Source organism: Sebastes fasciatus, chromosome 14 (genome assembly GCF_043250625.1).
Source record: "Sebastes fasciatus isolate fSebFas1 chromosome 14, fSebFas1.pri, whole genome shotgun sequence".
Classification (NCBI taxonomy): Eukaryota; Metazoa; Chordata; class Actinopteri; order Perciformes; family Sebastidae; genus Sebastes; species Sebastes fasciatus.
Window position 1 is genome coordinate 21,408,399 of NC_133808.1, and position 101,839 is coordinate 21,510,237.

General features: G+C 40.3%; 2 protein-coding genes across 8 annotated transcripts; one reads left to right on the top strand and one right to left on the bottom strand.

Moving 5' to 3' along the window:
* Positions 1-254: 254 nt before the first annotated feature.
* On the bottom strand, positions 255-12,006 carry znf148 (zinc finger protein 148). 6 transcript variants are annotated; one of them, XM_074659652.1, is made up of 7 exons: positions 11,888-12,006; positions 7,398-7,801; positions 6,210-6,335; positions 5,951-6,074; positions 5,765-5,848; positions 5,544-5,662; positions 255-4,988 (listed from the first exon to the last, which is right to left on the bottom strand). In XM_074659652.1, the coding sequence occupies exons 2-7, from the start codon at positions 7,776-7,778 to the stop codon at positions 3,348-3,350; spliced, it is 2,475 nt and encodes an 824-aa protein (XP_074515753.1). In that variant the 5' UTR covers positions 7,779-7,801; positions 11,888-12,006; the 3' UTR covers positions 255-3,347. The 6 variants fall into 6 exon arrangements, with proteins under 6 accessions (XP_074515753.1, XP_074515754.1, XP_074515751.1 ...); XM_074659653.1 differs by lacking the exon at positions 11,888-12,006 and adding an exon at positions 10,850-10,987 and having other exon boundaries at positions 7,458-7,801; XM_074659650.1 differs by lacking the exon at positions 11,888-12,006 and adding an exon at positions 10,850-10,987.
* A 15,695-nt stretch (positions 12,007-27,701) lies between these two features.
* Positions 27,702-60,166, top strand: LOC141782851 (polyprenol dehydrogenase). Of its 2 annotated transcripts, XM_074659657.1 has the most exons (7): positions 27,702-27,912; positions 29,941-30,048; positions 40,728-40,796; positions 51,774-51,875; positions 52,092-52,299; positions 54,287-54,494; positions 59,045-60,166. In XM_074659657.1, exons 1-7 carry the CDS (start codon positions 27,807-27,809, stop codon positions 59,222-59,224), a joined length of 981 nt encoding a protein of 326 aa, XP_074515758.1. In that variant the 5' UTR covers positions 27,702-27,806; the 3' UTR covers positions 59,225-60,166. The 2 variants fall into 2 exon arrangements, with proteins under 2 accessions (XP_074515758.1, XP_074515759.1); XM_074659658.1 differs by lacking the exon at positions 29,941-30,048 and having other exon boundaries at positions 27,703-27,912; positions 59,045-59,925.
* The last annotated feature ends 41,673 nt before the right edge of the window (positions 60,167-101,839 follow it).

Here is a 101,839-nt window from a genome sequence, read left to right on the forward strand (position 1 = left end):
TTCTTTTGCTTTACAGTCATATCCAATTTATGTAATTCCAAGACTGTTTAGGGACCCCAGTATGCAGAAATATTCAAACACACTATTTTTAGAATAGGCAAAAATTACACATTTATACTGCACGCAAAAATAAATAAATAAAATTGATAAATTGATAATAAAAATAATTGTTGCCCCAGACCAATTATGAATGCAATGTACAGTAAATAGCATCCTGAATGGCCTTTGCATATCAAAAACAATTCAAGGTCAAATACTGTGAATTATTTTATTTATAAGGGCATGACACACAACAATCAAAACAACAATTTAATCAGATTGTTTACAAATCATAATATATTGCAAAAAATCTAATCATATGGGTTACTTGACTGAAATTAATCAGCTACAATTAAAGCTGCACATTATTCATAAAACAAGTTCACTCGACCCGACAAGTTAGAGACCATGCAAATAAACCTTACTGTCTAACTTAAGATCAACCTTACAGTGAAGCGGCGGCGCTTCCTCGTCAAGTTCTTCAAAAAGTGTGAAAACGCCAAAGTCAAAGAGGGAGATTCCCGTCGGCAAATTGAAAGATCTTGACACAAACGACTTGTACAGAGATAAATGAGGGTAGCAATAGTGACTGCATATGATATACTGTACATATCAGTGCCTTAAATGACATGTTTCAAAAATAGTTTTTATCAAAAAATTCAATAATTCAGATCTTTTTACACAAAACATTTTTTTCTCTAGCTTATACAAGGACACTTATGGCCAGGTTACTGACAATAGTTAATTAAAAGGAAAGAATACCGTAGTACTGCTGATATAATTCATGAATCTCCATCAGTTCTGCATTTTAAATCGCCTCATTGGATTCAAACTTCTCCACAAACAATTCATGGGATACAATTCACTGAAGCAGAATTACGCATCTGCGCTGTGCTTTTAATACAATGAAATGGGTAGCTAGTGAAATATTTCAACCACAACACTTATTTTTGAGGTGTACTCCACCAAAAAGCTATTTGTGGAGTATTATTTTAAAACCAAAAGAACATTTTCTGGGGGGCTTTTTCATTACCAACAGTTGTATACAGTAAATCCCATCATAATGAACAATCGACTGCATTAACTTACAGGAAAATAATCAAAATTCACTTTGACCAGTCATCAATAAAACAGTAAAAGTGTCAATTTTCTTCTGATAACAGCGGTGAGATATATATATATACAAACCTCAGAAAGCCACATCTTGTCAGCAAGTGAAATGGATTCATTGTAATAAATGCTGGAAAACTAGTTCATGTGCCTTCCACTGACAAAAAGTGTCTCTTGCACAAGCCTGGTCTCTCTATCGACACAAAGATCTAACAGTACTTCTCAGAAGAACGTAAAAATATACAACGTATTTACAGCAGGATATTTTCTATACATTCTAGTGGGAATGTTCAATGAGGAAAAATAAAGCATTTGATGATTTCACGTGGGTGCCGTCTGTCCCTGATTGTCCGTAGAATTGTAACAAGAGGGAGTCAATTTTCAAACCTAATTCGATGGCGCATATAAAAACATTGTTTTACATGATAGCACATCACACATACATGTAGACATGGAAAACAAGTGTGATGAAGTACAGATGAGACCTCACTCAATCGCATTTTGTCAACAAGGCCTGGACAGATGTGCCTTTACTACTGGATTCTATGAAATAGTGATCAAAACTACAGATATCTGAAACATGATTCATATACACACACACACACACACACTGAAGCACAGTCAATGAGAATGCGATTTCCTTCCAACCACAGAGAATAGTTTGAGTATTAAACTCTGCGATCTTGCTAAAACTCTAAAATAATAAAATATGATGGGCAAAATTAAATAAAGCTCCCAGATCTCAACTTATTACAGACTGAATAGCTTGATAGCTTATGTGTTTGTTGTTATTGTGCAAGTGGAATTAGTAGCCTTAGAGCACTGACTAAGAAACAACAGAAATACATATACAGGAATGAGTAAAAGCCTGGAATAAAAAACAAAGAAAGGCACAGATGCAAAAAAAAAAAAAGAAAAGAAAAGAAAAACCAAGCACCTCATTTCCACGTGTACTGTCTTTCATAATATAATAAAACTTTGAGTTTCAATCAAAACAAGGGGGGTCTAGTCACATTGTTGTTTCCCCAAAACGTGTGCATCTTCCGAGAAGAACAACAATCAAAAGTACTATGAAACTGCAGCTGCAAGAGCTGCATTATAAGTGACGAAAGCAACATGTGTAATTTCAAATAACCCAAATCTGAAAGTACATACTACATTCCCTGTAGTGAAACATTGTGCAAATTGTGCAAAAATTAAGCACAATCTTAAGTAATTTCATTACAACTCACTTTGTACTGCTGGAGGAAAATAATAAATGACCCGGCAACCATTAAATGAATGCAGATATTTGATACTTAAGTCTTTTTTTAGGAGGGGGGGGGGCTGCCTTTTTATTACACTGCCTATCCGGCACCAGAGTCACAAAAGTCTGCGGCAAAAATTCAGCCACAAAGGGAATTCATTGATGAATTTATGAATGAGAACTACTATATAATTTCAGCTTTTTTTGCCATCACATCCACCAAATTAGGCCCAATCTGTACATTGAAAATAAATTCAATTCCATATCAGATGAATACAATCAGTTAAATATTTGCTGTAGCATTCAAATCACATATTATGTGGACACATGCCCATCTCAGGTGACAGTAAAGTGATTTCAACATAAAGTGAAGAATCAGTTATGATCTAATCATGGGTGTCATTTCAGTAGACGATTTAACATGAGTTACACTGCTGGAATAAAAAGGTTCTAGGAGTGGATTTAAATAAAACAATGAGGGGAGGTAGCTATAGTAAGAGCAAAGAGGCATACATATAAATAGGGCCTATGTTTTAACAAGTGGAAATATTGCATTAAGCAGCAAGAGTGACTTTTTTTGTGCAAAGCAAACTGATTGATAAAATATGAAACAAACTTCTGTGGCAATGGTGTGAGAGACTATTTCACTCTTCATCTCTTGCATTAAACTTTGGTCGCTTAATCTCTCAATGTACATTCTGGAGCAAGAAATATACCAAGCACAATTACAATTTGTTTTAAAGGGGAAATGCTAATTATGATTTATCAATTTATGTTCAGTATTTCTATTCTATGAGGTTGCACTTAAAACAAAAACAAAAAAAAGTTTTATGAAACAAAATGCTTTGAGAAAGAGCACATAGTTGCAATGGGACTCGTTTTGGCAAAACAGGAAACATGAGATAAAGTGCCGCTGAAATTATTAACAGAAATTAATGCTTCATCCCTCCCTTCAGCCAAAGGTTTCACCGGATGAAACGTCGGGGGAGGAGTTCAGTTGAGACCTGGTCTCGGTGACTCGGACTAAGGGGAACTCTGAGAAGTCTGTGCTGTGTCCTCGGAGGCTTAATTGTCCGTTGGCGACAGTAAACTGTGATGAGGATCCCGATCTTGACGTCTGGAAATGAGATTTGAAGTTCTGATCGAAGGAGCTTATTTGAAAAGTCTGCAGGATGCCTGGTGAGGAGTCTGTCTTTTTGGAGGGCGAGACCTGCTCCAGAAAGTCCTCCTCGGCTGGGGACACAGCGGAGGGAGGGGTGGTCTCGTCACCTGAAAATGAAAACGAGTGCTGGGAGTCCCCGACCAGTAATCCAAAGGTAGGTTTGTCTAAAGTGGACCTCAGCGGCGAGCTCATTCCTGATTTGAACCTGCTGGGGGAAGGAAACTGTTTCTCGGTGGAGAACAGAGGTTGTCCAGCTAAGGTGGGGTTTTCGGAGACCAGGCTGAGGCTCTGGCTGGTCAGGTAGCTGTCGTTCTGGCTGGTCCTCTCCAGGGCTTGCTGGAGAAACTTGGAGTACTCTTGCAAGAGGCTGACCTTCTCGGTAGCCGGCTGAGCCTGGACGCTGGAGGTTCCGAGACTCTCCACGGGGCTGCTGTCTGAAACTTCGGAGGAGTTGATGGATATGCTAGAGGTCACCTCTGTGTCGGCCACGCTGAAGGAAATGTCTGACTGCCCGTTGGCTTTGTTGGAGTAATGGTCCAACAGCGTCTGAAGAACCTCGTCTGGCAACACGCTCTTGTCGTGTGTCGCTTTAATCTCAGCGTTGATGGGCTGGGGCTCCAGAATGGTGGCGGGGACGGTCTCGTCGATGACGGCCGACACCACGGTTTGCGTAACAGGCGGCTGAGAGGAAATGCTGCTCGTGTTCAGGCTGTAATCCCGACTGTTGTTGGCCATCGCAGCCTGAAGATAACGTTTCTTCTTGAGAAACTGCATGGCGTCGTCGTAGTTTGTGCTGCTAGCTGCTGGCTTTGCTGGTCCTCCTTGAAGAGTTTCAACTGACTCGAGCTCAGTGTTGCTTTCTACTTCTATAAGGCCTTGCTTGTCCACGATTTCAAAGGTGTACTGTGTGACCTTAGCGGTTTCCTCAAAGGAAGACAAAGTGGACAGGCAGGGAGGAGTCTGTTCACTGCACTGTTTGAGACTCCTCTTGGGGACTTTCTTCAGGACTAGTTTGGGAGGAGTCGTGTCTTCTGGTGACACTTCCCCCTCTTGGTGTTGGCTCGCCGCTTCTTCAGGGAGTTCCACGGAGTAATCTGCAATCACATACTCATGTTTGACTTTGGAGGACACGGCATAGAGAGGTAGACCTTCAATTTTATTCTGTCTCTGCTCCTCCTCCTTCTCCTCCGTTTCCACAACAGCGACAGTGTGCCCTTCAGTCTGGACAGCAGTGGAAGCTCCTGAACTCTTGTCTGCACACTTTTGCCGCTTTTTCTTGGGCAGCGAACACTCTTTGGCAAGAAAGGGGAGGCCCAAAGGATCTGCTTCACGCAAAGGCCCAACTTTACCAGCTGCCTTGTTGGTCTTTCTCTCTCTGTTCTCGTGACACATTCGTCTGTGCTTTAAAACCCGGTCCGTTCTGGAGAAGTACTGTGGATAGAGGCCAAAAATTTATATTTTATTGTACCACAACAAGACACAAAGTAGCAACAAACCTTAGTTATCTTTGCAACTCATTTAAAGGACGGGTCCATCTGTATCTTGTTCCATTTTTTTTCAAATAGAAACGGCCACTCAACCATTGCAAAAAGACGTAGGTTATCAAAGTAAGCAAATCGAAGCTAATCAATAAGGCTATGAATAATGTGAGCTGAGTCAAAGTTAACTGTGTTACGTTTGGAAGTAACTGAAAGGGTTAGGAAAAGGGCCGTCTCACAGTGAGGTAAAGCGGCTGTGGACGGGAGCAGCAGAAAAACGTATTTTAGCCAACTAAAAAAAAATCCATATCAGCTGAAGTAAGTATATTTAGAATATATAGTAAGTATATTTAGAAAAGTATACCCTGCAGTCTGGCACATATACAGAACACTAATATGAGCACCAATTCAGATTTTATGCTGTTTTAACACCTAATTTTCCAAAATATTCAATTGTCTTGTTCCTTCCACGTACACATATTTACTAGGAAATAAAAACATTGCTTACCTGGTGACAGTAGTCACACTGGTAAGGCTTCTCTCCGCTGTGAGTCCTCTTGTGTCTCTCCATGTGGTACTTCTGGATGAACCTCATCCCACACTCATCACAGCGAAAAGGCTTTTCACCTACACAAAGACACAAAAAAAGGGAAAAAAAGACTCACTTAAGACTAAAACTAAACAAAATAAAATCCCAGTGCATATTGGTTGCATTCATTCTTCACTCACCAGTGTGGATCTTCTCATGTCTCTGGAGGAGATATTTCTGAATGAAGCGCATATCACACTGGCTGCACTGAAACGGCTTCTCACCTGGAAATTGAATAATAAACATCAGTATATATAAGTAACAATATAGATTCTGTATTTCATTGGATATAATGGCATTTTAAAACATGACTAGGTAATTCATACCAGTGTGAATGAAGACATGCCTCTGTAGATGGTAGTTGGTTCTGAATGCAGCATTACAGTGAACACAGACGTGACACTTGGGGCTTTGGGTGCCCAATGATCCATCATCATTGATGTTGAGAATCTACAACAGCAAAGGGAACAAAGAAATATTAGTATTTGATTCATTCTTACAGTTGTCACCGTGGAAAACTGTCAAACATATGCAGCTCAGGCCATTTAAAAAAACGGTGATTTCTGAGATAACATTGACTTGCACCTTTGCTGGTGAACGCTGCTTCCTTTTTTTCTTCTTGGGACACACCATCATGTCCTTAGCTCCTTTTTTGTCCTTCTTTATCTGGGCCGGTGTCTCAGACAGCTTCAGTTCCTGCTTGATGCTTAACTGTAAAAGTAGGACCATAGATAGTAAAGACATTTAACAAGGCACATGGCCTACTTTAAAGCCCACTCACTCATTCAGCAGCTTGTCAGGGTGAGGCGGGAGCACTAGGGCAAGCAGGAGCAGCTTCTCCTACACAATTTAAGAGGCCAGTTGATGTAGTTTAAGTATCCTCTGAGGATGACCCCCTGCTAGAGGCATAATAGACTGAAGGGAAACCTCAGGTCCTAGAACAATGAACACTATGACATGCTGAAAAATCACATCTTCCACCTGGCCTGGAAGCATCTGCAGATCTCCCATATGACATATTTTAAATGAGGTTGCCACGTTCCAAAATTTTAGCAAATGACTTGGTGAGTGCAATGTTTCTCTTACCGACAGAAACAACGGCCAAAACTATGGATATAATATCCAAGTTGTAATAAACAGGAATTAAGCAGCCCTAAGCCTAACCCTGTGAATCAGTTCAAGTTATCCTCGATGTTTACACTCACAGTGCAAAATAGTCTTTTTAAATTCACATGTGCTGTATTTTTATTCTTTTGTATTACAAAAGATTAAAAAGCACAAACCTTTCAGCTAATGCTTTTATCTCTGCGAAGGCACCTGACTTTTTTACTCTGAGCGCGAACCAGGTACACAAGGGGGAGTGAGGTGATCCCTCACAACAATATATTATCCTCAATGTTTAAGAAGGTTATTTTCAGTGATCTTCTGTGGGGTGACAGGGCTTTCTTCTTCTAATATTTATGTCATACACTTTATATCACTGTCCTTAAAATGTCAAATACAGCCTTCCATTTACAAAATATAGTCACTGTTACTTAAACCTTCTTTGGCATTGTTTTGCAAAGCGGCTCTAAACCAGTTCATGAATGTCAACAGCAGTTAAGTGGACCAAGGGTGGCTTTCATATATGTGTCAATACCTGTGAATTTTCGGTGTTGAAAGAACTGAAGTCCCACAACAAACATTGCATGAGATGACATAAAAGGAGACTCACTATAATGACGTGATGATCTTATCAATACATATGCTACTTCTGAACTGGCATGAACTCACTGGCATATGAAGCAAGCAGGGAAACTTATTGGTGAGTTTTAGGGGGAAATGCACTCCCACCTCGCCTCCTCCCTCCTCTTCTCCTCCTCTACCATTCTTCGTCATCTCCTCCTGCATCATCAGCAGCTGCTCTGGAGGGACCAGATCATGTGTAACCAGCGAGCTCCCAGTCAAGTCCTCATCTTCGTCTTCATCGTCGTCGTCGTCGTCGTCGTCGTCGTCCTCGGCCAACAGAGGGTGGTTCACCAGCGATCGCTCCCCCAGCGTCATCACCACCAGTCCTCCTCCTCCGCCGCCCAGCCCGACTCTCCCTCCTCCTCCATCTATTCCTCCACTGCTGCACTTCAGCAACATGCCCTCCAGCTTGTCCTCAGTGTTCATCTTACATAGAGTAGTTTTTGAGTCTGTAAAAAAGAAAGAAATGGAGAGATGACCGGACAATGTTGGCAAGCTAAATATCAAACATACTCAATGCAAAAAAAAAAAGTTGTAATGTATTTGACATGAGAAGGAGGATGTAAAAATCACACACAACCACAAAAACAACAAAGATAACAAAAACTCCAAAACATATTTCCATCGTGATTCTTGATGTGAAGATAGCAAAGAAGCAGGAGTCCAAGTGACTAAGATATAACTAGGGAGGGTGGTAAGCTTACACATTACCCATAAGCCCATAATTTATCTTCTTTTTTTAAAACTATGATGTTTACTTATTATTTTAATGTACAAAGGTAACTTTTTTTTCACTACCTGGCACCATAACACCCTAAAGGAACAGGTACCCGAGGGTCATTAAGAACAACACACACCCCCACAACAGCCTGTTCTCCCTCCTGCCCTCTGGTAGAAGAGACAGGACCCCCAGGACTCACACCAGCAGACTGAGGAACAGTTTTTTCCACCAAGCCATAAGAATTTTAAATAGATAATTCATACGACACCTTCTCACACAAAAAGTACCTCAGTCATATATCTTATACTGTATATGTTCTTAATGTGTATGTTCTTAATGTATATGTTCTTAATATGCCTGTATATGTTCTTAATATGCCTTGTACAAAGTATTTCTTATATATGTACATTCATACTTCCTGATATGTATATGTTCTTAATATGCCTTGTACAAAGTATTTCCTTTTATTATTGTTATATAACTTATTATTTTTAATGGAGCTTCCCAGCAAATAGCATTTTCACACGATTGTATACCTTGCGTGACAATAAACATCTTGAATCTTGAATCTACCCAATGTTGGTACTGAAGCCCAGCAAGAACAAATCAACAACACTAGCTCTAGCCTGGTTGGCATGAGTTTCCCCTTGCCCTATAAAAGGTGGTCTTTAAGATACTCAGGGGCTCTGTAGCTATAAATATGATGCATATTCTAGTCACAGTAGGTTTCATTCACTAGTTGCACATGACCTATGAGACTTATCCACTTAGATCCACATCTATAGCATAAAACTCCTCTCAGTAATATGTCAACTTCTGTAAGTGGGTCAGCTGTTATTAATGTGATACTATACAGTGTAAAGTGATACAGCAAGCACCAGCTCAGCTGCTTTTTAATAAGCCTAAATCGTAAAACATTTGAAGTCACTTTGTATATTTAGGTTATATTATTGCCTGCACTTGGCATTACTTCAAAAACACCTAACTAATTAGTTAACCAGCAATCACTTGATCTGTAAAACGGTCATGCTAACGTGAGCTAGCACACCGTTTTGGTAAACAGGTTTGACAATATAGCCTGATATAGATTAACCCCAGGAGACAGTAGGCAAGTTAAGTATTTAAACACACACCAAACAACCACTTAGTCCCATATGTAAACACACTCACTGTGTCACTCGGGTTAAAGGGGGTTAAGTCTCCTGCCTGCTAGCCAGCTAGCTAGCTAGCCGCGCTTGTTGTTGTCAAGGCTGCTGCATCACGTTACGAAGAGAAGCGGATGTGCCTTCAAAACAAAAGCTCGTTCAACCACTTCACATGGAACACTGGAGAGGACAGGGGTCAGCGAGCTTTACGATCAAAAGAGACATTTTAGGGAAAGAAAAAAATAATCTGTATGGAGCCGCAAAACATTTGAGCATTGTGATGAAGGTAACAGTTTATAGTCTAAGTCAGGGGTCTGCAACCTGCAGCTCTGGAGCCCCTCTCCAGTGGCTCCCTGAGGATTTTTAGAAAAATTTGTGGAAATGAATAACTGTTTTTTTGTTTACATTTTCATTTTTATTCATCATTGTTGTAGGTTTATGGTACGACGGTACGACAGAGTATTAGGGCCACATTGAGGAAAAAAAATAAATCAGAGATTTCGAGAATAAAGTCAGAAGTTTACGAGAAAAAAAGTTGTAATTTTATGAGATTAAAGTCATAATATTATAAAGTAGTAATTTTACGTGTTATTTTCTTTTTTTTTCTTGTTAAGTTATGACTTTATTCTCGTAGTATTACGACTTTATTCTCGCAGCATTACGACTTTTTTTCTCGTAAAGTTATGACTTTTTTCTCGTAAAGTTATGACCTCATTTTAGTAATATTACAACTTTTTTTCTCGTAAATTTATGACTTCTCGGGATATTTCGACTTTTTTCTCGTAAAATTATGAACTTATTTTCCAGAATAAAGTCATAATATTACGAGAATAAAGAAGTAATATTACGACTTTATTCTCGTGGTATTATGACTTTATTCTGGAAATCTCTGAAAAAGTTTTTTTCCCTCAATGTGGCCCTAATACTCCGTAGTACATTTGCACTTTGGCCCTCACTGCATTAGACTTATATACTATATACTTAGACTATAAGCTGTGTTACCTTCATCACAATGCTCAAATGTTTTGCGTCTCCAGACAGATTTTATTATTATTTTTTTGCCTAAAATGGCTCTTTTGATAGTCAAGGTTGCTGACCCCTGGGCTAGGACAAACCAAATACAAACTAAATACACTTTAAACTGTGCCTCTAACAACACCAATCAAATGTATTGTCACATCTGCACTAAAAAATATAAGAACCCTTTACTTTGAAATCTGTCACCGGAAGTTCTATTTAACTCGCAACGCACTTGACCACCGTCACTGGGGCCTGTTTGAAAGCTAGTTAGCTTAGCTGCTAGCAAGTCTCTGCAAACATTAGTCTGTGTTGTTGTTAATAAACAGTTTGACACCTCGTCCTCATAACATTATACGTGCAGTATTTGCACAATACACTCTATATCACATCAAACGACATACATGGCACAAAACACAACTTCCCTTTGCACATTTCACCAAACTTGTCTTGCAGAGCTAGTTAGCCTCTAGCGCCCTGCAGCCACTCTGCTCAACAGGCCTCAATGTTATTGCCTAGCTGCGCTGCTGCTACTAAAACCAACAATAACACGCGTCTCAGGAGCGCGCAGGTGATGTGTCAGCTGTTAAGAGCCGCATTGTTTTCTTTCTTACCTGTTGTGCAGTCTTAAACCCGTTTAGCTGTCATGATTGTTATGCAAGACTACAGTGTAATGATGGTGTGCGGAATAATCAAATACACCATCACATTTCATGAGAGCTTGAAACATGTTCTATTTGTCGCTATCTAGTGGTGAACATTGGTAGATGAGGAAACAGTGCGCTCCTGATCATAATGTTCTCTTATTCAGTTTGACGAACTACTTCTTATAAATTATTTTTTAGAATGGCTTAATGTAATTTTTTCTTTTTATACTTTTTTTTTTTATTGCCCTTTTTAATTTTTTTTATTTATTTAACCTTTATTTAACCAGGAGTAAAAAAACTCATTGAGATTAAAAATCGATTTTCCAAGAGTGTCCTGGCCAAGATAGGTAGCACCACAGCTACACGGTTGCAGACATAAAACATGTATGGCTCTCCAAAAACACAAAAATCCGAATTTTCAACTCAAATGTAAAATCTGTCCTTCTCTATGGCTGTGAAACCTGGAAAACCACAAACACAATCACCAACAAACTGCAAGTGTTCATCAACAACTGCCTCCGATACATACTGAGGATATGGTGGCCCAGAAAAATTACAAATACAGACCTGTGGAAACAAACAAACCAGGAGCAAATCAACAAAGAAATCAAAAGGAGAAAGTGGAGATGGATCGGGCATACACTCAGAAAACAAGAAACAAACATAACAAGACAATCTCTGGACTACAACCCACAAGGAAAGAGGAAGCCAGGGAGACCAAAAAACAACTGGAGACGGTCTATGCTTGACGAGCTAAACAAGATCAGGACCTCCTGGCAAGAAGCAAAGACCACTGCACAGAAGAGAGTGAGGTGGAGATCCATGGTGGACGCCCTATGCTCCCAAGGGGGCCAAGAGGACTGAGAAGAAGAAGAAGACATAAAACAAACAATTGAAAACGAAGACAAAGAGCAAATTATAGAATCATAAGGTATCAAAAAACATTCATCAACATTCAAAACATCTACAGCCAGTTGTGCCTGTTTCCAAATCTTTTAGAAGCACTTTAAAGACGTTCAGTGAACCAGCTCTTCAAGTTTCAGGTAATTTTGTAGCTGTACACTTTTGAAATTCTATGCCACTAAATGTCACTCAAAAATATGTATAGCCTGTATGGTTAAAGCAGAGATAATTACTTCTATTAATAGCCTGTAGAGTGGCTAAATAGGATTTGTGGTCATCTGATAGAGTCCATGCAGAAATTAACATTATATGCACGACAGTTAGAGGCTACATGGAAAATCAGTTTCATGCTGTCCTGTGATGGGGTGTTTGTATTTCATCCTATTCTCTTGGGAACCGAGGAAAAAAAATGTCTTTCAATTTCATTTTTTTTTGTGATTTCCTTAATATTTAGGGTTAAAAGAAAATCTTACAATTTAGAGTTTTTCAATTTTATTTTTATTTTTAATTTTACAGCATGTCCATTGTAGTGGACCACAGGACCATTTTAATGTTAAAAGATAGCCGAATTTAGAAGATACAAAAAATTAACAGATTATGGCTGTAGAGTGATATTAAACCAAAAATACATTCAACTTGATTGAAAAGCTAAAAAAATATGTCATTCTGGATTCATGGTAACAAAAACTATAAATTATATTTACAGTAAATAGGTAATTCCAAGTAATGTAACACCCATAATGCATACGTATTGCTATGTATCATTGGCATTGGTATAAGGACCTTGTCATATTTAATAGTTTATCTCCTGCATCTATACAGCTGCATTATTAGGCTATATTATGACTTGACAACAGTTCCATGACATTTCTAGACCATCTGCCCTTTTTTTTATATGGGATTATTGTGGGATTAGTTTCTTTTTGAAATGGGTGAGTTAATGCAACAATACATTAAGTAGCAACCTTATAAGAATCAGCTTGTAAATTGGCAATAAAAGGGCGGATCAAGTGCAATGGGGGGGTTTAATGCAATAATAACCATCTGGATTCATCTATTAATAATCCTTCTTCAACTGACAGCTTTGCCACAAAAAAAGAGATGTTGAGGGTTGTGATAAGATGATAGCCTGTCATGCTGAGCCAGACACACACACACACACACACACACACACACACACATACACACACACTCACACACACTCTCACACACACACACACACACACACACACACACACACACACACACACACACACACACAAACACACACACACACACACACACACACACACACACACACACACACACACACACACACACACACACACACACACACAGCCGTGTACTTCTATCTTTGTGAGGACACTTATTGACATAATGCATTCCCGAGCCCCTTACCCTAACCTTAACCATCACAGCTAAATGCCTGACCCCAACCCTTACACTAACCCTAACCTAAACCTAATTCTAACCTGGACCTTAAAACCAAATTTGAACCCTCAAAAAAGCCTTTGAAGGTCTGTCCGAAAGAGAGGTGTAATGGAAAATTACATTGTATGTAATGATGTCTCTTTATGCAACAGTGGAAAGTTACTGCCTGTGTGCTCTTCGTCTCATGTAGTGGGAAAGTACTGAGTGTTGACTTTTACTGGGACACTGTCTGAGTAAAACAACTCCTTATCTGTGCAAAACAACTCCCTTTTCTCACAGTTCCCTGTTGTAGATTTCTATATAATCACATTGTAATAATCTCCTGCGGTGTGTGCACTCTTCTGCAGACTTTGTGTGACTCTGTATAACCAGTTGCCTCTTCTTGCAAGAATAAAATACAACAAAGACATTTCATCTGTTTGAGATCCTTATTTCAACTTTCATTAGGACTCATCGAACAAAGCGCCTGGGTCAGTCCTTCATGCTGGTAGCCATCAGGCTCCACAACCAAGGCTGACACCCATATGAGAACTATTAGGACTTTAAGAAGTTTAAACATGCACTATCTACCTTTAAACATGCACTATCTGCAACCATCTCTAACCACTGGTGCACTTTACACTTACTTACACTATACATCCTATATACCACTTTATAGACTGCACACATGTACATATTACATTTATTTATTGCACATACTACATTTATTGATTGACGGACTGCATACACTATGTTCACCTATTCACTCTGTATCTTTTATATCTCTATTATTGTTTTTATAATTTGTGTATACCTTTACCTCTCCTTTGTTTCACTCTGTTTGCTGATGTTGCTGCTTTGACACCTGAATTTCCCTCCGGGGATTAATAAATGTTCATCTTATCTTATCTTATCTTATCTTATCTTGGAATATTGACAGAATTTCCATTACAGAGGACCGGCCACAATGTCCTCACTCTGAAGGTATAAAACTCAAATTGGTCCTCACAAAGATAGGTGTACAAGAACACACACACACACACATACTCCGCTGTGTGGAATACTAATCAACCTGTTTGCAGTCAAGTGCAGAAGAAGCTCGGGCGCACAACTTAGGACTTCTCTCCATTCTTGTGTCTAGTAACAGTCTCTGCAGGATCTAATCTAATAAACCTCCACCTGCTGAATGTCATCGGGTTTATTTGTGCAACCTTCTCACTCCACTGTTCTCACTCCTGTCTCTGTCTCCTCTGTTGTGCGACAGGCAGCAGCAGCCAGAGAGACAGAGAGACAGAGAGAGTGGATCTGTGGACAGACAGCATCTCTCCAGTCCAGCGCTGTCTCTTCTATAGAAAGGGAAGCCCCCTCACGCGTTGCGTTGCGCGCCTGGATCACCGTTAGAAATCCGCGTCGCTGAGGAGCGCGTGTGCATGTGCGTCCTCAACAGTTGCTACCGGAGGAGCAGCAGCAGCGGTGGTGGAGAGGAAGAGGAGGAGGAGGAGAGGTGGTGGAGAGAGACAGAGACAGCAGCAGCAGACTGAGAGGACGGCTCTGCTCCGGCTCTGCTCCTGACATGCAGTCGTTCATCTCTCCGGTGACCAAGGCCATCCTAGTAGCGCTCTTCATCTTCGCCATACTCCTCATCCTCTATGTGATCCTCTGGTACATCTGCAGGGACGTGGACTGCGATCACGGCATTTAGAGGAGGATTCCAATCCAAAACGTGGGAATAAAAAAAAAAAACGGGGAATTTCCACAATAAATGGGGCGCACAGAGGAGCCCATCATCCTGTAAGTATTTTATCTTTTGTCTTTCTTTATGTGTGTGTGTTATCTGTGGATGCATATGTGTGTGCACGCGCTTTCCCTGTCGTGCGTAATGTTAAAATGCGCTCTGGTTAAGAAGGTATATAGGTGATGACCCAAAGTGCGTCTCCAAAACACCTAAATGAGCAGAGCCAACATATTTCCTTTAACTTGGACAGTGATCATCTCTCAATAGATGTGTCACAGAGACCGGTGTTGATTCTCAAAGGTGATGACAATGTCATCAGGAGGATATCGAACTGGTGTCAAACGGAAAGACGCGTGTGTGGGCTAGTAGAGTATGAGAGAGTAGAGAGCCGGTGACATTGCGGTAAACGGCGTGGGTGTCCCTTAAGGTCAAGAACAACAGTGTTTACATCAGGTTGCCAATATTGTTTTCCTCCCTCTCCATCCTCCTCTTCCTCTCTTCCATCTGCAGCATTATAGTTCATGTTCAGTTCATCTTGGTCTCTTGAGAAGGCTTCCACATTGGCATTTTTTCTTTTTTTTACATCCAACGAGATAACGAGAGGATTATCTCTATTGGCTCCTGTGCGTCTTATTCCTATAATCTGTTTTTTGTGCCATGTTTTTGGACTCCTTATCGTGAATACACTGCGCTAATGCTTTTACGCATGGCGCATTCATATTCCACCGTGACATCAGAGAGCTTGTCCAACATGCTATGTCCAATCTTATAGTTCAGGAAAGATGCTCTTACATTGAGGCTACTTTTACACACACACACACACACACACACACACACACACACACACACACGCACACACACACACACACACACACACACACACACACACACACTCTCAGCATCTATTGGCCAAGCTTAATGAAGGGACTTCTCAATATTGCAGGCACGTTGGATTCCCTTCATGCTGTCACATGCTCCATAAAGCTATTAAAACATGTGAGATATGACATGATGAAATTTTTTTCATCTGGTGGCTCAAAGCAATTTTGTTTTTTCATCTCCAGAAAACCCAGAACCAGGAAAATTAACAAATTGTGCTCGTTCTAAAGTGGTTAATGTGAAGGACACACCAAGGACATGATGCTTTTTTAATGCTTTTTAGGACATTTAAGCAGGCGCATGCACACCAACACCCAATTTATCAAGAGTCAAATCATCCTATTTAGGTTCCTGTGAATCTTTATGAAATAAATGTATGTTACACATGTAACATGTACTTGATGTAACGTGAGGATGGCCTTTTTACAGAGGAAAAAGCGTGACTTATGAGTCCCTTATAAGATATTGCTGATTGCTGAATGATATTGGCTGACTGCAGTTCACACTTAGCCACCTTTTTAAAGGAACGCCACATCCACCTTAAACACCTCAGAGGATTTAAAGAGTCGAGCATTTCCCATCTTTCTCACTCACAGAGAAAGTGCAAATTTAGGCTTAAAATCTTTAAACCTTCTTATTTTGAGCTACGGGCGCCACGATATTTAAAAATCCATGCTGGATGCAGCCGTGAGGAAGGAACCCCGCAGCCTCCTAAACTGTTGTGTGTTTCTCCTGCGGAGAAAAAGGAGAGAAGTCTGGTGGGATGGGAGATGCCCTCTTTGACCGCACTACAAAATGATTCCTGTCAGCCATGAGTAGATATGCAACACACACACACTCAACACACACACACACACACACACACACAAACAGAGGCTGTAAATGACAGTCCAGACTCTATCAGCCCCAGTAATGACATAAAGAGTGAGAGCAAAAAGGGATACGACAACTGCTTCAACTGTTGGTGTCTGTCTGTTTAAACCGGTGCCCTGGATTGTCTCTGTGTGTGTGTGTGTGTGTGTGTGTGTGTGTGTGTGTGTGTGTGTGTGTGTGTGTTAAGGTGGAAAGAAGGGAAAAAAGCTGTGTTTGAGCGACTGTTTGTGCAGTTTGTTAGAGAAGAAAGGCAGTGTGTGTGTGTGTGTGTGTGTGTCAGCGTGGGAGGGGGTTAAACACTGACATGCTCCAGAATGACAGATGAAAAAAAAGTGGAGCAGGGAAGGCTCAGAGGGACTCAGCATGGGAGACAGGTGTGTGAGTGTGTGTGTGTGTGTGTATGTGTGTGTGCCTTTGCATGCATACATGAGCATGACTGAAATTCACTCAAGTTTATTGAAAATGTTTTCCTTCATTAAATACATGTGTAAATATTGCAGTGTGCTAACTGTGTAATGGTCTGTACCTGTGACCTAAAAAGTTAATTAAACCATAATTGTAATCATTCACACATTGAGGACATTTGTTAAAATTACACTGAACACATTTTACTATAATTTTTCCAACTTTTACTGCTCTAGAAGTATTTCTTTTCCAACACGTTCTCATCTCAACTTGTCACATACCGGTTAGCCCCCTTGGTGTCACTTTATTTTTGGCATCAAAACCACTATAGTTAGGTTTAGGAAAAAAACAACAACATGGTTGGACCTTAAAATTACTACGTTTGTACAGTGAAAATGACACTGAACGTTGTGAACAGGGGACACGAACGCACAGCTGATTGTAACGTGACGCACGGGACACAAACAGCGGTCTTCTGGATGAAAGCCTTGTGTTTGTTGGACCCATCCACCTCCCCTGCCGCCTGCCCTGTGTGTCTTTTCGCTCTATACGTCACCACACTCCCGGTGCACTTTCTTGGAGCCTTTACTGTTGCTGCACATTGTAGTTAATGGATTGCCTTATATGTCTCACACCGGCGCTAACGGGTGACTTGTGCGGTCGGACCAAACGCAGATGGTCGTGACAAAGCCTCGGTATTTGACACCCTGGGAATGAGAACGGGCTGGTTTTTTTTCATGTTTTCCGGTTATCTTTTTTTGTCATAACTCAAATACAAGTAATTTATCCCACAAACACAGCATAGAAATACCAGGTGTTATGCTTCTATATGTGGGAGGCAGGCAGCCACCGTTCTTTCAGAGTGTTTGCATGTTAATACACCTTGATAGATCCAAACTCTATTGAGATTGAAGTCATAAAATATGTAGGGATAAAAGTAAATTATTGAAGCCCGAGGCAGTGGAGAGGGGATTTGTTATCCCATTCTGGCCTCACAATGTTTATAAACTGTACATGACAAAGTGTGTGTGTATTGCCTTCATAAATATAGATATCACAGTTCCCCATCATCAAACTATAAATGTGACTGTAAAGGTCAGGATTTTCTATTCGGGTTGCTGAGATGTGGCGTTTAAAAGGGACATATCGTGCTCATTTCCAGGTTCATATTTGTATTTTATGGTTCTCGAGCTGAGGGCGATATATTATAATGCGGCCGATATATTATAATGAGCCTGCATGGGACATAGGAAGGGGAGCCAAATCTGAATGGCTTGAATCACATGTTTTCTGATTTAGGCAGCCCACAAAAAACTGACTGGGTTGTCTTATTTCACAATTTGTGATTTGATAGGCTCTCCAGATACTGAAATGTATGAGCACAAGCACTGGAAAAGTGAGTTTTTCATGAAGTGTCCCCTTTAAGGTCAGAGCAGAGCTGCATCAACATCTGACGGTGAAAGAAACACATTCAATAATGCTTTTCTTTGGCATTCATTGTGAATAATTCATACTTTTGTATATTTCCATTTTCAATATTATGACCTTCAAGTGTTGAACAGATGCAAATAGGCCTATTTAGCATACTGATGGTTAATTTAGCTGCTCTGTCCTTAACAAGAACATATACAAATTCTAGCTCCAAAATAATGAAAATATCATATACTTGCCTAATGAAATTATGAAAAACTTACAAAAAGAAATCAGAAAACCTAAAAAGTTGCAGTATTTCGAATGGATGCTAATTAAACTTTAACAATACAGCGTCTTGATCTATGTGAGCTCATTTCTTACTTGGAGGTCAGAGGTCAGGGTCAATAGTACTGGAGCTGGAGGGTCAGTGTCTCGCTCAAGGGCACTTCAGTGTGGATACTTAATGGCAAAGACACTTGAACATGGCTCGTTAAGTAAAATCAGGGTCTCCATGGTTACTGTATGTAACATGCTATTTAAACAGTAGTTAAACAATAGTTAAACAAGGTTGAAATATTAATTGCGCTCCCAGTAGACTGCTTTTCCCTTAAGGATACTCTGCTTTTCACCAGGTAACACCCATAATAGCCTTTGCATGATTTAAATAATGTAATGGGTAATTTAAAAAAATGACCTATTTTAGACAGTTTCAATACTATCACAATAATGAGCAGCTTATATGATATTTGAAATGTTTGAAAGATGTTTTAAAAGGGTTTAAATATTGTGCAAAGTGAAGTAGGAAAATAAATTAAGGATGGTGTGGTTGTGAAATGTAAATTGTAAAGCAAATGTAAAGTATATATTAATTAAAAAAAGAGTAAATGGATTTGAATTGAAGTTAAATTCTTATTATTGTCATTTTTGGGTTCAGTTTTTGTGCTTGTTTCTCTGTTTCGAAGACCCTCTAGTGACAACATTCATCCTCCTAGACCCTAATCCAATTCCTAACCTCGTAGCTGTGTGATCATTCAAGTGAATCGCATTTAATTAATTGAGTTAACATTTATGAATTTCATTATTACCTTGAGGTTAAGTTTGTTTGTTTGTCTGTTAGTGAGCAGGATATCTCAAAAACCTGTTCTGACTGTAATGAAATCTTGCAGAGAGTTAGACCAACGAATTAGAGACCAGCATTGGGAACAGATCCATGTCCATGTCCAGAAATTTTAACAAGGCTCTCTTAACATTGTGAGCGTTTTTACCTTTTCACATGAGCTACTGCACTGGGACAAGTACCCCATAGTTGTGGTATCACTGTTTGTATTCTAATACATATCCAGAAGCAGATTAAAATTTCTAAACGTTTTCTCTCATTAATAAATTTAGATTGTCCAGCCTCAGTGGAGGTACTCACTTCTTAGTGGAGCCCGAGGACAGAGGACAGACTGGTATTCAGATATTCATGCTTTGATAGTGCAGATTTTTGAGGATGAACTCGCACTTTTTCTCTCGCTGCAATGCACACTTGTTGTGATTTTTGGATTTTCTCACCCATCATCATGCCTGGGGCGTCCTGTTGCACTTCATCCCCCTTGTCTCTCTTTTCTCTTTTTCAAACAGCCAGTCCTAATAGCCAGTGCTATCAACCAGTGCTCTCATCAAGGCAAACAACTCCCCCAAAAAACACTTTAAAAAGCCTCCCTAGCCTCCCTTAAGCTAATCCTTATTCCAACCAAGTTTGAATCCTCAATGAAGCTTGGTAAGGTTGACCTGACGTCACAATTACGCCCTCACTCTGAAGGTCTAAAACACAAATTGGCTCTCAGAAAGAAAGAAGCACTACACACACACGCACACACACACACACACACACACACACACACACACACACACACACACACACACACACACACACACACACACACACACACACACACACCTCAAAGCCATAAAAATAGATTGTGAGTGACTCAGCCGTTATGTAAAGTCCATCTCTGATAGGGCCGCCTGGGGCTGTTTATGTCAGTTTAGCTTGACGGCGCTGGAGCTGAGGTGACACGTGTCTGCTGTGTCCGAGTTTCAATACACACTCAGACACACACACACACACACACACACACTTTTCCCTGAATATGCGTGCGAGCCTCTCCTCCCCTCTCACTCTTCCTTCCTTTTTCCTCCTCTAAGCCGACATTCCCCAGCGTGTGTCCCCCGATGGATAAAGATGTGATACAGTCAGCGTAATGGACTCCCTCCAGCCCAAACAGCGTACATTATTAGCACTTCAGCGCTGCAGACTGGGAGGGGAAACACCCAGTTAGACATGAATCACATCCGCCATCCCTCCGGCCAGGTGGACAGTTCAATCAATACTGGTAAACATGAGCAAACCAGGACTTGACTCTAGAGCATTAGCTTGTTGTTGTCTTCATTAAACATCAGATCTGGTCCTGTCTGTATCGTAAAACAGATGTGATGTTTGATTTTATATTTATCATCTGCATGGTTTCTTATAGGAAAACTTGAACTTGTATTAATTATAATGTTTTAATCATCTTCCATGCAAATATGTTTCCTCTTATTAACCTGCACCAACTTTTCCCTCCTCACTATGAAATTTATGTGGAGTGTTTTTGAATAATTGGGAAGGTCTTAGTTTAATATTCATTCATTCATTTAAATATCTAAATTCAGTGTTGTTTGCCACCCAATAACCCACACCGGTCCAGCTCTCATCTGCTGTGGCTGAAGGTGGGTGAAGGATATGAATATTAGTGGAGACTTTGTATTAAATGCTGTAATGATTTTACTGTCATACCACTAATAGAGGTCAAGGGACCACTTTGAAAATCGCCATGCCAATTTTCCCTCGACAAAATTTAGCCTAACTATAGAGCGTTATTTAGCCTCCTGGATAATGGATTCCTTAGGTTTTCTAGTTCCATATTATACCAGTACCTTCACTCTAGCTTTAAGACTTTAAGAGTAATTGTCGGCAGTCCCGCGGGTCTCAGAAGGTTCGATAATTATTTTTTCAGGGGTGCTGAGAGGATTTATGTGTGCCCCTAAAAAGAGTTTAAAATTGGCACTGTTCAGGAGGGTGATATCTGATTTAATTTTCTTTGACACAATCACACACCCGCAACAAAACGTGTGAGTGTGTGTGTGTTTATGTGACTGCATGACTGAGCTGAGGCATCGGTGCTGTCGGGTTAAACAGAGGTGTAGGTGAAGGGCTTGGAGCCAACGAAGCAAAACACACACACACATCATCTTAAAGTCTCGCTGTGTGCACACAGCCCTGCAGTAAGAGACAGAAAGAGAGAAAAAAAAGCAGAGGGAGACAGAAAGTGAGAGAGCGAGAGACGAAAGAGTCTCCTTACAGTCCTGTCTTAGTGACAACAGGTTTTAGACAGAAACAGAAGCACACACACTGACTCACACACTGTTAAATTAAATGTGTTGAATACGGTGTGTCTATGTTTGTGTGAGTGTGTGTGTGTGTGTGTTGCACGGAGTTAATGACAGACTTAATTGGTGCAGGCAAATATCCCTCCCACTGCTCCTCATTCTACATGTACTAATGGAAAGGATCCACTCCCTGAAGACAGTGAGGAGGAGCAGGGATGTATTTGATGAACACACACGCGCGCAGACACAGATTTTTCTCCCAACATGATGAATTAATAGCACACACAACTTGCATGCATAATACTGAAATGTCTGCACAATAATGCATCTACAGACACATGAAAATAGAGATTTTTTTTATACATTTTGAGGTAAATATTGGGATAATTTGGCAGTAATTCCAAATAGGTTACTTGCTAATTATCACCTAATTACCATGAAATTTGTGGACCTGTAAAATGAAGTGTTACCTTTCCTCCTCTTTTTCAAACAAACAAAACACGGCGACATGATTCACATACTTTACATCAACAGTGATATCCTGTTTCTTCACCTTCTTCACACTTACAGCACGTACAGACAGGCAAACACCTGCTGCTGTTCACACGCACCAGATATACTCACACAGACACACAGACACACAGACTGTTGTGCTTCAGACTGCAAAACAAGGCATCCCCCATGGGTTTGTCTTTCTTACATGACACAAGAACATGCGCTGTCTCATTAGGGGCTGGGCACGGTGTATCCTGCAGCTTTGGCTCAGTTTCTGAGTCCATCCTTGATCGTGTGCCTCTCTGACGGAGGAGACGTATCAGGGAAAGCTCTGAGAGAGGCAGCAGCTCAAACTAGGTGAGAAAAAGACAGCATCAATTCACACACGCTGTTGCACTTTGGAGCCCAAATTGCCCAAAACATACCCGGAAAATCCCCTCCCTTCACAAAATGACACTTCACCTGCCGTCTCCCCGGGGCGGCAGCTGATCAGTAACAAAAGCAAAAGTGTTAAGGAACAGCGTGTCAAAAACATCCTATTTGAAAACTGGCATTTTCTGCTAAAAATACCCAACAACCTCTACCTTCTCTTCTCCCCAGGAATAAATCTATGGGAAACATGAAACAAAGATTACATTTTAACTGGCAGCACACACACACACACACACACACACACACACACACACACACACACAGAGAGAGAGATCCTGTAGAGCTCTTGTCAGCCGGGATTTACAAAATAAGACAAGTCTGGCTTTGCAGCCAGCCAGTGGCTGTCATATAAGACTAGGTGACTGTTGGTTGGAGCTATTCTGATGCTGTTCAAATGTTATTTACATCACACACCCTCCTGTCATGTCCAGTTCCCAGCATGTCTCCTGTGCGCACGTCTTCATTTGTGTGTGTTTGTGTGTGTGTGTGTGTGTGTGTAAAAGGACTGTCTCCCTGATGTCCCATCATCCCAAATAATCATCCCATAGTCATGCGTGAGATGCGATTTTCGTTAAACAATAGCAGGCCAGCTCGCCTCGCTGACCCCCCAACCTCTCATGCTGCGGCAGAACAAACACACACGTCCTCTCAGCTTGCTTTAACAGCGACACATGCACGTTTAAATACACACACAGCCTCCGTGGCTCAGCCTCCGTCAGGGTGACGGCGGTGGTGATGAGTCAGTCTCTTTATGTTGCTGCTCATTTAACCGCCTCCTAAGCAGACTTTAATAACTGAGGCCAACTGCTTGTCAGCACAGCCTGACCTTAACTATTGGATAGTGGGCAAGACGCAGACTAATACTAATGATTTCCCTGCCAAAAGAATAAAAGGAAGTGATTGTGAGTGCCCCAGACCTATCTTTAACAGAAATGATTGTAATTTAGTTGAGAAGAAGGACATGGAGAGTTTGGTGGCCTACTTTGAGTGCCAGTGATAATGCAGCTGCCCTGCTACCCAAACACACTCCATCACAGCAGTAGACGTCTGTTCACATCTGTGTTGTATAAACTAGAACGTAGCTCCTATATTGTGTTATTGTGTGTGTGTGGTAAAGATAATGATGTTCTGATTTTGTCTCGTTCTTTTGGGCCAAACATTTCAGTCCTGTGGTGTGAGATAATCACCTGTCAATCAAATGCTGCCTGTCCTTTAGTGTTTTTTTGTTGGATTTTCTGTTGAATTCTTTGTCTGTCCAAACATTGTGGCTGTTACTGCTCAAGTTCCACTTCAATCCACCTTGTTTATTGTTGAATAGGATGCATACTATACTTTACAGTATAGTGGGAAGTACTCATATCCCTTACTAAAGTAAAGGTACCATGCGAACATGTAAAAATACTCCATTACAGGTAAAAGTGCCAGATTCAAAATCCTAATTAAGTGAAAGGACAGAAGTATTCAGCAAAATGTACTTAAAGCATCAAAAATAAAAGTACTTGTCATGCAGAAAATATAATATAAATAATATTGCAGCTGGTTATGGTGTGCCAAATTTTAAATACTTAACTGCTGCAGCTTAATCTACAATAATATATCAGAATTTATTGATTGCTTCAGATTATTAATACAGTAGATAAATCTGTAAAGTAACTAAAGCTATCAGATGAATGTAAAGGTACAATATTTCCCTGAGATCTAGTGGAGTAGAAGTATAAAGTAGCAGAAAATATAAATACTCAAGTAAAGTACAAGTACCTCAAAATTGTACTTAAGTAGTTGAGGTAATGTACTTAGTTATATTACATCACAAGCTTTTGTGGCAGGCGATTCCAAGCTTTTGAACGGTTGTGTAGATTCATTATTAATCAATTTCCACCATTAACATTGTGCTGTGAAGGTGACGCAGTGCTGCAGGTGTCCTTGGTATTTCGAAGAGGCTGAAATAAACATGCATTCATCTTGAAAAGGTTGAATGACAACGTTGCTCTTTTAATCAATCTCTGGTTGCCTCATCAATTACACGCATTGGGGCATTCATGTAGCTACTTTCAGCTGAGCTGTTGCTCAAAAAGAGGTGGATGAATGAATTTCATTAATTTTATAAAACCCCAACCATTCAGCAAATATTTACAAGGATGCTCTCATAAGTGGCTTTAATTGGTTACTCTTTGTATTTGATATCGCTGCTCGTGTAATTAAACATTTCCATTTAGGTTGTAACAAGTCTTTTAGCATCTTGGCAAATCACTCCAGCACTGAAACAGCTGAGAATCACTGTTCTCCAACAAACTCGACTGCAGAAAATGCGACAAGCCTCCAAAGATAAAATTATTAAATTATAAAAAAATGTCATCTTGGCATTTAAGCCCAGTAAAATGGGCCAAGATGTTCAGTAGGCAGGGTGTATTATTGGTACTGATTGGAAGTCATAGTGTGTGACATGAAGTGTCAGTATTATCTCTGGAAGTGGGAAATGAGTTCTCTCTGTTACTGAAGCTGTAATCAACACTCTTCTGATTCGTGCTAGACATTTTTATATGAAATTATATTAACTTAATCTAATACATGTAGATATACATGCAATAAACTAGTGATGCTGAAAGTGGGGTGTGGGGACCCTCAGGGGGAGCATGAAGTAATTTGTTATAAATTATAAAATTGTGTATCATTAAAATGTGCATATCTCCAGATGGGGACTATTTACGCCAATAAGACAAGCATATTATGTTTATTACTCCCGTCCACATTAGCTTTGTGCCAATAGAAACTCTTATACGATTGTGACACATCACGTCAATGAATCAGTCACTCAAGGCGCAACGAACATGAAGTATTTCGGTTGAAAAGTGTTAGAATACAAATAGTTCCAATGTCATCTAAGAGTACAAATGGTAGTAAGCATTATGCTTAATCAAAGTTACGATTATGAGGGGGTCCTTGGAAAAATGTCTTCCCTTTAAGGGTTCCCTAAGAACCCCTGCAATAAACTAGTTACATGCATCATGTAGCATATGTTATTTCTTTAGGGAAAACTTTGTGCTGATTAACTCGTAAAATCAGTGATTCACAGCTTAAGTCCTATCTGACTAATTATCACAGCAGCACGACTAGCCTCTAATAAGAGTAGGCGGGTGAGATGGACTCAAGTGATCCCAGGAGAGGAAACCCTAACATCCACCAGTGCAGCTGGAGAGCTGCAGACAGGAGCTGCACTGCTCCAGAAACATGTTCTCAAAGCCTATCCTGGGAAATTACGGATCATAGTAGAGTGTGTCATGCCTCTGTCGTGTGTGACCTCTCCGGCAGCAGTTAATGAGAGTCAGTTTAGCTGAAGGGAGCAATATGCTGGATGGATCTACAGTACAGAGAAGGGTCATACGGCACATCAAGCAGCAGCAACGAGTCCCCTCCATCATACACTAATCCCACCTCTACTGATAGCCTTAAGTGATGGATAGCTGCAATAGATACGCCTTTTTCAAGGTCAACTAGTCAGTGAGCTGTCAGGACAATTAGTCAATCTCAAGGAGCAGCATGCGTCTCAAGTAGCATGCATCATATGGTTACCAGTAGAGAAAAGGCTAGCATTAAGCACAGTCACATTCTTTGGTGATAGGTCAACCTGTACTTGACCCAGGTGTGCGCAGTTTGTTTGACAGCAAACACAGCTCCGTGATGACAGCCTTCCCTGCTTTCATCATAGCCATTGGATAAAAGCCAGATTTTGAGAAAAGCGTCTGTCCTGCAGTGGTTTGACTCTTGAAAACTAGAGCCAATGAAAATGTGAGGACATCGTCTCATTATGTGGGACAACAACAGCTGGGATAAAAATGTTGTGCAGTCCCTCATAAAGTGGGACATTTATTATCAAAAGAGCCATTTTAGGCAAAAAAAAAAAGAAGAAACAAATCTGTCTGGAGCCACAAGACATTTGAGCATTGTGATGAAGGTAACACAGTTTATAGTCTAAGTATAAAGTATATAAGTGTAATGCAGTGAGGGCCAAAGAGCAAATGTACTATGAAGTATTAGGGCCACATTGAGGGAAAAGTCATCTGAGATTTCCAGAATAAAGTCATAATATTACGAGAATAAAGTCATAACTTTACGAGAAAAAAAGTCGTAATATAATGAGAATAAAGTCATAACTTTACGAGAAAAGAGTCGTAGTATTACGAGAATAAAGTCATAACTTTACGAGAAAAAAAGTCGTAATATTACGAGAATAAAGTCATAACTTTAAGAGAAAAAAAAGTCGTAATATTACGAGAATAAATTCATAACTTTACGAGAAAAAAAAGTCGTAATATAATGAGAATAAAGTCATAACTTTACGAGAAAAGAGTCGTAGTATTACGAGAATAAAGTCATAACTTTACGAGAAAAAAAAGTCGTAATATTACGAGAATAAAGTCATAACTTTACGAGAAAAAAGAAAACACGTAAAATTACTACTTTATAATATTATGACTTTATTCTCGAAATCTCAGATTAATTTATTTTCCTCAATGTGGCTTTAATACTCCGTCGTACCATAGACCTACAACAATGATAAATAAAAATGAAAATGTAAACAAAAAAACAGTTATTCATTTCCACAAATTTCTTTAAAAACCCACAGGGAGCCACTGGAGAGGAGCTATAGAGTCGCATGTGGCTCCAGAGCTGCAGGTTGCTGACCCCTGAGCTAGCTAATGGGGATCATTTTCAAATAAATAAATAAATAAGAAAAAAGCAATTTTTTTAATTCAGTGTGAATGGGTTTCAAAATAGACTGACTTGCTAACCACTATCTGTCTGTTGTAAATATTCATTGAAAGGTACGACAAGGAGGGAAGCAAGGATGGCCTGAATCTTCATATTGGGACGCGTCCCATAGACCGAGCTGCACTCTTTACCGTCCTCTGCTCCTCCTCTGCTCCATGACTACACCACTCACTGTGTTGACACAACCAGGCAGAGATGCTATCCGCTATCCGGTCTCACCTTCTTCCAATTATCAGACTTTACCTGCTGGGTTTTAAGGTGCTGTTGGTCCAGCTGTTCAGCGGACCTTTCAGGTTGCCAGGTTGGTTCATCTCTCAACAAGTTATGGTGCAATCATCTCACCGTTAACGTTAATGCTAGCTGAGTTAGCTGGATTAAAGAGATGTATAAAAGTCAAAACATGAGAGAAAGAAAGGGTTGTGTTGTGTATTATCAATGCCGAATTCACCCGAAGAGCTTAATAGTTTGTAATCTTCTCAAATTATGTTCTTGAATGAGTCTACATTTGACAGCCATTGATGTTTGTTTAAATTAACACTTTTTATAACGCAGTTTGGTGTATACAGGCAGAGAATGAAATGATCACCTGCCACCTGCCAGATAACAGGTAAATGTTGGCTGTGGTCACCTGCCACCATGACAGACAGGTTTTCCTTATTTTAAGAAATATTATTTTTAAAAAGCAATACTAAAGCCTAAATTAAATATATGGTAACACTTTATTTTACATATCCACAAATTTCATGGTAATTAGATGATAATAAGCAAGTATTTGACATTTCTTTGGAATTACTGCAAAAATTACCCCAATATTTACCTCAACATTTATCAAAAATGATTTTGTTATAAACATTATTTAATAATTATATTCCTCTATTTCTCAATAGCTGATATTTAATACATTTCCAGGAAAAGAATACAAAGTTAATTGATCTGCTTTATTTTCATGTCTGCTGGTAAATTGATGATAATTAGCAAATAACTTATTTTAAATTTCTTTAAAAACTTACTGAATCATGACATTAGCTACCAGGTTATATTTGTGTAGACAATAAGTCACACAATGGTGAGATCAGAAGTGTCTTCTATTAGTTTTGGTTTTCCACATCCGATGAAGAGCAGCCGCTTCTCAAGCCTAAGTGCCCAATTAAACCATTATATGCTATTTTATCATGTAATTATTAAATTATGTTTATAATAAAGTAATTTTTGATAGATTTTGAGGTAAATATTTGGGTAATTTGGCAGTAATTCCAAAGAAATTTCAAATAGGTAACTTGCTGATTATCAATTACCATGAAATTTGCAGACCTGTAAAATGAAGTATTACCAAATATAGTCATGCATTAAGGTTACATGATATATTCCATAATTCTACAGTCTGGTACCACTGACTCAGTGTTTACAATTTTAAAGTGTTCTACCTAGATTTCAGAAGTGACAGACAAACAAAATATGAGTGGCTGGTAGAAATGTTCAGTGACCTGTCACAGTGGCAGGTGAGGAAAAAGGTTAATTTCAGACCCTGTATACAGGTACAGAACATATGATCAGCTACAGGCTTGATTGACAGTCCACCAGGACTATCAACCAATGAATACAGTATATTGCTAAAAGAAAAGTGCAGTGTAGCTATTCAGAATTGTACACCAGTTGTGCACTCAATAGATACTGTTCCAGGAGTTATAAACAGGACTTTTATAGGAATATTTTGATATTTTGTGTAGTTGGAGATGATTAAATTAACACTAGGTCAACAGTCAGACATGCTTTACAAATCACTTTGTGTTTGATTGGCATTAATTGTTATTAACTGTGATGCAAACTTGACTAGTATTTGTAAAAAAAAGCATAATACACTCAGTTATTCATGCTCATCGTCATATACATACATGAAAACAAACAAGACAAAATGATCATCATTTTGCTGATTAAAGAAAAAAGAGGGGAAAAAAGAAAGTGTGTGGGTATTGTCTATGGCCTGCAAAAAATTATGTGTCCTATATAAAGCTTATTTTGGATTACATTACGGAGGACATATATTATAACAAAGTTATTATTTTTTTCTAGTAAGCCAGCCAGGAGTCCCCCCAAAAATATCTATTTTAAGGACACTATATAAGCAACACTGTAAGAAGTGAAGGGAAATGATTATACAGTACCATAGGAATGTAAAACCCCAGATAAAGTCCATCTGAGTGTGACGGACCATCTACAGGTTTCACTACAGGGACTTCCCATGTCTTGAAATAGCGGCCCGTCTTGAAGCGGCGTCCTTATCAAGTGACATTCTCCCTGATATCTGCGTGTCCTCTTCTGCCTCCGCCAGTGATGCCCAGACAAGATGGCAAGGTTGCCATAGTGACAGGAGGAGGCAGGGGAATCGGCTATGAGGTAGTCCGCCACATGGCCAGGCTGGGGGCGCATGTTATCATAGGTACAGTATCAAGCACCACACCACTGACACGCAAACACGACTAAGGGCAGGAGGTACAACTTTTTAACAGGACGGACGCATAGTAAAACACGAAACAATGATAACAATCTTTATATTTGTATTGTCTTTCAAAATCACAAAGTGCAATTTTACACAGTAGACTTGATGCTTTGATAAGCGACATGATTATTCTGAATTTGTATCACATAAAAATAAATTTATCACCACAGAGTGCAGATTGTGTCCCGGTCAGAGTCCCCTTCGCATAGCAGCAAACATGACAAAGCAATCTGTCAAAGCGGTTGTGCATGCAGATGCAAAACTGATGGCAGAATTGAGCCTCGTCTCGTCACAGATAATGACGCTTCAATCACCGCTAAACAGGCTGAGATTAGTTTCGCCCAGTTGTGCAGCAGTAATACGGAGAGAAGTGAGGCAGGGTGAGCAGAGGACACCTAACTGATGGGATGACTTTTAGAAAGTAACACAAAAGTAAGATGATGAATAAAGGGATTTCCTTTCTTGTTGAGCGACAAGTTACGACAACTTTAGGAGAGCAATGAGCAATTATTAATGCATGACTTTTTTCAAATTAACTTCTAGAAACTGGTCCCGATTACACAGAATCGCTGTGGGTTTCACCATTTTTTAGGGCTCACGATTAATCGCAAGTTAATTGCACATTTTTCATCAGTTGAAAATGTACCTTAAAGGGAGATTTGTCAAGTATTTAATACTCTTATCAGCATAGAAGTGGGTAAATATGCTTGCTTTATGCAAATGTATGTATATATTTATTATTGGAAATCAATAAACAACACAAAACATTCACAAATATTGTCCAGAAACCCTCACAGGTACTGCATTTAGCATAAAAAATATGCTCAAATTATGACATGGCAAACTGCAGCCCAACAGGTAACAACAGCTGTCAGTGTGTCAGTGTGCTGACTTGACTATGACTTGCCACAAACTGCATGTGATTATCATAAAGTGGGCATGTCTGTAAAGGGGAGACTCGTGGGGACCCATAGAACCCATTTTCATTCACATATCTTGAGGTCAGAGGTCAAGGGACCACTTTGAAAATGGCCATGACAGTTTTTCCTCGCCAAAATTTAGCATAAGTTTGGAGTGTTATTTAGCCTCCTTTGCATGGTTGGTACTAATTGATTCCTTAGGTTTTCTAGTTTCATATGATGCCAGTATCTTCACTCTAGCTTTAAACTGAGCCGGCTACAGTGTAAAAAGTTGCATTAATGTGTTAAATAAATTAGTGGCATTAAAATGAACTTGCGTTAATGCGTTATTATCGCCTTAACTTTGACAGCCCTATTATTTTTTTATTATTACACTATTTTCTACCTGAAAACTGTTGCCAGCGAGGCCTGTGGAAATTCTAAGTGGTGAATATCTCACACTGTACAACGGAAATAAAAACTATCTGCATGGCTGGATCCCAAAAGGGTTGAGTGGGAAGACACAGTACATCTTTTAGCTGAATGGAGTTGGATCCATGATTCATGCTGGTTGGCTACTAAACTATAGATGTATCTCCTTATAATAAAGCATATTGTACAGTGAACAAAACCACATATCATATTAAAGACATCCTCTGTGTGCGCCTACTTAAAAGCCTGTCTCTGTCAAGAGATCCTTAATTAGTATCAGACGGTCAACAGCGCCTTCAGATGCTTCTTGACACCCCGTTGATCCGTCTTAAGATTTGGAAAAACATCAAAACTGCTTGTTTTTCATCGTTAGAATATATGTGTGATGCTCCACTGTGAGACGATGTAAAGACTTTTTGAGCTCCGCTGGGATTAAAAGGTTCTTATCAAACCAAGTGTTAAATGCAAATTTAGGATTATGGGAGGCTTTTTTTTGTTGTTGCATAAAACAGGATCTGGTATTGTTCCATTTATTATTTAGTTTGCAGATAAATGCAATACAACCAAGTCTTGTGAAAGAAGTGTCTGCTTTCATACTGTGGTTTCTTTTAGCATCTATGTGAAACTCATCATTCTATCATTCTACTGTGCACAGACACAGAAATACAAATTAAGTATATACAAAGTTTAAGTATGAATTTTTAATCATGGTGAAAATGTGTTATAAAATAGGCAAGAGCATTTATTTCAAATTCATAAAGAAATTCAAATTAATTTAGCTGCTGCCATCAAAAGATACGAAAAACAGATAAAAACCAAGAGCATGTACAGTATGTATATGCAGCCTGTTATGCAGTGAAAGGCACATTAATGCCATGTGAATGGCATTTTAGAACGCACAATAAGAACGCCCTTCTTGGTTTTGGCATGTCATATGTACGCAATGTAGACAGTATCGACTGCAATGTAAACGCAGCAGCATAAATATGCTACGCTCAGAGCTAGTGATGTAGAATAAGAAGCGGGAAAGACCGATTATGGCGGATTGGGAAGTTGTTGGGTCCAACAAACACACGACTTTTAATCAGGAGACTGCTGTTTTGTTTTGTAGGTTACGTTTGTGACGTGTTACTTATGTTACGTTGTTTCCGTGCATATTTTACTTAGTTTCCTTACCTATTTTAAGCCCATCCATGATGTTTTTCCTAAACCTAACTAAGTAGTTTTGTTGCCTGAACCTAACGGCAGATGTTACCGTAGTTTTGTTGCGTGGTGCACAAAGGACACGCAAAAAGGTTAAAATGTTTTCTCATGATACGTGGAATGTCCTTGTAATGTCGTGCTCTTTATACGTCTTCCTGTGAGACTGTGTTGGTATGTGTGTGTGTGTGTGTGTGTGTGTACTGTATATAGAATCAGCTGTATGAATTAATTTCCATTGTCCATAATGTCTATCTATACATCTCTCTTCCTTCCTTGAAGTGCCATCAAGTAGCTACTTACCAAGGTGATGTTCTACATCGATCACTCACTCATCTTGTATCCCTGCAGCCACTCGCTAAAATATGTTGATCACTACACCTCTGATGTCTTTTTAATGTGATGCAGTTCAAGGCTCCGTCTGTGATTAACGGTTCAGCCGCTTCACACACTCCAGCGTTTTGTTGAGCCCTCTGACTCCGGGCTCTGAAGTGAACCGTTTGTTGCACATTGATGAATCTGTAAATAGGCCTCTTTTTGACCCGAGATCATGTTTTTCTCTCAAACCGAGTCTCTGTCATATCTACGCTTGTTGTTGTCGTTGATAACAGATCACTGTTGCTGTTGGATCATTTTGTATTCTGGGTGTGATGTTGTTGCCAGTGAGCTGAGGCAAAGTTTCCCCGGAGCAGTAATTTTCAATGCTGATGAATGGTGTGTGCACAAGAGTTAGTTGGAAAGTCTGTTTAGCTTCGCAGGTTATCTGTGGCCATTTGTTATGTGGTGTTGCGAATACGGAAGATAAATCCCCCTCTTAAGGAGAGGCATTATCTCTCAGCTACTTTTGGCTGAAACAGGCTTTTTTGCACAGAAGCGAACATGCACTGGGGTTGTTCGGAGACGTTTGCACGGCCGTTTCTTTCGTACTTCCACATACAACTCGTATAACATTTACTTTTTTTGACACCCTGGTCGTCACGACATGTTAAGATTCAGGGTGTGTGTGCATCGGGTCCTCTGAAACCTACTGTTACACGCAATGTTTCTCTGTATCCACAGAGACATTTGCGTGTATCTTTGCAGAAGCGTAATTTCCAGTTTTATCTGCAGAAATGATCTGGTCAATGGTGGGACTTTGCAGCCCACCTTAACCCTTAGGACACTAGTGTGTGCTTTTGCATAAATGTAAACATTAAAATATTATCACAGTAACAATCCTATGAAAAAAACAACAGTGATTTGTCAAGCAACACTTTGGTAAACAACTGCACAACAACCATTCATCTGATCTGTTGCCGTAACAGACCGAATCCTAATCTGCCCGACAGCGTGCGAAGCTGTTTATATCCTGATCAGTTAGTTTGTCTCCGTGGCAGAGACACAGGGGTGGTAGGATGGCATCCTGTTTAATTGTTTGTATTGTTGTGCTTTGTTCTTTTTGTCTGGAGGGTTATGTTGTGAGGAAGTGCAGTTTCCTTTTCATCTAAGATTTCTCCCAGCAACGCTCCACAACTGGCAGCTGAGCTAACTGCCATTAGCATCTCCTCAAATGTTCACTCCTGTGGGGCTTAATGTCGTTTTCTGCTGCTTCCATTACTCTAACAACAAGTTTTATTCTCTGTTTGTAGTCTACAGTTACTGGGTTTGGACCTGTAGGTGGGCAGAGAGTGTTTCACTTGTTACAGGTATTTTACATTTTATATTCTGGAGAAATACCCACTTGAAACTGAATTTAGATGACAGAGATGTTGTAGGGTAAGGTGCCCAGGTGAAACACCTGTATTTGTAATAATTGCAACTCCTATTTGGTCAAACAAACATTATATTTTCCATTTTTGGGGGGGCATGAAATCATGTTTTTTTACTAATGCTTTTACTTTATTTTTCTCCCCAGTGGGCTTGGGCATAAATTGTATAAAAGAATAAATAACATATAAATCTGAAGCTGCAAATTAATGCAATTACAACAGAGAGGTGCAGCAGAGAAAAAGGTAGAACAACTTAACTTACTGAGTGTGATTGTGGTCCGTATCTGTTTCTTCCTACAGATTATTCACACGTCTTTAAAGAAATTGATTTCATGGTGCGTAATAACAGCCTGTGCACCACTGCACAACAGTCTGAAATTGAAAGATAAATCTGAGCTGTAATAGTGGCTGTATATTTATTTATGCGTAAAGATAAAAAGACAAAAAAATAATTGACAACTATTTTGATAATTGATTAATCGTTTGCTCTCTTTGTCTTATTCAAGAGGAAACTGAATATTTTAACTTTTTTTCTTTTAATGGAGCTTATTTACCTCCTCACCGTTGGTAATGTGAAAGTGGATTGAAGCCAAGTTGTATAAATAAAATGTGGGAGGAAGGATTGCACATATAATGATGCCTCTTGCATATTTAATTTCACCCAAGGGCGTTTCGTTTTGACATGGGTGGGGGACACATATTAAACGGATGTGTCAAACATTTTAAGTATTAATCTTGGATAACGAGCAATTTTATGACATCATCTTGCACTTTAGAAAGTAAATGCCATCAATTGATTAACTGAGAAAATAATCAGCTGACTGAACGGCGTACGCACGTTACCAACATAGTCTGATAATGCTTTTAGAGACATCCCCAATACCATTTTTGGGCTTCGATGCTTCGGTGGGAAATACTCAAACTTAATTTGAAGCTTCACGGCGCAGCAGGTTGACATGTTCTTCTGTCTGTCTGTCTCCATCTCCCCCGTTTCAGCGCCCAGGACAGTGCCGCTGCCGCATTACTGAACACACATGCACCTCTAGACACAACAAACAGTGATATCCGTCGAAGAATAACTAAAAATAATTCATGTTGAATATGAATAATGAATAATGTTGTGGGATTATGCCTTATTTCATGGGCTATTTTGGGATATATACTTCATTATTACATACTTTTATAATAAAATAACAGAAAAACGAAGCATTTGAATACTGATTTGGAGGTTGATTACCATGGCAACAGTCGATACTTCGAAGCTTCGAAGCAGCCCTAAATACTTTATACCTGTTAATATCACAGCTGCTTGACTGTGTAGAGTCAAGACAGCGAGCAGAGGGGAGTATGCGGAGGAAACGAGGTGTTAAGCGTTCCAGTTAGACCAGAACCACGATAAGTAACAGGCATTTGAGTTGACAATGATGATTACCGACAGGGACCTATTCAAAAACTGACCATATACGGTGAAAATATTCCCTTTTTTTTGCCCTAAATTTTTCCACTGCAGTATCTGATCACCCCCAAGTTGCCGCGCACGGAGCAGCAGTATGTTTCCATGCTCTTGTCTTAGCTTCCAGGGTCAGACTGCGTTTTCCATTCAGTTCACGAACCTCAAAACTTTGAAGAAAACTCTGCTTTATTCATTCGGAGTGTATACCGCAATGTCAGAGTATCCTTGGAGACGGTTCGAGCAGAACATAAATGAGACTTGAGCCCTGTGTGTGATTGCACACACAAAATCAATAGATGAAGAACTTTTTAAGTGAAGTGTCTGTTGTCTAATCCTATCTGCATTGAAGCTGATCCCACAGGACTCTGAGTGTATCTCCATTTCAAACACCCCCACCGCCTCTCGAGATAATTCATGAAGTGAGAATATTTATGGTGAAGTGGATCCCTCTCTGGTAATGGAGTGGATACATATTTCAGGTGGAGCGGTAGCATAGTGCTCGCGTGTGGAGAGTTTATGGTTTGAGCTGTCAAATACAGTTGGATATTAACCAGCGTGCAATTGCGCTTCAAGTGTTTTTGAGATTTTTAATTAAAGTGGTGTCTTTTGGAGTGTTTTTAAGATAAGATAATGACATTTGGAAAATGGATTATTTGCAGCTGCAATGAATGAATTGGAATGAGTAGAATGACTGGAAAGATATGAATTATAGCATTCATGCATGTCGTGCATATCAACACCAGTAGATCCTTCCAAGAAAAAGAATGAAAATAAATGAATGAAGAAAATCTCCAACTAGGGATGCACCGATCCAACTTTCCCCAATACCGATACCTGGGCTTTGGGTATCAATTAATATTAATAATTAATAAGCTGTATGCTTCACTGTGTGGGAGTGACTGGCAACATAAGGCCTGACTTAAACATTGATGTCCTAACTTTATAAAATAAAATGTAACAAATAAATACATAGATATAAATTTACTGAATTGTTCTTTATTATTAGAATAATAAATCGTACACCAGCAACTTCGTAAAAAAATCTTAAAAATTAACAGGAATTACAATTCAGGTGTCAACCTTTTTAATGCGGCAACAAATTGGTCAAAATTTAAACAGGAATTCAAATTCCAGTTCATTTTCAATATCCAATTCGGTATCGGTGCATCCCGATCTCAAACTGTAAACTGCAATAGCTAATGTGCAGTATGAATGTCTTTCTTCTTGAGTAATTGAATATAATAAGCTTTATTTTTTGTCAAACATGGACACAATAGTCATTGTGGACTTAAGATGAGATCAATGATGTAACAAGGTCATTTCGATGCATCAGCGTTTGAAAAAGTTACTCACCTAAATATCAAAACAAGACTTTGTGTTTTCATTCTGCTAATTTGACATAATATTTTAATTCCCAGACGAGGTACTTTGCAATTCAGATATCTTAAATTTAAAATCAATATCTACAGATTTCTCGTCTCCGTCTGTCTCCTAATCTGAGCCAACGTCCCACATTTCATAAAGTCATGAATGAATGCCGATGCCAGAAACAGCCATTAAAGTGCTGTTAAATTAGCTTTATATAACACATTGTGTTATGTGGGCTTGATGAATTAGACTCATAAAGGAAATCATCTTTGTCCTTTTGAAACTCTACATTATTGCATTTGCTATAGCGGAGGAAAAAGTCTCTGGAGGCCAAATGTGTTACATGACACTTGATGAAATTTATCAGAGAAGTCAGTCACGCTGCTGTGATGGGTGTTTTCCAGTCCTATTAAATAAGAAGTGTACAGATTTACCAGATTGTGCACATCCTTTTACACCAATAAGCCAGGTCTGTAAGTGATGAGAAATTGACGCCTTCTTAAACTGTCCCACACCGAGAATGGGTAGCAGAAAAATAAAAAAAGGTCAGAACTAGCCAGGCTTAACACAGCTCTCTGCCCTGCAATTTTTTTTTTTTTATCTTTACAAATATGATAGCCTATTTTCTAAATAAAATGTTTATATATATATATATTTTTTATTATTATTATTTATTTATTTATTGTTTATTCTGGATTATTATTATTATTATTATTAGTAGTAGTATTATCATCTTTTAAATTGTGTTGTATGGGTATGTTGTGCTTTTTAAAATTTGTATTATCATTATGTACCATGTATCTGTTTTTTCTTGTCTTTATTGTGTGTACATACAGTATGTCACTGAATATTTCATACAGTATTGTACCACTTATATGGATATGTATGGAACAACTGTTGTTTTTCAAGAAAGAGCTCCAACACGTAACTCAACTGTTGCATTTGCAGGTTAAACCAGATGAACTGTATGAATTTACTGGTGTCTCCAGCTCTCTAATTAACACTGACATGAGATTAATATTGAATTTATCACAGGTGCGAGTATCATTTTCCAAGTACGAGGCGCATGTCAGGACTTTCTTACTCTGTGTCGCGCTCAGTTTATCCATTTGTTCAGCTGCAGCAAGATTATTTAAGTGAATTAATTAGGTTACATTTTTAACCCCCAGCCCAAAATATTTAGTAGGCAAATTGATACCTTGGGGCGCATTTTTAATCAGCGGCTATTTTAATGGGGAGCTTTGACCGAAAGCAATTGTGCAGAAATGTGTATTTAATGATATGCAGCGTTCTCAGTGACTTTTGGTCCATTAAGCAGAGAAGCCTGTTGAAGAGCAACTATTCGTCTAAAAGTATTTATTGTTGCGAGATCGCTGTGATAACTTCCTGTTCGTGTGAACCCGGCGACACCCAGAAGAGCCGCATCTTTCACCGCAGTGCATCAGGGTAAATGATGCTGTGCCCTTGAAAAAGGCCTGCGTGATAATCCAAGATTAGTGTGTCTGTCTGTCTGTGTGCGTGTGCAGAGAGAAAATTAGAGTGTGTATGTAGGCTATTTGTGTGTATGAGTTTGGGTAAAAAGAGAGTTTGTGTGTGTGTGTTCATACAGTGTATGCATCAAATCCTTACATTTGAGAAGTGGCAACCAGCTAATGTTCGACTAATGTTTTGTCGATGGACTAATCACTTAATTGACTCGCCTAATTATCGGCACTAATTTGTAGGAAGTGAGTTTATGAAGTCAATGTGTCTGTGAGTTTGTCGGTGTCCGTAATGTGTCCATGCGACTAACTTTGGAGTGTTTCTTTTGAAAATGAAGATCAGTAAATTAGACACCAGTGCTGTGTCTAAATTCGGATACTTCTGTTAGCACACTTCCATGAAGTACGCTGTGCACACCGTGTACTTACTTGAGTAGTGCGTGAATTTCAAGAGAGCAGCGTTGTCTTAAATCACACACGGCCATGGACAACACACCGTATCGGCAGTAATTCAATTCAGATGGATAAATGAACCCTATAATGGCTTTAATCTGACTACAGTATAGTGGTACTTGTGAACATGTGTAGTTCGGTGTTCGCCGTTTCAAACGCAACCGCTGCAGCTTCCTCGCCTGCCATTTTCACAAGTTTGAAATAGGTTGGTGGCCCTTCCCCTTCAGCTACGTAGTTAATATGGTGACAGTTGAAGGTGAGAAGTGTCCAGCGTTTCACACTCAACATTTTGACCGTTTTGAGTACAACATCCGGGTACACTCAAGAGTGCACTGCATTTTGCCATACTCAGTGTGAACGCACATATAAACTCAAAACAGCAAGTGTAAGTACGGAAGTACACAGATTGAGACACGGCACAGCTCCCAGTTCCTTTCATCTCCATGTATCTTTGTCATATTTTCACCCTCTGTTTCTAAATATTTTCTTCTCTCTTTTATAGAGGACGGGCTCATTTGTATGCAAACAGAGACTCTGTCCTGAGTCAGAGAGTCTGTGACTGTATAATATTTCACCAGGGCATCTGAGCGTGTTAAAAGATATTAACATCTCTAAAGTGGTGTATCTAATGTTAAAGTAACACACGGTGTGTTGTGTGCAGGAACATGTTTATTTAACATGCCTGTTCATTTATAAAGACACAGACACAGGGCTGGGCGATATGGCCAAAATCTTCTATCACAATAAAGGTCATTTCATATCTCGATAACGATATCTATCACGATATAGCATGTTTTCTGGTAACTCAATAAATAAATAAATAGTCTAATAGTCTAATATTATATGAAATAACCACATGGTAAAGCCTATTTTCATATACTCCTGTGAATTAAATACTTGACAAATGAAAAGTAGTTTTTATTTTAACATTTGAAGAACTTGAGTGCAAAATGAACATAAAAGTGAAATTATAGAGAAAACAAATAAATAAAGGCCTAGCCTATATCATGATAGAATCAATATAGAACAATATATACAATAGACATTTTATATCGTTTTGATTTGTCATATTTCCAGCCCTAGACACAGGTATACATTTTATTAATAGAGTACATCCATTGGGTTAATGCACTTTATGTTATTTTACTAATAGAGTGGAAATCATGCGGGTCTACTGCGCACTAGTCAGTTATACTTTGATTTATATTTCTTATTATTTCTATTTCTTGTCATACAATACATGCTATTTAGAGTTCTGTATGAACGCTATGGTCTCCTCCTTTTAAGACAAAAATATTAACAAGGCTTGCTTTTTATTTGATATCTTACACGTATTTGATGGTGTAATTAATTCTATTTTTAAAGTACTGTACAGTCTTTGAAACCAGAGTTCTTCCTCAAGGGCTAAATGGTTGTATCAAGAACTCTTTTCATTTGAAGAACCCTTCGTGGAAATATGTTTTTTTTTTTTTTTTACAAGATGAAAGAACACAGAACTGAGAAAAAAAAATCCGTATTATTTTATTAAAAGCCTTTAAGGGCTTGTCAGACCTTGTATTAATCTGTGCGTCTCCTTCTCCTTCAGGTGGGAGGGATGAGCAGGAGGGTCTGGAGGCCGTCAGAAGGATCTGTGAAGAGTACAAAGAGGCCAAAGGTAACATTGCAAACATGCACAAACGCACACACGCACACACGCACGTACACACGCACGTACTTGTTTTTGTGTGCCAGTGTTAGAAGATAAAGGGCAACGCTGCAGCAGTGCGTCCCTCAGGCTTGTTTGTACAGTTTTTACTAGGCGCACACACACATAGTTGCACACTTGTAGGTATACACTCATACACAGACACACAGAGCTTCCATGCTGGCTGTACAATGCCAAGAGTGTCGTTGGTGCACCGTGAGGAAGAGGAGATACGAGGGAAAAGGCTACGAGAAGACGATGAGGGGAGATAAGTCAAGCGAGATGTGAGAGAGGAGGGGGAGAGACGGACGTGGAAGAAGGCAGAGGGGGGGAGAACATGACAAATGGGCAAATATAGGAAAATAAAAAGGGGGAAAGAAAGACGAGGTGAAGGGAAAATGGTCGTGCAGACGAGACAAACGATAGCAACGAAGAGATTTATTACTCCATTGACTAACGCTTACAGTGTTCTCTGTGACTCCCATGTTGAGAAATTGACTCGGCTGACCTTCACAGCACCATAAATTCCACCATAGTCTCATGACTAAGGAGACACAAGAGTTTATCTTTTTTGTACCGAACGGCCTCGAGTCTTCATCACCGTGCAAGGCTCGTCAGTAGGTATTCACCTCGAGGGATGTTCAAAGATTTGTAATAATTATTAATTATTTACCAGCCGGGAGGCAAAAAATGTGGTCCTGGAGACACTTAGAGCTCTTCTCATTTCTCAATTTTGTGCCTCCTCGCCTCCTCGCTCCTCCGGCGTGTGACCCTGAAATCAATCTCAGCGCTCCATCTTGAAAGACGTCCCAATTCCTAAAATGCATCCCGAGGAGCGTGAAGGCTTTCCGGAGGAGCTATAAGCGAGTATATAGTGGTGTGTCCTTTGCGGAAGTCTTTTCGGCACCCATGGCGTATAAAAGAGGCGTGACACACAGCTGGAATATACAAACCGTGGCAGGACTGTAATGTAATTGTTCCTTTTGTATTCATAAGTTGTAGTTATTTAAGAAACTTCATAAGTTTGATTATCTTAAATAATGCTCTCATAAGTTGCTATTTGTAATATATATACAGAGATCATTAAACACAGCGGTATAACAAAACAATGGACAGCTGATGCAGCTGTGCCACACGTCGTATTTAATTGACGTCGCTTTGTAATGACAACTCCGAGGCAAGGATGACTCATTTTGTTAAATGCCTGTTGCCTCAACTCCTCGTGTCTCTTCTTCGCCTCCTCCGCTCGCATCTCCCGTGGGCGGGACTCAGACGTGAGGAGAGGATGCAAAGAAAGGAATAAACTGGGAAATTGGAAAGGCATCTACTCTAGTTGGAACTACCACAGAAGCGGTTTTGCGTCACAGCCGTGCAAGATCAGTCACGAAACTTTACATGTTTGCAGTTGAGATCGAAATGAACACGGGGTTAAAAAATGGGTATAGTCTGAGCAAGACGCCGGCTTTATGGGGGTGGGAAGTGGGGAAGGGGCCACGGCCCATGGCCCGATTTGGCGTCGCCACTAGATGGTCTCTAGTTGATTTTAAAGGCAAACTGAAATTTGAGTTATCTTAACTTTTTATGGTAGGAAATATACTATGATTATACCATAGCATATTTCATCACTAGGTATTTTCCCTTTTTATGGAGGAGTATACACCTGTGGTCAGACATATTTGTAGAAACAGCGTCTAAACCTCGAGCCTCAGTTGTTCCACGACGGGCCGCTTGCACAAAACAAGTTGAGAAAAGCTCCATGCAAATGTGCTCCAAATAACAATCACACTCAGTCCAGCAGCTATGTTATCTTTCATGGGCCAGTTTTACTGTCAGAACACTGTCAGCAATGGATGATGGATTATACCTATAAGCTGGTTCAAACCAATACAGTAGTTTGTTCAAATCTGTCAATATTTCATGATAGCCAGATGGTGCAGTGTCTGAAATCTGTTCGTAAAGTCAAAAGACATTTAAGAGACAGACAGTGGGGGATTAAAACATCACCTTTAGCACACACACACACACACACACACACACACACATACACACACACACACACACACACACACACACACTCCTTCCCGTGAGATCGGGTTGATTAGAAAGTGAAGAAAATGAAATCCTGACCTTCTACCTGGTCATTGCAGCAAATCTCATTGTTGTTAAAAAAACAAAACATGTTTTTTTATGGTAATTCATTATTATTCATTCATTTAAAAAGATAAAGAGGAGAATATCACATTTTAAGCTTTAATTTACCAGCGAAGAGTTCCCACTCAGTTCATTTAATACATTGTTTAACTGAATACATGTCTGTGATCCACAGATGATAACAAACCTGTTGTAACTGTATCTGTTAGCACTTGATAAGTTCTCACTGATTGAGCTGGCTACAGGTTGTGTATGATACTGAATGAAGCGCTGCCTTTTGGGAAACAAGCCGCGGGATGTCTTGCTTGGCGCCGCGGTGGAGAGCAGCAGAACGCCGGCTGGCCGGGGTCCCTGCCTGGTGTGTAAGTGGCTGTCAGGTACAGAGACGGCGGCCATGTAGTCGGTGTCATTGAAGTCGATTTCCCTGGACGGGGCCGTGGTGGAATTGATTACTTCTTTTGTAATTGGCAGGCACTGAGGCATAGGGGACATGGGGGGTGTCTGTCGCCAGATGCTTGTGCACTGAATGAGAATGTGTTGATGTGTGTGTGTGTTTGAATGAGACGGTAATGGATTCTCATTAGTATGTGAGGCAGGAGCTTTAAACATCTCTGTCCAAACGCCCTTTGGCATCCTTCCTAGTGTTTGCACATTTGTCTCTTATGAGAAATGGGAGACGGCTCGTAATAATTTTTGCGAACATACAATATAAGCTGTAGCAACTTTAATAAGTATTTAAGGTACAGGAGACTTGATTTAGAATAACATTTATTTTGAAATGTATACGTAATTATGCAATATCACGCTAAAAATCACCACAGTTTAGCGTAGTCTACTTTTTTATTCAACCATGTCGAAGAAACCAGTCACTACTCAGTAGGAATATTACAGGCATTTGTGTTGTTGTACAATTCTTGGCACATGTATGTGTGGATATACTGCTTGTATGTATGTATGTATGTACATCTTTTTATATGTAAATGTGTAGGGTTTTTCATCCCATTTAGTATCATGTTGTAGTGTATTGCCTGGCGTAGCAAAGGTACTGTGGGTACAATCCTGTGGAAATATGCTAATGACTTTAGACTGTGAGTGGGCTTTAGTCAATGAGGCTTTAAGCGTATTACTTTACAAACATACACACACACACACACACACACACACATACATACAAACACACACACACACACACACACACACACACACACACACACACACACAGGGTATTTCTGTATTTCTGCCAGAGGCAGTGCTGGCTGTCCACTAACTTTAGTCACGGTGCACTTGAAAGTAACACTTTGTGCCTCAAACCATGGGCCTAGATTAACAGTGTGAAGCAAGGCTACCTGTGTGTGTGTGTGTGTGTGTGTGTGTGTGTGTGTTTGGGTGCTGCACACATTACATTTTGTCTCGCTTAGGTAACCCAGCTGCTCCCTTCCTACAAAAACTATTATCGTTTTACCTAAGCTCTTTCACACTCCAATTAACATCATTTTTAGTCGCCTTTTAGTTAATTCATAAAAGTAATTGGACCTGAGTTGAAAGTTTATAAAAAGACTGACCTTGTTAGAGTTTGTGCATCAACAAATTTGTTTTTGTGCACATATGACCCATGACATTGTGTGCATTCGTGAGAAGCCGTGGTGTTGCAAATGTTCTGTGTATTATTTCTGAGTGATTGTGTATGTATATAAGATGTGTATGTTTATTTGTATTAGTGCTGTATTATTGTGTAAGACAGCCTTACAGTATTTGCAGATTTAGATTTCCAGCTGTCTTTGACTTTATCATCCCTTTAACACTACAAAGCTGGAGTTGAGTGGGCCACCAGCCAGCCTCCTATCTCCCACATCAGCTGAGTGAAAATGTCTTTGGAGGAGCTAACACTGGCTCGATGCCCAGATTTAATATTCTTAGAAATCACTGTTTTGTTTATCAGTTCAAAGTGAAACTATTAATACTTCCTTGTCACCTCTTAAGAGGTTGTTTTAGAGGTTGTTTTAGGATGGATAGTCTAGTATTGTAGAGAGGTGAGAAGCTGTAGCAAGATGTGATGCAAAGAAATTACAACTGGCTTCAGATTGAGGTGAATTTATGACTTAATCATCTTTTACAGTGTTGTATTTCAACGTCTTCTCATACAACGGTTTGTATGAAATGTTACGAAGAAGTTTATTCCTTCTTTTTCGTTCGTTTTCCTACGAATGTCCAGCAACACGTGGAAACAACTTCCTTAGGTTTAGGCAACAAAACTACTTGGTTAGGTTTAGGAATCATCCAAGAACATCCAAGCACATCTGAAGATGGTCAGTCGCATTTGACCGCATTAAGACTTTGTGTTTCCAGTCCAAACTGTCGTTAGATCTCTGACAGTGAGGCATTTACCAAACAATTAATTGCACGTCAAGGTTTTAACTGTCAATTTTAAAGCATGTAAGATCTCTTTTAGCAAACAGAAGAGAACATTTTGTGTTTGACCAGCGCTGCATTTTAATATCAGATTTAAGTGTAATTCAGTTCAATCAAATCTAGGACACCAGATGTATGTTAAAGTGCTAATTTTTTTATTGTATTCCTTTTTTGAAATGATTCCTTTTTGCAAAGAAACACCAAAATGTAATAAAGCAGACGAAGATGCTACAGCACGAAGGCCAGGAATTGAACTCTTGTATTATGAGTTCTAAGTATGATGAGGCGCGGGCAACATTAGCCGACTTACATATTAATCACCTGCTGTTCAGGATGTAGACTGTGCTCATATTTGAAAGTGAAGCAGTGCATTAGAGCATGTAGAGGTGAGATTTTCGTGGACGTTTCCTGTTGCACGCTGAAGCCGAGCTGGAAAAAACAAAAACAAACCCAGAGTGCATTTGTACCTCTTCACAAAATCGAATCACAACTGCACCGAGCTAGATAAAACAGGATTAACTTCTGCAAGATGTTTCAGTTCACTGTCTGTCTGTTGAAATATTTAGTTCAACTAGATTCAACTTGGAAAACTGTTCAGTGACTTTATATTGCATTTTTATGCTAAAACATTAGTGCACACACTAAACATTTAGATGCATTGTCTTAATATAACTAGTCTTATTTGTAATATTTGTTGGACCATTTTTACTTTCCCTCTTCTGCATCTTTTCACTTAAAAGCTGAACAGACTCTAGAAGCCCAGTATAAACAGTTGAGGGATTTTCAGTTGAAACCAGCTTTTATTTTTTCAGTGGTTCTTGTGGTACTACACTACAGTGGCTCTGATTGTGCACTGATGTGGCAGGAACCGTTTCTAATCACGTTTAGTGTTCAAAATCACAGACGCAATTGCATAACACTCTTGTGTCTGCTTTTCCATTCATAAAGAGCAACTGGTTGAGACCCAGTCAGAGAGAGAGAGAGAGAGAGAGCTGTTTGTGTGGCAGAGGAAACAGAAAGGGGGAAAGAGGAAGGTGTTGGTCCACAAGCTCTGGAGCACAGTTAGAAAAACTGAAACATGAAAACATCCTTTGACTTTTGACCCCTTCAAGACTTCACAAGTCATAAATGTGACATGGTGCATTCATGTGTCTTTGTTTGGAAGTAATAGAAAAAAAGCGCACCATGGCGAAAATCTTGTTGTTTTGAAGGAAACGGTGAAGTAGTTCGGTCCTTTTTTTACAGCAAACCTTTTGACTTGTCACAGAAGGGAAAGCACAGGTGTTACTAATAACATTAACAATGGCTCTGTTCTATTTAAGTGTCCCAGTAAGCCATGACAGTGTGACAGTGAGCAAGCTGTTCTCATACACTGTTCTTAGCTATACCTACGAAAAGTACACTGTACTGCACTGTAATTTGTATATATCCCATAAAGTTAATTTGTATGTAATCGTGAACTAGGAGGTATAAAGAGCAGCAAACGCAGCGTAGGGAGGAGGTCGGGGTGGATGGTTGGGTCAAAAAACACTGGACTTTTGCCAGGAGACCGACGTTCGTACCCCGTGTGAAACCAGAAGTCAACGTTGATTTATTTGTCACGTAACTTCTGTACTTAAGTTACGCCACTTCCGTAGTTATTTTTACCCAAACCACGATCTTTTCCTAAACCTAACTAAGCAGTTTTATTGCCTAAACCTAACCAAGTTGTTTCCTGTGAAGACGGAAGTTAATTTTGAAAAGACTGAATGCTTGTAAAAAAGCGTAAATTGACACGTGTTGCTGAACATATGTAGGAAAATGCACATACGAACCATTGTATGAGTATACGTTGCAGTGAGCCAGTATGAACGATACCAGCACCCTGAAACTGAAGCAGCGAAATGGAATTCAGCCATCATTAATTTTTATTATTTACACCTGTGCTTTTCCTACTGTGACGTGTCAAAATGTCTGTCTGTAATAAGAGGATTAATGATCAGATGGATTTATCGAACACTTAAGATAAGAGGTGGGATTTAATGCGTTTTATCAAATCTGTATTCAGGATAAAAACTATTTATCAAACCTCAGTCCTTTTGAGACCTTTCTGTGACAGTTTTTGTCTCTGTCTGTTGAGGACGAAAAGGACGAAGACATTTAAAGTCATGACACTATAAATCTTCTTAAACCAAGTGTTTTTTTCGCTGTCCTTTAGCAGTCATCCTCTCCCCCACCTGTTTCGCTAACAGGGACGTGCCACACATTTAAGTTAATTTTAACAATTCGACTGGTGTCAAGATTTCAGTTCTGCATACTTGTAACCAGCGACCCACCGTATGACCATCTCAGTGCATACCTACACTGTTTGTCAATTTAAATAACTTTGTCATGTTGTCATTTAATCATGAAAATGATTGTACAGAGTACACAAGTAATAGTAAAATAGGTTTTAGACAATTTGAAATAATGGAAAGTGGCAGTGCATTATAAAATAATCCAGTAAAAGAAACTGTCATTTATAAACCTTCTCTAAGTTAATTACAAATTACATTAAAATGACAGATATTCGGCTATGTTACGCAAACTCTCATATTACGAACAACAGTAAAATCTGTGATTTTTATGGTTGATGACATTGCTTTATACTCTCCACCACCTAAAAGTAACAAACTGGCAAGTAACAGAAAATGTCTACCTGTTTTATTAAAGGAACAGTATGTAGGATTTAGCAACATCTTGAAGCCTCTTCCGTGTGCCAAGCGTGCAGGAAAAGTACGGTGGCCGACGTCAAAATGCGAATGGCCCTCTCTAGAGCCAGTTGTTGTTAGAGTCGAGGTCATTTAGAGGATATCAAAGTCTGAGTGTGTGTATGTGGGAAGTGAGTAGTGAAGCAAGAGAGAGAGAGCTGTGGCGAATGCGTGTGAGCGTACAAGTGAGCCAGTGGAAGACAGTCAATGTACAGTGGAAGTTGCAGTTTATGCAGAAATAAATGCTGCAGCTCCTCAAGACCAACAAAGGTTTCGGGTGTCTTGTTTTCCGGACGGGTGAGTGGAGTGACGCTCTTGAGCGAGTAACATTATCGACTCCGGCCCAAGCAGGAAAAGTTAAGAAGTCACTTAATAGTGTTTGATTTGTCCGTTCTGAGCTACTGTAGAAACATGGCGGCCGATGGAGTCCCCTAAATGTTACACACTGTTCCTTTAAACCTCTATTACACTTACAATAAGAAACTCACACACCCGCTTTGCTATTACATGAACTCAGAATTAATTGAAACAAAAATTAAGTAGTCGTTTAATTTGCAGTTCACAGTTTAATTAAAGTTAACATCAAATGCTAATAATGATGAATTAGAAATGGAGACCGTGGGTGGATCCAGTGGTTCTTAAACAGCATGCGTGTGTCTCCGAAGGCAGTTCCTGTTGTTGGTTTCGAGTCATTCCTCTGTAATGAAAACACAGTCGGTGTGTTTGAGTGGAGGAAGCTGAGCTTTATAGAAGATCCTGTCGTCTTAATTGAGGGCTGGCGGCAGAAGAGCCGCGCCAGATCGATGGCATTTCACCCCCAGTGGGCTTTCTAGATATGACTGGCCTGTCTGAAAGGGCCCGGTCCCGAGAGAGCCCACTCAAGACAAGAGGACAGGAGACGACTGACAGGCAGGACACACACACACACACACACACACGTGCCTGTTGTCTGGTGAACACACGCACATCTGCTTGCTGGTATACATAAAAGCCAAAAACACACACACTGATATATAGTTGCTTACTGACATTAAAATGCACACACTTGATTTATCTGCTTCTATCTGTCTTTGCCTTTCTCCTGCTCTCTATCTCTTGCACACACACACACACACACACATGCACACACACACACTCTGCTGGAGGTGAGTGGCATGGCGTGGAGATATGGCTGCTATCAGACCGTCATCAGGAATGACTGCACTCTCATCTGTCACGGCGGCTTTTTCCTCTATCAGCTCCATCAACTCTCCGTCCTCAGTCCTCTTCCCGTCTTTGTCCATTTATATTTGACCCTCTAACGGCTTACTGGGGTTATAGGGCGTAACAATATATCATTCTCCTGATGTTTGAAAGACATGGCCTCTTTGTCTGTGTTATAGAAGTGCACTCCTGTTTCAGTACTTTGGCAACAACAGCTGTTTATCCAAAAAGGATTTATCACATCCTGAAAAAGTCATTCAGAGCCCAACAGGAAACAAGGATATTTACATATTTGGGTGCGGTTCATTCCTAATTGCCGATGCATTTTGACGGTTTCGGTTGGATTGAGGCCATTAAAAAAGTCCAAGTGAATGATCCTAATGCTGTGTTCGCTCTATGAGCGTCAAAGCTCAAAGCCCAGCTCAACAGTATTTGTAGCGTGTCACACCCGTCATGCAGCGACAAGTGTCGGGCGTCAGTTTGTAGCTTCATGTCACCGGCTTCCATTTAAATTCACTCGTAGAATCTTGCGGTGTCACTCGTAGTGTGAACACAGCATAAGGCTTCGTGCATCTTGAGGCATACTTGTCAGTATGGTTGACCTCCTGGTTCCTCGTTTTACATTCTCATTGTTGATCCCGGACTCACTGCTCTCTCTGATACCGTGATATATGATATGACCTCTGTCACCTCCCCATCCAGAGGAGAGGAGAGCAGTGCCGCCCGCCTTTGAGTATTATACATTTATGGTTTACACTGCCAGCCGAAGGAAAAACATCAAATGAAACACCTCAACCTGTCGGAGTCGCAAACATTGCACACATTAACAAATCTGAAATATGGCACAAAGGAATTTGAAATATGATTCATGCTATGTGTTATGCTCTTGATGTGTTTATATTCTCACACTGCATTTATATTACTTCTATGTGTTTGATGAGGGATTAGTAAGATTATTGTTTTTTGTGGTGTGGTGCAAACCAATTCCAATTTCATAAACAAAAACACAAAGTTACAAAAAGGACATGCAGTATTTTACATTCTGTGATTTGTTTTACTAGCGGAGGAGTGCTTGGAAATGAAATGAAAGCCTGTAATGTGCACACATGAGGAGGATGTAGTGTAACAACTCCGAAAACTGAACTAAAAGTACAAATTCAAAAGCAGCCGAGTGTCCAAAATCCTTTTAATCAGTCCGAAAACAAGCAGGAGTCCCCTAGGCAGGCAGATCAGGCCAACAAAACCGAGGACGGATGGGCAAAAATCTAGACAATCTGGCGGAGGGTTAGTGAATCTGGGCTGGTATGAGAATGAGTGGGCGGTGAGGATAATGAGATCCAGGTGTGGACCTTGGCGGGGAAGCTCAGGTGAGGGGAATGAGGTGATTTGAGGGCAGACGAGGGTAACAGGATCTGTAATGATAGTAGTGATCCGGCAGGTGAACACAGGTCAAAAAGCACGACATATAGTCACTATCAAGGTGGAAATTTAAAGCCTTTCTTGATGAAATGAGATTTCAATTTGCTTTTTAAGATTAGCAGTGACTCTGCAGTCCTGTGGATTGGGAAGGTCATTCCACCAACAGAGAGCCTGTTTGGGGAAAACAGAGATCAACATCTTTGCTTTTATTTATTGCAACAGTAAATAAAGGAGAAAAATAGAAGGAGACAGGGAAGGACTAAAGCTTCAGAGCTGGCCAGAAATATATCTAAAGAAACAAAAAGCAGAAATTGAATTATCAAAAGTCTGCTGTCAACCGAGCAATTTTCTCTACTCTCTTAGATGCACACAGACTCAGTGCTGGAGTACAAATACTGACAACTGTACTAAGTATTATGTGACAACTCAATATGAAAAACACTCCCTCAGGTTGGAGCAGTGACATGACTGACATGAGAGACAGACGCCATCACATTTACAGTAATCCCATATCATTTATTGACTAGTTAAGGGGAAGTCTCATTTCATTGCTGTCTTATTCCTCTGCAGGTATTACAATAGAAGTGCTGCTTGAGCATTAACACTCTTCATACTGGTAGTAGAAGTGTGTCTCTGTCAAGCTTTTTAAGTATACTCAGGCATTTCTCTCCATACAGTTGAGTATACACACACTCTTATTTAAGCACACAGAGTCACTTTGACACTTTGATGATATCAGCTCCTGGGCGTCGCTGTCTTACCTGTGTCTTATCATACATTAGACCTGATATAACGGTGTGTTAAGCTTTGATGGAGCTCAGGAGGAAGTATTACTGTAGGTTTGAAATAATGTGCTGGTGCAACAGAGGCGTAGCGCTGCCAGTATTGTAGTCTAAGGACCCACGAGCCCGCTGTAAGAGATGATTAATACACTCTTTGATGTCTTACAGCCAAAACGGCGAGCAGAAATAATCCGTTTACAATGACCCTGATGTGTGTGTGTGTGTGTCTCTGTGTGTCTTTGTGTCCATTCCAGTGGAGTTCACCAAACTGGACCTCGCCTCTTTGCAGTCTGTCCGTCAGTTTGTCCGGAGCTTCAAGGAGCGGGACCTGCCGCTAAACATTCTGGTCAATAATGGTGAGTGATGAAGATGTCATGTTGTTGACATGTGTGGTCTGTATACTGGATATGTAGAGTAGTCCATCTAGTATTCAGTAAGAAAAGTAGAAATCCTCTACACAGGGGTGTAATTTAGATGGATATTAGTGTTATTAAAGGTGTAACGCACCATGTTTCAAATGCATATTTGTGTGCTTTAAATGATTGTGTACTTGTGTTTGTGTGTGTGTTAAGCGGGTGTCATGCTGGTTCCCGAGGGCCGTACTGAGGATGGATTTGAGCAGCACTTTGGCGTGAACTACTTGGGCCACTTCCTGTTGACCTGGTTGCTCCTGGACACACTGAAGGAATCTGGGAAATGTGGTCACTTCTCGCGTTTGGTCAACGTCTCCTCCTCTGCCCACCGCATCGGCGAGATCAGACTAAATGATTTAAATAGCTGGTAGGCTCTCACACACACACACACACACACACACACACACACACACACACATACTCGCACCCACACACACACACACACATACTCGCACACACAGTAGCAATCATAACCATATCAGATTATATGTTACAAAGCTGGCCATTTAAAAAAAGAGTGGTGTTTAAGGGACATTTAATCAATGCGTAAAGGGATGGGATCTTATTTTCGTACTTTTGGCTGTCATTCTTATTAGTAATAATATCATTAGACCAAGTTAATTGATCTGGGAACACGGTGAAATGACCAGACAGGATGTAATCAAACCCCAATAAACAAAACTACAAAACAATACCACAGACGTATTAAACAGGAATCAACCCTTAGCTTTGTTTTGTTTGCTTGTTTGTTTGTTGTAAGAACATTTCAAATCCCAACTTGTCACACTCACCTGCACTTCATCTGTGCTGGCATCACCAACACAATGGTCTCATTTTCCTGTTGGCATCAGTGGACAACTGTTGGCTCCAGTTGGCTCAGTATCATCCCAGTTAGCAGCGCTGCTGTCCAGACGCATTAGCAGCCTGATTAACTTCATTGTGCCACATTATCCCAGAGATGGGCGACATGCCAGTGTGCTCCGCCTCTCATAACAATATATTATAAAATATAAAGTAATGTATAATATCCTAATTTAATTCAAAATTCCTTTAGTTCACTATGCTGTTCTCCACTTATGATAGCTGGCAGGGCTTTAGTGATGCCCTCAGGGCTTCTTACAGCAGCAGAAACAGTTTAGTCTTGTAGATGTGGACATGTCAGTGTCGTCAACAAGAGGGAAGAAAAGTAATAGCTGCTAAAGAAAATGCTTCAGTATAAGTGTTATTGTGGAAGCGAGAGGTTTTAGTCTTGATACTGCGTCATCTTTTACCCAAAGACTGAATAGAGTGTTTGCAGGGTGTGAGAAGTCCTTTGAAATGTTCAACCCTTTCTGCTGGATGTGGTACAGCTCAGACATGGTGGGGAGTACACAGCCATCAGTTTTTTCTTGTGGGCTGTAGAATTGCCGTACCATACAGTTACTGAGAAAGTGAGCACACTCTCTATTACCGCTCTGTAGAACTGCAACATTGCAACCTTTGACACACCAAATTTCCTAAGCTGTCTTAAAAAGAAAAGTCCTTGGTGAGCTTTCTTCTGGATGATGGTGCAAAATCCTCCTCCCTGATACGGGAAAACAACTCCACCATCTGTTAGCTAAAATAAAATACTGATAAACTGTGACATCATTATTCTCAAGGGTTTATTAAATACTCAAACAGTCTGGTCTTATTTCACAGGTGTGTTTCAGGGGCAAGCTTCATGCATATATCAGAATAATATTATAGGGTGTCAGTGCATTAATGATTTAAACAACAATCAACAGATATGTAAATCATTGCGATGACACCAAAGTGATATTAAAATTACTTTGCAGGTTGAAAATGTGAGATGTAAATCCTCTAACAGGCACACACATACACAAACACCAGGAAAAAAACTGGCCTGGTGTGGCAGGTGTGAAAATTGCAGATACTTTCCTGTAGATGGTGCACATCAGCATGTGCACACCTGCAACTGCTGTTACTGTTATTTTATTGCAGATATTTGGTGCAAGCTGTAGATCTTGTGAATTGCTGGCTCTGCGGCTCTGCAGTCGTATCATGATGTCTGGTTTGGGGTGCTTCACATCAATGAAACTGTGTGTCCTCGTTGTATGTATGAGCCTGAGGATTCAGAGAGGTCTTGTTAAGTTTCCACTGTGAGAAGATCTTGGCCTTGTTCAGCAGGACATAGAAAAATATGACCTATTGTGGCAACAGTTTATTAGAATAAACTGAACAAAACTGAGAAAAACAGCTGTTTACCTGCCATTTATCCTTGATAGATTTAAACAGAGGCACATTTCATGGCTTTAATATAACAGTATTGATTGCGTTCTCTCTTTCTCTCTCTCTCTCTCTCTTCTCTTCAGCCAGTCTTATTCAGCCCATGCTGCTTATTGTCACAGTAAGCTGGCCCAGCTGTTATTTAGTTCCCACCTCCACCAAGAGCTGCAGCGTGGAGGTTTCCCACTGAGTTCATGTGCTGTGGATCCTGGCATGGTGGATACGTCTCTCTATCGCCACCTCTGGACGCCCCTCTGCCTGGCGCAGAGCGCCATCGCTCGCCTGCTTTTCAGGGTAAAACACCGTCTTGACTTTCATCTGCTTTATTCACACATTTGATTTATGTCATCCTTCAAGAGAGCAAAGCGGATATGATATAAGTAATAAAGTACATTTCATAATTAACCCCTTCAGTGACTTAATTTTAACATTTTCCACCAGTTTTGATCAATAACTTGATATAATTTAATTAACTAAAGATTTTTTTTTACAAGGGAATATCATTTTTTCCCAGTAAGTTTACCACTGAGTAATTTTCCCTCTCAACTCACAGTATTTTGTCTCTTACCCTTGATTTTGATTAAATTACTTTATGGTTGCAGGAATATTTTAAGTACACCAAGGTCTTACTTTTTGTTTCTTTAAAACCTTATTCCTCAAACTGCAGTTTATTCTGCTGTTGTTCTTGTTAGGTTTCGGTTAGATAAATGACTAGAGTGTAAATGTCTAGAAGGTAAAGTGTAGTATCTAAGTGTGCTTTTAGTCATGCAGTTAAGCTCAAGGGACGCCTTTAGGGACGGACTTGATCCCAACGCGTTTCCATTATATCCACTATATACTGTATATACAGTATATATATACTGTATATGCATTACTTACTTGTAAAGTTGGGTTGATTGAAGATTTGGGTCGCAGCATGACAAATGAGGGAAAGTGGAGTGCATGCCAATATGCAGTGCGTTACGCTTGTAACAAAATACAGAAACTAATTTGATGCATGCGTCAAACTGTGGATTCAAAGTATTCAAAGAAAAACTAAGACCTTTGTTCAATATGAATAAATACCAAGCAAAAACAAACTAAATCATTTACACTTGCGTTGAAAAACAATTTCACCTTGGCATCCTCATGTCACCTGTTATCTGCTTCAAAACGATGACGGACGGTCGGTGAATGCGTCATTTAAAAACTCAAACTGCGGCTCTTTGTAGTTCTCTAACAAAACAAACAAAAATAGCTCCTACAGGTCTGCTCTCCTGGAAAGGAGCTGCTGCTACACTGTTTAACTTTGTTCAAGGTGTCCCTCAGTGACCTGAAACAACAAACTCCAGTGCAGACATTGTTCAGGATTTTATTTTACAAGATGAAACACAGCCAGTCGTGCATGCGCACACGCACACACACAGTGTATCCACATCAAGTGCTACTAAAAATCAAGGCAGGCTGTTCCCTGTGTGTTATATTTTAAAATAGTTGTTGCTTAGCTTAAAGCGCTGGCCGCAGGCTGCTGTTAATGTCCCTGGGATTTAATGGAAGGAGACGTGTGTGCGTGTTTGAGCCTAACACTGCGATTGTCACAGGCATTTGCCTCCGAGCGCAACCCTCGGGATGGCTTTGCCCCACATACGCAAACACATTAATCACACAAACTCATGCATGTAATCATTAATACACACACACACAAACACACAAACGTGCGATTCTCTCCCGTTACGACACCTTTTTATCTAGAGCCATAACATTTCGGTGCATGCAGAGCCAAAGGATAGAAGATAGAAAGAGAAATAAAAAAGACAGAGATAGGGTTTATTAGTCCGATAACAAAGAACAAACAACATAAAGACAAACAGGGAAAATAAAGTAGATTCAAGGCACAGGAATTGTGATGCTCTTAAATAGTCGATGAAACCAGCAGCCTCTTTTGGCAGCATGCCGCAATCAATATTCGGAGGAAGTAGTCATTGTAATTAATGAATATTGTGAAAGAAATGCAGTGTCCTTGACAAGTAAAGTCAGTAAAGTCAGATACAAAACAGCAACAGGTGAGCTGAAATGAGTGGCCTTGTACCAAAGACAGAGAGTGCAGAGTAATACCCTTCTAATGTTAAATATTAAGGAATGACCTGATTAGACTCCAAGTGTCTGTCTGAGTTTATGGTCCTCTCTACTGAGAGACATAATCAATTACTTGTTGCATCACCCGTGACGTCATTCCGATTACCTTGCTGAATAACTTTATACTTAACACAATTTGATAAATCATTTTTACGCTGATATGTTTTCCAACTGGTCCGTGGTGAGAGATACTCCCTAGGTCTCTTTACCACTGTCATCTTATATTTATGCAACAGTTATTAAAAAGTTTATAACTAGAGTTCGGAAGTTTGGAAACGGTTCCTTTGCCACTCACTGCCTCTCTCAGTTTTGTTTTTTTTATCAGCAGTGTCTTTATGTCTAAGGGTGATGCCCTTAGCAACTTTTATTAACTGTATATACTGAAAGAAGTTGGCATCATTTGAATTATAGTTCATTTTCAGTTCATTTAATTCAATGATACCGACCATCAAAAAGCAATTGACACAATTTAGTAATATTTTTCTGCTGCAAAGCCCTATTAAAATGTGGTTTCGCTCCAGCTGTGAATAGTGGGTTCTGGCAGGAATAAGCCAGAAATAGAGCAGTCATCTATAAATCTTTAGTTATGACACATGAATTGAGAGCCTTAACACACTGTATACACATTGGACCAAAGCCACATTTTGGTATAATATAAAATAAATAAGGCTAGTCAATCATGTCAAATGTTTCCAGCGTGTCCAGCATACCGCTACACTGCTGGATGCTGTGTAGTGTTTTTTTCTTCATTGATGAAGAAAAAACGAGAGGTGAGGCGGCCGGCAATGAAAGCCACTTGATTTACATGAATTAAAGATGAAGCCACTCTCTCAAGACGTATTGCAGGCATCTTAACAAACACTTCATTATTCTACAGAGTTAGTGGACGGAAATTATTCATCTGCAAATGGTCTTGGCCTGGTTTTGGCAACAGAGAAATTGCAGAAGAAGTCATACTGTGTGGCATTGACTGATTGACAATAACGCCATTATGTAGTAAAGCGAGGAAGGGGAACATTTATAAAACTCAATAACACTCATTAACACTCCTACCCAATGCTTTACCAGGAGCCAACATCTAAATTTGGAGCATGTATGTTAACAAAAAAAAAAGGTTTTTCAAGAAATCCAGAAACTTTAATGTCCCTCCTTCCTTTATTCTATTCATTGAAAAGAAACTTCTTTCAAAAGCAAGATAATTACACCCCTTGAAGCTTGATTCATTCTCGAAGCATTACAACATCACATGCCAAAGACTTAAAATGTGAGATTGTTTTTTATTGCTTTACTTTATTTTAGACATCATTTACATTTAATGATATCATTTTAATAGTAATTAGTAACTAATTAAGCTGATGTCTTTCTGAGGTTAATATGGGTTAATACATCCCAGGGGAGAAGGGAATGGAGGGGAAACATTTACGAAAAAACTAAATACATAAGACCAACCTGTTTGGGCAGCGCCCACCGGCATCGCAAACCGACGCACAGAGGCACCCTTTAGCAACAGTATGTGATGAACCGGGCTGACGTTAACGTCAACCACGACCGTTTCCTAACCCTAACTAAGTGGTTGTGTTGCCTAAAACTTCCTGTAAAAACGTTTATTTTGAAAAGACACTATATATGTAACAAACGTATATTGACACGCCGTCCCCCGTCTGTCCAAAAGTAACGCAAGAGGGGTACCCGTGGATCGGTCTCCGATGACGAGGGACACTGACCAAGCAGCGGTATTTGACGATTTGGGAGTGAGAATGTGTTGATAAGACGCACACAACATGACAAGAACTATAACCTAAACTGGTCTATGAAGAAATTAATTAAGCCTAATAGCCTTTTTAGTGGTTTTAATCAAGAAAACAGCCAATAAGACAATTACAAGGGTGGAGGTCCGACAGTTACTTTTAAAACTGGAGACTCGTAAGCAATCAGACGCACTGAGCAATGAGCTGAGTGGCCTGTTGCCATGGAAATGAGTCATTTGTTTTATTTTCTTCTCACAAAAAGCGTTTATTTTCTGCGCTAAAACCCCTCCATGTGTGAACTCACAGCAACATGAATAATGTTAGTACAAGTTGTGTTTGCCCGTATCGTCACCTTGTACTGAAAAATTTAGCCCTGCAAGCAAAATAATAATTCATTCAGAGGAACAATTAAAATTCATGTTTGGAAATATTGTGGAGTACTACAGCGCAACACACACACACAGACACAAACAAACACACACACACACACTGGCTCACACACAGAGTATGCAAGTGTACTGTTGATGCTCGCAGGATGTGATCCCCCTCTGCTCTGAAACCTGCTCCTGGTCTCACAGCTGACACTGAGATCATCGTTAAAATGCATCAACACTAACACTCGCACACTTACGCACGCACGCACACACACGCACACACACACACACACACACACACACACACACACACCCTGAGCCTTATTTTCACTGACGCTAACATACAGTGACATCAGTCCTCCTCTGGGATACACACACACACACACACACACACACACACACACACACACACTCAGACATGTTGTTTGTTTTTCTCAGTTATAACTTGTTGTTTAACTCGTCATCCTGCAGTATCTTTCCTATGTATCTTTGGTATGCAGGGATTTTTAAACATTCATATATACTGTATATATACTGTATATATATATATATATATTTATATATACATAGTTATACACATTTATATGTGTGTGTGCGTTTTCCTCAGACTCCTGCGCAGGGCGCTGCCACAGTGCTGTTTGCTGCTCTGTCGCCGGCCCTGGAGGGTGAGTGTGGAGGAGGCTACTGGGCCGATGGGCGCAGGGAGATGACAATGCCGCCGACCTTTGACCCCAAACTGCAGCTAACCCTATGGGAAACCAGCGTCCAGCTACTGGGCCTGCAGTAGCATGGGACCAAAGGACGATTAACTGGACCAAACCTGGAAGAAAACATCAGATAAAGACCCTTATCTCGGGCCAAACAGCCACCTTCTCCTCCAAATTTGTCTTAGTATTTCTTCACCTCACATCGAGGTGTTCGTAGCGATTTGTTTTGACAATCCACCGCTGGACTGTGATTGATTATTAGGGGAGTGAAGATCTCTGTTTTGTTCCAGACCTGCCAAAGAAGGGCTACAGGGGGTGGAAGATGTGTTTTTTTTCGCAATGAGAAAGCAAACGTATACAAACACACTCTAGGGTTCTATCAATATATGATTTTGCTGTCATAGCTACTGGGCAGCTGCAGAAATTGGCCTTTAGTTACAACCCATCCATCTCTGATGTGGTGAAGTTTATTCCCTGATCAAAACTAACCTGATGTCTGGCTGGAGAAGTCGTTCCAGTGTCGTGTTCAAAAACCTGCACTGACACCCGCCTCACTCTGCCTTAAAGTCATTCGTCTGGCTTTCAGTGAAGATGTTCATTGTCGCTCAGTGAATTAAATGCTGTTTCAGAGATTTAGATGCTTTTTGAACATAGTAATACTTCAAATCAAAAGCTGAAATTTGGCTTCAAAATCACATGTTGGTCAAGCCCTAGCATACACACACACACACACACACACACACACACACACACACACACACACACACACACATTCATGCACCACGACAATGACCTGATTTGTCAAATCTGAACCTGCCTTGCCGCGGCGACGGGAGAATGCGATGTCATCCGTTTGCTTTGACACATGATGATGATTTCACAGACTGTCTTGCCATCTTACCTGTTTGACTGGTAGCGCTTTCTTTTTTGGTACATTCATGTGCTTTTACTGGTTATTACTGAATAGGTGTTATTATACGCTGTGTTTTAGGTGTTTTCATAAAGATGCTGGGGAAACATGATCAACTTTCCTCTCTCTCTCTCTCTCCACGGCTCAGCAATCCAACAAAAGACACTCCTGTGGCCCGATCGGAGGATTTGGGTTGAGACTGACAAAAGGGAGAGATCCCATGTAAAAGTAGGCCTAAATTTGGAATAATTCCCCCTGTAGACCCGAGAGCGATGAGACAGTCGGTTTTGTTCTGGGGAATTTTCTTGCTGTTGACATTTTCTGAATCCAGGATTTCCACACGTTTCTGTTTGCTTTTTGTCCGCTCAGAAACAATGGGGTACCAACCGCCACTTCACTCTGTCCCCATTTCCCTTTGTGATCTGTGTTAATCGGTTTTACCGTGTCTGTGATACATGTGTGTGTGTGTGTGTTTTATGCACATGAGTAAAGAATTAACTCTCTAGACCCAATTCATGTTGATGGATAGCACAACAATGGTCGTTCCTGGCAGAGCAGCGACAGGAAGAAGAGAGAGAGAGAGAGGGAAAAAGCACTTTTTTTCCCTCCAGTATTCAAGCTGTGATTGGTTCTTCATTGCTGCTGCCGCTTCCTCATTTGGCGTCGCTCCCAGTGCATTGTGGGATTGAGATTTCCCAGTGGTGAGAATCAAACTCCATCTGCTGAGCTGACACACACTCACACAGAAACAGTGAAAGCCGTACATCCAGGCACAGGCTTATCTAAACAAGCACACGGCAAACAAACGCGTCTGTTATTCATGGAAAACACAACACACACACACACACACACATACATGCACACATTGCGCCATAAAGCCATCTCCACTGTGATAAACCATTTTAGCTGTGAAGATGAAAAAGTTTTATCTCAAAATTAACAATTTTTGACGGCCCCACATGCCAACCCATTGCTGTAAGTGTACATTGTTGCTCTGAATACTGCCACTGAGCATCCAGCGTTCATTAATATCTGCCGTATGTGAAGCAATAGTATCACTGTGGTAGCTAATTCAGCCTGTAGCACAGAGCCAGACGTTCAGAATAGGAAAAGAAAGTGTAAAAAAAAATGAAAAAGATACCAGCTTCAAGTTACCCATAATATCAGGAATTCAAAGTTTCTCTGTCTACATGTATAAAAAATGAAGACGTCGTTAATGTGCATCGTTTTGAGTGGTTCAATTTAAAGTTGTTTTGTTTTTCAAGCAGTTTGAAGATTTGTCTGAACGCTCTGAAAGATGCAGCCCACTAAAGGTCACGCTGAACCTACGACGGTCTAGACTCATAAAAACTAATGGTGTGTTCAGGTGCTCCTTGTCAACTCAATTTAAGTTTTTTTTTTGCCTTTAAACAACCCATACATTTCCCAGCATGAGCTGTAAATAGGTAAATCGTGGACCTGGTTAACGGTAAATATATCCATGTTACTTCCATGTGTTTGTAATGCCCTGTGATTAACATGTCCATGCTGCGAATAGTGGAGTTCACGCCTGGCTTCCATTATTTACAACCTACTGTCGGTGTAATCCAGGTGATATGATTACCAGTGATGGATCACCTCAACAGACGTCAACTGGTAAATATATCATCATGGTCACGCGGATTTATGAGTTGACAGAGATTGCCTGAATGCTCAATTGAGCAGTCGATGAGCAGCACGTAATGGATTGTTGAATCTCGAGGAGCCCGATGTGTCCTCCAAACTTTGGGTTAATGTTTCTTGGCCTTTTGTGGAAGAGCCTTTGAAATGGGCCAGGCCTTTGTTGGCTCATTATGATGAAATACAGAATCTTAAGACTAATACTGCGTTCATGTCATATCGGATGGATGGTAGAGATAATCACCTGAAACTAAGAATCGTGTTTTTGTTCCGTTCGAGGGCCTTTCGCCTTTTTACGTTACCTGAAGGCCACCGTAGTTCTCTGACACGCTTATGAAACTATGACTGCGACTCATGTTACCGCAGTCTTGGAAAGGGAGGAGTGAGCGGAGGAGTACTCAGTTGGTTGCAATCTGCAACCACACCACTAGATGGCTCCAAATCCTACGCACTGTCCCTTTAACCTCGAATGATTGGCGAATATATCAAAGCGTAGAGAAAAATCAGAGTTTACGAGTCATAATTACTGAATTACTGGGTACAACTTTTACAAGTTGGAACCTGATAATTACGATAACTCCAATATGACATGAACGCGGCATAACTCCTCAACTTGGTCCTGATTGGCTCTCGTTACAGAATTACTTCAATCTGTCCAATCAGGCCAGTTTTTAGTAATTGCACTTGAAAACCTTGACCAGCCGCTTTACCTCATTTTAATGAGAGTATCTGAGCCAATCAGGGTTCTGTGTGTTGAGGCCTTTGATTCAATTAAACAATTAAGCAATTTCAATTCAACATTTAACTTAACATTATTTTACGAAATATCACAATTCAGAACCACGTTCATGTTTGAAATTCTGATTTAAAGCAAACATCTCTTCCGTTCGGTGTAGTAGTTGTGTGGAAATTGACTAAATGCCAGCAATACCGCTCAGTTCTTGAGTATCTTTTCGTCAGTGTTTTCAAACTGCTTGTAAACAAAGTGTTTATCGCCTCAGTGCTTCCATGTTTGACTGTGTGGTTCCCCGAGACATCTGTAAGGTACCGACTCAATAACATTGTGACAAACAACAGAACTTAAGCCCATTTAAACAAATGCGCTCGCTTCCCTTCACACAAACAGACAACACCAGCTTACCACTCAGCGGCGCTCATTTAAATAGTACAAGGGTGGGCTACATTCTGTCAAAGAGCTACCGTGTTCTTCACAGTCCAGCAGCTGCTACAGCAGATGTATTAAAACCTGAGAGGGAGAGGGGGGAGAACGTCACTGACTGTCTTTTCCTATCTGAGCACAAGGTTTTCCAAAGACGATACGGGAGGAGGAGGAGGAGGAGTGTGAGGGTCTGCCTTGGTGGCGCAGAAGAGGGCTGCTAAATGATCAATGTTATATATTTACCGTCCTCCTCAACACAGACAGGACAACACAGTGAACTTTCTGTACTTGAATTGCAAATATAGAAAAAGAGCAAAAGTAACTGTCTGTGATATTGTCTGTGTGTGATTTACTCGTATATGATCATTTCCAGCGCCGCTGGACGTTGAACAGTGGAGCTGTAATGTAGACTGATAATGTTCTAATAGCCATTCTTCTGTCTGACCTGGGATTACATTTATATTAAATGTTTCAGTCCCGAGTTCTGCAAATCCTAAATGTGTATATGTAAAGGAAGAGAGATAATATAAAGATGTATACAGGGGGGTAACCAGATGAACTGAGTCCTTACTCTGGTCCAGCTAAGAGAAAACAGACATGTATGTGTCCTTTCACCTTTATCGCCATATATCCCCCCGTACCATTTTATCCTTTGGTGCGACCTTTTCACTCGAGTCCCCGCGGGCTGCAAACAGAGGATCCTCTAATCCAGTGTAAATATTCAGTCCATCTGGGCCCCTGAGGATTTATGAAACGTGCAAAATATTTTATTTTTTATCATGATTTTGTTGTTGTTGAGAAACACATCTTATTGCTTTTGCTGTGCCTAAGAAGAAAAATCTCCCTCATATGTGTGTAACTGTGAATTTTTCATGTAGAAATGAGCTTGTAGAAACTGTGATTACCGTCTTGTCCTGTGCATTGCCGTAAGTTTTTCTCTCTCTTTGGAGTGATGGGATTGCAGTGTGTGTGAAAGTGTGTGAGTCTGTGTGTGTGTGTGTGAGTGTGTATGTGTCTAGATAAGGGAGTTCAAGTCCATGTTTTTTTTTGTCGATGGTTGTGATATTCCAGCAGCAGCCACCACCTTTTCTATTATCCAAAGCCTCTCAATAAACATATCATTGTGCCACTCGTGCTCTCCGTCCTTTACACCGTGTGAGTGTGTGAGTGAGAAACTGTCAGACCGATGACACGCAGCATGAGACGGTGAGCCTCCAGCACCGTCTGAACTTTTTAGATATTCTCAGATCCACCAGTGGAACACACACACACACACACACACACACACACAAGCATGTACTGTATATGGATGTGCTTCAAATGCTGCTGTATTTCAGAGGATTTTCAATGACAACTGACAAACTCTTGATTTAACAATCAATCCTTCAAACTGTCAAATTTAATTTAATTAATTAGTCAGCTGAGAATTAGTATAAAATGTTAGCCAGAGGCAGCGTCAGTCCACAGATGTTCGCATTGGTGTTCAAAAATTAATGTTAGTTGAATCTAGACACACGTTTGTTCGTGTAGTTGGACACACAAAGGTTTAATCTGTATCAGGGCTATCAAAGTTAATGTGATAATGACGCGTAAATGCGAAATCGATTGAACGGCACTAATTTATTTAATGCATTAAGGCAAATTGTGATTTTTCAGTTTTAAAGCTATAGTGAAGATACTGGCATCATATGAAACTAAGAAAGTAAACCTAAGGAATCCTTTGGTACCAACCATGTCATAGTGGCTTGTCGTGAAGGAGGTTGAATAACGCTCCAAACTTACTCTAAATTTTGGCGAGGAAGAACCTCAAAGGGGTCCCTTGACCTCTGACCTCAAGATATGTGAATGAAAATGGGCTCTATGAGTCTCCCCTTTACAGACATGCCCACTTTATGATAATCACATGCAGTTTGGGGCAAGTCATAGTCAAGTCAGCACACTGACACTGAGTTTGCCATGTTATGATTTGAGCATATTTTTTATCCTAAATGCAGTACCTGTGAGGGTTTCTGGATAATATTTATCATTATTTTGTGTTGTTAATTGATTTCCAATAATAAATATATACATACATTTGCATAAAGCAGCATATTTGCCCACTCCCATGTTGATAAGAGTATTAAATACTTGACAAATCTCCCGTAAGATACATTTGAACAGAAACAGATTTTTTTTTAAATTGAATGATGTGTTTTTTTACGTTTCCATTCCACGGCAATTGTGTAGAGTAGCTTTATATTCTGCTCAACCTGAAGGACAGCTGAAGGACGTTTTGCTTTTGTTTTCTCTTGGCTTGCTTCTACTTAGTTGGGGGAATACAGAAAAGCAGAGACTTTTTACTGAGGATCATATTTCAGAAAGGAAAACACACAAATCTGAGAAGTAAAACCAGAATCCCTCTCCTTTAACATCCCCTCTAACTATATTCATAAACCTTGCACCCAGATAGAGTACAACAAATGAATCAGACATCTCTCCTCCTGCATATGTGACAGTAAAGTTTCTGTTAGAGGAGGCAGAGAGGAGCTATACTGTCATCTTGAGACGCTCTTGATTAGGCCGCTGAGCCAACACGACTGCAAAGCCACAAGAATCACAGCACAAAAATCCTCAAGGTGCATCTGAATGGCAGGCGAGCCGAGCTACATCATGTATACGCCAAATTCTCAGGATGAATATCTGACACAATGAGGTGAATGAGGTGTCGTCTCTTCGGCTCTTTGTGACACGAGGACACACACAATACAGCGTGTCGTCTGAGCTCGCTCGGGCAGAAAACAGAAAGAGAACCTGAAATGACAAAATGATCATCCTCAATCATGTCTTAGTAATTGATGCTCATATATTTGTGACAAATTATGGTTTATAACCATGAGTATAATCCACTGAGCATTATAAACACACTTAATAGGTCCTTATTCAACCGTTAAGTGGCAGTTCTCCCTCCATAAATTCCCTATGGGAGATTTAATGAAGCCATTGCATGCACACTCATAAACCAGGAAGTGACTAATAAGCATTCATTTATCTAATTGCTGCCAAATGACTGAGAGGACATTATTATTCATAGCGATATTCAAGTGGGACCTGGTTGCACACAGTCACCTGCAACATAGTCTCATAGTCCAGTCGCTACTGTGCACATCTCCATATTCTGCTTCCTCCTCACCTCAGAAATAATATTATCATGTAACTTAATTTATTGTGCCAAAGGGGCAGTGCTTAAATACCCAATTCATCACATTACTTCTCTATTAAAGTGTGCCTCTGTAAATGACCTGAAGGGCAAACAGCATGTTTCAAATCAAAACGGCAGGGGACTTTAACATACAAAAAGTCTGCTTTTTGACCATTTCTTATCTAAAATAGCCCAATTTAAGAGGGTTATGACTAATTACTAAAGCACCGTAGGCTACTTAAGCACAATTTTAAGTACTTGTTCTTTACTTAAGGGGAGACAACCCTGGTGAATACTAATAGATATCACCATGAAACTTCTCCAGTTGATGACTTACATCAAGGTAATTATTTTTTGTATAACAAGTCTTCTGAAATGTCATGTTTAAATATGCAAATGGTGCATTATCTTATCAAATATGTGCTGATTCGCATACATTCCCAGAACAGAAATGTGAACATTGGATAAAGCCAGGTTCAAAATTCTGGTTTCATTTTGTTAACATATTAGAGTCAAAGGTTTTTACAGAGAGAATTTTGGATACCTCTTTGTATCACTCCATCAATCAGAAAATACTGTCAACAGCCATAAAAAAAATCCATTTTCGCCATGTTTCTAGGACTAAAATGTTCTATGAATCAGGCAATGAATGATATATGAAGAACCCCTTCAGTAAAAACCTTCAGAATATAGATAGGAATGAAACTGGAAAGTTTGGTGGATGTAAGAGCTACTGAGGTGGAGATTTCTGGCTCAGAGTATGAGACAAAACTCATTTTGAGAAAACGGCCTTTAAAATGATGTATTGTAAAATTCATTCTGCAAGACACTACAGGTGAATAGGGTATAACATTTAATTAACAGATATCACCATGAAACTTCCCCAGTTGACTACTTACATTAAGACAATTATTTTTTGTATTACAAGTTTTCTGAAATTTTACGGTTAAATATGCAAATGAAGCATTATATAACGCAGAATAGCACACAATCTCAAAAGTGACCAGCATGACAAACTATGTTTTTGCCTGAAGTGTCTCCCCTTAAGTATTTATATGCTACACGCTCCCCCTGTCTTGTTGTGCTCTTCTCCTCACTCTCAGGTGTTCCTGATCCTCCACGATTAGTGGACGGTGCTGCCTCCATATTTAAGGGAGGCTGGAGGAGAAGGAGCTCTCTTCTTCCAGATCAAACAGCCTACTGCCTGTTGTGACTTTCCTTCTTTGCTCCTTGTTTTTGTGTTAATTTCTTTTGAAGATGGAGGACTGGCAGTGCAGTTTTTGGGGCTTTGTTTGTAGTTTATTCACAGTTTTTGATAGTTTATCGGGGGAAGCTTTGGGTCCTACGGCCCCTGGTGTGGTTGGCCTAGACTTCCTCCATCCTTTTTATTTTTTTTTGGCCTCCAGACTCTTATAGTTTTGGATATTCATGTCATTATTTATAAATGAAACCTTTTTACCTTTTAAACTAACTCTTGGGTATGGTGTTCTCTAAATATGTTACCAGTCACATGGTTGACCCAAATGTGTTACTTTGCAAATGAAATGCTCTGCACACCCACACAGGTGCTTTCAATTATTGTGGCTGATTAGATCTCTGGTCAGTTGAGTGGAGCTGTGTCGGGGATTAAGAGATGTCACCAAACTCTATGTACTAATAAGAGTAACAATAGGGTGGGGAGCCCTGGTGGCCTAACGGACAAGGCACTGACCATTAATTTAATTTCCTGTCATCTCTCCACTGTCTCCTATAATAAAGACATACAAATAAAAGGAAAGGGAGATGTCAATCAACCACTATCTGAGAGGTGATAACAAGAGTAAATGCTTTTTTTAAAACTGAGTTACTTATAACTCATTCACTCATTTCCTTAATGTAATTTCAATGAGTCAAACCAGTGACCCCTTTCGTTTTCTTTTTCTGAGCTGAGATCAAACAGATGTGTCCAACAGATGTTTAATAGAGGCACTGAGGAGTTTTCTCAGTGATTGGAAGGAAAAACAGAATGACCTTTTCTTTGACCTCCTTCCAACAGAGACTGGACTAAAAACCACTGAGTTAGAGAGTTATGAAAGTGTTCAAAACACCTGAAGCTGAACAAGACATAAATACCTGTAGGAGACAACCTAAAGGACAAGATTTGTCTTTTCTCATATTTAGATCTTATCTGATGAATAGAGTGCTGCAGGAATGAGTCCTAAAACCGCTTTTTGTCCGCTTTCCTACAAATGTCCAGCAACACGTGACACATTTGTCAATTTCCACTCCAGTCTTTTCAAAATTAACTTTGTCTTCACAGGAAACAACTTGGTTAGGTTTAGGCAACAAAACTACTTAATTAGGTTAAGGAAAATATTGTGGTTTGGCTTGAAATTACATTGGAAGTGGCGTAACTTAAGTACGAATGTTACGTGACAAATAAATCAACGTTGACTTCTGGTTTCACACAAGATACGAACACCGGCCTCCTCGGCAAAAGTCTGTGTTTTGAGGGAACCAGTGTGATGCTAACTTCCGGGTTGGCCAACAAAAATACATCATCCCTGCAGCACTCTGTGAGCAAACTGAACCTGGCGTGATGGTAATAAGGAACCTTAAAACACTGATGCTGTACTTTACAAAGATAGGTGAATAAATGGCAAAAGGTCTCAAATGAGGGTCTCTTTTCCTGCAGAGTGCCCCAGTGGTCTGTCTGTCCGTCTGTCCGTCTGCAGGTCCACCTATTAACAGTCTCTAAGTGTGAGATTCAGACGGTCATTAATCTTCCAGGCAGCAGTGGCTGATGGGAAAGGCCAGACAGCCCAGGGCTAAGTGATACATGTACCTTGTCAAGACTCCTGATGGAGGGATGGATGGGTGGACACACACACACACACACACACACACACACACACGCCCACCTCACCTGGCCAATAAGGCAGGAGAGGTGAAAGTTGGTCAGCACTTAGATCACTGCAGACACAGTTGACTTTTAATGTTGATGTTGAAAATAATTGCATTCAAACAAATTAGAATAAATCCAACATAACCATATTTCATCCTGAATCCATTACACCTATAAATGAGACCCAGGGCCTTTCTCAAGACGAACCGCCCTCTCTCCGATGGAAACTGTCGCAACGTTTCGTAACCATGGTTTCGTATCAAGTGGAGGGGATGTGCAAAGGTTCACAGTATTAAAAATAAAATGCATATGCAATATACTAAACTAAATATCAAAAATAAAACTTACTCCAATGCTTCTGTGGTGACATTTCTTGCAACAGTCCCTGTAAATATACAATACTTTACAATCAAATGAAAATGTCTACCGTTTTCTAGACTAGACATTTGATCCTAATTACAATGGAACGTAAAGTTGTTGATGTCTGTACGACAAATTTAAATGTCTATCTTAGTTTGAGATGCAGAAGGTCGCCGGATGATCCGGGTACTTTATCACTCTGCAGTCGAGCCATTTTGGCTTCATGCGCCACTGAGCAACTTTCATAGGAATGAACGAATAGAAAGAATCCAACGCTGTATCCAGTTCTCTTTATACATCCATAACGCCGACTCGCTGTTGGAGGGTAATATAACCCTTTGGAATAATAAAGCAACAAACATTTGAGGACAGTGAGGCATCATCTAATAAACTTTTCCGTGCCACAACTCCAGTGATAAACAACTTCAGTCACCTGCTGTTTGTTCCCCGACATCAGAGGTCAAACTCAGAATCTGGGGGAGGTTTCTACATCCAGTGCCAATAAAAACGTACTTATCACAGAGCTCTCATTGCGCAGTCTTTCCATTCTGTGAAGTCCTGGTTTGTTTGCTGTGCATCTCAGTTAATCTATTTCTAATTATGGCCCATTCTGTGCTCTCTAATTGGGTGGCCAGATTGTTTATATGGTAGGCAGCAGTTGGAGAGAGGCCAGGAGAAATACAGATGGAGATCTCTAATGAAATTCTTTGTGTGCATCAGTGGTGTGTTTTGGATTATATATCACTTTGATATATATTGCAGATGTATGTATGATTCTCTAAAGTACTTTCGTAATGTATTTTGATGAAAAGCCTATAAATGTGCCATGCTTTTTGCTATTAGTAGCACCATGTCACAGCTGACATGATGCCTTCCATGCAGTATTTTAGGAGGGTAATTACTCATATATGACATGACTCTCTCTCACCTGCTGGGCTCCACTTTGTCAGCCACTGTAGTTCCTTCAGGCGATTCTGTTCTGCATCCATGTAGCTTTATTCATAGTACCTGGTGGAGATGAAGGGAACTAGGGTCTATTGTATTTTCTTTGCAAAGAGGAAGTAGAAATGTGAGTAATATATTTATAGTCAATTGTTCAGCACAAAATCTAGAAACGTATATCTATCAACATGTTGTCACTGCAGCTTTCATGCTCCACACTCCAAAACTTGCTTCAGGTAATAGTAACACCAATCATACATCAATGCTGTTGTATTTTATCAGCCAGCAGAACCTGCAAAACTAGTTATAAAGTGTATTTCATTGCATCATCTTGATGTATTTCAACGGTTATTTCAGCACCTTGGACAGCGAACGTCGGGCATCTGTTTTTTCTGGTGATGTAAGTACTACAGTACCGCAGCTTCAGCACCTCACTACTTCATGAAACAGCTGTCAGGTGAGGAGAGATACGATAGATAAACAATAATAAGCAAAACTCTCTCTCTCTTTGTAAATCCAGGCTCTTATCAGTTATTGACAGTCTCAACCTTAAAATCTAAATCTGCGATATCCACACACTTCTGAGCCCATTTAAATGTTGCTATCAGTTAACAAACCAATCAGTGTGGGTAAATATAAAAAGCAATCACACACGGCCAATATATCTTGGTCGAACTGAAAATCCATTATAGACCGGGGTGATTGTCGGGCTTTAATTACATGTCGGCTATTAGTTAGTCGTGTTGTTTGATGAAGGTTACTTCCTGGCCACAGTCACATAGAAATAAAGTTTTAAATGTATTAACATATTTATTTTTCCCAGATTTCACCCTTCAGTGACCCATTATGATCAAATGCTTAAAGGACCAGTGTGTAACATTTTGGGGATCTATTGGCAGAAATGGAATATATTAATAAGAATATGTTTTCTTTACCGTATGAACCTTTATTATCTACATTGGGAGCAGGTCTTCTCTGCGGAGTCTGCCATGTTGCACCGCCATGTTTCAGTAGCCCAGAACAGAAAAACCAAACTCGATAACGTTACTCGCTCCCGCCACTCTCTCTCTCTCTTGCTTCACCACTCACTCTAAGCACTCTACTCTTACAACACCAACTGGCTCTAGAGAGGGCCATTTGCATTGTCATGTCGGCCACCGCACCACTCCTACACGTTTGGCACAAGAGAGAAGTTGTAATCTGTAACCTCACCGCTAGATACCGCCAGATCCTACATACTGTTCCCTTTAAGAAGACTCTTCACAGACTACCTACAAATAATGTAAAGTGGTCGCGCACATCCAAAACCGTAGTAGGCCGGCGCTGGACCAATAGAAGACAGCAATGAAAAATGTAGAAGAAGGTCCGCATGCCGTAGCTCCCTTTAAGTGCAATTTATTGGCACATCTTAGTCAGTGACGTTCCGAGCCGATGCTCTTCTTCAGACTTAATTTATTACATTTTGTTTAAGTCTGAAGAAGAGCATCAGCTCAAAACACCACTACCTAAGATGTGCCAATAAATTGCACTTAAAGGGAGCTACAGTGTGCGGACCTTCTTCTACATTTTGCAAATACCTCTAATTTGGGGCTTGAACTTGAACTTTAAAGACGCTGAACAAGGACAAGGAAATGATTTGTAGTTTCTGCAAGAAAAATACCGGTATTGACCTTCGGACACCCACAGAAGTTCAACTCCAACACAGCAGCTCACCTTGGAGAAAGTTGAAGAAAGAAAAGAAAAAGAAAACCTCCTCTCCTTCCGTCTCAACCACAGTAAACAAACCCAATGGGCTGAATAACAGCACAACAAATGTGTTTCATTAAGTTAAAAAAGCTGTTCCACCATCCCGATGTTCAGTAATCATTCAGTAACTGCCTTGATTTGTCCAACGATGCGTCATTTTTTTTTCATTCTAGCCCAGAAAACCAATTATTCTAGTGGAGAATTGGTATCACTGCCTTCCCGCTCCCTTCTCCATAAATGCAAATGGGATTATATGTTGGAAAATAGCATTCGGTGGTTTACAGTGGTGCGTTGGTGAAAGTATCATACCCGGTCACGGTCGGTGTGTTTAGGATTTTTAAGAGGGTTGGCAAGGTGAGTGGTGGCATATTGCTCAGCTTTTGTGTTTCTCTCTCTGTGTGTGTGTGCATCCTTTACTATCTCTTAAAACCACACACACACTTCCATACACACTCTCTGTAGGAGAGGATGGGATTTACTGTCTAAAAATGGCCAAAGAGGAGGAGGAGGAAGAGGAGGAGGGGAGGAGACGAAGGCAGGGTAAGTGAGAAGATATGTGGAAATGTAGCGAGACAGGAGGGGGGGGAATACATTTCTCTCTGAGCTGACATGGAAACGAATGAGAGGAGGAGAGGACAAGTCATGAGGGAGAAAGGAAAAAAGAAAGAAAATCTGAATAAAAAAATAAGAAAAATGGCGCAAAATCAGGAAATGCAGGAGGGAGTCGGAAAAATAGAAAATAAGCTGTCATTTTCTAAGTGAGATTTATATATTTGTAGGACACCAACGCTGAACCAATACCTCAGATCATTTATTTAAACCCGAGTAAAAAGGGAATGTCCATTTTTCTTGTTGTGTTTGGGGCTCTGCGTGCGCACACACACACACACACACACACACACGGACACACGGACACAGCACGTACACAAGGTCTGGCCCGTCTGAAAAGCGGATGGCACAACAATCTCCAGGGCACAATGCTTCACTCCACCCACTCATCTCCGCTGAGAGGATTGAGAGAAGAAGAAAGAAGGGGGGGAAATGAAGAGGTGGGAGGGCAGAGAGCTATAAAAAAAAAGTGGAGAGAGAAATGGAGTGAGCAAACAGCAGGCAACACAAGGAAAGGAAAGAAGAAGATGAAGGAAAGGACGGGGAGCAGGAAGAGAGGATGACACAGCGGAGAGAAAGAGGAGTGTATGTTTGCGTCACATCTGCAGTGGAAGAGAACTGCCTGACAGCCATCAGACGCCGGCTGAATGACAATCTCCTCTCCATTCTCAGGTGGCTTCTTCCCTCTCTTTTTTTCTGGGAAGAAAACACTTCTTCGCCTTGCTCGCCCTCCAACGTCCTTGAAAACCCGTGATGCATCGGGGCTTACCACGCCGGGTGATTTCACACCTGGCAATCCATCTTTTCTAAGACAATATGAGCTCCTGTAGCTTGTATGCCCAAGCCGATACCACGTCATCACGGTCGATAAACTATTACGTGGAATCAATGCTCAGTGTGAAACATGAATTGAATACAGTCAAGGTCCACCTGGTGTGATTTACAGTCATCCGCTGCCACGCCGTTGAAGCAAAAAAAGAGGTTACGGCCTTGTTAATGGTGATAACTATGTGACTGATATTGTTGAGAGTTTCCTTACAGCCTCTAAATTGGTATTTAATGGGCATTAGCATTGTGAGTCATCTTTATGAGACAGGTGTCGTCACAGCAACAGTGTGACATTTCGGGAAAATACGCTTGTTTGACGTCAATCCCACAATCTAATGAGACGATCAATATTAAACCTCTATTAGGTGAGCAGATGACGTCTTTGTTGGCGACAGGTAAGCAGTCAGCAAAGTCCAAAAATGGAGCAGAAAGGTAAGAAAAACAACAAAAATAGGCAGAGATCATGAACAAGCAGGCAGTCAGAACAAAGGCTGGAACAGGATGGCTAAGTGGCACATGTTCCCAATCAAACCCCCCCAAAAAAAAACTCTCTACTTGTGCCATTACAAGATTCTTGTGTCCTAAGAAATTTCAGATGTTATTCACAACACTTTCATTTACATGCAGCATCTCTGTTGGCCAGATCACAAATCTGAATCTTTGTTTTCAAAGGCAACATGTGCGAGCAACGTGCAAATCACGGTCTGTGCTACTCCTCTACGGAGGATGGTGGTAATGCACCTGAACTAACTGTACAATATACCAGAATGAGAATAACTTCAGCACTTCAGCAGTGCAATGATTAACCAATGCGTTCTCATCCCAACTCGTCATATACTGGCACTTTGTCAGACCCCTTGGCGTCACTCTTCGGTCGCAGTAAACACGTGCAAAAACTTGCTTAGGTTCAGGGAACAAAACCACTTGATTAGGTTTTGGAAAAAAACATCATGGTTGGGGCTTAAAACTACTACATTTGTATAGTGAAAATGACACTGGACGTTGTGAACAGATGACACGAACAGTAACGTGACGTACGGGACATGAACAGCGGTCGCCTGGATGAAAGCCTTGTGTTTTGTGGACCCATCCACCTCCCCTCCTACCTGTGTTGAGATTGCAATTGTGTGCATGAATAAAACACTTTCCAACACCGGTGTCATGATGTGGACTAAAGTCAGCTTTTTAGACTCCCGTTGCTCTTGATAAAGTACTCTCAAGTCCACTCTTAAAAAGTGTTGGCTTTACTCAGCGCCTACGAGGCCCACTCACAGAGCCGACCATAGATGTTGCTCTGTCCGTGCATACTTCTGTTAGCTGTGCATAAATACAGAGGGAATACACTTTCATCACTGAATAAAAAATGCCGCAGGATGTGAAAAGAATAGCCACATATACAGTACTATATGCAGGCAAAAGCCCGCATGCACTTTGCAAGTCCTGTATCAATTCAGAGCCATACAAAGATCACAGGTCGTCCTCCTGGACTCCCAGCATCCTCTGCACAATGAGTTAATTTGCTTCCATTAGGACGGAGGTTTAACCTCTTTAAAAGTGGCACTAACAGGTATATGAATTATTTTATTCCATCAGCTACTTGTGTTTGAAACAAGATGTAATTTGGCCTGTTAACAGCTGTGGATGTGCAACATATGTAGTCCCCTCGGGTCTGGCTTTTTCCGTAAGCTTTTTCTAGATGGTGTTAGTGACAGTGATGATTACAACAGTGACAACCTATTTACTTTTTGTATTGATTATCTATTGTGACACAAATTGCCACTTAGGGACATGAAATTGCTCCTCGACTCTGCTCTGTATCAGGGATATAATATCTATAAGTTGTAGCGGTGGTATCAGTTGTTTTCCATCCTCCTTTAAACTTTCGCAGTAACTGCAACACGTTCTCATCCCAACTCGTCACAAACCGCCGCTTTGGCGTCACGCCCCTTGGTGTCATGCTATTTTTGGCATCAAAACCACATAGTTACCTTGGTGTCACTTTAAGTTTAGGCAACAAAACCACTATAGTTAGGTTTAGGAAAAAACTACATGGTTGGGCTTAAAACTACTACAATTGTAAAGTGAAAATGAAATTGAACGTTGTGAACACGGGACATGAATGAACAGCTGATTGTAATGTGATGCACCGGACGCAAATAGCGGTCTCCTGGATGAAAGCCTTGTGTTTGGTGGACCCATCCACATTCCCTCCCACCCACCCTGTGTGTCTTTTCGCTCTTTTAACTACATCACCACACACCCAGCGGACCTTCTCGGAGCGTTTACTGTTACCGCTGATGGGTTTACATTATAGTTAATGGAACGCCCGGTGTGTTTCATACCGGCGCTAAAGGGTGCCATGTGCCGACGGCCGTGACAAAGCCTCGGCATTTGACGCCCCGCTGAGAACGGGCTGGTAACTCTCTGACTAAATTTCAAGGAGAGCTGCAGATGAACAGATTCAGGAGAAAACAGGCTAAAATAAAGATGACTGACAAACAGCAGCTAAGTATAGCTCACTGATTGGAACAGCTTTTTCTTTTCGATGAGCTCAAGTTTAACACAGCCACCTCTTTATTTCAGTAACTGTGGTCTGTCAGTGCAGCCATGTTTATGTGAGTCCCGTCACCGTTAATTAACCAGAGCAGATGATGACGCGCTGCTCTGCGGTGGGTTTGACAATGCTGGTTGGCCAGGAATCAATGTTTAAGAGCGTCTGCCATTCAAGTTATTGTACTCGCTTCATTTAAAGTCAGCTCATGAAGGAGCCTGCTAAATGAAATCCGTTAAAAACAATTCTGCTCCTGTTTGTCCGTGATGGATTTTTGACGAAACAATCTTGCCTGAAAGTTATTTATCCGAACAACACACACAAAAAAAAACGTATAGCATACAGTTATTGCTTTGGACTGTTGTCTAGTAAATCACCGTGAGGCCCAGATTTCAACATGTCGCAAAAAAAACATGATTAAAATGTCATAGTTCATTGATCTGTGTGTCCTGCTGCTTATTGAGAAGGTACAGTGAATGTAGCAGAGAAAATAAACTGCTGTGTTTTGGTCTTTGAGACTATAAAGCTGTAGAAATGTCACACCTCGGGAGAAACCTCTGAGATTTCAATCTCTTTTTATTGTGTGACTGAAATTGCAAAAGAGTCAAGAGTTTACACAGGAGACTGAAGTGATTAGACCCCATCCTGAAATTAATTTACGACCTGTGAAGACAGCAGATGATTGTTTTCCCCTGGTGGTTCAGTATCTAGACGCTGATGGTGCTGAGAGGACTTTGGGGATTTCCTGTAAGTGACCAATGAAATTGAGAAAAGATTTCATTAGTCTGCACACACACACCTGAAATATTAATTTATAAAGGCAAGATCATTTTTTGTTTTTCACAATCTTTTCAAAGCTGTGATATAGCTTTTCGTCAGTCCACCACCTTGGTCCAGATAGAAATATCTAGCCTACTATTGGATCACCATAAAATTTGGTACGGACATTCCTGTCTCCCTCATGATAAATTGTTAACACTTTGGTGATCAAACTCATGCCCATGCCTACATGTGTCACAAAGCCTGCAACGTATCCTCATATAGTGGTACGTAAGATATCTTACGAAAACGTATTCCTCATTTTTCGTGCCTTCTCCTACAAACGTCCAGCAACACGTCAATTTCCGATGATCCTCTGTGGCAGCCGAAAGACGAACAACAACAACATGCATACAGTCTTTTCAAAATAAAATTCCATCTTCACAGGAAACAACTTAGTTAGGTTTAGGCAATAAAACTACTTAACTAGGTTTAGGAAAAGATCGTGTTTTGGCTTAAAAATAACTCCGGAAGTGGCGTAACTTAAGAACGGAAGTTACGTGACAAATAAATCAAAGTTGACCTTTGGTTTCATTCACACAGGGTATGAACACCGGTCTCCTGGGCAAAAGTCTGGTGTTTTTTGACCCACTTATTCATCCCAAACTCCTCCCTACACTGCGATTGTCGCTATTTATACTTCCTGGTTCACCATTATGTGGATTAAATACAAAATGATTACACGAATTACATTACTTTTCATAGGTATAGCTATGAACAGTGTCTGCCATAAAATTTAAAACTCATTTCTTGGTGTTTTGTTAAAGATTAAACATGCACACATATGCAGAAATATGTTCACACATTTGCATACTTGTCCATAACCCAGCTTTAATATACTGTAGGGTTCCCACACACGCATGCAAGCTTCCCCTCATTTTATCTGTCAGATAAATGAAGGGCGGCTTTCACCAGACACTCGATTTCACTTTAAATGGAGTGTGTGAAGTGAGTGTGTGTTAAAAACGCGTTACAGTTCCTCGACTTTCATTCCTCTCCTCTTCCCCGTTCACTTTGAGAAGAGAGCGGGAGATTATAGAGAGATTGAGGAGATTAAGAAGAGGAGGGAGGATCAGGACGAGAAGGAGTCTATGAGATGGGAGGAGATCACGGGTCGAGAGAGGAAGACTGTGGATGAAACGAGGAGGAGGAGGACGAGAGCCGTCCATTAGGTGGGGAGTGCTGTGACGTCCTTGGGCCTCGGGTCAATAAAAAACATTACATTATAGTGACACACACACTCTGTCCAGAGACCTGACAGTGTGTGTGTAGGTGTGTGTGTGTGTGTGTGTGTGTGTGTGTGTGTGTGTGAGGAGTGCAGGGGAGACATATGAGTGACACTGCATGAACACGCAGTCGGCTAGAGAGACAATTTGTCATCATGTGAACACGAGCTCTACCTCTGACAGGGACACACACACACCCACCCTCAGGGCATCAGCTCCCAATACGCTCACATCAAAGCGTATATATATGCTTTCATTCTGCCATTTTTCATCTTCAGCTCTGTATGTCTATGATAAGGATAACATTCGATTAGCTGTCTCTGTGCCTTCGTATCTTCCCCGTGTCACCAACAGACACCCAAGCTGCATCTATAAAAAAGTCGGGACAATGACATGAGGGAACAGATGAACTACAGTCTGCTGATGTTGGAAACTAAATATTTTATAGCATTTTTAAGTCAAATATCTGAGTATATCTGGCAAAAGCACCACCATCTGGCTGGTAGGACAGTGACTGGTAATCACAGAGAGCTGATTCCAGATAGCGGACTAATACCCATGTCAAGTCATACAATAGGAAACCGAGATCAGATCTCATGATGCACACACTCCGGGAGTGTTTGTATACAGTAGGACTGCACACAGGAGTTATCTACCTTGATGATGTCTTAGCCTGTTACCTGCAGCTCACTAGCTGTTTCTCCTTGTACCACTCCTCCCTTGCATTACTGATAAAAAAGCACCCAACATGTCCATATCTAGTTGTGTAGACCAGTTTTGATTGATTTCTATTGCAATTTTCATAACAATTGCATATTGTTTGATGTATTATTTAATGAAACAAAACAATAAGGGTTGGGCTCCATGGTTTAAGGAACTTGAGTTATTGAGAGAGGAAACAAATGAGTGAGCCCTAACACATGAATCCATGTAAAATAAAGAAAGAAAGAATCAACCAACCATCCAATCAATCATCCAACCAATCATCCAACCAATCAACCAATCAACCAACAAACCAACCAACGAACCAATGAATGAATGAACCAACGAACAAACCAACCAATGAACCAACCAATGAACACCAGCATTGCACCCCTCCATCTGCCTCAGCCAGCCATCTGAGGATATACCTAGGTCCACCTTCCACAGTCCACAGAGGAGGTCTTTACCAGGATGGAGAATACTGCCCCTGGGCTTGGTCAATGTTGCATGAAACGGGTGTGTAAAGAGGGATATGTTCTATGGTACAAGTGTGCATTTAAGAAAAAAAGAGAGGTGGCATGTAAATTAAAATGTTTTTGGATGTCTTTGTGTTAATGCCTCAAGCCCACATATATCTGAGTGTGTACTCTGTTATTGCTCCTTTTAGGGAATCTGTCGCTCTATATACCAACTGGAGATTGTTATTGTGGATAATGTGTGACTGAATGTCCCAGTTGGGTGTAATTTCCTAAAAGATGTCAGTTAGAAATAAACTGTAATAATAGAGCAAAGTTTCTGTTTGGATTGTTTAACAGAGATGTTGGAGAAGATCAGATGTCACGGTCTCCTCTGTGACTCTGGGTTTTCTCTGTTTCTTTGTGTTTCTCCCCCCTCGCCTGTGTTTGTCTGCCTGCCAGTATTGATGATTACCAACACCTGCCTTCCATCAAGCTCATCACCCTGCAGTTCATCATCGCCAGATCATTGTTGCAACAACCTCAGTAGTTAGTCGTTCTTGGACGCTCTGCTTTTGAGTAATCTGAGTCTTCTCCATGCTGTGTTTTTGATTCTGAACCTCAACTTGCTCAGCTCGGCTCAGCTCAGCTCTCTCATCCTCCCCCCCTGGTTCCTACTATAAATCCTTCATTACTCTCCACCTACAATTTTATGTTCGTACACTATATACATTATATACTGTAATTTTAATTCCTGTTTAAGTTTTGACCAATTTCTTGTTGAATTAAAAAGGTTGACACTTGAATTGTAATTCCTGTTTAGTTTTTTATGTTTTACCAAGTTGCTGGTGTACCCAAAGCCCACGTATCGCTATCAGTATCAGGACTGAAAAATTGGGATCAGTGCATCCCTATATGCAAATTATAAAATGGGGTTATAGGTATAAATAAGTTTAAACAGCAAAAATCAATTTGGCTTAGGTAAAAACAAATCCAGAACTTGAGAGCTCTTGTTTGTATGAAATTGCTTTTTCTGCTTGAATGAATAAACTGTTTTTAAGATCATCTCCGTGTGTGTGTAGCTGTTCACCTGCGCTGAATGAGAGCCTCGGGAGTGATGTCACCTCGTGACCGTCGCACAAATGGATATCAAACACGTCGAGGAGGTTTATGGCCTCACACACACAAACACCCTCTTCTAATAAAACCTTATATCAAATAATACTCTGTTCATACTGTGTCTGTTTATTTTACTTTTGTTTTGCAGCAGGTTTTGTGTGTGTGTGTGTGTGTGTGTGTGTGTGTGTGTGTGTGTGTGTGTGTGTGTGTGTGTGTGCGTGTGTGTGTGTGTGTGTGCATAAATCTGTCAAGCCACTATGCGGCCTCACTTCTTCTTAGACCTACTTCTTTTTCTCTCTGGAGTTTTTCTGTCAGTCACTGATACTCTGCATAGTGTGTGTGTGTGTGTGTGTGTGTGTGTGTGTGTGTGTGTGTGTGTGTGTGTGTGTGTGTGTGTGTGTGTGTGCGTGTGTGCTTGAACAAGGAAGTGCATTATGTTTTCATGCATTTGATTTGTTTGTACCTGTCAGTATTCTTGTGCTTTCTTTAATTATTTGTGATCTGTGTGAACGTCTGTTTCTGTGTGTGTGTGTGTGTGTGTGTGTGTGTGTGTGTGTGTGTGTGTGTGTGCGTGTGTGTGTGTGTGTTTCTCAGCCCCCCATGGTGCAGTAATGAGACATATTGGCTAGACAGAGCTTGGGGAAGGTCACGCTAAATTGAGGCATTGAGGAAGAAGGGAAGGTGTGACTTGTGAGCCTCTAATGACGAATCAGAATAAATCTGCTCTAAATTAGCAGGCGAATATCGTCCCGTACTGACCCGGGGAGGAGAAAAGAGACAAAGATGGAGATGTGAGGAGAAGAAGCATCATTAGAAGACACAGGAAATTCTTATCGTGTTACGTGAACCTACGTGACACAAAACATAACGCAGCTGTCAGACTCATTTCATTCTCAAAGGTGTGCTGGCTGTTTTTTATCCTTCACCGACCGAACCAACGTCCTTCAGCTGGTCGCGTTTCTTCTCCTGACAACCTTGTCGCCTAAAATTATGCTCATATACAAATAATGAGCATTATAGCAATGGGCGGGCGGGATGGGATTGGTCCAACAAACCCAAGGCTTTCATCCAGAAGACCGCTGTCCGTGTGCCGTGCGTTAAGTTTCACTTTCACTTTACAATCAGCTGTTCGTTTGTGTCCTGTGTTTACAACATTCAGAGTCATTTTCACTTTACAAACTTAGTAATTTTAAGCCCTACCATGTTGTTTTTTCCTAAACCTAACTAAGTGGTTTTGTTTCCTAAACCTAAGCAAGTCTTTTTGTTTAATTCACAACATTAAGCATGTGTTTACTGCAACCGAAAAATTACGCTAAAGGGTCTGACAGATATTTCCTTTTCCGCTTCAAACTCAATCAGCTGACTAGGATTATTCACTTTTTTTCTTGTTTTTTTAAATCAGCCAGCAATTACATTTTCTCACAGTTTTGTTTATCAAAGCAAATTGGTTGTGTAAAACTGTATTTGTAGGAGATCCTGTTACTCCTGCAGCATTTGGACAGACACCAACCTGTTTCCAGGTATTGGCTTTTTATCTCTTCTCCCATTGAAAGATTTATGAACTAATATGAGTCATACACCACCTCATCCCTGACCTTGGAGGAAACTATCCGGTATGAGCAAAGCCAGCCGCCAGCCCATCTTTTTGTCAATCTCTTTAATTTCTCATCGGGGGGGGCAGCAGCAGCTGCCAGGAGCCTTGAAGCACCGTGGTGTTGAAGCTCCAGCTGCTCCACTGACTACAACTAAAAGATCATGAGGAACTGTAAGAATCTGGGAGGAGATGTAAATAAGATTAGAGTTGAACTTCCTTTAAAAAGTCTTCTCGTTATCTTTGTTTACAAGCTTCACCTTCAAAGTTTCCTCTATGTACAACTGGATTTCTTTCCGTGGGATTTCTTCAGACATGATGAAATTGTATGCAATGCAACCGGCACTGAATCAGCCGTCTCCTCTGCTGAATCAATAGCAAAAACTGTCATTCAGCTGCTTCATATCATACATGTTAAAGCCACGTGGTTCAGGTTGTGACAGAACAAGAAGCTCGCTGCAGTCGGTGTGATTAATGCAAACCAAACTCCCCGTGGCCCAGCCAAGTGTTCACCTTTGCTCCTGTAACACAGAGGTCACAAACTGATTCTGTAAGGGCAGGTTAAAAAAAAATCTGCAGCTTAACAGACAGCAGCAACGTGTCGCGGTTTCCGGTTCACGTTTCATCGGCAATTATTGTGAAAAATACAACCTGAAAAGAAAATTTTTAAGAGGCTTTTCCACTCTGACAAGAAGTTACAAAAAAAGGTAAGATGTTCAAGAGGAAAAAATAGTACCTTTTGAGTATTACCACAAATATTAACCATAAAATATTGCCAAATACCATGGCTGTCCTCGCATTTTTTAAAATGCTTGAAATGACCTGTTTATGTTTATGTCTACCCATGCATGTGGGAACCAATTTTCAGCAGAGGGGACAAGGATGCTGCCCAGGATGCATGCAAGTGTTCAACCTCCACAAGTAAATTCTGCATAAATGCACCTGGGAATATACAGATAACACGCAGCCTCACTCTCACACTGGACGCGGTGTCCCTGTTTTTCTATATAGCCTCGTATTTAAGTGAGGAAAAATGTGCTATAAATTAGCTATGGCCAGTTGTGTTCAGCATTATGTTATTTTAACCTTCTAATTAAAGTTACTTTGATGAAACAAGACCATCAGCGAGAAGATTGGCTATTTCCATACTTATAATTATTGTTGATGCTTAGGACTAAAGTGGGAGGAATCACGCTGTACGTTACGGGACGTATTCTAAAGCGCTGTCATGGTCCGGCTATGTCTCTCCCTCATTCCTAGTGTTTTCTGTTTAGGCTACGCCTTCACAGTGGGCAACCTCCGGATCTTAAAAGTGCAGCCAATGTTGAGGTGCCCTAACTTGCATTCTATCTAATAGCCAGCAGGGGGCGACTCCTCTGGCTGCAAAAAGAAAATGATCCTACTTCTCACTTGATTTATTACCTCAGTAAACATTGTAAACAATGGGTTTCTGGTCTCAAATACTAGTTTCAAGTTTTCTTCAATACGGCATGATGTTCATTTAGTAAATTATGGTCCCATTTAGAGTCAAATAGACCATACAGCAAGGTGTGTTTTAGGGCATGGCTACCTTGTGATTGACAGGCCACTACTACGCCGTTGTCCGGTCTGGGAGTTGTCCATGTTTTTGTCTTATAACTTTAACCCTTTCACAGTGTGTTTTCAGTTCATGAAAGTTAATTATAACCTTTTGGGTCACTTAAAAATGTCTTATTCAGAGTTCGGTTTTATTTAGCTCCACCATCTCGTGTCACTTAAGGCATGGCGACGGCCAAAATGCCGAACTCGAGGCTTCAAAACCGTAGTCCACAAACCAATGGGTGACATCACGGTGACTATGTCCACCTCTTATACAGTCTATGCCCCTTCCATGTGTTTTATGTTTGGTCCCCTGTTTGTACTCTCTCTCTGTCTGTGTGTGTTTTTCTGGGCGTGGCACTCCGTTCCACTCCTGCTGCCAATCAACCTGCACACCTGAGATCCATCCACTGATCAAGCTCCTGCAGTATATATCTACCCCGGCTCCACACTCAGTTGAGTCTCAGTGCAGTTTGCAAATGTGGTAGCCTATACGACCAATTTCTTGTTTCAGTCAGTTTGATCCTTGTGTTTGCCTGAACTTTGAATAACTAATATTTACCTGTGCCTCAGGTTCATTCCCTTCCTGCCTCACCCAGTACCTTGCCAGTTATGCTTCCCAGCCGACAGCTCAGCTCTCTCAGCCTGCCAACTCATTTCTCAAATAAAACTTTTTTACAAACCTGTCTGAGTTCTGCTTTTGGGTCCAAAATCAACTTTCACAACACTACCGGGGGAATTATTGGAGACACCGTATCAGTCGAAGCTCTGCGATCACCACATAGACCTGTGAATTTGTACAGCATGAATCTCCGTTGATTTGAAAGCAGTTCCATTTTAACGGTGTAACATTTACATCAATATGAAGCCATTCATCACCACTGGGAGCTGCACGCTTGGAGCAAAATAACTGGGAAACAAATATATAAAGAGACAGAGCAAAGGCAACATAAAGAACCGCACATGGCGCACTGCAGTGACATGTTTTATAAGACATGGAGGCTGACGAATCTCAGAGGAGGGGAGATTCATGTGGCTGCCAGTGGCCAGTGAAGCAGAAGCACATACAGCGTGAAACTGAGCATCATGGTCTGTGCTCAACAGATGCTCATTGGTATTACCTGCCCATCTCACTGTCATGCTGCAAAAAACATAGATCTTAACGAATCATCATTTGAGATGTGGATGCTTATTTTGTATTTAAATAAGAGAAAGAAATATTCTCATTTGGTTTATTTCAGGAGTTGAACAAGTATATTTGTTTCTAACCTGCCTTTATTATTCCTCATTTTGAAATAATCCGGAGACATTTCAAACTGTATTGAAATCAAGAGGAATTACTGCAGCCCACTGGGCATAAATGTTCTCTAGTTTTAGTTGAAAATAAGCCCGTCGGACTGAATACAAGACTTGTTATGACTGATATTTTTTGCAGTGTGCCCCCTCCTTTCTCTTCTCTAGTTATTATTCAATCCAAGTCCGCCAGGCTCTCACTCTGTGCAGTGGAGTGCCAATTATTATGGTAATGACTGAAACAGATATCAGATGGGTTTCCCTGGAATAAGCTTTTCATATTTCTCACACATCACTCTGTGTGTGTGTGTGTGTGTGTGGGGGGGAAAAAAAAGAGAGAGACAGCAGCAGGAAGCATAAGGAGAGTTTCTCCATATGCAGAATTGAGTTTTCTCACCTTCTGTGGCTGAATTAAACCTTTATGGGGGGAAATTCATAGCAAACTACTTGACTCTTCTCATCAAAAACACATTCCCTTGAACACTTTTGACATAAATCGAGATTATAAAAAGCAGCCGGTGTCGGTGACAGGAATTGGATGCCAGAGAGAGATGTGATGACAGTCCTGTTTCCAAGGTCATTGCTCCGTCGTCATTCTGTTTCATCGCCTCAGCCTCTTTACGGGATGGATTCATGTGTCGCCTGCCATCCTCGCGGCATCATATAATGTGTTTCATCAAATGTGTTGGAAGTGACATTGAAGTTCAGGTCCATTTTGGGAGCTGGCAGAGAGGTTGTGGTGTGAACATCCTGTCCTATATTTAGGCAGGATGCAGGATGACAGATTCAATGACAGAAGCATGGAGAGTATCACAAAACCTAATTGGACTGAAAGAAGGCGAGGTTTGCCCCTTTATGGTCTCATCAATCACCAACATGACGAAAGACAAGGTGTACTTTCTCAAAGTATCCTCGTACAACGGTTCGTATGATATCTTGCAAAAAGGTTATTCTTCATTTTCGTGCGTTTTCATATGACTATCCGGCGTCAATTTCTGCTCCGGTCTTTTCAAAATAAACTTCCATCATCACAGGAAACAACTTCCTTAGGTTTAGGCAAAAAAAAACAGGCATCCTCATTTACTACCGCTAGCAATATAAAAGATAAATAATTAAAAGTAATGTGCATTTATGTGTTATGTGCTACTTTTTTCCACCCAAGAACCGGTTGCATTAGATAATGTTAAGCGGGAAATCCACTGATAATTAACACATAAAAGAGCAAGGTTAAGGTCTAAGAAAGGACACTTTAAAGTGATTTTAAAGTAAAAAACAAACAACAGCTGGGACTGGAATAATTCCTCTGTTCCTCTAACATTATACTGGCAGAGACATAACGTTACTGAACACAAGATGACTAAAAAGGAGCTACAATGTGTGGTTCCACAGATGCACACATTGTACTATGCAAGTATTTGTCCGTCTTTCACATGATTAGTCTCATTTCCGGTGTCAATGAATATTTTTCGTCACAGTTCTTGTGACGAAATGAACACTGGTTCTTTGTCCTTGTTTTGGGAGCTCTACTTTACGTGCATTATTAACCATTTCACTTTATTTTCAGATATTAAATAAATGACAGTAAACACACCAACTCCTACTTCCAAGAAAAATGGATGTGATTGCATTTTCTGACAGTGACAGACTGTAGGTGTTGAAAGATTTAGTTTACTCAGAAGATAACGATGACAGGTAGGCGCTGTACAAACACAGTTCCCACACACGCACATTCAAGGACATTTTGTTTACTTTCCTCGCCTCCAAATCATCTTGTTAAGAGCAAAAAGAGGCCTTTCCTATAATTCGTCATTTTTACACCTCATCTTGTCAAGATGAAAATCTGAGAAAGATCATTTAAAAACTACTGCTGTATCCAAACTAATCTGCATATCAGGTTTTCTCCTCCGTGTTGATCCTCAGATAAAAGGAGAGCTGATGTTTATTGATGAAACTGGATGTTGTATTTTAATGAAGTCAAACATTTTCAAGGCCCTTCGTTTATTTTCAACAACTCATTGCTCTTCGTGGATGGGATCCCTGCAGGGAGAATACCACCATGTGGCCACCAAATGAGACTTATTTTTAGTAGAAAGAAGACATAATGCCTGACTGATGCCATCCGATAATATTCCCCTGACTGAATTCAACAATCTAAGGACAATGTAATTAGGACTGATATCTGCTGCAACTGTTGCACCTAAGGCAAAAACGATGCAGTATTTCCATGATGAGTTCATTAAGCTTCTCTTTTACACTTAATGGGCCACTTTAAATTCATAATTCATGTGTGTGATTGTCAGTTTTAATACACCATAGCATTTGTTTTCATCCTATTCATATCCAACACAGTTTGAAATATGGTTAAAAAAAGAAGAAGCAGATAATCACAGCTGTGATGTTCAAAGCATTCCTTCGTTTATTTAGTGTTTGAATGCATCATTGACCTGTGTTTATTTACATATATGAAGGAGATAAGATACATTACTATAAAACAGGGAACATGAAAGACCAAAAAACTCCTCTGTGGTCTTAATTCTCCAGAGCAAGTGCATTACAGAGATAAAAACATAAAATTATATATTATAGAGGACATGCAGTATATTAGATATTTAAAAAAAACTCCCCCCATGCACAAAGTATAAAAAGCTTTTTTAATAGCCTACTATAAAAGATACATATTGCAAAGGAGATTAAAGCAGCCACACAGAACATTAAAAATAACATATTGATATAGCCACTAAGACCGAGTGATTCCTGTACATAATTAGCTCATTTCCCTGAAAGCCTTTAAATACGTCACATTTAGCTACAGTATGGGTTTTACATGTAGGTGTAGAGCATGTAGGGGAGAACATTTTCCAAGGACCCCCTCATAATCGTAACACCGATTAACCATATGCTTACTACCATTTGTACTCTTCATAACAAACTATTTGTATTCTAAAACTTTTTCACCCTAAATACTTCAGACCTGTTTTTCAGTGATACAAACACCTTCAGTTTGAATCATGTTAAGATAAGATGAGATAATCCTTTATTAGTCCCACAGTGGGGAAATTTGCAATGTTATTGAATGTTAATATCACCCTTTAAACAGAGGGTGATTTCATTCAAATTGCATTTAGACTCAACTGGACAGCATTTATAACCGATATTTCAGGTACTAATTCTTAAAAGCTTTCAGAAAATGAACAGTAGCAAGACATAGTCCTAATAAATCCAGATATTTAAACCTACAAGTCTAAAGCTGACTTTCAGTAAGTGCCTCTTCTTAAAAATAATGAACTTATTGCTGTTTATCACAATCATATCAGAGTTTCTATTGGGCCAACCTAACGTGGGTGGCAGTAATGGACACACTATGCGTTGTTTTATTGGTGCAAATGGTCCCCAATCTGTAGATTTTCACTTTTTAATGATACAGCTAATAGCTCATTATTTTGCAGACCCCCTGACAGAGTGCCACGGACCCCTTACTTTGAGAATCACTGGAGTAGAGAATGATGATGATGAAAGCAACAGTATGAGGTGACAGATTAATCCTTTACTCAGCAGAGCTAAAGCTCACCAGCAGGGCTTCATGCAGACGGATATCAACATATTCAAGTCGTTTCTTTTTTATTTTTGTTACATTATGTTCATTTGATCATCATCATTTTATGCAAATGATCTATAAAAGGAACAAAAAATGGGTAGTGGAATGGTAAGACCATCATTACAAAAACAGCTTGCATGGACGCTTTGTTCTTACATAAAGAACATTTATTTCTAATTGAACTCAATTTTCTCAATGCTTCCAAACATCAAAAACACGTCACGGTAAATTACACAGAGCCACGTACAAAAGGACATTATTTCAGGAAACATTCGAAAGTCAATTTGGGGGATGCAATTTGCAGTTTTTCATGAGAGATTCTGCAGGTTTCAAATGTAAGTTCAAAGACGATTGCTTCTTTTTCATCATTTGCGATGAAGCCTCAAGGAAAACGTGGTGATTGCAGCTATAAGTGAACATGAGGAGGAGGCTGATTTGCTGCTCCGTTGGATTACCTTGTAATTTAGTACCAAGAAAACATCATTGAGGTGTTGTGGAGGAGGACATATCCGGACCGTTTACACTGTACAGAGACACATATTAGTGCCAAGAGCTAGAGGATTAGCTGCAGTATTATTGCCTCCACCGAAAATAGACACCATTTTACATCTCTATGCATAAACCAGGTCAGAGTTCAGGGCTAGGTCACTTTCCTCTGCGTCTACAGATAGAGAGGGCTGCGTTCTTTTTGAAATCTGTGATTTACAGCATTTGTGCATTTCTCATATTGAAGGATGATGTCACGTCACTCAGAGACTGCAAATCCTTCAATTTCATAGACATTTCAATAAATTGCATTAATAATGTCTCTGTCCTTCGACACTGTTTTTCATCAGGTCTTTCAAACCAAACAAACTAAATAGTGTTTGCTAGATAACTTATATGAGTTATTGATAATAATGGTCCTTAACATTGACGTATTATCACCTTATAAAGTTGATAAGGCTAACTTGTTAGCAAACAGTTTCTCATTTACACATCCAGCAGTTACGGAGCAACATTATCATTCTTTTAGAGTTATGTTTCTGGCCGGTGACTGTAGGTCCATTATTCACTCTCTTTTTAGTGGGCAACCTTCAGTTCTGAAAAGTGAAGCCAATGCTGAAGTGCCTTAAACTTGCTTTCTTTCTAACATCCAGCAGGGGGCGACTCCTCTGGTTGCAAAAAGAAGTCTGATTGTATAGAAGTCTATGAGAAAATGAGCCTACTTCTCTCTTGATTTATTACCTCATTAAACATTGTAAACATGAGTTTATGGTCTCAATCGCTAGTTTCAAGTCTTCTTCAATACAGTATGATGTTCGTTTAGTAAATTATGGTCCCATTTAGAGTCAAATAGACCATAAAGCAGAGTATGCTTTAGGGCGTGGCTACCTTGTGATTGACAGGTCGCTATCACGGCGTTGTCCGGTCTGGGAGTTGTCCATGTTTTCGTCTTGGTACTTTAACTCTTTCACAGTGAGATTTTCGTTCACGAAAGGTAATTATAACATTTTGGTCACCTAAAAATGTCTTATTCAGCATTCAGTTGTAATAGACTCCACCCTCTCCTGTCACTTCTGGTTGCAAAAAACCAAGATGGCGATGGTCAAAATGCCAAATTCAAAGCTTCAAAACGGCAGTCCACAAACCAATAGGTGACGTCACGGTGACTACGTCCACTTCTTATATACAGTCTATGGTCACAGGCCTGAAAACCAAAACAATGAGCTGAAAGACGCTAAAATGCCCCATAGAGCTGAGGAGGACAACACAATTGGGTGATAGTTCTCTGTCGGTTCATCACTATGAGCGACCCCTTTTATATTACACACTATAATCTGATAAACTACAATATTGTTAAATATGAAAAATATGACTAGAATATACTATAATAGAAAATACTAGAGCTTGTCTTTATCCAGATGTTTATTCTTCACGATGCATTATATATATCAGTCCTTCCCAACAGGTGTGCGTCATTACAGCCGTGAGCTGCATCAGAGAGCCATATTATCATCTCACCAGAGGTTGGGGAGAGTTTACAGCAGCAGAACAGCTCGACTGCCTCTCTTCTTTTCATCTTCATGTGGTATTGAATATTAATGACAGTATCAGTCAATTGTTCTGCACAGACCAGTGTTTAAAAGCATAGTTCAATATGCTTATTCACTTGCTTGTCAACAGTTAGATGAGAAGATTGATACCAGGAAGCAATAGCCAGGAAGCAATGGCCAGGAGGTGATTAACTTAATTTAGCATGAAATACGCCCACAAACACTGAGCTTTAAAGGTGTTGGTGGGATAGCGAAGAACAACATCAAGAAAATAATATTTATCCTGATGAGGATCTGACTTCAACATTTAAAAAAAACATCAGTCAGAAATCACTATTATGATTTTTACACTGAAAATCAGTAGGTTTTCTCTTGGATCTCAGGTTAAAGCCCTCGCCAATCCAGCTCTTCAGGCTAAAAAGTGCAAAATGAAATACAGAATGTGTGCCATGCCATGATCACCCTGTTTGGCGAGCTTTCTGCTGCCCTAAAGTACACAATGACCTTGTGTTTGTATGATGTTTGAGTATTTATGGACTATTCTGTCAGGCACAGATGGAAGATAACAGTCTTCTTTTTGCAGTTGCAAGTGCTCCATGTCCTCGACAACAGCTTCTGAAATGTTCCGTTTCAGTTTGCACTCACTAATTCAACTTCACATTTGTCATGGTTTATCTGGCCTCTCTGTTGATGTGAATCAGCGGATGAGGACAGGAACAAAGAGTTGGACTGGAGCACTGATATCCTGGGACATTTTTGGCACACAGGAGAACGCTGTGTTGTTGGTCCTCTGACCCACACTTTGGCTATCCCTGACACATTAGACACAACATTTACATGCTTCAAAATACAATTTTGTAATATTTTCTACAACTTTTTCCTGAAAATACAAACATCTTCTGATGAAAATCTGTTTTATTTTTTTGCTACGCTGACATTTCAGTCCCCTGATCTTGCAACAAACATGGTATTAATGCTTTAGTTGTAATTATCAAACACTTAATCAACATCGTGATGTTCATTAGCTGACACCTGTGCTCAGAATTGTGCAGCAGTGATGTGGCTTCATTGCGGTAATCACTGCAACATTGAAAGAAACCTCTGAGCAACAAAATGCGACACCGATGTCACATTTAGATGTCAACGGAACAGTTTCCTGCAATCAAACTGCACTGGAAATGCATCAGTGTCACATCACATCCTCTAACTAGGATTGATAGGAATAAAAAGACACAGAAATGCAAAGAAGCAGCATGCAAAATACTGTTTTTGCCTCCTAAAGTGTGGCACATTGTGTCTCACATTACTCCGACCTAATTTATTATCATTCCTATCAAACTAAATCGTGCTCAACAAGCTTAATGTCCTTCTCACAAAGGCCACTCCTTGCTGCATTATGGCAATAAAACAACAACAAAGAGTCATCCCCTTTCACTCTGCTGATGCTCTCTGCTATCTGTCTTATTGCTTCCTCTCCGCCTCTCAACGACGACAGATCCCTTCTCTGTGTTTTCTCGAGGCTGCTGCGATGATGAGCCGCACTGCCTCCCTGCATGTTCTTTTTTTTGGGGAGTTTTCAAATGTCAGGGATGAAAATGTTTTCACAAAAGACGGATTGTGGGAGAAAAACAAACTTCACTTCTTTCATAGAGATAAACTCTTTTTCACCTTCACCCTCGTTCGTGTAGCCTATTTATATGCAGCACGCAGTGCACTCTGTACGACTTGTTCTCTACAATGTTGGCTTTGCTGTGATTGAGACGAGTGTTGAACTGTGTGTTTTTGAGCGAGTCATACTGGGAATTTAATCTCCTGAATGTTAATCAGATCATTAATGCAGGTGGTGGGAGAGCAGTTTAACCTCGTTGCTGTTTGTGTGTGTGTATATAATATGAAATGTATCCTGTAAAGCTGGGGAGTCTTTTCAGGTTTAACATTTGTTAGTTTAATTAATTGTGAGAATTAACAAAACTCAAAGATCAACTACATTTCTAAATAATAGAATAGAAGAAATGTATTAAACACGGGAATCAAACAAGGTTATCTGCTATCTACAAACAAATACAAAGACATTAGCATAATAAAACACACAATTGATAATAAAGATCTATATGTAATTGCATGCAAGTGAATGGCTAACTTTGTTTAGGGTATTAGGATGTTTTAATTTTCCAGTTACTATTATCAATTTAAAAAATATATATTATACAAATAAATAACCCATCGCATTTGCCATGTTATGATTTGCATATTGTTTATGCTAAATGCAGTACCTGTGAGGGTTTCTGGTTAATATTTGTCATTGTTTTGTGTTGTTAATTGATTTCCAACAATAAATATATACATACATTTGCATAAAGCAAACATATTTGTCCACTCCCATGTAGATAAGAGTATTAAATACTTGACAAATCATTACATTTTGAAAAGATAAAAAATGGACAATCGTGCGATTAACCATGATTAAATATTTCAAGAAAACAAATAGATGGATAACGAGATGTCACATCATGTCAGTGTGCACAGATCTGTGACTCTGGCTAATGTGGCATCTGATCTCAGGCGTAACATCAGAGCCAGAGGATCCCATCATTCATCACTGCATCACAGTATACGTTCACAAAGGCAGACATTGCACATTGTTTGTTTCTGTTAAGAGATAACGTTCAAATCAGTGGAGAGGAATGCATTTCAGTGATCCTGCGGATTATTAACTTTAATGGTACCCATTAAGAGGCACTGATCAGTTGGATTATAGTGATTGTATCACAGGATACCGGGGGTTGGTTGGGGGTTGGATAATACCTTCTTTATCAGTTGTGTTTGAGTTAAAAAGTTAAACATTTAAAATTTCACGAATCCTGTGACTACATCCATGGAAAACTAGAATTACCACTTCACGGTTGTATGTCTCTGCCAACCAGTCAGGTTGCACTTTACATCCATCCATCCAGTCTGTCCAGACTCATATAATATACTATATGTAGTGATGACTTTGAAGGAAAGTAATAAAAGGTACTATGTGCATTTTTTGGCAAAATGGAAGTTATCATGTATGAGTCCAGTGAATAATTTCCAGTGTGAGAAACAGGCTGTCTTCACTTAGAGACTATTTTTGCAGCGGACGGATAGAGAGCTTGTCACATGCAACGACAATAACTCAATATCAGGAAAGGACAGAGCCATCTGTCTCAGATCCTTTAGTGTCGGTGCAACAGGCTCCTGCAGATCTTCTATCAGTCTGTAATAGCCAGTGCTTTGTTATTTATGGTGGTGTGCTGGGGTGGTGGACAGTTTGGAGGCAGTGGCAGAGACAAGGACAAGGGACAAAATCAAAGCCATCTTGGATAACCCTCTCTACAACGAGCTGTTGCAGATTGGCAGCTCGTTGCAGACAGAAGGATGAAGGACGAGATCAAAGAATGGGAGTTGTTTGCTGTGTCGTTCGCTGTGCTGATTGTGAAACCCCTTGAGGCAACTTTTTAATTTGTGAGCTCACAGTGAGCTCGATCTTTGATTTCTAAAATCGAATCAGTTCATCCTTGAGTCCAAGTGGACGTTTGTGCCAAATTTGAAGAAATTCCCTTCAGGTTCCCGTTCCTGTGATATCACGTTCAAGAGAATGGGACGGATGGACGGACAACCTGAAAACATAATGCCACGGCTGTCACTGCACACGGAGGCATAAAAACAAGCGTATTTGATGTATAAAAGAAAAGAGTCACGGAAAAGAACAAAATTGTCCATGTGGGGAATAGTCCTGGTAATTTGACCGCAGTCTAAATTTGCCTTTGAAGTAGGATCTTTCTTTTTTTATTGGATGCAGTTTATAGTGTGCAAACTGGACCCGAATTTATAATGATTTTAAAAAGGTTATATAAAGTGTATGTTTTGGTTGTCTACATTTTGAAATTCAAAATCAAACCTTAAAAGACTCTCACTTAATTAATCTTTTTCATATTAAATATATGATGATATATAATGCATTTGTTTCTTTCTGCCTTCGGCATACTCATATCTAAATTCCTACCTGTTGGTTGTGGACATGTCGACGTTGTCACTTTAAACCTCCCCCAGCTGTTTTATTCTTATTAATATCTTTATTTTGTGCTGAACCCTGTTAACGTCTCCTGCTGCAATGACCCAATTCCTCCACAGACATCAGTACATTTCCATCTCATCTTTGATGTCCTTGCGTACATCCTGCTACATTCATTCCTTTGCACGACTGTGACAGAGTGTGTTTTGTGAATTTGTGGGATGTGAAATATCTTCCGACAACCCTGAACTGGGTCTTGCATGGGGGAGGCTGAATCTGCCCCGGTTTCATAAGCAAGTAATGACAAACTCACCAGAGACTGCGATGCATGACTCATAAAGATATGATTTTTCAAATGCTAATTACGATTATACACAGGGTGGAAAGCCAAGATAGAGGAAGAGTGAGATAGAGACAGTAAGACAGAGGGAAGAGACGCTCCGTATCTCGTTGGGTCTTTTGCCGGAGCTGACAGTCACGGTTTCCTTCTAAACGTATAAGATTGTTTAAAATAATCTCTCTTTAACGGCTTTAGTATTTCATGACTTTGCAATGAGTCAGAGAGGGAAAGAGAGAAAGAGTCAGAGTTTAGGCGGTAAAGCCTGCAGCACTGTGGGAACGCTCTTCTTACTTTTTCCTCCATCTTTCTCTCTCTTCATCGTATGTGTGTGTGTGTGTGTTGGTATTCAGTGCAGTGAAACAGGGCTAAACAAGGTTAAAGAGAAGGTCAAACACACATGGACACAGTTAATCTTCCTCCTGTCATTCCAACCACATGAGACAGTGCTCCTGCAAGAGAAACTCAATTATCTTTGTTTGTAATATACTGTATCTTCTGCATCACTGGCTGATATCCGCTGGTATATTATGGACAGAGGAGGTTTTACCTTAAAATGCTTTATGGGGGTAAAATTGGGGTGACGCAAAGCCAGATAGCAGATGTGCAGAACAATGATTTATTTTTGTAAGTGTGCTATCATTCCACGCACTATCTCATTCATCTTTTTCCCATTCTTCATGGGAAAAGCGTATTTTTCTTCTCCTTCTTACATCTCTTGTTTTTGTGTTCCCTGCTCTCTCGCTCTCGTATAATTTCCCTCTTCTCTCTTATCATCCTCCTGCCATCTCCTCCTCCTCCTCCTCCTCAATACACCTCCATCATCTTTGCCTCTTGTTTCTTCCTTTACCACATCTGCCCCTTCTTCTCATCCTTTTTCTCTCTCTGCTTCTGTCTTTCCCATCTTCCGGCATGTTGAGCTAGTGAAGGTCATTTTAGTGTTAGAGGCGGGTGGGGGGGGGATGATGCAGCTATATATGCATCTGCTGCTCTGGATAACTGCAGGAGGACGGATGGATGGATGATAAGAGCGGGAACGTGAAAGCGGAGGAAAGACAGAGGGCGAGGGAGACAGAATTTCCTGCGACCTTTGTCTGCATCCTGATGAGGACACACTGTGTGTGTGTGCGTGCCTGTCGTCCATGGAAAGCTCTGCCTTTATGTGCACCAACGCGTGCTGCTGCCATTTGTTTTCATTAGTGGTCCATTATGATGGTCACCCCTTCAAATTACCTTAATATCAATGACGCAATCATTATTTGCATTTTAAAATAAGCGTGAAAAACTGTGTCCTTGTAACCTCAAGCTGACCGCTCCCTCGAACAGAGATCATGGCTTCACAGTTTCTCCACATATCGAAGAGGTGCGCATGGAGATCTATTAAAATCAATAAAAAAGAGTTTGGAGGGTGGTGTCTTTTCTTGTAGAGTAAAAAAGAGTAAAAGTGTAAGGAATGGATAACTACTATAGCTTACTACTATTAACAATAGCAACTAGGGTTGCCAACTGTATTAGCCGGGAAGTCCAGTATATTGGGCTGAATTGGTTTATCCTGTATTGACTGATGTTTTACTCTGACAAGTTCTCATCCCAACTCGTCACATACGGCCGTTTTGTCAAACCCCGTGGCGTCTGTGTAGTTTTCGCCCATTGCATAGGAGTCAGCCTGAGTGCTACTGTCAGAGTTTTAAGTAACGTTAGCAACTCTGTGCTGCTCTTTATTGGCTTTGGGGCAGTTTACACTCCCTCATCAGCCAAACTCTTCACCCAAGATACCATTTGCCAAAAGATTAGTGTTAATCCTCAAATCCTATTCTTATTTCTTGTGAAGTGAAAATACAAACAATTAAAGCATGACTCTAACCTCTGATGCTTGTCCAAGTAGGCAACGTTTTTCTATAGTAAGCATCCAAACAAGGATTAAGATAGAAGCAGATGAAAGTCTGATCCTAAACTATACATTTGGGTGGTAAATCCACCTGTGTTATCACTGTAAACTGCACATGTGTAGTGCTAGATTGGAAAGCCTATAGCATTAAGGATGGCAAGGCTTTGCAAAGGATATTTTTTGTGTTGGTGGTGTGGTGTTGGTTACCTTAGCCTCAATAACAGGCGAGGACTGTCACTATAATGCACTTTTAGCTTTGTCTTTTGCCCTTCAGGCATACTACGAAAAATGGCATCCATATAACCCTAAATTTCTGCTTTCTGTTAGGCCTATTTGTAAAATATGATGTTAGCGTAGGAGTAAAATATGTGGAAGAGCTATTCACATCCAACTGGAATATAAAGTATAGCTATCGTGTTGAGGGAGACCAACAGGCTGCCGTAGGAAGCCACATTCAGAGCTTATTTTACATCATACTCAGCTCTATGAATACATTTTAGTATAGCATGTTGACAGGCGCTGGTGGGATTGCATGCAGGGACGTTTTTTCCCCGTCAGATGAACAGTTGCGAAAACCTCACAATGTCAGTCCCCCTGCTGTGTCATTGTCAGACATACAGCTTGCTGCTATCTCTCCTTGTGCCCACAGCCGGAAAAGCGAAAGCTCGGTTGTTACTGGGTTTAAACTGGCTCGGGCATTTTGCAAACACCTGAACCATTCCTTGCCTCCGTATGAAAAGAGTTGAAAGAGTTCTGCAGCAGAGCCGAGCCTCTAACCTCTATCCCTGCTGCTCAAACCGACGCACAGAATCAACATGAGTGGAGGCGGCTAATAATCCACGGAATTAAATGAATGGGAGTCATTTCCCCTTCTGACTTGACAGTATAATACAGATTAGTGGCACTCTGTAGTGAGCTATCATGTAGGAGAGTAAGTGCGTGTTTTTGCATGCGGGGTTCGGCTTACAGATATACCTATGCCTTATGAATATTACTTAGCTTCCTGCCCGTCAAACAGGCGGCGTGCTTTGCCTGTTCTGACTCCCTCGGGGATGAGGATCGGGGCGACCCTGGCATTTACACTCTAATGAAAACAATCATAGGAAATATGTTAATCTGCCCGGCTGTGGTTGGCTGAAACAAACTGTGCTCTTTCAAAAAGGCCAGATGCTCCTGTGAGTAATCACCTATGGCAACTGAAGCCATTTAACCGTTATGGCTCAGTATTTGACCCATGCATGTGATGTACATCATACGCTGTGCAGCGTTACAGAGAATAATATCCGGCTTTTTTTTGCCATTGGGTCACAGAGCTGAGATTATACATTAGTGTCTACAAAACAGGATTTAACATTTACAGGTAACAGCCAAAGGGGGAAATGTATCCGTTGTCTCAAAGCTCATTACCGAGTGGGAATGATTCTGTTTAACAGTGCCAAATGCTGAAAATGATCAGTTATACACGGTGGACTAATCCTGGTAAACCAGAACGAATGATGAAACTCTTCTACGGAACAGTGTACCCCTCCAGTGTGGCTGCTGGAGCTGGGCTGATAATGGCTGCGAGGGAAGGAATTACTCAGGCTGGTACAGACCTAATATGACTGATCACAGAAGAATACATAGCAAGGTGCACGCACCATATGGCAGGAATGCGTGCAATGTGGATGACATGCTCATCCTACATGAGATTAATATGTTTGTGCAGTTCTTGTACAGCCTGTAAAAACATGATGAAAACTAATCCCCTCAGGAAAAATAAGAAGAAGACACTACCCACTCTTGTTGTCACAGTTAATAAAAAGCATGATCTTTAAGTAAGCAGCTACTGAAGCGAGCAATTAATAAAAGGAAATGAAGGCAAATGGACAATAAAATGCTGACATTTTTTATTTTTTGTATGTTAAAATAAGTTAAATGTTTTCAAAGAAAATTCCAATATACTATAAGATTATGAAGAAAACAAATGTAAACAAATGAATAAATGTGTGTATATTACTTCTACATACATGGAGGGATGATGATCGTTAGACTGAAATGGAAATCACTGGGAATCTTCTTGGCATCCACTGAAACCAGTCGAATCACATCTGCTTGATTTGCACAGTGTTAACAGTTAACTGTCTATTATATTTGAGGGTGACGTCAAGATCCTTTGCTTGTACAATATGGATGCATGATCAAAGTCCCATTTTGTGAGAGGTATAGTTTTGAAGACATAAGTAAATACAAACAATAAGCCTTTAATGTTGTCTGGGGAGGTAACACAACAGAATAATAGTTACATAGAGTTAAAATGTTTTAACCCAAGGTCAACAGATCTTCAGGTGAAATAGAATTTACAGAGATAAATGTCTGTTCATGTAACCGTGAGAGAACATGGAGTTCATATAATTTTTCTTTACTAGATGCAGTTAGATCTTAAGCTAGCAATTATTGTCGAAGATGCAAACTACGTCTTCAGTGAAGTTATGTAAATGCTCAAAAACACAAGGTTGGATTGTGTTGGACAAGGGTCTCTGTGACCCTTACAGTGAGTGGCAGTGAAGTGGATGTTAAAGTGTCAGAGAACCAAAGCACGGTCGTAGTGATGGGTAATGATAAACAGCAGTTTAGAAAACTTCCAGAAAAGCTATGCGTTGGATTATTTCTCAGAGACTTCCTGGAGTCTTGTCGTCGTTGTAAGAAATAGTGCAGCACATACCCAAGCCCTCAGGAAGCAAATGTTACATAGAGTGGGGCCCCTCCTCCAACGCTGTATCCAGTTCTTTTCATACATCCATGCATATAATCCTCTGAGGTTAACCAGGTCTTTGTTATGAAAAGTACTATTTTGATTACTGACAGGAATATTATATTTAATTGCTGTGAATTCATTATGGAATAATTGTTTGTGCTATGTGTGGGAAGATAATTATGCCAAAGCCTGCGACAAACCCGATACTGTTTGTGGTTGTTTTTCATTGTTTTCCTCACTTTGATGGAAATCACCTGGATCCACTTCAAAGACTGAACAGGTGACATTTGCACCCACTGCAGTTAATTAGCCAATTTAGAAATAAACTTGTAAATTACAGCACATGACATTTGAACTGTCACCTTGTAGGTCCATGTTATCCTTCTTCCATTTGTATTTATGTGATGTGAGTGCAGTATTATTGGATGTTTTCCTGTTGCCTGTCATTTCAGGACTCTCGGTAAACAAATTTAGACGCCACCTTCAGTGTCACCGGTACAAATGCGGCGGTGACACGTGTCATGACTCTCCGCTTTGACAGGGTGAGCATCAATGCCGTGAAAAATCACTTTGATAAAGACAGTTGGCTGTTTGTGTGTGTGTGTGTGTGTGTGTGTTCTTCAGTTTGGCTAGGAGGATCAAATGACGTCAAAACTGGGACGTGGTCGTATTTCTGTCCCTGGTCCTTTTTTTATTGGGGAGGGGGCATGTGGGTGGTGACAGGTTGCCAGGAGCAGAAGTGACAACCTTGTGGCTGAAATATGTCTGCCAGAGTGTGTGCGTGTGTGTGTGCGTGTGTGTGTGTGTGTGTGTGTGTGTGTGTGTGTGTGTGTGTGTGTGTGTGTGTGTGTGTGTGTGTGTGTGTGTGTGTGTGTGTGCATGTGTGAGACGGAGTGTATTTAGTCATGCTAAGGGGCAGGACAAAGATACAAAAAACAGAAGCAACAGTAAGTGACAGAGAGGAGGAAGGGCAAACATGGAAGGATTAGTCATTATCAAGTGCAGAAGTGTAACACGCACACACACACACACACACACACACACAGAGAGCTCACAGCAGAGCTTTATAACCTCTCCAAAGGTCTTGAATAACATACATCCTCTATTTCTCTGTATTTGTAGCTCATAAAAATCTACGACCACCCGTGTGTGTGTGCGTGCGTGTGTGTGCGTGTGTGTGCGTGTGTGCGTGTGTGTGCGTGTAGCCTACAGGGAAGACATCTTTGTCCTCAGTTCAATACTGCTGTCAGCGGCCCATGAATTATGGAAGTGTTTGGAAGTGACAAAGCACGGCTTACAGCCAAGAGACACTTTTATTGAGTTGTGAGATGTGATGGGTGTGTGCATGCGTGTGTGCGTGTGTGTGTGTGTGTGTGTGTGTGAGAGTGCGTGTGTGTATGTAATTTGGTGTGTTGTTACCATGGTTGTGATGAAAAGACAGATAACCTCTCTCTCTACTCATCCCCACTTTTCCTCTTCGTCTCTCTGTTTCTATCTTAACATAGAGCTGTGCTACAACAAAACAAATGGCGGTTTGAATGAGGTCTCCTCCCTGACGGCGAGCAGCAAGGCGTAGTCGTCCTGGTGACATTGTCTCCCGGCCACATCGCAGCCCAGTTTATTTCTCCTCTAAACTGGTGGCAAACTGGTTTTGTATTCAGTGCAGTGCATATCTGGGTCCTGTTGCTTGTTCAAGACCATGCGACTGAAATACTAAATAAATAGGTCATGTCACATGAGGTAAACTGTCAGATTTCGAGGGAGTTTGTTGCAAAACTCCAGGTTACTATAGCAACGCAGGTGGATGAATAAATATCAGAGAAGAAACTCTGAAACATTGATAACATGACCAGGAAAGAAATTACGTGAAGATTTAATTTCTAGATTATAGTCCATTTTTGGAGCCCAGGATGCCAGAATAGTTTTACAGATTAAATAGGAACATGTTAAATATTGTTTAGATGTGTGTACCAGATGTACCAGTGTGTAACAATTAGGGGGCTATATTGGCAGAAATTAAATATAAAAATAATAAGTATGTTTTCGTCACCTGATAATAAGAATCGTTGTGTTTTCATTACCTTAAAATGAAGCATTTATATCTTCATAGGGAGCGGGTCCTCTCTCCAGGAGTCCATCATATTGCACCGCCATGTTTCTACAGTTGCCCAGAACGGACAAATCACTATTAACTTTTCCTGCTTTGGCCAGAGTAGATAACGCTCTCTCTCTCTTGCTTCACCACTCACCTCGCACCTCTGCTCCAAATGACCTACGCTACTCTTCAGACAACTGGCTCTACAGAGGGACATTCACGTTTTCGCATCTGCCACCGTAGCTCTCCAACATGCTTGGCACACGGGAGAGGCTTCAGTTGTTTGCAATCTCCTCACCTCACCGCTAAATACCGGCAGATTCTACACACCGGACCTTTAAGGTAAAGCAGTTAAGAAA

What these genes read in the sequence shown, in the direction of transcription:
- LOC141782851 (XM_074659657.1), top strand. Translation starts at nt 27,807, where the DNA reads ATGCTATCCGCTATCCGGTCTCACCTTCTTCCAATTATCAGACTTTAC. An exon ending in GGGGGCGCATGTTATCATAG is followed by an intron (nt 30,049 to 40,727) that starts GTACAGTATCAA and finishes CTTCTCCTTCAG; the next exon opens with GTGGGAGGGATGAGCAGGAG. An exon ending in AGAGTACAAAGAGGCCAAAG is followed by an intron (nt 40,797 to 51,773) that starts GTAACATTGCAA and finishes TGTCCATTCCAG; the next exon opens with TGGAGTTCACCAAACTGGAC.
- znf148 (XM_074659652.1), bottom strand. Translation starts at nt 7,778, where the DNA reads ATGAACACTGAGGACAAGCTGGAGGGCATGTTGCTGAAGTGCAGCAGT. An exon ending in GCATGTCTTCATTCACACTG is followed by an intron (nt 5,849 to 5,950) that starts GTATGAATTACC and finishes TTCAATTTCCAG; the next exon opens with GTGAGAAGCCGTTTCAGTGC. An exon ending in AGTGTGACTACTGTCACCAG is followed by an intron (nt 4,989 to 5,543) that starts GTAAGCAATGTT and finishes CTCTATCCACAG; the next exon opens with TACTTCTCCAGAACGGACCG.